This window comes from Dama dama, chromosome 33 (genome assembly GCF_033118175.1).
Source record: "Dama dama isolate Ldn47 chromosome 33, ASM3311817v1, whole genome shotgun sequence".
Taxonomy (NCBI): Eukaryota; Metazoa; Chordata; class Mammalia; order Artiodactyla; family Cervidae; genus Dama; species Dama dama.
Genome location: NC_083713.1, coordinates 17304783 through 17448961, shown reverse-complemented (window position 1 = coordinate 17448961; position 144179 = coordinate 17304783). Strand labels below are relative to the sequence as shown.

General features: G+C 38.1%; 1 protein-coding gene, 1 non-coding gene and 1 pseudogene across 3 annotated transcripts; 1 reads left to right on the top strand and 2 right to left on the bottom strand.

Annotated features, from left to right (window-relative positions):
* Nucleotides 1–28126: 28126 nt before the first annotated feature.
* LOC133050758 (endogenous retrovirus group PABLB member 1 Env polyprotein-like) lies at nucleotides 28127–31889 on the bottom strand (annotated as a pseudogene).
* A 34850-nt stretch (nucleotides 31890–66739) lies between these two features.
* On the top strand, nucleotides 66740–124312 carry DNAJC10 (DnaJ heat shock protein family (Hsp40) member C10). Of its 2 annotated transcripts, none has more exons than XM_061135651.1 (24): nucleotides 66740–67086; nucleotides 67745–67800; nucleotides 68733–69082; nucleotides 70752–70914; nucleotides 72422–72472; nucleotides 78409–78491; nucleotides 78721–78852; nucleotides 83403–83496; nucleotides 84700–84777; nucleotides 94634–94677; nucleotides 95328–95465; nucleotides 99622–99711; nucleotides 100391–100504; nucleotides 101971–102085; nucleotides 107413–107540; nucleotides 107844–107960; nucleotides 111742–111843; nucleotides 113041–113196; nucleotides 114172–114305; nucleotides 117023–117076; nucleotides 117360–117507; nucleotides 121211–121330; nucleotides 123010–123114; nucleotides 124192–124312. In XM_061135651.1, exons 3-24 carry the CDS (start codon nucleotides 68879–68881, stop codon nucleotides 124201–124203), a joined length of 2382 nt encoding a protein of 793 aa, XP_060991634.1. In that variant the 5' UTR covers nucleotides 66740–67086; nucleotides 67745–67800; nucleotides 68733–68878; the 3' UTR covers nucleotides 124204–124312. The 2 variants fall into 2 exon arrangements, with proteins under 2 accessions (XP_060991634.1, XP_060991633.1); XM_061135650.1 differs by having other exon boundaries at nucleotides 66740–67194.
* An 18158-nt stretch (nucleotides 124313–142470) lies between these two features.
* Nucleotides 142471–142543, bottom strand: TRNAC-ACA (transfer RNA cysteine (anticodon ACA)). Its single transcript has one exon. It is a non-coding gene; the product is annotated as a tRNA-Cys (tRNA).
* Nucleotides 142544–144179: the final 1636 nt, after the last annotated feature.

Below are 144179 nucleotides of genomic sequence, written 5' to 3'. Positions count from 1 at the left end.
ATTTTTTAAAACATTCTATGTATTCAACCTGGAAGAGAGAAAAATTATGCCAGGGACCTATTACTGACTAACAGCAAGACAATATCAAAACTCTGGGACAAATCACCTGAAATATTATGAATATGGCTATGTATGTGATGTGAATGTGTGTGTGTGTCCATATGGCTTTGAATATAGCTGGAAAAGAAGCTTAAAAGCAGTGAAACCCAGATGTTCTTGGGTTAAAATTCATCAGTTATCCAAATACTATGAGGCACATGGAAAAGATAGCCCCAAGCTTACCCAAGAAATAAGGCTAAAATCAAACTATCAAGTTAAGGCACATGGAAGTTTTAAGGTATGTGCAAATATTTGGAAAAGAGAAAGATTTGTTGACACTCATAAAATGATGTTATAAAGCAAGAAAAAAAGTTTCTCTGAGACAATGGAAGAAGGAAAGTGACGCTTTACATATGATTATATAGTAGCTGTGATACAATGCTAAAATGATCCCCAATGACCCCTTACTCTTGGTTACTCCTCTCCCTTGAGTGTGTGTAGAACCTGTGACTATGATGAGATATCATTCCAGTGATTACAGTACATTGTTTGGCAAAAAGAGTTTTTCAGATGTAATCAAGGTTCCAAATCAGAACATGAAGATTACTTTGGGTGATTCTAACCTAATTAGGTGATCCTTTAAAAGCAAAAATTTTCTCTGGTTGGTTTAGGATAGAAGAAGCCATGTTGTGAATTGCCTACAGAAAAGAATGACTTTCAGTTCTTTAGAGTTGTCCTCTGTCAACAGCTAGCAAGAATATGAGGACCTCAATTCTGAAGCTGCAAGGAACTGAATTCTGTCAATAACCTGAATGAGAACTGTGGCACAGCATCTTGATTGCAGCCCTTTGAGTTCTGAGTGGAAAATCCAGCTAACCTGTGCCCAGACTCCTGACCTACAGAAATTCTAAGATAATAAATTACTGTTGTTTTAAGCTGCTAAATTTATGAAAACTTTTTGCAGAGCAATTGAAAACTAATACAGAAGCGAAACTACAGAATTTGCCTTCCCTCTCCTAATGCCTAGTTTGAAGAACCATGGTTTATAAAGAAGGCAAGCACAAAAACATAGTGTCTGAATGAAATGTTTAACATCTGAATGCTTATGCCTGGTGGGTTGGTATTAACAGATGTTTAAAAATAGCAGTTTTGTTATAAATCAATTCACCTCAGTCATGGGGTAATTCCCTCATGTTTATCAAAGAGATTAGAAAGATTCTTTATTGTTTTAGAAAGATTCTTAAATATCAAGTTGACACCCACTCTGGATAATTTAAGATGTTACCATGCAAGCTGTAATCACTTTACACTTAAGCATATAATTTTCTAAGATTTTTTTATGCTTAACAGAAATGCTCTTACCTAATACATGTCCATATACCAGACAGAATAATGAAAATTAAATCAACAATTATTTAATAAATATCTGCTATATACCAGATACAAGGTTAAGTTCTAGAATCAGACATTCCCAATCATTGTTTATATTTAGGAACTTCACAGTTAATGGTGAATCATTAGAAGCATTACCATTAAAATCGGAGACAAAATAACTGCCTATCACTACACTGTTTGACATAGTACTAGACATTGTCCTTACTCATAAAGAAAGGTAAGAAGAAATGAAAGATGGAAGTATTGGAAAGAAGAGGGGGGGAAGTGGCATTATTATCAAACAATATTACTGTCTACATGAAAGTCCTCTAAGAGATTGATTAATCATTACAATTAATTAGCTGAAACATAGAATTTTAAGTGATATTATTTGCAATGTCACAAAAAATATCTAAGGTACCCAGAAATAAATCTGGCAGAGGATATGTAAGACACTATAAAGATTGTGAAAAGAAAGCTAAATAACACAAGGACAGAGACTCTTCCCAAATTAGTCCATAAAACTGTTACAATACCAACCAAAACTTCAGAGAATTTTTTATGAATTTGACAAGCTGGTTCTAAACAGAACTTATATGAAAAGTCAAAGATCATTTTGAAAACAAAATTGAACATGGGGAGGGCTTACTCTATCTAGTATCAAGGCTTATTATATAGTTTTAGATGGTGTGATATGCCCTAAAATGTACAAATGGAACAGAATAGAGAACCAAGGAACAGATATGTCTTGGGAAACCATATTGCACAGTGAAGAAAAGTTAAAGTAGAAAAAAAAAAAAAATGCATAATGCTGAAATAGTAGAAAAATAAATCCAAGATAATTAAAAGCCTGCATATTAAAAGCAAAGATTTAAACTTTTGAGGAAAAACACAGAAGAATTCAAGAAATTTTAAAACTTTTTACAAATTATCCATGAAATTTTTCACAGAACTAGAATAAATTATCCTAAAATTTATATGGAACCACCAAGACCCAGAATTGCCCAATCAGTTATGAGGGAAAAGAACAAAGCACAAAGCATCATGCTCTTAGGCTTTAGACAATACTACAAAGCTACAATAATCAAAACAGTGTGGTACTGGCACAAAAACAGACATATAGATCAATGGAACATAGTAGATAGCCCAGAAGCAAGCCCACACACCTATGGCCAATTAATATTCCACAAGGGAGGCAAAAATGCACAATGGGGAAAAGACATTCTCTTCAACAAGTGGTGTCGGGAAAGTTGGACAGTCGTGCAAATCAGTGAAGTTAGAGCAGACCCTCACACTATACACAGAAGTAAATCCAAAATAATTTAAAGACTTAGATATAATATGACATGACACCACAAAACTCCTATAAGAGAGCAAAGGCAAAGCATTCTCTGACATAAACCATAGCAATGTTTCCTTAAGCCAGTCTCCCTAGCCAACAGAAATAAAAGCAAAAATAAGCAAATAGGGCAAAATCAAGTGCATAAATTTTTGCACAGTAAAAAATAAATAAATAAAATTTTTATAAAATAAAGAAAGAAAATGAAAAAGACAACCTACAGACTGGAAGAAAATATTTACAAATGCTATGACCAACAAGGGTTTAATTTCCAAACAGTTCGTACAATCCAATAATGAAAAACAACCCAGTTGGAAAATGCGGAGAAGACCTAAACAGACATTTTTCCAAAGACATACAAGTGGTCAATAATCACATGGAAAGATGCTCATCAGTGCTATTTATTAGAGAAATGCAAATCAAAACCACAGCGAGATACCACCTTATACCAGTCAGAATGGCCTTCATCAAAAAGTCTGTAAGTAATAAATGTTGGAGAGGGTTTGGAGGAAACAGGACCCTCTTACACTGTTGGGAGGAATATAAATTGGTGCAGCCATTATGGAAAACAGTTTGGAGGTTCCTCAAAAAACTAAAGTTGCCATATGATCCTGGTGTGCTGTAGTCCATGGGGCCACAAAGAGTTGGACATAACTGAGCAACTGAACAACAACATGATCCAGAAATCTGTCTCCTAGGCACATACCCAGACAAAACTATCATTTGGAAAGATACATACGTGCCTTTGTTCATAGCAGCACTATTTATGATAGCCAAGACATGGAAACACCCTCAATGTCCATCAGTAATGAATGGATAAAGAAGATGTGGTATGTATGCAATGGAATATTACTCAGCCATAAAAAATAATGAAATCATGTCATTTGCAGCAACATGGATAGACCTAGCAGTTTTCATACTTAGCTAGGTAAATCAGAAAGAGAAAGACAAATACCACATATCATTTATATGTGGAATCTAAAATACAATACAAACAGACATATCTACAGTACAGAAATGGACTCAAAGACATAGAAAACAGATTTAGAGACATAGAGAACAGATTTGTGGTTGCCAAGGGGGGAAGAATGGAGAGGGAAGGATTTAGAAGTTTGGGATTAGCAGATGCAAACTATTCTATGTAGGATGGATAAACAACAAGGTAACTACTGTATATAGCATGGGGAACTATATTCACTATCCTGTGATGAACCATGATGAAAAAATACATATATGTATAACTGAATCACTTCAGTGTACAACAGAAATTAACACAACATTGTAAATCAACTATACTTCAATAAAATTAAGAAAAAAATTCTAAATTAATTGACAATTTCCCCCAAAGAAGCTATTCTAGACCAAAGAGACTAAATGATCTTTAATATGCAAAATCCCCCCCACCCCAGCCCCACCATTTACAAAATCACAAAGAAAGATCAGTTCTCAAAATGAGAAGTTATTCGTTCTCAGTTGTGTTTTTAAGGCATAGCTTTTGTTATCATACAATGGACCAGTGGGCTCAGGTGCTCCTGTGCGATGGATTAAAGTGATGAGAGTTGTTTTGACAACATCTGAATCATTTTTCAAACCCACAGCACCTTTTGACAAATATTCCCATCAGGCAACCGATATGTGTTGAATTTTTTCCATAGTTTTAATGTTCAAAAAGAAAATTGAAAGATTGTTTTGGTTTGCTTTCTATTTTCAGTCTTTTCTCTAACTTCACTTTACATGTTAATTTCACCCTTTAAAACAACAAGGACCTTCACTAGACTATTTTCCCTTTTTAGAAGCATGCTATTTCACTCTTTTTTTTTTCTTGGTTAAGGATTTTAAATGCAGTCACCCCATAACCATATTTTCTTTATCATTAATTCTCTCTACAGTCTCTTACATTTTAAGTTTTGTTCCCACCCCCTCATTGAAATAATACTCTAAAAAATCTTCATGATTTCCTCACCATCCAATCCAATAGTAATTTCTCAACACTCAGTTTTCTTGACCTCTCTACAGACTCTCTTGTTGTTACACCTACTTCTTACTAAGACTTTGTTTCAAAGACCTGATAATTCTTCCTTCTAAATATTTCTTCTCTCAAAATCTTTCTTTCCATTTTTACTGTTAGTGTCTCAGTAGAACAGTTCTCCATTGCACTATTATGAGTGGTTTTCACACTGCTTATCTCTCTCTTTTTAATCTATTTTTTAATACCACCATGAAAATAATCTCCCACATAGGTCCATCTCATAGGTAACTCTTCTGTTTTGAGAGAAATGTTCCTTTCATTTGTTTCCACTTAACACTATTTAACTAAATTATAAGAAAGAGTATGTCTTAATCCAGAGGATGAGATGGTTGGATGGCATCACTAACTCAATAAACATGAGTTTGAGCAAACTTTGGGAGATGATGAAGGACAGGGAAGTCTGGCATGTTGCATTCCATGAGGTCGCAAAGAGTTGAACACGACTGAGCAACAGAACAACAACAAATTTCTCAATCCTAAGTGCACGAGAAAGTCCCTGCGGAGCTTTAAAAATATATGGATTCCTCAGTTCCACAGCAGCACAGGTAAATCAGACTTTCAGAGTGGAGCTCAGTGATCAGTATTTTAAAAGAGGTTGCCAACAGACTGCAATGTGCTGCCAAGGTTGAGAATCAGTGGACTGGAACTAGATCAAAAAGTTGGAAGATACTGTCCTAGGCCTAGGGCAGTGGTGCACCGCAATCGCCTAGGGAAACATGTTAACATTCCTGAATTTCAGGTTAGTGAATTATAATTTTTCGGTGGAGGTTTCTGAGGACTTCTATTTTTACCAAGCTTTCTAGGCATTATTATCTAGCCAAAACAGTCCTGGTTTAGTGACAAGCATTGGAAACCAATCACCTAGCAATATTTCTTGGTCTTTAATGTGTGTATAAATCACATGAGAAATCTTGTAAAACTGTCAGTTTAATTCATTAAATGTAGGATACAATCTGAAATTCTGTATTTCTAATAAGGTCTAAGTTAATGCCTATACTGCTGGTCTATGATTCACACTTTTGAGTACTGTTAAAGAAAAAATATATATTCAACGACATTTGTTAAAACACAATAAGGAAGACTTTATTCAAGGGCAGCAGGAGGAGATTATCAAGATGTGTACAGGGACTGCCAATATAGAATAATGAAGTGGGGGAGAGAGACTGGCTCAACTCTGTGTACAACTTGGGCAAGAGGGTGTTTATGGCCAAAGAGTTGGGTGGGAATCAGTGGATGGAAAATTACTGAAAGGAAACATCAGGGATTATGGAATCTCTGATTAAACCAACTTAATAGGATTCTTGTTTAAGACAAGGCTAAGTTGAGAGTCCCTTGGACTGCAAGAAGATCCAACCAGTCCATCCTAAAGATCAGTCCTGGGTGTTCTTTGGAAGGACTGATGCTGAAGCTGAAACTCCAATACTTTGGCTACCTCATGCGAAGAGTTGACTCATTGGACAAGACCTGATGCTGGGAGGGATTGGGGGTAGGAGGAGAAGGGGACGACAGAGGATGAGATGGCTGGATGGCGTCACCGACTCGATGGACATGAGTTTGAGTAAACGCCAGGAGTTGGTGATGGACAGGGAGGCCTGGTGTGCTGCGATTCATGGGGTTGCAAAGAGTCAGACACGACTGAGCGACTGAACTGAACTGAACTGAAGGTGATCAGATATCATTTGAGGGGTGTTGGAGGATGAGAAACCCAGGCAGATATCTAGGGAGAGGAATACTGATTACAATTTGACTCAGCGGGAGGGACTTCCCTGGTGGTCCAGTGGCTAAGGCTGCACATCCAATGCAAGGGGCCTGGGTTCAATCCTTGGTCAGGGAGCTAGATCCCACATGCCACAACCAAGACCTAGCACAGCCAAATAAATAAATGTGTTGTTTTTTTTTAATTGACTTAGCAGGATACTTACTAAAATTGGACAACGAAGAGAACATGGAAGTCCAAAAGTCAGGCCTAGATGGAAAGGAGTTCAGAGGAGAGTGAGTAGAGTTTGGCCAATGAGAGAATCTTTGTCAATAGCCAGCATTCAGGCTATACAAACTCCATGTTTCCTGTACATGTATTTCTTCCATCTTCCTTACTAGCATCATTTGCCTCTTTGCTTTGGTTACTGTGACTTTACAAAATGTTCTTTACTTTCTTCATGACCACACACTCCACAATCCCTCCATCACTCCACCTCTGCCTGCTAAACCTCTCCTCTAAACTGGTAGAATGTTTGTCTAAACTGATCGTTTTCATACTTAATAGAATCATTAGCAATTATTTAAACATTTTGTGTTACTGATATCCCTGTCTTCAGAGACCATGCTAAGTAAATAAAAGGCATTCTTAAAATACTGGCTCATTGATTAATGGTTATCATAAGAACCATGGTCTTCATTATTATCAGTTAATTGAGAAAATATACAATTAAAATATCAATATACAATTAAAATTTACAATTAAATATATACAATTTTATATATAATACAATACAAATTAAAATATACAATTAAAATTTATTAATGTTTTATATAAACTGTTATTTAACAAACATATACACTTTAAAATAGTTTACACACAGGAAATATTATGAATTCAGACTGTGAACAAATAACTCAGAAACATTTAGTTAATAGTCACACAAAAGATTTCTTTTATGAGTAAGTCATTAAACACTTTTGAACAATAGCAGAAACAGAATCTATAAAACAAAGAGCAGATGAAGTATTTAAAAACACAGATTGTCTGAGACCAATGTGTCTGTTTTACTTTTCTTTGGGTAAGCTGATAGGCTGGAAACCATTAAAAAAATAACAAGTCTGGGCAGTCTGCCCTGAAACAGGTTGGCTAGTCATTAGTAAAAACTATTTTAGTTACTTCTGGATTCTCTGAGAAACCTTAAGAGTTTAGCTGAGCAGAGTTCATGATAGGCTGCCTCTGTGTAAGGTCTGCCAGAATCCTTCTGTTAACATATCCACTTTAGTTAAACTAAATTTACACCACTTGCTCCCTGATAATTTCTCAATTCTCTAGACATTTCCTGATCTTCACTCTAACTTGTAATAATGATTTTATGGCCTCCAGATTGGGAATCCCCATTCTAAAGCATTGTCCATTTCTTCTTCATCCTCCTGGGTGCATACTCAGTCATGTCTGACTATGAGCCCATGGACTATAGCCCACTAAGCTCCTCTGTCCATGGAATTTTCCAGTTAAGAAACTGGAGGGGGTTGCCATTTCCTTCTCCAGGGAATATTCCCAACCCAGGGACCGAACCCATGTCCCCTGCATTGACAGGCAAGTTCTTTACCAGCTGAGCCACCAGGGAAGCCCTTATGTGTATGTACTATATTCAGTGGTTATTAGCCAATCCAATAGAGTTGTCATTTGGCTATTGACATAGCCCCAGTACTGAATTTTAGAAAACATCAGAGTAACTTTTCCAGAGTGAAAAGAGTGATAATAGGTCAGAAAAAGAAACATAACAACTTCCATAATATTATCAGAATACAGTTGCTACCAAATATTAATGAAGATATACTATTTAATATTCAGCCACATACCATTTCAGTCATTATGGAAACTTCTATAATTCTGATTATTCCAGATTAGGGATCAAAGTATGACAACATCTTCTGTTGGTAAGGTTTTGAAGAAATTTGTGATGAGAATGCAAAATACTATAACAGTATCTTTTAAAAATTATGTATAGTTCTTTGGCCCATTTTTTGATTGGGTCATTTATTTTTCTGGAATTGAGCTGCAGGAGTTGCTTGTATATTTTTGAGATTAATCCTTTGTCTGTTGCTTCATTTGCTATTATTTTCTCTCAATCTGAGGGCTGTCTTTTCACCGTGCTTATAGTTTCCTTTGTTGTGCAAAAGCTTTTAAGTTTCATTAGGTCCCATTTGTTTATTTTTGCTTTTATTTCCAAAATTCTGGGTGGTGGGTCATAGAGGATCCTGCTGTGATTTATGTCAAGTGCTCGGGCCTGGTGCACTGGGAAGACCCAGAGGAATCGGGTGGAGAGGGAGGTGGGAGGGGGGATCGGGATGGGGAATACATGTAAATCCATGGCTGATTCATGTCAATGTATGACAAAAACCACTACAATATTGTAAAGTAATTAGCCTCCAACTAATAAAAATAAATGGGAAAATAAATAAATAAAAAAAATTATGTATAAACGAAACACCCAAACTATTTCTAAAACTTCATTACAAAGATAAAGTGGCAAAATATTAAAATAATTTGCTTGAATATACTCATATACAAAAATACATAATATAATATAATTTTATATACTATATGTATTTTATATTTTAATTTTCTAACTAATGTAGACTGCTAATTAAATATATGAGAAAAATAAGCTCCACATGCATTTAAGCTAAACAATTCTAACCGAGAAAAACTGACTAATTTATTTCCTAACCTGCTTTAAAGACAAAAACTCAACCTGCAAACCCTTATGTAGGTAATCGTTTCACGAACAGACATTCTTGAAAAAGCAACGTTCAAAATTATTTTTGAAACTCACAACATGTAGTTTTTAATTGCCCAGATAAATGTTAAAATCCTGATACATTAAATGATATATTAGAGAGGCTATATTGGTATCATTTTTATATGTATGAATTATATTATATATAGATACATATATACACACATATACATATATTTGCACACACATATACATATATATCTGGAGGAGAGCATGGCAACCCACTCCAGTATTCTCGCCTGGAGAATCCCCACGGACAGAGGAGCCTGGCGGGCTATAGTCCATTGGATCGCAAAGAGTCAGACACGAGTGAGCATGCACGATACATATGTAACATACATACATATATGCATGTATCTATCTTTCAGAGAGAGGCAGAGGAAGAAAAAGATATACCTATCCCGAAAATAATTTTGTAAACCCTTGTAAAACCTCTATCAAAAAGAGGCAGTTGGCTTGACTGGTTTTAATGCCTAATTAAATTAAATTTAATGCCTAAAGAAACAAAATAATTCTTACTGGCTGTTCTCTTATTGTTTAACCAAAAAAAATGACATTTTCTGCTTCTAAATCTCACTAAAATTTTTAATGAATCAGTTAATGAAATATTTGCATACTTTGCATAATATGTATATGTACTTCTCATCTCCTATTCTCATTATTGAAGAAAATTGTATTGTTGAATATACTTTATGTCAGTAGAGAAGGAATAATGACTTTGATGTCACACAAACTTGAATTAAAATTTGGCTTAGCATTTTAAGATATTAACCTTCCTAAAATTGTCGCCTCATTTAAAAATTGTGATCATAGTACCTGCATTATTAAATACCTGTCAAAACCTGTGACCATGGGAAGTGTTAACACCTTGTGAATGCTAACCTCCTCTCCTGTCTGCCCTCCCTCTGAATCTGCCCTTCTCTTTCTGAATGAGGCCTCTGTGATTAGAGCATAGACATTTAGGGTTCACGCTAAGCCGAAGTGTTAGGGCAGTAAAATTGCTCTCCTGAAATACTTTTGCCTTCTTGATGCTGCACCTTCCTCCCCATCTTAAGTATCCAATATATTTGTCCTCCTTTCCACTCTCCTAATGAAGTCTCCTTTGCTGTAACTGGCAAGTGGAGCTGAATACATTATCCCTGCTGAGATAATTTGCATTGTAATTAGACACAAAATCCATTCCATTAGTCATTAGAGAAATCTTAATCATCATATATCATATAATGATTCTATACTACATACCACAGTTTGATTTAAACCCATTTGCACTTATTTGGATGGCCTTAGCAACCTGCTCTTCCAGGGGAACTGAAAAAGATTTTCTATACACTTCCTTTTCTGACTCCACTATACAAGTTTATCAACTGGAAAATGTTCTGGTTGCTCCAGAAGCTATCTACAAACTGGGGTGAGAACTGAACTAAAATATACCTTCCAAATATGCCAGCAATACTGAAAAAAAACATATCAGTTAACACAATTACATGGTTTTTCTTATCTAATCTGCTAAGGTAATGTCTTATGTTAATAGATTTCCTGATATTAAATTATCTTTCAACCATGAAAACTAAAAAAATCACTTAATTATTGTTTATTACTCTCTAATACATTGCTGAATCTAACTCACTAATTTTTATGATATTTGTGTTTATATTCACAAATATATTTGAACTGCTCTTACTAGTATTCAGTAATAAGGTTATCTTTGAAAAATTAATTATAGTCCTTTCCTGTGGTCTGAAATAGTAAATAATAGAGGAGTTATTTGTTCTTTGAAAGTTAGATTGAGGGAGGGGGGATCGGGATGAGGAACACAGGCAAATCCATGGCTGATTCATGTCAATGTAAGGCAAAAACCACTACAATATTGTAAAGTAATTAGCCTCCAACTAATAAAAATAAATGAAAAAAAAAATAAAAATAAAAATAAAAGAAAGTTAGATTGAATTCAGGTGTAAAACAATCTGGACCTGGTAAATTTTTATTATTACCATAAAATCATTTTCCATTTCATACATAGTAATCAATGTAGATTACTGATTATTTTAGGATAATACTTCCTTCTTTGATCATTTTAGGAAATTTATATTTTTGAATATCTGTGATTATATCCAATTTAATCATTGATTACCTAATGTGTTGTTTTATTTTTAGAAATCCATCTTCCATTTTGATTGCCCTAAATATCTGGCAAATTTTCAGTCTTTATAATAATTTCCTGGAGTCCTGTTAAACTTTGCTTCAGAGTTCAAATATAAAAATTAATGAAATGTCTGGTGAACTCCATTTATCATCACCAACTTCAAAAGCTAACAATTTTGGTCAATGTAGTCATTTACCCTACCCTGTATTATTTTGAAGCAAGTAAGAAATACAGTATCATGTCATTGTTAATACTTGTATTATTTATCTACATGTAAGGAAATGTTTGCTGTTGTTGTTCAGTTACTAAGATGTATCCTACTCTTTGCAACCCCATGGACTATAGCACACCAGGCTCCCCTATCCCCTACTATCACCCAGAGTTTGCTCAGATTCATGTCCATTGAGTAAGTGACATTATATAACCAACCCATCTGCTTACATCCCCTTATCCTTTGTCCTTCAGTCTTTCACAGCATCAGGGTCTTTTTCAATGAGTCAGCTCTTTGCATCAGGTAGACAAAGTATTGGAGCTTCAGCTTCAGCATCAGTCCTTCCAATGAATATTCAGGGTTGATTTCCTTTAGGATTGGCTGGTTTAATATCTTTGCAGTCCAAGGAACACTGAAGAGTCTTCTCCATCACCACAGTTCAAAAGCATCAGTTCTTCGGTGCTTAGCCTTCTTTGCAGTCCAACTTTCACATACATACTTGACTACTGGAAAACCATAGCTTTGATTCTACGGACCTTTGTCAGTGAAGTGATGTCTCCACTCTTTAATATATTGTCTAGATTTGTCACAGCTTTTCTTCCAAGGAAAAAAATCTTTTAATTACGTGACTACAGTCACCGCCCACAGTGATTTTGAAGCCCAAGAAAATAAAGTCTATCACTGCTTCACTTTTCCCCTTCTATATGCCATTACATGATGGGACCAGATGCCATGATCTTAGTTTTTTGAATGATGAGTTTCAAGTCAAATTTTTCACTCTCCTCTTTTCATCAAGAGGCACTTTAGTTCCTCTTCTGCCATTAAAGTGGTATCACCTGCATATCTGAGGTTATTGATATTTCTCCCAGAAATCTTGATTCCAGCTTGTGATTCATCCAGCCCAACGTTTTGCATGATGTACTCTGCATGTAAGTTAAATAAGCAGGGTGATAATACACAGCCTTGACATACTCCTTTCCCAATTTTGAACCAGTCCATTGTTCAATGTCAGGTTCTAATCACTGTTTCTTGACCCACATACAGGTTTCCCAGGAGACAGGTATGGTAGTATGTTATTCTCATCTCTGTAGGAATTTTCCACAGTTTGTTGTGATCCACATCACTAGATAGTCAACACTGAAATCAGATTGATTATATTCTTTGCAGCCAACAATGGAGAAGCTCTATACAGTCAGCAAAAAATAGACCGGGAGCTGACTGCGGCTCAGATCATGAACTCCTTATTGCAAAATTCAGACTTAAATTGAAGAAAGTAGGGAAAACCATTAGACCACTCAGGTATGACCTAATCAAATCCCTTATGACTATACAGTGAAAGTGAGAAATAGATTTAAGGGACTAGATCTGGTAGACAGAGAGCCTGATGAACTATGGATGGAGGTTCGTGACATTGTACAGGAGACAGGGATCAAGACCATCCTCATGGAAAAGAAATGCAAAAAGGCAAAATGGTTGTCTGAGGAGGCCTTATGAATAGCTTTGAAAAGAAGAGAAGCAAAAAGCAAAGGAGAAAAGGAAAGATATACCCATTTGAATGCAGAGTTCCAAAGAATAGCAATGAGAGATAAGAAAGCCTTCCTCAGTGATCAATGCAAAGAAATAGAGGAAAACAAGAGAATGGGAAAGACTAGAGCTCTCTTCAAGAAACTTAGAGACACCAAGAGAATATTTCATGCAAAGATGGGCTCAGTAAAGGACAGAAATGGTATGGACCTAACAGAAGCAGAAGATATTAAGAAGAGGTGGCAAGAAGACACAGAAGAACTGTACATAAAAGATCTTCACAACCCAGATAATCATGATGGTTTGATCACTCACCTAGAGCCAAACATCCTGGAATGTGAAATCAGGTGGACCTTAGAGAGCATCACTATGAACAAAGCTAGTGGAGGTAATGGAATTCCAGTTGAGCTATTTCAAATCCTGAAAGATGATGCTGTGAAAGTGCTGTACTCAATATGCCAGCCAATTTGGAAAACTCAGCAGTGGCCACAGGAATGGAAAAGGTCAGTTTTCATTCCAATCCCTAAGAAAGGCAATGCCAAAGAATTCTCAAACTACTGCACAATTGCATTCATCTCACATGCTAGTAAAGTAATGCTCAAAATTCTCCAAGCAAGGCTTCAACAGTATGTGAACCATGAACTTCCAGATATTCAAGCTGGATTTAGAAAAGGCAGAGGAACCGGAGATAAAATTGACAACTATGCTGGATCATCAAAAAAGCAAGAGAGTTTCCAGAAAAACATCTACTGCTTTATTGACTATGCCAAAGCCTTTGACTGCGTGGATCACAATAAACTGTGGAAAATTATTCAAGAGATGGGAATACCGGACCACCTGACCTGCCTCTTGAGAAATCTGTATGCAGGTCAGGAAGCAACAGTTAGAACTGGACATGGAACAACAGACTGGTTCCAAATAGGAAAAGGTGTAAGTCAAGGCTGTATATTGTATATACCCTACTTATTTATCTTATATGCAGAGTACATCATGAGAAACACTGGGCTAGATAAAGCACAAGCTGGAATCAAGATTGCCGGGAGAAATATCAATAACCTCAGATATGCAGATGACACCACCCTTATAGCAGAAAGTGAGGAAGAGCTAAAGAGCCTCTTGATGAAAGTGAAAGAGGAGAGTGAAAAAGTTGGCTTAAAGCTCAACATTCAGAAAACTAAGATCATGGCATCTGGTCCCATAACTTCATGGGAAATAGATGGTAAAACAGTGGAAACAGTGGCAGACTTTATTTTGGGGGGCTCCTAAATCACTACAGATGGTGACTGCAGCCATGAAATTATAAGATGCTTGTTCCTTGGGAAAAAGGCTATGACCAACCTAGACAGCATATTAAAAAGCAGAGTCATTACTTTGCCAACAAAGGTCCATCTAGTCAAGGCTATGGTTTTTCCAGTAGTCACGTGTGGATATGAGAGTTGGACTATAACAAAAGCCGAGCACTGAAGAATTGATGCTTTAGAACTGTAGTGTTGTAGTAGACTCTTGAGAGTCCTTTGAACAGCAAGGAGATCCAACCAGTCTATCCTAAAGGAAATCAGTCCTGAATATTCATTGGAAGGACTGATGTTGAAGCTGAAACTCAGATACTTTGGCCACCTGATGTGAAGAGGTGACTCATTTGAAAAGACCCTGATGCTGGGAAAGATTGAAGGCTGGAGAAGAAGGGGACGACAGAGGATGAGATGGTTGAATGGCATCACCGACTCAAGGGACACGGGTTTGGGTAGACTCCAGGAGTTGAGGATGGACAAGGAGGCCTGGCGTGCTGCAGTCCATCGGATCCCGAAGAGTCAGACATGACTGAGTGACTGAACTGAACTGACACAATCAAAGGCTTTAGCATAGTCAATAAAGCAGACATGCTGATATCCACGAATAGGGTCGTCTCTTGTGCTATTGTAAAAGTGTATTTGCTATGACCAGTGTGTGCTGTTGGAAAAGTGTGTTTGCTATGACTAGTGTATTCTCTTGGCAAAACTCTGTAGGCCTTTGTCCTGCTTCATTTTGTACTCCAAGACCAAACTTGCCTGTTACTCCAAGTATCTCTTGACTTCCTACTTTTGCAGTCCAATGCCCTATGATGAAAAGGCTTCCCAGGTGGCACTAATGATTAAGAACACACCTGCCAATGCTGGAGATATAAGAGACATGTGTTCGATCCCTGAGTCTGGACGATCTCTTGGAGGAGGGCATGGCAATTCACTCCAGTACTCTTGCCTAGAGAATTCCAGGAACAGAGGAGCCTGGCGGGCTACAGTCCAAAGGGTCGCAAAGGGTCAGACATGGCTGAAGTGACTTAACACACACACACACACGTGACGAAAAGGACATCTTCTTTTTTGGTGTTAGTTCTAAAAGATCTTGTAGGTCTTCATAGAACCATTCTACTTCAGCTTCTTCAGCATTTGTGGTTGGAGTATAGGCGTGGATTACTGTGATGCTGAATGCTTTGCCTTAGAAACGAATGGTAATCATTCTGTCATTTTTGAGACTGCAGTCAAGAACTGCATTTCGGACTCTTGATGAGAGCTACTCCATTTCTTCTATAGGATTCTTGCCCATGGTAGATATAATGGTCATCTGAATTAAAGTCACCCATTCCCATCCATTTTAGTTCACTGATTCCTACATGTCATTTTTCAGTCTTGCCATCCCCTGTTTGACCTCATTCAATTTACCTTGTTTCATGGACCTGACATTCCAAGTTCCTATGCAATATTGTTCTTTACAGCATTGGACTTTAGTTTCATCAACAGACACTTCCACAACTGAACGTCATTTCCGCTTTGACCCAGATGCTTAATTCTTTCTGGAGCTATCAGTAATTGTCCTCTGCTCCTCCCCAGTAGCATATTGGACACCTTCCAATCTGGGGAGCTCATCTTCCAGTGTCATATCTTTTTGCCTTTTCATACAGTTCGTGGGGTTCTCACAGCAAGAATACTGAAGTGGTTTGCCATTTCGTCCTCCACTGGACCACATTTTGTCAGAACTCATCACTCTGACCTGTCCGTCTTGGGTGGCCCTGCATGTCATGGCTCATATCTTCATTGAGTATGTGTATATATATATATACATATATATATATATATACATGTATATATAATTTTTCAGATTATTTTCATTTATAGGCTGTTATTAATACAAGATATTGAATATGGTTCTCTGTGCTATGTAGTAGGAACTTAATTATCTATTTTATATAGAGTAGTGTGTATCTGTCAACTCCAAACTCCTAATTTATCCCTCCCCTCATTCCCCTTGGGTAACCACAAGTTTGTTTTCTGTGTGTATGAGTCCACTTCTGTTTTGTATATAGATTCATTTGTATCACTTTTTTAGATTCAACATATAAATGACACCATATGATATTTGTCTTTCTTTGTCTGACTTACTTCACTTAGTATGATAGTCTCTGGGTCTATTCCTGTTGCTGCAGATAGCATTATTCCATTCTTTTTTACATTCAAGTTATATATGTATACACATACCACATCTTCTTTATCCACCCATTGATTTACATTGGGTTGCTTCCATGTCTTGGATATTGTAAATAGTGCTGCTATGAACATTGAGATACATGGATCTTTTCAAATTATCATTTTCATCTTTTCTGGATATATTCCCAGGAGCAGGATTGCTGGGTCATATAGAAACTTTATTTTTAGTTTTTTAAGGAACTTCCATAGTGTTCTCCATAGTGGATATACCAATTTACATTCCCACCAACAGCATCGGAGGGTTCCCTTTTCTCCACACCATCTCCAGCATTTAATATTTGCAAACATTTTGATGACGGCCATTCTGATTGGTGTAAGGTGATGCTTCATTGTAGTTTTGATTTGCATTTCTCTAATATGTAGCCGTATTCTTGCCTGGACAATCCCATGGACAGAGGAGCCTGGTGGGCTATAGTCCAAAGGGTCGCAAAGAGTCGGACATGACTGAAGTGACTTAGCACACACACACAATATGTAGCACGGTTTTAGGTATGGAAGTATGATACTGCCAGCTTTGTTCTTTTTCAAGAGTATATTGGCAATTTGGGACTTTTGTGATTGTATACAAATATTATGATTACTTGTTCTAGTTCTCTGAAAAAAAAAAGCCATTGTTTTGATAGTTCACTGGCTCGGTTGTGTCCGACTCTTGTTTGATAGGGTTGCATTAAATCCATAGATTGCTTTAGGCAGCATGGACATTTTAACAATATTAATTCTTCCAATCCATGAGCATGGTACTGGTTTTCTATTTCTTCCTGGTTCAGTCATGGAAGATTGAATATTCTAAGACACAAAAGTGCCCATGACCCTGAATTCCCACACACTCCCCTTCCTCCAGTGGTGACAGAGCCTTCAACCAAGGAGACCCTGGACACAATGGAGGCACCCACCATCTTGGTGCCCCAGACAATGACACCAATGACAGTATCAACACCACCAGCAGGAAGGCACCAGCAACCATAGAGAGACAAGCAGTGAAAACAAAGGAAAGACAAGCAGTGGTAGCCATGTACTGAGTGATACCGCTGGTAAATGTGGTAGGAGGTGAAAAGTACTGATTCTCAGATATAGCCAGACACAGCTCAGGTAAAAGAAACTACAAACCTGTGCTGTAGAGCTTCCTTGTTGTTGTTCAGTCGCTAAGTCGTGTCCACCTCTGCAACCTGCTGGACTGAAGCACATGTGTTTCAGACATGTTACTGGAAAAGTTGGACTGAAGGATGTAAAAAGTCTCCTAATTTCTTCCAAGCCTAGAATTTTGGAATCCATCTGTCTGTTATTGTCTATCCACTTGCAAATGAAAAGTTGGAGTTGAGAAAGCAAGCCCTCTTGGTCTGCTTATCACATAAAGATTAAAAACACAGGTGCTATATGTACCACAGCTTCCTTATCCATTCGTCTGCTGATGGGCATCTAGGTTGCTTCCATGTCCTGGCTATTATAAACAGTGCTGCGATGAACATTGGGGTGCACGCGTCTCTTTCAGATCTGGTTTCCTCAGTGTGTATGCCCAGAAGTGGGATTGCTGGGTCATATGGCAGTTCTATTTCCAGTTTTTTAAGAAATCTCCACACTGTTTTCCATAGTGGCTGTACTAGTTTGCATTCCCACCAACAGTGTAAGAGGGTTCCCTTTTCTCCACACCCTCTCCAGCATTTATTGCTTGTAGACTTTTGGATAGCAGCCATCCTGACTGGCGTGTAATGGTACCTCATTGTGGTTTTGAAATCAAAACCACATTTCTCTAATAATGAGTGATGTTGAGCATCTTTTCATGTGTTTGTTAGCCATCTGTATGTCTTCTTTGGAGAAATGTCTGTTTAGTTCTTTGCCCCATTTTTTGATTGGGTCATTTATTTTTCCACCATGGAATATTACTCAGCCATTAAAAAGAATTCATTTGAATCAGTTCTAATGAGATGGATGAAACTGGAGCCCATTATACAGAGTGAAGTAAGCCAGGAAGATAAAGAACATTACAGCATACTAACACATATATATGGAATTTAGAAAGATGGTAACGATAACCCTATATGCAAAACAGAAAAAGAGACACAGAAGTACAGAACAGACTTTTGAACTCCGTGGGAGAAGGTGAGGGTGGGATGTTTTGAAAGAACAGCATGTATATTATCTATGGTGAAACAGATCACCAGCCCAGGTGGGATGCATGAGACAAGTGCTCGGGCCTGGTGCACTGGGAAGACCCAGAGGAATCAGGTGGAGAGGGAGGTGGGAGGGGGGATCGGGATGGGGAATACGTGTAAATCTATGGCTGATTCATATCAATGTATGACAAAACCCACTGAAATGTTGTGAAGTAATTAGCCTCCAACTAATAAAAAATAAAAAAAACACAGGTGCTAGCGACTTCCCTGGTGGTCTAGTAGTTAAGAGTCTGCACTTCCCCTTCAGAGGGCCCAGGTTTGATCCCTGGTTGAGGAACAAAAATCCCACCACGCAGCATGGCCAAAAACAAAACACCCGAAAACACAGTTGTTCACTGTGTAAGAGAGCAAACAGGCCCCAGAGGACAAGAAGCAGTTTCCTGTCCACTTGGCAGTATAGTGTCTTGCCTTCTGGTCAACATAGACCAAAGGAGAACAGCTTCTCTGTAATAGATAAGTAACCTGAGGTTCCGATGTTAAGCAACTTACTGAGATCACATAACTAAGTGGCAAGGGGCCAAGCCAACACTCAAACCTAGACCCTTCCGATGAATATTCAGGACTGATTTCCTTTAGGATGGACTGGTTGGATCTCCTTGCAGTCCAAGGGACTCTCAATAGTCTTTGCCAATACCACAGTTCAAAATCAGCTCAGCTTTCTTTATAATCCACCTCTCACATCCATACATGACTACTGGATAAACCATATCTTTGTCTAGACGGACCTTTGTTGGCAAAGTAATGTCTCTGCTTTTTAAGATGCTGTCTAGGTTAGTTATAACTTTTCTTCCAAGGAGCAAGTGTCTTTTAATTTCATGGCTGCAGTCACCATCTGCAGTGATTTTGGGGAGTCCAAAAAAATAAAATCTGTCACTGTTTCCATTGTTTCCCCATCTATTTCCCATGAAGTGATGGGACCAGATGCCATGATCTTAGTTTTCAGAATGTTGAGTTTTAAGCCAACATTTTCACTCTCCTCTTTCACTTTCATCAAGAGGCTCTTTAGTTCTTTGCTTTCTGCCATAAGGGTGGTGTCATCTGCATATCTGAAGTTATTGATATTTCTCCTGGCAATCTTGATTCCAGCTTGTGCTTCTTCCAGCCTGGCATTTCTCATGATGTACTCTGCATATAAGTTAAATAACAGGGTGACAATATACAGCCTTGACATACTCCTTTCCCAAGTTTGAACCAGTCTGTTATTCCACATCCAGTTCTAACTGTTGCTTCTTGACCTGCATACAGGTTTCTCAGGAGGCAGGTCAGGTGGTCTGGTATTCCCAGCTCGAAGATTTTTCCACAGTTTGTTGTGATCCACATACTCAAAGGCTTTAGCATAGTCAATGAAGCAGATGTTTTTCTGGAATTCTCTTGGTTTTTCAATGATCCAATGGATGTTGGCAATTTGATCTCTGCTTCCTTTGCCTTTTCTAAGTCCAGCTTGAACATTTGGAAGTTCTCGGTTCACATACTGTTAAACCTAGCTTGGAGAATTTTGAGCATTACTTTGCTAGCGTGTGAAATGGGTGCCATTGTGTGGTAGTTTGAACATTCTTTGGCATTGCCTTTGTTTGGGATTGGAATGAAAACTGACCTTTTCCAGTCCTGTGGCCTCTCCTGGGTTTTCCAAATTTGCTGGCATGTTGAGTGCAGCACTTTCAGAGCATCATCTTTTAGGATTTGAAATAGCTCAACTGGAATTCCATCACCTCCACTAGTTTTGTTTGTAGTGATGCTTTCTAAGGCCCACCTGGCTTCATATTCCAGGATGTCTGGCTCTAGGTGAATGATCACACCATCATGATTATCTGGGTTGTGTGTATTTCTAAAAATACATTTAGAAATGTTTAAAAAACTATACATAAATATTTTTGAGTTCTATGGGAAAGTGAAAGTCACTCAGTTGTGTCCTACTCTTTGCCATCCCACAGACTGTAGCCCACCAGGCTCCTCTGTCCATGGAATTCATCAAGCAAGAATACTGGAGTGGGTTGCCATTCCTTTCTCCAGGGGATCTTCCTGACCCAGGGATCGAACCCAATCTGCCTGCACTGCAGGCAGATTCTTTACTGTCTGACTTATATGACTTAAATCATGACTATAGCAATGACCTATAAGAAATAGTATTGTTTCATGCTGCATATATTTCAGAAGATGTGCTTGGTCTTTAAATCACATGAGGACTGAAATTCTAAAAGATACCTTTCAAAGAAAGAAATCCTCCATTAGTTACAGCTATTAAGTTCTTAAATCTTATAGTATGAATGTTCTCTTCAGATTTTAAAATTTGTCCATAACAGTGATTGCTTTCTACATTAGAAAAATAATCTGCTTTCAAAACTGGAAAGGTAAATAAAGAAAGCAAGTCAATAATACCATAATTGTACACAATCACTTTTTAAATTTCTTTTGTATTTCTTGTCTTAAAAATTTTTGCTCATTTTTTTTTTCTCTACATAAAATCAATAGTCTTTCATTTTCTCCTACTAGAGCTCCAAGTTCCATAATTTATCTTCTCAAGAGTTTCTCCATTAGTTACTCCTCCTATTCCTGAATCTTTATGCTTTCTTCTCTCTGGGTTATTTTTAAGCATATGAACAGGCTGTATTAGTTAAAGGTATGTGTCCTTTATGTGAGCATTTGTCCTAACACAGACCCATCGGCCATTTCCAACTCTAAGTAGCCCTCCCCTTTTCAGGAAAGACAATCCTTCATGGATCTCTGGTCTGCTGAGTGTGCCAAAACTGCAATGTCTTAACTGTTCTTTCACCTGGGTCATTTCTCAGGGTTGTTTGTGTATCTATTAAGAATATTTTAAGACATGAGTTACATCATCCTCTAGACAAAGAATAGACTTAATTGCTGCTTGCTGTAAAAGCAGTGAATTCTACAATCCCAATGTTCCTCGACACAAACACTCTAAATGCATGGTGTTCATCTAAGCTCATTGTATCATCTACATTGCATGGTATTGGCATAAAAATCAACATATATATCATTGGAATGGAATTGAGAGTCCAGAAGTAAATCTATACATTTGTGACCAATTGAATTTCTACAAAGGTGCCAAAACATTTAATCAGGAAGGGGGTAGTCTAACCAACAAATGAGGCTAGGACAGCTGGATATCCACATGCAGAAGTGTGAGTGGATTCCTACCTCACACCATCTACAACAATTAATTCCAAATAGATCAAGGACCCAAATGTAAAAGCTAGGATTATATAATATATAATCACATATATTATACATATGCATATAAAACATATATATAATATGTCTTCCCTGGTGGCTCAGCAGTAAAGAATCCACCTGCGATGCAGGAGCCACAGGAGACGTGGGTTTGATCCCTGGGTCAGGAAGAGCTCCTGGAGAAATGAATGGCAGCCCACTCCAGTATTCTTGCCTGGAGAATCCCATGGACAGAGGAGCCTGGCTGGTTACAGTCCATAGAGTTGCAGAGATGGACACAAACGAAGTGACTTAGCACATGTAAAATGTACATGTAAATCATCATTACCTTGTATTAACAATAGTATTTTAGACATTTATATATAACATCCAAAGCAGAAGCAAGCCCCCCCAAAATAGACTTCACCAAAATTAAAGTTTTATGCTTAAGAGAACACTATTTTTAAAGTGAACACACAATGAACAGAATGGGATAAATATTTGAAAAAGTATATCTGATAAGGGTCTAGTATTCAGAATATATAAAGAACTCACCAACTCAACAATGAGATGACAAATAACCCAGTTAACAAATGAGCAAACATACTTCTCCAAAGAAGAGGTACAAATGGACTATGAGTACATTGAAACTGAAGTTATGTTCAACATTATTAAATAAAATCAAAGAGGTATCACTTCTCACCCACTAGAATGGTTAGAATAAAAAAGACATAATAAGTGTTAGCAAGGGTGTAGAGAAATCAGAAACCTCATACATTGCTGGTGGGAATATAAAACAATGCAGCTATTTTGCAATGGTTTCTTAAAAGGTTAAACAGAGTTACCATGTACTCCCGTAATTCCACTCTTAGATATGTACCCCAAAGTGATGAAAATATATGGACATACAAAAACTCATACACAAATGTTCATAGCAGTATTAATCATAGTAGCCAAAAAGTATTAACAACCCCAAAGTATATTAACTGATGAATGGGTAAACAAAATGAGGTGTGTCCATATAATTGAATATTATTTGGCCATATAAAGTTCTGATATATGATACAACATTGATGTACTTTGAAAACATTATGTTAAGTGAAAGAAACAGACACAAAAGAGCATATACTGTACAATTTCATTTTTTGAAATGTCCAGTACAGGCAAATCTATAGATTCAGAAATAAGTTAGGAATTGCTATGGGGTAGTGGTGGGGGGGGGCAGGTGGAGAGTGACTTCTAATGAGATTTTGAGCTGATGAAAATGTCCTGAAATTATATAGTGACGACGGCTACATATATCTTTGTGAATTTATTGTCCCATCACTTCATGGCAAATAGATGGGGGAAACAATGGAAATAATGACAGACTTTATTTTCTTGGGTTCCAAAATCACTGCAGACGGTGACTGCAGCCATGAAACTGAAAGACACTTGGTCCTTGGAAGAAAAGTTGTGGCAAACCTAGACAGTGTATTAAAAAGCAGAGACATCACTTTGCCAACAAAGGTCTGTATAGTCAAAGCTATGATTTTTCCAGTAGTCATGTATGGATGTGAGAATTGGACCATAAAGAAGGCTGAGTGCTAAGGAATTGATGCTTTTGAACTGTGACGTTAGCAAAGACTCGTGAGAGTCCCTTGGACTGCAAGGAGATCAAACCAGTGAATCCTAACGGAAATCAGTCCTGAATATTCATTGAAAGGACTGATGCTGAAGCTGAAATTCCAACACTCTGGCCACCTGATGCAAAGACCCGACTCATTGGAAAAGACCCTGATGGTGGGAAAGATTGATGGCAGGAGGAGAAGGGGGTGACAGAGGATGAGACAATTAGATGGCATCACTGACTCAATAGACATGAGTTTGAGCGAACTCTGGGAGATAGTGAAGGATAGGGAAGCCTGAAATGCTGCAATCCATGGGGTCGTGCAGAGTCAAACATAACTGAGTGAATGAACAACATGCATCAGAAGAGCAGCAAAGACAGTCAGCATCTTCCTCTGGTAACAGTGCTGCTAAATGGTTATTATCAGTAACAGAATGCAACTCCCATACACAAGTCTCATACACTCTGTTACTGTTCTTAAAGTACAACTCCTCAGGACAACTTTCAAGCACTGCATTTTAGAAAGCTGATTAGGTTTTTATTAGGAAAAAATCATTCCTTGCCCTCTACTCTAATGTCTTATGGGAATATACCTTAGACCCTAAATATACCTTTGAATTCTAAAATTCAACTCTTGAGATTCTAAGGGTAAGAAATAGAAAATGGCAAAGGTTTTATCCAGAGTGATACTTACATCAGCATTGTTTATCTCAGCAAAGGGAAATTTGGAAGCAGCTTTAAAAACTGGAAATAACCATAGGGTGAGTGTTTAAATAAATTATGCTAAATCCATTCAGTGAAATATTATAAACTACAGTATTATTAAATATATTTATAAAGATCATGTTGTAATATTGAAAATATTTGTTAGGAATTTGAATAGAAAGAACAGAATAAATACTTTTACAGATCTGTAGAAACAGAACGAGACATAAAAAGCGCTCACAGTACAATAGTACTTTTATTTGAGTGGTGGAAGATGAGCATCATCTTCCTTTTCTACTTCCTTTCATGCCTATTCTTATTATAAAATATATATGTGTATTTTTAAAGCCCAGAGACATTAGATACAGTGAGTGCCTAACATAGCCTATCACCAAGGCAAAGGGGTAAAACAACATGGCTATGAATTCATTTCCTCTTTAAGGCTCTTCCTAATGTTCATTTCAAGCTGATTTCATCTCTAAATATACTCATGTGGGAGAACCTGAGAACACAGTGTATTTGGCCCCGAGACATCTGGTTCCCAAGAAATGTCTACAGACAGTTGGCAGCGCTTGTCAACTAACAGGTGGATCAGGCGATAATGTATTTCAGTTATTCTTGAGTTTTAAAGACTGCGTGACTTCCCCTGACATAGCCCTTATCAGTAATAATGCTGTTGTTTTGATTTCTCTTTGACTCAAATCTTGGTGATTATTCTCTTTTGATCATAACTCAGGGAGAAGGGAAAAGTGGTCATACTAAGGCCTCAGCCCACACCCCTAATCTTCATAAAGGAAATCAGGCTAGAAATTACATTCATCAAGATAACTCATGCTTCTAGACAAAGCCCTGTATGAAATAGCTGACTATCCACTCTCAGGAGGCAATTTACTCACTTTATTCCCAGTAAAGAAATGAGCATGACCTGCTGATTATTTCAGATTCACAGGTGTTGCATTTTGGTTAATATACCAAACTTTAGGATCAAATTTTTCTTACTTTTCAGTTTCTAAAAGCTGATAGTATCACTTCGCTGAGGAGATAATAAAGCACCATAATTTTGATATACATAATATATTTTACAAGAAACATTTAAAGTCAAGAATGCAGATATGTGATTTTACACTGTAAGATAATTATCACACTTGATTCATTTTCAAAAATAATGGAATATAGGAAGTTACTTAGAGTATGTAGAATTTTAGATGATGTTACAAACTTTTAAGAAATATTTCCAGTAAGCTTAAACAGCCTGATGAAATACTATTTTCTGCTATAAGGCTATTCCTGTAGAAAGAACAAGTTTGTTTGCTTTTTCCTTGTACATTACCATTTGTGAATGCTTATCACATACCAGGCTTTTTAAAGACATGGTCTTTTATAATTCTCAAAACAATCTTGTGAGGTCATCATTATGATTACTTTACAGAAAAGGATAAAAGAGGTTAACTGGTTTGTCCAAGGCTGAAACAGCATAGCTGGGATTCAAACCCAGCTCTTTCTCATCATCCTGTGATCTTTGCTCTTGATCATAGTACTGAGGCTGCTGTCAGTGCTACTAGTCATCAAGCCCTGTTTCTCTCCCAAAAAAACTGACCCCTCCAGTGAAAGGTACACTAGGTTGTATGGGATGCTCATCATAAAATATGTGCACTGAATTTTCAGATGGAGTCAGAGAAAATAGAGACTCCTCTTATTTTTTGTAACTATAAAAGCTATAAAAATCTTCTCTGAATAAGGAAATTTATGTTATTAATATTAAATGACGGCAATGATTTTAAAACTATTTTCTTAATTATTTAGGTTACTGTATTTATCAAAGGCCACATTAAAAATTTTTGCTTTCAGTTAATCTAAATTTACCAGCAAAGTAACTGGTGTTGCACCCTCACCACACTATGAATGTGACTAGTGTAAATTCGAGTTTTTTCCTGTTAGAAATAAAGTGAGTAAATAGGTGGCAATCAAAATATGTCAGTTTGGATTTTTGTGAATTTTTCATTCTCTTCCTTGTGATCTTTCAGACAGGTGACTCACACAAAGTACTTTCTGAATGTAACCATTGCTTTTTAAGATTTTAAGTCATAACGACAGTGATGAAAGTTACTGATATGAAAGTGTATTTGCAGTTGATTGTTAAAGTGAAACAGAACCAACCAAATGGTTCAAATGACTAACAAAAGCAAGATGAAATTTCTTTTCAGGAGGCAGTATGGGAAAGCATTTCAATATATATATATTTCATGTTCTATAAAAAATCCTACCTGGGATTTGATTTTACTTCTAATAAACCCTTCAGTCCCCAGTGGCAAGTTATTTTTCAATTTCTCTTCAGTTCAGTTCAGTTCAGTCACTCAGTCGTGTCCGACTCTTTGTGACCCCATGAACTGCAGCATGCCAGGCCTCCCTGTCCATCACCAACTCCCAGAGTTTACTCAAACTCATGCCCATCGAGTCGGTGATGCCATCCAGCCATCTCATCCTCTGTCGTCCCCTTCTCCTCCTGCCCCCAATCCTTCCCAGCATCAGGGTCTTTTCCAATGAGTCAACTCTTCCCATCAGGTGGCCAAAGTACTGGAGTTTCAGCCTCAGCATCAGTCCTTCCAATGAACACCCAGGACTGATCTCCTTTAGGATAGACTGGTTGGATCTCCTTGCAGTCCAAGGGACTCCCAAGAGTCTTCTCCAACACCACAGTTCAAAAGCATCTATTTTTCAGTGCTCAGCTTTCTTCCCAGTCCAACTCTCACATCCATACATGACCACTGGAAAAACCATAGCCTTGACTAGATGGACCTTTGGCAAAGTAATTGGCAAAGTAATGTCTCTGCTTTTTAATATGTCAGTTTCTCTTAGACTCTCTAATTTACATTCTGGAAGAAACAGGCCTATCTTCCACTCATTAATTTTCACAGCCCTTGAAAAGTTGGTGACTTCCCTGCTAAAAGGTCTCTGGTTAAAATGCTTTTCTGAGCAGAGGAAACAGTTGGAAATTCTGATTCTGACCAGGGGGCTGGAATGATCTGAAAGAAAACAGAAAGAATTTTAACAAGGTTAAGCAGGACTCACCTCTTCAGTTGGGTCAAATGTATGCCTCCATTCTACAAAAATTATTTATTAAATATCTATTATGGTGCAGACCTCCCACAATATAATACCTAAAGAAGAAAGACTATACAATAAATTGAAAGGCATTTCTTGCACACGTGGCCTGGGAGGCTAATCAGGCCAGGCTGGGAACTCCAGCTCTACCAATTAACTGTGTTGTCTTGTGCCGGGCCTGCCGGCTAGATGAACAGGTCGAGGACGCAATCACCACAGCACCTGAGAAATAAAAGACTAAGAAAGATGGGGTTGAGAGGGACGGAGTCAGCTTGTGACTGATTCCGACGACTTTATTGAGGGGTAACATACATATATATACTAACAGGATTCACCAAATTTTAGATCAAAGACTTGCATACGTGCAGAACTGCAGACACTAGTTTTAGCTCAGGAGTTTTATCTTAACTCCAGCAGAGCATGGCACCAGGTTCTTACAATCAGGTAAAGACTACCTAGACATAAGCCATTCACAGGAGCCCGATAATCTTATCAGAGTCAGGAAAATGGGCAAATGGTGGCTGCAGCGATTTCCTTGAGGGAGGTGAGAAAGGCCAATTTGCACTTTAACAAATCAGGGGTGGCGGGACAGAGAGGGACCTTTTGATCTCTCTCAGGGCCGAGAAGGGGCCTGAGCAGTCAGGCCGGCTCCCCGCATCTCCCCCTTTTCTTTTGACTAATGGCCATTACATCTCCCTCGAAGGAAATGGCCGCGTTTGCAAACGGGAAAACATCAGCAATCTTTTATTTATCATCTCAGATATGCATTGACAAATGCAAGGGCCAAAACACAGCAATAACAATATGCATATAATGATAAAAATTATAGATTTCCACCAACCACTATGAAACCAGGCAGATATCTGACTCCAAATGCTGGAGTCAGAAAAATCCATAGCGGCTACTTGTTGTTTCATATCTTCTAAAGCATCAGAAACATTTGAGGAATAATCAGGAATATATACACAACACTCCATTTTTATTAAGGCACATGTTCCCCCTTGAGAGGCTGTTAGAATATCCAGAGCCATGCGATTTTGTAGAACGGCTTTTCTCATCTGTTTTTGTTCTTCATTAAGAGCCTCTAAAGCTCTTCTAGTATCTGTCAAAGCTTGTTTTGTAAAATTGTTCAAAGCCTCTACCCTGAGCATAATATCAGTGGCTCCTAAAGAGGGCACGAAAATTGAGGCTAAATAATCATACCAATGAAAAACAGAGCGTGACCACCGGGCTTTAACATAAGGTAAATTAACAGGTTGACTAATTTTTTGCTTATGAATTCTCCCAGGGGCAAACACAAACCCTAGGGTACATCTCCCCACCCATCCTACAGGGAGCCAGGGCCAAAGGTTGTATCCACAAATCCATCGAGTGTTATTTGGGGGCTACCCATCTTATACCAGGGCTATTTTCCCAATCTGTCCCTGGCCAAATAACAGACTTGTTGACAATAAACGTTACATCCATTACAGTCTTACATTTGTGGGTAGGCAATAGTCCCATATGTTTCATGTGATATCCTGGAAATTCTCGGCCTCCAAATGTTGGTACATGAGTCTTTTGCTCCCAGCAAATGTCAGCAGGGGTCAGTAGCTGTCCTTTTTCAGGGGTCATCCAGAAATATTCATCCCAAATTTGATAGTAGTCACCCTCAAATCGATTAAAATCATTAGGAGAAGAAACAGATCTATTTTCGTAATATAAGTACGCATTAACAATTTCCTGATAACTTTGTGTTACATTAAAATAAAAAGAAGAAGCGTGTAAAGGATCAGAGCATTGAGAATCTATATCAAAATTAACTGTAATTAAGCTTCGATGTTTCTTCTGATATTCTTTTAAAAAATCACATAAAGCCGAAGTTTCATTTTTTGGAAAGGGAAGCACCCACCAGGGTAATCCTTCTGTAACCGATAAAGGCATGCTTGTGCAGACCCAGCAGGCTGTCTCATTGTAAAAATCAGCATAAGAATGAGCCCAGGAAACGAAAGCATTGGCTTCAGCCTGAGGGAAGGCTTGATTCATTATCGCGCATGCCAAAGCGAGGGCGATGTAAGCCAGAGCGTATCGAGGTTGGGCCGTCTCTGCAGCCATCCTCCTTGCTTGAAGGATAAACTCATGCATCTGCTGATTTGTTGGGAGAAGATTCCTCTGCTGTAAAGTCAGCCGACCTAATTGCTGATTCAGTAATCTCCTCCGTCTGGCGTACCAGCCTTTCCGGGAGCCAGCGCGGTGCTTCGGCATCCTGTGGAAAAACACACACCTGACCCCTCCCCCAAATTAACACGGGATCTGGGCCAAGCCAGTTATTATCCAGCGGGTCTTTCCACAAGACCATCGGCTTTCTGCTGGAAATCTGAGGGTCCCAAAATCTCTGCGCGGCTGAATGTCCTTCTTTATCTAAAATTAAAAAATTTAAAATGTATAAAGCGTGATTAAGGTAATTTCTGGGTAGAAGGGGGTAGAGCTCCCCCCTCTGTATTTTTTGAAGCTGTAGTTTCAAAGTTTGATTAGCACGTTCCACGATGCCTTGACCCTGTGGATTATAAGGAATGCCTGTTTTTAGGGTGATAGAAAAAGAGGAACAAAAATTTTTGAAAGCAGAGGAAACATAGCCGGGGCCATTATCAGTTTTTATAATCTTTGGCGTGCCTAAAATGGAAAAAGCATAAAGACAATGCGAGATAGAATGTTTTGCGGCTTCACCAGTCTGTAAGGATGCCACAATATATCCTGAAAAGGTGTCAATAGATACATGAACGTACTTTAAACGACCAAAGGAAGGGACATGAGTGACATCCATTTGCCAAAGATGATTTGGTAGAAGCCCGCGAGGATTAACGCCAAGATGTGGAACTGGGAGAAACTTAGGGCAAACAGAACAAGATTTAACAATTTGTCGTGCAGTCTCTCGAGGGATTTGAAACTGCAAACGAAGAGTATTACTATTTTGGTGATGTAGCGCATGTGACTGCTGTGCTGCTTCCACCTGTGAAAGAAAAACTCTAGTGTGAGAATCAGCCATCTGATTTCCCATAGACAGAGGTCCAGGAAGCCCAGTGTGGGCACGTAAATGTCCAAAGAAGCAGGGTAAGGTGCGCTGTTGCAGCAGAGACTGAATTGAACGTAATAAATTTTGAATGTTAGAATTCACAGTAGAAATAAAGGGAACAGTTTCTATATATTGCAAAGCATGAGCAATGTATTTGCTATCAGTAAACAAATTAAAAGACTGTGAGGAATATTGTGAACATACTTTATGGACGGCTGAAAGTTCTACTTCTTGAGCCGATGTATAGTTCGTCTGCCAGGAGAAAGGGGTATCATTAACCACAAAGGCAGCAGTTCCGTTGGAGGATCCATCAGTAAAGATCGTAAGAGCATCTTGAATAGGAACATTAGAAACATTTTTTGGAAAAATAAATGAATGCTGGCTGGCAAAATGCAGAAGTTTATCAGAAGGTAAATGATTAATAATTTGACCTGTAAAGGAGGAAAAGGCCAAAGCCCATGAGTCATTAAACTGAAAAAGCCATTCCTGCTGTTCTTTGGTATAGGGCACATAAATGTAAGCAGGATCGGCTCCCAACATTTCTCTGGAAAGACGCCTTCCTTTGGCAACGAGGAGGCTAATGAAATAAAAAAAAGGAGTAAGAACTTTTGAAGGCGATACAGGTAAATTGATCCACTGTAAGGGAGCATTTTGATATAACACTGCCATCGGGGTATGTTTAGAGGGAAACACATATAGTCCCCACGGTTGAGAAAAATCACAGTAGGTAGCAAAATGCTGAGAGAGGGCCTTTTCAATTAGGGCCAGAGCAGCTCGCCCCTCATCGTTTAGTATTTTAGGGGAGGAAGGGTCAGTTGTTGATTGAGGTCTCTAAATTGTTTTTCCTGCATTAGCATGTCAAAAGTAACCTGCAGCCCATTGCGGCGGTTACGGTCTTCAATGATGTTACAGACCTCGCCGTATTCTGAGCGCCACAAGAGATAATCACCTCCTGAGAGACAGGCTCGCGCAACTGCCTTCCAACCATTAGGAGGCAAGTCCTGAGATGAAAGACTTTTAGTTATGGCTGGAGAAAACGGCGCAGTAGGCCCGTATTGGGCGCAATCTTGTTTCAGTTGTTTAAGAGGCAGAGGCTCATGATACCTCCGATGATTAGCATCTAGAAAAACAGGGAAAATCATAGAATATCCCTCAAGATTTTCACCCTGTTCTCGGGCTGTTTTCACAGCCATTTGTAGTGGTGAAAGTACTGGCCTTTTTAGGCTAGATGGAACGTATACTGGCGCTGTTGGAATCAAAGGCGCTTCTGCGAGAGGAGGGGGAGGGAGCGGGACGGGCGGCGGCAGCGGGTCAGGGTCTAAACCGGCTATAACAGATGGCGTTTTAGAATGCAACGGCTTAGCTGTATTTATGGGCGATAAGTCTAGTTGTTCCATTCTCTGAGATATGGATGTTAGCATCTCTCTAAGTTCAGAAAAAGGGGAGCCTTGGTCTTTATTCTTTTGTTGAGTTACTATAAAGGCATCCGATCCTTCTTTGTCATGCTCAAAAGCCTGCTCTTTTAAATCATCTTCCTCATCAGGAGAAAGTTCCGAATCTGAGTCTTGTTCCAGAGCAGTAGTCTCATTATCATTTTTTCTGGAACCTGAAACAATTGGGGAGTCATATATGTGCTCCGCTACCCGTTGGGGGGCACCTGAACACTTGGGTGTTATAAGTTTCAAGGCTGTTTCAAATTTCCTACTTTCGTGTTCTGGGTTTAAGCAATCTCTTATTAGAGTCCATAGAGAATAAGCATCAAGAGGAACTTTGTCTGGTCCACAGAGGGTATAAACTGTTTGAATTTCTTCTCCCACCTTTACCCAAGTTTCAAGGCTAATAGTTCCTTCCTCTGGGAACCAAGGACAAGTTTCCTCCACAAAGACAAGAAATCTTTCTAATTTCTGCTTAGACACAGAAATTCCTCTAGCTTTTAGCATAGTTTTTAACATAGAAACAAAGAACTGCCTACTATTACTTTGCCCCATAATTTTTACTCTCAACTATATACCCTCTCCACCCACAGTTTTCCAACGATACCTGAATAGGTGAGGCTTTCTCCTGGGATCCCTTTCAATATTTTTGGGTGGCTGTGCTCTGGGATCCGCCCACGTCCCTGTTCGGGCGCCACTTGCCGGGCCTGCCGGCTAGATGAACAGGTCGAGGACGCAATCACCACAGCACCTGAGAAATAAAAGACTAAGAAAGATGGGGTTGAGAGGGACGGAGTCAGCTTGTGACTGATTCCGACGACTTTATTGAGGGGTAACATACATATATATACTAACAGGATTCACCAAATTTTAGATCAAAGACTTGCATACGTGCAGAACTGCAGACACTAGTTTTAGCTCAGGAGTTTTATCTTAACTCCAGCAGAGCATGGCACCAGGTTCTTACAATCAGGTAAAGACTACCTAGACATAAGCCATTCACAGGAGCCCGATAATCTTATCAGAGTCAGGAAAATGGGCAAATGGTGGCTGCAGCGATTTCCTTGAGGGAGGTGAGAAAGGCCAATTTGCACTTTAACAAATCAGGGGTGGCGGGACAGAGAGGGACCTTTTGATCTCTCTCAGGGCCGAGAAGGGGCCTGAGCAGTCAGGCCGGCTCCCCGCAGTCTTGAACAAATCATTTCACTTTCCTGAATTACGTCTCCTCATCCATGAAATGAGTCAGCTATGAATACCTCCAAAGAAACCTGAGCAGGGACCAAAAATAATGAAAGACATTAAGTAGCTAGTAGAATGCCATATTACAAACAGTTTGTAAGTATCTAGCTCTGGTCAAGTCTCATTACCTTGATTATGTGAATGTGGGGATTATAGGAGAAATATTAATACTACCAGTCATAAAACTTCAGTTCTTTGATGCTCACCATTCCTACTCTTACATCTTCATACCTCTCCAATCAATTTTGCCGTTCAGTCATCAAGTTGCTTCAGGTATTCAGACTTCTGTAAAATTTAAGAATTTTACACCAGGGACTGAAGAGTTATTAGAAGTAAAATCAAATCCCAGGTAGGATTTTTATATAACATAAAATATATATATATATTGAATGCTTTCCCATACTGCCTCCTGAAAAGAAATTTCATCTTGCTTTTATTAGTCTTTTGAACAATTTGGTCGGTTCTGTGCCACTTTAACAACTGAAAATACACTTTCATATCATTAACTTTCATCACTGTTGTTATGACTTGAAATCTTAATAAGTAAAGGCTACTTTTAGAAAGTACTTGTGTGATTTACCTATCTGAAAGATCACAAGGTAATTGATCTGGCAGTAAATCTAGAGCTGGAGCAAGAGATGGGAGAACATAGGATACATGAACTAAAAACGGAGTTGAGGTCATTCAAATGAGTAAGGTTATTAGGTAAATATTCAAGTATACAATTCTCGGGATAAAGTGGGAAAATTAGGAAGTCTTCTTGGCATTCAGATTGTCAGTGATTTGCAAACTCTTGCCTCAGGATCCTTTCACACGTTAAGAATTGAGAACTTCAAAGAGCTTTTGTTTGTCTGTTGAGTCTATTGATATTTACCATATTAGAAGTTAAACTGAGGAATTTAAAATCTTTTGTTAATTCATTTTAAAAATAACAAATCTTTACATATTAAAATACATGTTTATGAAAAATCCCCCCCCCAAATTAATGATGATGACAGTATTTTAAGTCTCTATAAATCTCTTTAATGTCTCTAGCTTTACCCAAGAGGACTAGATTTTCATATCTGTCTCGTTATTCAATCTACTGCAATATGACATATCATATAGACTCTGGAAAATTTCAATGTATACTTGTGACAGAGTGAGAATGAGCAAAACACAGTTAATATCTCATTATTATGAAAATGACTTTGACCTCATGAATAACTGGAAAGATGCTGGAGTCTGGAATCCCCAAGAGTCCCTAGCTCATACTTCCTGTCCTAATGATTAATTGAAGCATTCAAGATTTGTTTTTTTTTCCCCCAGATATGTCCAGGAGAATGTGGCCAACCATAGCCTGTGGCTTTTTTTTTTTTTTTTTTTTTTTGGCAACTGACAAATTGATCAAGTAGAAACAAAATCAAATAAAACTTTTAGACTTTACCTTTAAGAATATAGAAAAACTCCAGGTATCCTGAAGGACCACATATCATGTACAATAATTCCTCTAGCAAAAATTCTATACAAAGGGAAGTTTTGTGCAATAGAAAGACAATTTCTTCCCCAGTATACTTTGGCAGTTCCTCTCACCTAATTAATAGTGAGTGGCACTTGGCTGCCTCAGTGGTGTCTTTATGAATTGAACAAAAACAATAATAATGGAGATAGGAGGAGATAGCATAGTGACAATATGTTTGCTGCCATCAACTTGGTGGCTATCTGCCCCTTAGTTTTGTAAAGTAAAAAATTATTCAGCTAATTAACATTGCTAATGAATAAAGGAAAAGCCACCGAAAAGCACATTTTTATAAGAAGTAGATTAGATCTTTGGGATATAAATTGACCTTGATAAAGACTAACTCTTCAAATGAAAAATTTATGACAACAGAATTAAACAATACTATTTAACTGCAGAATATTGCTGATTTCACTATAAAATGTTCTTATAAATGGAATAACTGCATTAAAGTATCCACTGCAATTGAGAGGAAACTTAACAGATTTTCATGGTCAGCTTTGCTAAACAAACTGTTCAGTCTAACACTAAACTTCTGTTGAAAAGTCTGACTATTGTAGAAACTAAAACCTTTCGATGGAGAACAGGATAGAAGCCTGTTTCAATATGTGAGAAGCTGCTGTTACGTGATATTGCTGTTATGCAATATGTGAGAGGTAGAGTCCAAAAGGTGTCATCAACCAGGTCAGGCACTTGTATCTAGACAGATACGAACAGTGATTCAATGTTTAAAAATCTCAGAGCCTTTCATCGTCTACTCCCTTCTCTGAAACCCTATTCCCTCATTTAGAGATAGAGAATGCTTGTCCTTTTTATTTAGCAACCCCATTCAACATCAAGGAGGAGTCTTTCTGTATTAGTATGCAACTGAAATTTTAACAGTTCTATTTAATCTCAGTTCTGACTATATTAATTCAGGGAAAAGGCACACTCAGTTTTATTTGATGTTTTAAAATGTTAAGGAGGGAAACATGAATAACGCCTGGAAACAACATTCAGTAAAGAAATTCCTTTAGAAATAAATTCACCAAGAAGCAAAGAGTAATATAACTTGAAGCTGGTTACAATGAGTAATATATTCCAACACTGCCAAAGTAAACTTTTCTGATGGAAAAAGGCTATCAAAGAAGTAACAAGATTTCTTTTTAAAACACCACACCCATATTCTTTTGTTTGTTTTCTTGTTCTGACCACAAAATTTTAAAGGGCACATGGCTGCTAAAGCAAGCAGAAGTTGCACAAAACAAATAATGGTTTTCTCTTACCCACAAAACATCTGGTTAATTAGAGATCAATTATATGTTAGCAATGTAAGAAAGCCTGGGCCCTCAAAGCATTTTGATTTTACACTGGTAGCAACAAATGAGAATGAAATAGAGGGCAGTGGTTTAAATGGGTTTATAGTATCAGAGGTAAGAGAAAATGCAGGTTTTTCCTTAAAGCAGAATATGGAAAGGTAAATTTGGCAATGAAAATAATAGCTTTTTTAACACTTCTACAATGATTCATTTACTTCTTCACAACAATTATTTGAGGTAAGCACTAGTTCATTCCCCTCGTTACATCTAAATGTCAGGTTGGTTTAATTCTCTTCCTCGGTTCTTGTCTCTGCAACAAAAGTTTGGAACGGTGGACAACAGACAAGTTACAGCTCAGTTCAGCTCAAGCAGATAGATCTTTTATAGCAGACACTTCCAAGACATGGGAGCAGGCTGACCCTAAAGGAGTCATCCTTCTCATCCCTCTAGGCTTCTCCCTTTTTAAACTTCCTGTCTCCTCCTTTCGGTTGTGCCCTGTGCAAAATAAGGCTTGTACCCTCCACCAATCAATGAAAAGGAATGCAAATGTTCTCAAAGCCAATTGCAATTGCAAGTTATATCACAGCAGGCTCTGTTGTGTAGGTCTTCCCATAATTCAATCTGTTACTATCAGATATACACGTGTATAGAATATTTATGAATCCTTAATGGGCTTCTGGCTGCCTAAAGTTACTTGGAGAAAACCCTGTGGTTAGTCTGTATCCATTGTGTGCCTAGGGTGCATGTGCAAGGGTTGGAAAAGTCTCTGTGGTTATTTTTATAGCATATCTGTGAGCTCTCCTGGGTACCTCAGGGATAGGGTTTAGAGATCAGCTTGCATCCTTTTCAGCTAGGCCACCCCTCATTGCTCATGGCTAACTTCCTACCTAACATAAATAACCCAAGGGCCAAATAAGAATTATAAGGGAAATTAAAAATATTTTTAACTGGATAAGAATAAAACACACATGCCACTAAATTGGTACTTAGAAAGAACTTGATAGCAGAGGAGGGACCACAGTGGGGACATAGGAGTCTCCTGAACTTCCCTCCTTCCACAGATACACCGAATGTAAAGTAATTCAAGTAACCATAGCTGGAATTCACAGACTCTTTCCTCGCTCCCAGAATGAATCAGCTCCCAAATACAGAGTCCTTCAACTGAGATAGATGCCTGCAACAGGACAACAGAAATACACTGTGCTTTTTTCCCCTTGAGCCTTTCCCAGGAGATCCAGAGCCCTTTTGCCAGACTGACACTGCCTTTGTGAAAGGGAAGTAGCCATATATCCTGAGAGTTTTCAGACACTAGTTCTGAGTTTTCGCTGTTTCCTGGAAACTCAACATATCACCATGATCTACTAAGCGAGGTACGACGCATGGAGTTTTGGGCTGAATCTAATAGTAAGCCCAAGAGAATGTGAACCCATTCTGTGGTTATTTTCTCAGTCCTAAAACGTATAGTATAAACTGATATGCTAAGTAACTGGCAGAATCCCAAGAACCGGTTCCTTGAGGGGACGTGGGGATTTTATGATAGAAAGGGCCAAATGGAAGCATCTGAACTGTTGCACACAGACACAGAGTAAGCAAGCCAAAAGCAGGATCACATCTCTGGGTGAATTTCAAACATTAACATCACCATTAAAGGCCTGAGAAAGGCAGGGTTAGTAGTTTCTAACACATCCTCATTTAACTTGCCTTTTTAACTGGGTCAAAAGTCATTGACTCTCGGAGAATAAAATGGTGATGCCAAAGGAAGTTACATTTGCAAATATGTTTTCTTAGCTGAAAAAACCTAGCAGACTTTGGCACATGGTGTGTAGCTGTTTAAATTTTTTTTTCCACTTGGATAAGAGAAAGCAGAAGCAATTTGCATGTACCTGGCACCAGCAACAATATCGGTTCAGTTCAGTTCATTTCAGTCGCTCAGTTATGTCCGACTCTTTCCAACCCCATGGACTGCAGCACACCAGGCCTCCCTGTCCATCACCAACTCCCAGAGCTTGCTCAAACTCATGTCCATCAAATCGGTGATGCCCTCCAACCATCTCATCCTCTGCCATCCCCTTCTCCTCCTGCCTTCAATCTTTCCCAGCATCAAGATCTTTTCCAATGAGTCAGTTCCTTGCATCAGATGGCCAAAGTACTGGAGTTCCAGCTTCAGCATCAGTATAGTTTCAGTTTCAGCAACAGTATAGTTTTACCTTATTTCAGAACTATGGCAAACCTCTTATTGTCATATTGTGGTTTGCTGCTGCTGCTGAGTCGCTTCAGTCATGTCCAACTCTGTGCAACCCCATAGATGGTAGCCCACCAGGCTCCACCATCCCCGGGATTCTCAAGGCAAGAACACTGGAGTGGGTTGCCATTTCCTTCTCCAATGCACGAAAGTGAAAAGTGAAAGTGAAGTCACTCAGTTGTGTCCGACTCTTCACGACCACATGGACTGTAGCCTACCAGGCTCCTCTGTCCATGGGATTTTCCAGGCAAGAGTACTGGAGTGGGTTGCCATTGCCTTCTCCATTGTGGTTTGCTGCTGCTGCTGCTAAGTCGCTTCAGTCGTGTCCGACTCTGTGCGACCCCATAGACGGCAGTCCACCAGGCTCCCCCATCCCTGGGATTTTCCAGGCAAGAGTACTGGACTGGGGTGCCATTGCCTTCTCCATTGTGGTTTGGAGGGTCCTTAATCATTCTGATATTCTAAAGTCTTATCATATTGACCCACTTTATTAATGTGGAACAGATAAGTAGAATGTACCAAGCCTTACTAAGTCATAAATATGCCAGAGAATAGGAGACAGATTTCAGGATCTGCTACACTTGTAAAATTTCTAGAGGTCCAGTGACCTAGGACATGGTGAAATATTTCTTTTAAAGTAGTATAAAAGTATGAGTTCATATAAATTATAATGGCGTAAGTGGTATAATGATGTGAGTTGCTGCACCTATTGTGAAGGAAGAAGTTAAACGTTTGGTGGCTTCTTGAATTTTGAAGGAAATGTTAATAACATTTGGATGTGTTACTCCAACTCATTTACCAATTAATTTATGAGACTGGACAATTTCGGACAGACCTGGATTAAGAAAGGGTCTCAAATAAATATTGGGTTGGCCAAAAGCTTTCTTCAGATTTTTCTATAGGATGTAATGAATCTTTTGGCCAACCCAACAGATCTAAACTGTGATGCAAATGGTCCTGTCACTTGGGACTTATGACCAGCAGACTAACAATATTGAAAGTGCCTTTGGCAGACAGAGATACTATAAGGTGCTTCTGATATGTCTCAATAAAAGACTCACAGCCTAGGCCTTTAGAGTTTTGTTATATGTCAATGGTATCCTCTCGTAACGAATATTATCCATGTGAATTAGTTTTCTCCTAGACTCGAGTACCAAATGCCTGACCCTGGCCTATCAAGTAAACTGAATCATAAACTGAGTGTTATCTGATCCGTCAAACCATAAATCAATTTCTCCGAGATCTAGAACTTCCCCTGTTGCCACCACACTCTCCCACTTTTATACAGCTAAGAATGAGTGCATGTGTAACGATAAGTGTAGCATCCTCACAGCAGACTGTCTGTGCGCAGAAGTGCAGTATTATAAGGGTCATTGTAAAGGATGATCATGGCCCTGGGGGTGTGGCTACAACAGTGGGCCAGGAGAAGGCAGTGCCTCCAGGCTGGTGTTCATCCACCCACGGGCACAGGATGCAGTCTAGGATTCCTAACTGATTGATCAGGGAGTCAGGGAGGAGGGAAGAGATTATGGGAAATCTTATCTAGGCTGGGGTCTTGCCCTGTATTTGTTCTACTCCAGAAGCTTCCATGCCTCCTTCTGGATCACTAGATGATAACTGAAAAGTGCAAGTGTTTGTCACTCAGTCATGTCCAACTCTTTACAACCCCATGGACTATAACACCCTCCAGGCTCCTCTGTTCACGGAATTCTCCAGGCAGGAATACTGGAGTGGATTGCCATTCCCTTCTCCAGATGATCTTCCCAACCCAGGGATTGAACCTGGGTCTCCTGCATTGCAGGCAGATTCTTTACCATCTGAGCCACCAGGGAAGCCCAGAAGATAGCTAAAAATAGATAAACTCTTGGAGAGACAACCTAAGGGAGATACAGCATTAGGCATTCAGTCTAATGGGCATTCAGTGACCCATTCAATCTCTCAATGGGATTATGAACAGCAGACTGATGAAATTTGTCCTTTTCAGTGACCTGTTCCAGCATTTTACTTCCACACAGTCTGCAGGTGATATATGCATGGAAGAGCCTATGCTAGGATGCCCAACTTAATATTTTCTGGGCCATGAAGTATAATCTAGCATCTGATTGGAGGGTCTCTGGACAGCTCAAGAGTCGACAGCATCAGTGTTCCAACCATGTGTATGAGCATCTGCAACTGGACAGTCAGTGCCTCTGCTTCACTCCGGGGTCATGATGGGTTAGCAACTACCCAGAGGACACATACCTTATCAGAAAAACTATTGTATTATTTAAACGTCATGTGAAGTGAAAGTTGCTTAGTCACGTCTGACTCTTTGCAACCCCATGGAACATACAGTCCATGGAATTCTCCAGGACAGAATACTGGAGTGGGTAGCCATTCCCTTCTCCAGAGGATCTTCCCAACCCACGGATCGAACCCAGGTCTCCCACATTGCACGCAGATTCTTTACCAGCTGAGCCACGAGGGAAGCCCAAATGTCATATGAGGGGATATAAGTTTTGGTTCCTCCTTGTTCTCGTCTTCTAGATGGTATGGGCCTTCCCCTAATATTCGCTTTATCTCACACACTAAGCACTCAGTCTGGTTTTTACAAGAAGGGATCCCTAAACCCTAATTTCTCTCATATAACATAGTTGGGGACACTTTCTGAGTTTTTCTATTTGGACCCTTTATTTAGATGCCATAACTACACAGTCCTCCAAGAGGCAGCCTCAGAGTGGAGGTCTACCCAGCAGCTCTGTCAGTTCATGTGGTCAGATTTAAACTTATCTCTCCCATGGAAGCAGGCGGTGTGGATGACCAGAAGGGTCACACACTTTATGCATTCCCCGCCCTCTTCTAGCTCCACAAACTGCCCTAACAACATTCTGTCTCATATGACCTAATCTTGACAGGACACATGACACCTAATCTTGACATGGTTTCATGACAACCTACATTGCTTTAATTATAGGAAGTGGATTAGGGAAATAATTCATTTATTTCTTCTTACATTATCTGAAATTCTTTGCCATTCCACCCATCAGAATATTCAACTAGTAGTTTCACCTCCAGTTCCAGTCCACCCTTCCTCTTCTGTTTCACCTCCTGTATAACTCCTGCTCAGGCCTTAATAACAGCCATGGAATATTGAAAATATCTGTTCCTATATCCCCCCAGGTATTGACCTTCTTAGCAAATTTATTGTTTAAGAAACTTGGGACTTCAAAGGACTATTTCTTGCAATGAGTTGGTAGTTATCCATCACAGTCCTTGAAGCAAGTCATGCTACCCTGTTTGGGATTTTCCCACTTCCAGAGAAAGGTCTTTAATCTGTGGTGCCTCAGTATGTTGGGCAGATGCCCTACTTTTGGGGCCAATTGTTAGTTAGCAAACAGCCCCAAACCCTCCAGGCCTGCATAAAATTCCTACGAAAGAAGAAGTAGGTATGCAACTCCTCCATCGCCTAGCTCATCCTGGGCTAGGCCACCAGGCATCTGGAAGGGCAGACTCTAGACTCAGAAAATGCATCCTGGCCTGGGTGCTGTGGGGATTTGACTGGGAAAACACTAATCCTCCCTGTCACAATCAGGGTTCTGGATTTAAACCTTGTAGTTACAGATGTTGGACCAGTTGCTTGACCTATCACCAGGGAATTCTACCAGAACTGAGATCCTTAAACACTCAGCTATGACTTATTCCCATGGAAATCATGGAAAAACAAAAGGTTACGTCTTTTCTGAGAAGAGAATCTTCAGGAAATAAGTCTCAAACAAATTTATTCTAACCTTGCACCCTGCTTTACTCTTTTGTGTATTTTCAACCTACATACTTAAAGTCTTTTTTGTAATGCTTAGATTTCCCATTTCCTCTTGTGTAAGATCTTCCACCTTTTTAAAATCTAAATCCATGGCTGATTCATGTTAATGTATGACAAAAACCACTAGAATATTGTAAAGTAACTAGCCTCCAAATAATAAAAATAAATGGAAAAAAAAAGAAATAGAAAAAAAATAAATAAAAATAAAATCTAACTGGCTCTTTCATAGAAAAAAGTATCTGACTGCAACAAAATGTAAAAGGTTATTTCTGTCACAACAGGGTAAGTATATCATATTATGATGTAGAACAGTGTTAGTTCCTTTCATTTACCATATCTTCACCTTTTATTTTAAATTAGGTTTTTTAGAAGAAGAAACAAACCCATTTCATATGTCTCTTAAGGCTGATGTCTTTACTATACAAGTGCCAGGTTTACAATTCTTGATCAGAGCTCATCTTTCTTGGAAGTTTTCTCCCTCATTTGCCCCTTCTTCTAGTACTATTTCATATCTGTATGTGCCCCAGGACCTGCTCTCCATTCGTAGATTACTGCCTCCCAGGGCTCCTGTCCTATATGCATGGTACAATTCTGAGTCCTACTCCAGACATGTGGCATCTTTCCCTTCTCAGTCTTATGCAGTTAGCTCTGCTGACATTGCCACCAGAAATTAGGAAGCTTGTTAATCACTGTGTATTCGAGGAAGGAATGCAAATCCATTTGCTCCTGAGCAGGTAATGCCGTCCCATCTCTTGGTTTTGTGATAAGAGTTTCAGCAACAGAAAATCTCAGTAATTGCTGGTGGAAATGCTTATTGGTACAGCCACTTTGGAAAACTGTTTGCTAGTTTCCTTAAAAAATAAACATACATTTACCATACAATCCAGCAATCACACTCCTGGGAATTTATTCTAGAGAAATTAAGATTTATATTCATGCATACACACATAAACTACACACAAATATTCATGGCAGCTAGAAATAACTAAAATGTTCTACAATCGATGAATGATTAAGCATATCATAGAATACTGTTCAGAAATAAAATCAATGGAACAAACTATTAACACAACAACTTGAATAAATGTCAAGGGTTTAAGGTTAAGAGTAACTCAAATCTCAAAATGTCACACACTGATTTCTGTAGCATTCTCACAATGGCAAAATTATAAAGATGGAAATATGTTATTAGGGGTTAGAGGTGATAGGATGTTGGGGGAGATGCTGGTAATCTTGTAACTAAATGGGTAACATAAAGGAGATCTCTGTGAGATGGAATAGTTCTATGTCTTGAGTGACAACAATGGTACAGAACTATGCAAATGTTATATCAATGTCAATTTACTTATTTTGATATTGTACTAAAATTACATAAAATATAACCATCGAAGAAAATCGAAAGAAGCCTTCACAGGACATCTTTGTATTTTCTCTTTTAATTTCTTGTTAATCTATCATGATTTTAAAATAAAAAGTTAAACAAAAAATAAATAAATAAACTTAAGAGCTCTATATCTATTTTTTTTAATTGAGTTAAAAGTTAAATACCTTTCCACAGATAACATGGACTTCCCCAGTGGTTCAGATAATAAAGAATCTGCCTGTAATGTGGGAGACCCAGGTTCAATCCCTGGGTTGGGAAGATCCCCTGGAGAAGGGAATGGCAATCTACTCCAGTATTCTTGCCTGGAGAATTCCATGGACAGAGGAGGCTGGCAGTCTACAGTTCATGGGATCACAAAGAGTTGGTCACAACTGAGCTATGTTCACTCACTCACAAATAAAGTCCTAGACTCAGATGGCTTCTTTGGTAAACTATACCAAATATTTAAGGAAGAAATACCAATTCTACACAAACTCTTCCAGAAAATTGAAAAGGAGTGAATTACATATGCCCTAATGCGTTCTATCAGCCCAACATTATACTGATGCCAAAACCAAACTAAGATGTTACAAGAACAGAAAACTGCAAACTAATATTTCTCATAGAAAGAGAAGCAAAAATCCTAAACAAATTTCAGAAAATTAAGCCCAATATTTTATTAAGAGGAACTGTATTATGACCAAGTGTATTTATCCAAGGAATGCAAGGACAGTTTAGCATTCAAAAATCAGTCAGCTTAATTGACCAAGTTAACAAACTGGAGAGAAAGAAAAAGTGATCCTCTTAATAAATACAAACAATTCATTTGAGAAAATACAACTTACATTCCTAATAAAGTGTAAGTGAAAGTCATTCAACCTTGTCCAACTCTTTGCAACCAGTGGACTAGAGAGTCCATGGAATTCTCCAGGCCAGAATACTGAAATGGGTAGCCTTTCCCTTCTCCAGGGTATCTTCCCAACCCAGGGATCAAACCCAGGTCTCCCACATCTCAGGCGGATTCTTTACCAGCTGAACCACCAGAGAAGCTCATTTCTAATAAAGCCTCTCATCAAATTAGGAAGAGAAAGGAACTTTCTCAACTTGGTAAAAGTCATCTACCAAAAAAACTACAGCTAACGTCATGCCTAACTGTGAAACCCTGAATGCTTTCCCCATAGTTAAAAAAATCTGTTCAACACTTCTACTCAGCTTGTACTGAAGCTCTAGTCAGTACAATAAAGCAAGAAAAAGGCATAAAAAGCATTCGTTGGAAAGAAGAAATAAAATTGTCTTAGTGCATAAACAACATATTTTTTAAAGAAAATTCAATGTAACCTACAAAAAAAAGCTACCAAATTTCATTAATTTAGTGATGGTGCAGAATTCAAGTAAAAATAATTGTGTTACTGTATACTCACAATGAACAAAATATACTAAAAATGTAAATTATAAAATTTATAATAGCATCAAAAAATAAAGTTCAGCATCATTTTCCCTCAGAATTTTGAGAAAATATCTTCTTGTATTTAGTTTGCCTTTAATCGGAAAATCATGTGTGCTTTTTTCCTTTGGAAGCATTTAACACTTTATTCCTTCCATTGAGGCTTTGGTTTTATCACAAAACATGTTTTTCATTCATCCTGTTCAGTACAGTGTGTCCTATTAATCTGCAAAGTTGAGACTCCCACTGTAGGAAACATGTCTTTAAAACTTCTTACACTGCATTTGTGCTCTCACCTCTTCCTGAAAGTGAAAGTTGCTCAATCATGTCCGACTCTGAATTCTCCAGGCCAGAATGTTGGAATGGGTAGCCTTGCCCTTCTCCAGGGGATCTTCCCAACCCAGGGATTGAACCCAGGTCTCCCACACTGCAGGTGGATTCTTTACCAGCTGAGCCACAAGGGAAGCCCAAGAATACTGGAGTGGGTACCCTATCCCTTCTCCAGTGGATCTTCCCAACCCAGGAATCGAACTGGAGTCTCCTGCATTGCAGGTGGATTCTTTACCCACGGAGCTCTCAAGGAAGCCCTTCTTGGAATCTCTGTTAAGTTCCCAGCTTCTCAAATCAATGGGTCCATCTTTGTGTCCACAGTCCTAGAGAGTTCCCCATTTGATCTTCTAGCTTGCTGGTTTTGTGTGACCATCGCTCTACCTAGTCCATCTTTGAGATTTTTATTTTAATAATTATACTTGTCATTTGTATTTGCAATGAATTCACTTCTTTTTTATAACAACCTGTCCTGGTCTCCAGTTTTGGTTGTTTTGGGTTTTTTTTTTCCATTTATTTTTATTAGTTGGAGGCTAATTACTTTACAATACTGTAGTGGTTTTTGTCATACATTGACATGAATCAGCCATGGATTTACATGTATTCCCCATCCCGATCCCCTCTCCCACCTCTCTCTCTACCCAATCCCTCTGGGTCTTCCCAGTGCCCCAGGCCCGAGCACTTGTCTCATGCATCCAACCTGGGCTGGTGATCTGTTTCACCCTAGATAATATACATGTTTCGATGCTATTCTCTTGAAACATCCCACCCTCACCTTCTCCCACAGAGTCCAAAAGTCTGTTCTGTACATCTGTGTCTCTTTTTCTGTTTTGCATATAGGGTTATCATTACCATCTTTCCAAATTCCATATATATGTGTTAGTATACTGTAATGTCTTTATCTTTCTGGCTTACTTCACTTTTTTTTTTAAGGGGCAGGGCAGACAAGGATGAGGGTTGTACTTTTATCAGTATATTTCTTTATAAATGCTGTAACATTGCTGCTCTTAGCTCACATATTAAATGTATCCATTTATCCCTTCAACAAATACTAAAATCTACTCTTTAACAGACACCTCTTGAATATATAGGGAATGCAGACAATATTCCTTGACTCTGATTAGCTGACATTTTAGTAAAATAAGTAAAGTTGGATTTTTTATAATTATTTTTTAAAAATAAAGAGTTAAAAAGTTTCCTCCCTACTCCCAAAAGATTACCTGTGTGTCTCCTGGGGGTACATGTAGCTCTCTGTATGCACTATTAACTCTTGTTAGTTCTATTTTTATTTGTTTTGTTTTTTGTTTCCTAGTTTTGTGCCTTTTTTGTTGAGTTGATCCTCAACTTTTGGTGATTCCTAGGTAAGCTATCTTTGTTTTTGCACCTCTTTTGGATAGCCTATATATATATATGCTGTTCTGTGGACTGCAAGGATATCCAACCAGTCCATCCTAAAGGAGATCAGTCCTGGATGTCCATTGGAAGGACTGATGCTGAAGCTGAAACTCCAATACTTTGGCTGCCTCATGCGGAGAGTTGACTCATTGGAAAAGACCCTGATGCTGGGAGAGATTGGGGGCAGGGGGAGAAGGAGACAACAGAGGATGAGATGGCTGGATGGCATCACCGACTCGACGGACATGAGTTTGAGTAAACTCCGGGAGTTGGTGATGGACAGGGAGGCCTGGCCTGCTGCGATTCATGGGATCGCAAAGAGTCGGACACAACTGAGCAACTGAACTGAACTGAACTGAACTGAGCTGAACTGAACTGTATAATAGGATCTCCTCTGTGTTCATAAAGAAAGAGAAAATGTGCTGCTAAGATGAATGTGCCGTTCATTCATTTTCTGAGTAGATCATCTTTTCCCCCTCCTAGCAAAGCCAGGACCTTTCCTTGACACCTTGAAAAATATCACGTCCTCAGTGTACCTGTCTGGCAGCAGATGCCTCTACAGTGTGCTGCTGGACTGGTTGGAGGAGAATAATTAGAGGACACTGTGCAAAAATGAGTTAACATAGCAAACCTGAAACTGCTATCCTTGGAGATACTTGCTGGGAAGCTAGTCTTTGTCTGAGGTCTGGAAACTTGCAGGGAGGCAATTTCCTGATACAAAACTTTCCTTAAATGGCAAAATTACTTACTGTACCTAAACTCTAAAACAATATGGGTTGTGCCGAACATTTATTTTCCTTCTGAGTGACAAGTCGCTTCAGTCGTGTCTGACTCTTTGTGACCCCATGGACTGTAGTCTGCCAGGCTCTTCTGTCCATGTGATTCTCCAGGCAAGAATTTTGGAGTGGGTTGCCATGCCTTTCTCCAAGGGATCTTCCCAACCCAGGAATTGAACCATGTCTGTTATGTCTCCTGCATTGGCAGGCAAGATCTTTACCACTGGCAGCACCTGGGAAGCCCAGTGCCACCTGGATGTGCACCAGCCCACTGCCATTCCCTTCTCCAGGGGATCTTCTGACCCAGGGATTGAACCCAGGTCTCCTGTATTATAGGCAGATTCTTTACCATCTGAGCCACCAGGGAAGCCCCATTTTCCTTCTAGGGGTGTACAATTGTGGCACCTACTAAGCAGAGGATGGCTACATGCCTGGTTGCCAATAAAAAGCTTAGCCAGTCTCTCATGAACTTCCATGCACACAGCCCTTTGCACATGTTATCACAACTCATTGCTGAAGCTGTGCAGACTGTGTGACTACTGGAAGAGAATTCTTGGAAGCTTCCACTGGTTTCCTCCAAACTCTACTCATGCATTTTTCCCCTTCACTATTTCTGCTTTGTAATTTTTCCCTGTAGTAAATCTTTGCCATGAGTGGCATTATATTCTTAGTCAGATGGGTCATTCTAATGAATCATCAAACTTGGGGGTTGTCTTGAAGATGCCCAATACAGGGGCCTGCCTACACAGCCACCCTCAATTCAGTGCCTCAACCAACTAATATCTCCAAGTTCCTTCATTCTCATATGATTTTCTTCTTAATAATATCCAGAGCCATTCTCAGATTTTGTAACATTCTTCTCCTTTGTGCTTTGTTCGGTGATTTCTTCTGTCAATTCAGCACCTTCTGTGTTCCACATTTCAAGGATCCCTCAAAATTTCTGGTCCAGAGAACAAGATGGCAGAGGAGTAGGTGGGTGTGGAGTGCATCTGTCTCCATGGATACATCAGGAATACACCTTCAGATACAGGGGTGCAGTCAGAACACCAGCTTAGAGCGGACAGGAGTACCTGACCAGCAGAAAAGAACATACAGAACCACTCAAAACTCAGTAGGATGAAGGAATGAGAGGAAAACAGGAGTGTCAGTAGGGCTGGACCTGCCCTTGGCAGGTGGGAGAAGCAGGGGTCCAATCCCCACAGTGGGGCAACTGTCTGGGTTAGAGGAGAAACATTTAAGGCTGAGAGTGAAACAGCTGATCTGTGGCAGCCTAAATGCAATGAGCATCAGACAGTCCTTGCTGCAGCCATACGTACCCCGGACAGGGACGCAGGTTCCCTGGAAGGGGCAGCGGGTGGGAGCTGGAGCTTAGGAATCATGGAGCAATCCCAGGGCAAGGGCTGCCGTTGACTGTGAGGAGACAGACGGAGAGGACGTGAGGGAGGAGATTGTGGTGGGATATTCCTGTGGAGGAAAGCCAGGCAGCTACGGAAGCAAGGTGATACTGCTGAGTCACGCGTGGCGGGTGGAGCCATCACCATACCTCTCTGTCCCCGCACAACAGCATCAGCAGCTGATCAATACAGAGGCTGGTCCATCAAGCGACTGACTCACCGCCCTACAGAGCAGGCCCCCACCCAGGGTGCTCCTTTAAGTGACAGATTCACCGAACTACAGAGAGGACCCCAGCCAGGAGGGCCCCTCTAGGTGCCTGACACACGGAACAACAGAGGACCCCAGGCAAGGGAGCCCTTTAAGTGCCTTAACGGCAGAGCTATGGAGAAAGACTGGCCAAAGAGACTTCCGATCGCCAGCTACCAGAGGCTCAAAGAAAGACCCTGATAGGGCTGTACCTGCTGCAGCTGAGGCAGTCCGTGTCCCTGCACACTTGGTGCTGCCAGGGTCCCCTCAACCCAAGCAACTGCGCCACCTTCAAGCTCAGCCCTCACTGGGGCAGAGCTGCCACAGGCAAAAAAACAGTCTTGGGTCTATGCACGTGGAGTAACCTCAGTTGTGTCCAACTCTTTGCAACCCTGTGGACTGTGGCCTGCCAGGCCTCTCTGTCAGAGCAGTTCTCCAGGCAAGAATAATGGAGTGTATTGGCCAATACTGGTTGCCATACCCTCTAGAGCACCATTTCCTGCTGCCCCAGCCGCCAACTCCCCTGAGTACCTGGTGCTGCCAGAACCCCTGTGACCCAAGCAGCTGCACCACCTCCACACCTGGCCCTCACAGGGGCAGATCCAAGTCCTCCAGGGCAGCCCCAGGAGCAAACCCCAGTGGATGGCCACATGGAGAGGTGGAAATAAAACCACAATTGAAACCCAGGGCTAAGGAAAAAGACCCAAACCTTCCCACCAGTTGTGCAAGCTTTAGATTAAATCCACATGATCAACAAGGCAGACTCTGTGTCTACAAAATATATCAAAAGATATTGAGAGCTCCCACAAATGAAAACGCACTAGTTCTGATAGCTATGAACATTGGAGGCAAGGACACACAGGAGCAGGACCAGATCAGAATCTGAGCTGCCCCCACAGCAGGTCCAGAGACAAGCGCAGTGTTAGAGGGCATCCTTGGGAGGTGAGACGGACTGTGACTCCCAGCGAGGGAACGGACCCAGACCACAGTGACTCAAGAAAAACATTTATTATTCTTATGTTTTGACTTGCTCTGTAGTTTCTTTTGGATTTTTTTCTTTCTTTCTTTCTTTTTTCATTTCCCCCTCTCTGTTGTAGTTGTCCATTTTATTAGCACTATGAAATCTAATTAAGCTTTGGAGTTTTTTTTTCAATCACACTTTTTATTGTTGCTATAAACCTCTGCTTCTGTAGAGTTCTCCTTTTTTTTTTCTTTTTTTTTTTTCTCTTTTCTCTTCCCTTTATTTTTTTTTCTTTTCTCTTCTTTTTAATTTTTTAAAACCTATTGTTATTTTTTCTACATTTATTCCTTTGTTTGCTTTTCCTACTGTTCTTTTCCCCTTGCAGTTAATCTTTAATGTATATAAAACTTCTTTATCTACCCCTATTTAACTTTGCATATCTATTCTTTCTTTCTTTTCCTCTCAACATATTTGTTAGCTTAGTTTTCATTGCTTTATTCCCCACTTGGCAGCTTGCTTGAGCTTTGTTTTCCAGTTTGTGCTTTAGTTAGTTTTGTTCTTAACTGGTAGATATAATTTTTGGTTTCCTTTGTTCACTGGGTCAATATACTATACATTATTTTGGTTGGACTGTTTTGATTTTGATTATGGATGTATATATGCCATTATTTCAATATTTGCCTGATTTTGTGACTGCCATTTGTCTGGGGCTCACCTTTGGTTTCTCGTTTTTGGGTATCTGTTTTAATCTCACTTAACGCCAAAACAAACCACTTGTGGAGTCTTTGTTCCTGACGGGAGATCAAGCCCTGAGCCTTTGGAGTGGGAGCACTGATTCCAAGACGCTAGACTACCAGAGAATTAACTCTAAGGAGTATCAAACAGTGAGAACTCCCATGAAGGAAATCACTTGAATACAAGACCAGGCATCACCCAACCACCAGTAGCACCCTTTGCAGGACACCTCATCCAAACAACAAACAACAAAAATACAAACCCAATCATCAACAGACAGGACAACCACCTCACTCAGCTTTGCCCATCAGAGGAAAAACAAACAAACAAACAAAAACTCAGCATAAATCTCACCCTATACGAAGCTTACACAAACCACTGCACCAGCCTTGGGGGACAGAAATGAAAAGAAAGAAAGAATTCAGCCTTGAAGCATGGAAAAAGGAGACCTCAAACACAATAAGTTTAAAAACAAATAATGAAAAGGCAGAGAAACACTGCACAAATGAAGGAACAAACTAGAAACACTGAAGTCCAAATAAATGTAGAGGAAATGGGGAAACTACCTGATAAAGAATTCAGAATAATGATAGTGACGATGATCAAAGACCTTGAAAACAAAATGGAGAAAATGCAAGAATCAATTAACAAAGACCTAGAAGAATTAAAAAATAAGCATACAAAGACAAACAACACAATTACTGAAATTAGAAATACTCTAGAAGGATTCAATAGTAGAATATCTGAGAAGAAGAATGAGTCAGTGAACTGGAAGACAAAATGGTGGAAACAACTTCAGAAGAGCAGAATAAAGTAAAAAGAAAGAAAATAACTGAGGATAGTCAGTTATTATAGGGGTCCCTATAATTCACAGAAGAGGAGAAAAAGAAAGGGTATGAGAAAATTTTTGAATAGATTATAGTTGAAAATTTCCCCAACATGGAAAAGGAAATAGTCAATCAAGTCCAAGAGGCAGAAAGAGTCCCACACCGGATAAACCCAAGGAGAAACACACCAAGACACATACTAATCAAACTAACAAAGATTAAATACAAAGAAAGAATATTCAAAGCAGCAAAGGAAAAGCAACAAGTGACAGATCAGGGAAACTCCATACATTTAACAACTAATCTTTCAGCAGAAACTCTGCAGGCCATAAGGGAATGGCAGGATATAAAGATCTGAAAGGGAAAAATCTACAACCAAGATCACTCTACCCAGCAAGGGTTTCTTTCAGAATTCATGGAGAAATCAAAAGCTTTTCAGACAAGCAAAAGTTAAGGGAATTCAGTACCACCAAACCAGTTTTACAACAAATGTTAAATGGAATTATATAGGCAAGAAATACAAGAGAAGTAAAAGATCTACAAAATCAACCTCAAACAATTAAGAAAATGGCAATAGAAGCATAAATATCAGTAATTACTCTAAATGTAAGCGCATTAAATGCTCCAACCAAAACACACAGATTGGTTTACTGGATACAAAAAACAAGACCCATATGTATGCTGTCCACAAGAAACCCACTTCAGACCTAAAGACACGTATAGACTGAAAGCAAGAGAATGGAAAAATGTATTCCATGCAAATGGAAAGCAAAAGAAAGCTGGAGTAGCAATCTTCATATCAGACAAAACAGACCTTAAAGAATATTACAAGAGATAAGGAAGGACACTACATAATGATCAAGGGATCAATCCAAGAGGAAGACATAACAATAACAATCTATGCAGCCAACATAGGAGCACCTCAATACACAAGACAAACACTGCTGCTACTGCTGCTGCTGCTGCTGCTAAGTCGCTTCAGTCGTGTCCGACTCTGTGCGACCCCATAGACGGCAGCCCACCAGGCTCCTCCATCCCTGGGATTCTCCAGGGAAGAACACTGGAGTGGGTTGCTATTTCCTTCTCCAATGTGTGAAGTGAAAAATGAAAGTGAAGTCGCTCAGTCGTATCCGACTCCTAGCAACCCCATGGACTGCAGCCCACCAGGCTCCTCTGTCCATGGGATTTTCCAGGCAAGAGTACTGGAGTGGGGTGCCATTGTCTTCTCCGAAGACAAACACTAACAGATATAAAAGGAGAAATTGACAGTAATACAATAATATTAGGAGACTTTAACACCCCACTCACACCAGTGGACAGATCATCACAACAAAAAATTAATAAGGAAACACAAGTCTTAAATGATACATTAGATGAAATGAATCTCATTGATATCTTCAGGACACTCCACCCAAATGCAGAAGAATACACTTTCTCAAGTGCACATGGAACATTCTCCAGGATAGACCCAGTCTTGGGTCACAAATCAAACCTCAGTAAAGTTAAGAAAATTGAAATCATATCAAGTCTCTTTTCTGACCAAATGCTATGAGACTAGATATCAATTACAAGAAAAAACCTGTAAAAAAAAAACACAAACACATGGAGATTAAACAGTACATTTCTAAATAACCAACAGGTTACTGAAGAAATCAAAAAGGAAATCAAAAAATTTCTAGAAACAAATGACAATGAAAAAAATGACAACTCAAAACCTATGGGATGCAGCAAAAGCAGTTCCAAGAAGAAAGTTTATAGCAATACAATCCTAACTCTAGAAATAAGAAAAATATAGAATGACAACCTAACTTTACCCCTATAAACAACTGGAAAAAGAAGAACAAAAAAAAATTAGCAGAAGAAAAGAAATCATACAGATCTGAGCAGAAATAAATGAAAAAGAAACAATAGTAAAGATTAGTAAAACTTAAATCTGGTTCTTTGAGAAGATAAACAAAATTGACAAGCCTTTAGCCAGACTCATCAAGGAAAAAAGAGAAAAGTATCAAATCAACAAAATTAGAAATTAAAAAGGAGAGGTTACAACAGACAATGCAGAAATACAAAGGATTATAAGAAGCTATTATGAATAACTATATGGCAATAAAATGGATAGCCTGGAAGAAATGGACAGATTCTTAGAAAAGAACAATCTTCCAAGACTGAACCAGGAAGAATTAGAAATTATGAACAACCCAATCACAAGCATTGAAATCGAAGCTGTGATCAAAAATCTCCCAAAAAACAAAGGTCCAGGACCAGATGCTTCACAGAAGAATTCTGTCAAACATTTAGAGAAGAGCTAATGCCTGTCCTTCTAAAACTCTTTCCAAAAATTGCAGAGGAAGGAACACTTCCAAACTCATTCTACGAGGCCACCATCACCCTGATACCAAAACCGGACAAAGATGACACAAAAAAAGAAAACTACAGGTCAATATCACTGATGAACATAGATGCAAAAATCCGCAACAAAATTTTAGCAAACAGAATTGAACAACACATTAAAAAGCTCATACACCATCATCAAGTTGGGTTTATTCCAGGGATGCAAGGATTCTTTAATATATACAAATCAATCAATGTGATGCACCACATTAACAAATTGAAAGATAAAAACCATATGTTAATCTCAATAAATGCAGAAAAAGTCTTTGACAAAATTCAGCACCCATTTACAATTAAAACTCTTCAAAAATTGGCACAGATGGAACCTACCTTAACATAGTAAAGGCCATATATGATAAGCCTACAGCAAACATTATCCTTGATGGTGAAAAACTGAAAGCATTCCCCCTAAGGTCAGGGACAAGACAAGGGTGCCCACTTTCACCACTATTATTCAACATAGTTCTGGAAGTCCTAGCTACAGCAATCACAGAAGGAAAAGAAATAAAAGGAATTCAGATTAGAAAAGAAGTCAAGCTCTCACTGTTTGCAGATGACATAATCCTGTACATATAAATCCCTAAAGATACTATCAGAAAATTACTACAGTTAATCTGTGAATTTAGCAAAGTCGCAGGATAAAAAAATCAATACACAGAAATCATTTGCATTTCTATATACTAACAATGAAAAATCAGAAAGAGATATTAAAGAATTAATCCCTTTCAACATTGCAACAAAAAGAATAAAGTATCTAGGAATAAACTTTCCAAGGGAGACAAAAGAACTGTACACAGCAAATTATAAGACACTGATGAAAGAAATCAAAGATGACTTAAACAGATGGAGAGATATTCCATGTTCCTGGGTAGGAAGAGTCAATATTGTGAAAATGACTATATTACCACATGCAATCTACAGATTCAATGCAAACCCTATCAAATTACCAATGGCATTTTTCACAAAACTAGAACAAAAAATTTCACAATTCATATGGAGACACAAAAAACCTCGAATAGCCAAAACAATCTTGAGAAAGAAGATGGACCTGGAGGAATCAACGTCCCTGACCTCAGATTATACTAAAAAGCTACAGTCATCAAGACAGTATGGTACAGGCAAAAAAACAGAAATATACACCAATGGAACAAGACAGAAAACCCAGAAATAAACCCATGCACTTAAGGGTACCTTATTTTTGACAAAGGAGGCAAGAATATACAATGGGGCAAAGACAGCCTCTTCAGTAAGTGGTGCTGAGAAAACTGACAGCTATATGTAAAAGAATGAAATTAGAACACTTCTTAACACCATCTGCTGCTGGTGCTGCTAAGTCGCTTCAGTCGTGTCCAACTCTGTGCAACCCCACAGACGGCATCCCACCAGGCTCTGCCATCCCTGGGATTCTCCAGGCAAGAACACTGGAGTGGGTTGCCATTTCCTTCTCCAATGCATGAAAGTAAAGAGTGAAAGTGAAGTCACTCAGTTGTGTCCAGCTCTTTGCGACCCCAGGGACTGCAGCCTACCAGGCTCCTCCATCCATGGGATTTTCCAGGCAAGAATACTGGAGTGGGTTGCCATTTCCTTCTCCTCCTAACACCATACACAAAGATAAACTCAAAATTGACTAAAGACCTAACTGTAAGACCAGAAACTATGAAACTCTTAGAGGAAAACATAGGCAGAACACTCAATGACATAAATCAAAGCAAGATGACGCATCTCCTAGAGTAACAGAAATAAAAACAAAAGTAAACAAGTGGGACCTGATTAAACTTAAAAGCTTTTGCACAGCAAAGGAAACTAGAAGCAAGTTGAAAAGACAACTCTCAGAATGGGAGAAAATAATAGCAAATGAAACAACTGACAAAAGTTTAATTCCAAAATATACAAGCAGCTCATACAGCTCAATACCAGAAAATCAAACAACCCAATCAAAAAGTGGGGAAAAGACCTAAACAGACATTTCTCCAAAGAAGACATACAGATGGCTAACAAACACATGAAAAGATGCTCAACATCGCTCATTATTAGAGAAATGCAAATCAAAACTACAATGAGATATCACCTCACTCCAGTCAGAATGGCCATCATCAAAAGGTCTACAAACAATAAATGCTGGAAAGGGTGTGGAGAAAAGGGAATGCTCTTGCACTGTTGGTGGAAATGTAAATTGATACAGCTACTATAGAAGACAGTATGGAGATTCCTTAAAAACCTAAGAATATAATCACCATATGACCCAGCAATCCCACTCCTAGTCGTGTACCCCAAGGAACCAAAATTGAAAAAGACACATGTATCCCATTGTTCATAACAGCACTATTTACAACAGCTAGAACATGGAAGCAACCTAGATGTCCATCGACAGATGAATGGATAAAGAAGTTGTGGTATATATACACCATGGAATATTACTCAGCCATAAAAAAGAATGCATTCAAGTCAGTTCTGATGACGTGGGTGAACATAGAGCCTATTACACAGAGTGAAGTAAGTGAGAAAGAGAAAGATAAGTATCAAATTCTAATGCATATATACAGAATCTAGAAAATTGGTACTGAAGAATTTATTTACAGGGCATGGGTGGAGAAACAGACATAGAGAACAGACTTATGGACATGGGGAGAGGGGAGAAGAGGGTGAGGTGTACAGAGAGAGTAACATGGAAACTTACATTGCTGTATGTAAAATTAATAGCCAACTGGAATTTGCTGCCTGGCTCAGGAAACTCAAACACCAGCTCCATATTGATCTAGAGGGGTGGGATGGGGCAGGAGGTGGGAGGGAGTTTCAAAAGGGGAGGGATATATGTATACCTATGGCTGATTCATGTTGAGGTTTGACAGAAAACAACAAAATTCTCTAAAGCAAGTATCCTTCAATTAAAAAATAAATAAATTTTAAAATAAAGAAACAGGAAAAAAGTCAATTACCAAAAACAAAGTTAAGAAAAATAAAAAATTTCTAAGTTTTAAACAAAAAAAAAGAAAACCTTTCTGGTCCAGTGAGAGCACTTGTTGTTTTGCAACAATGATTTGGATTGAAAAAAAAAAAAACCTTCTCTATCATCTCTAAGTACTTGGGATGTGCTTTCAAGTCAACTTAGCAATTATGTATATAGGAATTAGTGCCAAGAAATATTAATACAAAATATATATATATACAGTAATGTGTATATACACATATGTATATTTATGTATTATACATTTTGTGTATGCTTTCTTGTGACTTTTTTATTTCATTACCACATAACTTTTTTTAGCACTAGTGTTAGTCACTCAGTCATGTTTGACTCTTTGTGACCCCATGGCCCATGGACTGTAGCCCACCAGGCTTCCCTGTCCATAGAATTCTCTAGGCAAGAATACTGGAGTGAAGAAACTACTCCCTTCTCCAGGGGATCTTCCTAAACCAGGGATCAAACCTGCATCTCCTGCATTACAGGTAGAATCTTTACCACTAAAACCTGTAAAAAAAAAAAAAAATGGGATATAGGAAAACAAGTATAAAAGAAAGATCAGCTATAGCTAAAAGTACACCTGTTTATTGGAGATTAAAATGTGAAATTACAATTACCATAGAAATATAAGCAGCTGCAAATTCAACTGAATTCAACACATATAATGAACTGCCTCTTGAGAAACCTATATGAAGGTCAAGAAGCAACAGTTAGAACTGGACATGGAACAACAGACTGGTTCCAATTAGGAAAAGGAGTATGTCAAGGCTGTATATTGTCACCCTGCTTATTTAACTTATATGCAGAGTACATTATGAGAAACGCTGGCCTGGAGGAAGCACAAGCTAGAATCAAGATTGCCAGGAGAAATATCAGTAACCTCAGATATGCAGATGACACCACCCTTATGGCAGAAAGTGACGAGGAACTAAAAAAACCTCTTGATGAAAGTGAAAGAGAAGAGTGAAAAAGTTGGCTTAAAGCTCAACATTCAGAAAACTAAGATCATGGCATCCGGTCCCATCACTTCATGGCAAATAGATGGGGAAACAGTGGCTGACTTTATTTTTCTGGGCTCCAAAATCACTGCAGATGGTGATTGCAGCCATGAAATTAAAAGACGCTTACTCCTTGGAAGGAAAGTTATGAGCAACCTATACAGCATATTAAAAAGTCCATCTAGTCAAGGCTATGGTTTTTCCAGTGGTCATGTATGGATGTGTGAGTTGGACTATAAAGAAAGCTGAATGCAGAAGAATTGATGCTTTTGGACTGTGGTGTTGGAGAAGACTCTTGAGAGTCCCTTGGACTGCAAGGAGATCCAACCAGTCCATCCTAAAGGAGATCAGTCCTGGGTGTTCATTGGAAGGACTGATATTGAAGCTGAAACTCCAGTACTTTGGCCACCTGATGGGAAGAACTGACTCATTTGAAAAGACCCCGATGCTGGGAAAGACTGAGGGCAGGAGGAGAAGGGGATGACAGAGGATGAGATGATTGGATGGCATCACCAACTCGATGGACAAGGGTTTGGGTAGACTCAGGGAGTTGGTGATGGACAGGAAGGCATGGCGTGCTGCAATTCATGGGGTTGCAAAGAGTCAGACACGACTGAGCGACTGAACTGAACTGAACTGAACTGAATGAATGTCAATTCTATCAGTAGGTTCTATAAGTGACTTTAAGATGTCAACCAATTGGTCTTTACAAATTAAGTCTGATCTAATAGAGTATTACAATACCCCAAAATCAACCACTAATGATAGGTTATTATGGAAAGAAATGAAAGAAAATAACACCTTATTAAATGAATGCTGTCAAAAATGTTTCAATTAATGAACTGATTATGGACTCCAAATCAAGTCTGCCGAAGTTTGAATCCAACTTCTGTCACTCACCAGACAACACTGGGCAGGGCTGCATCACTCTGCGCAACACTGGGCAAGTAGCTTCACCTCTCTTACCCTCAGTATGCTTATCCATAAAACTGACATAATGATTGCATTTACCTCAGAGAGTTAGTAGGACAATTAACTGTGTTGCTCTAAGTAAAGTGCTTGATATAGTGCCTGGGACATAAGATGCATGTTAAGTTTCAGTTATTATGATTATGTCTATCATTTCATACTAACTAGGAAATCAGGACACACAGGTTGTAGTCCTATTTCATTCATTCATGCTTGAATAATGGGCCTTTTGACTCATTTGAGTCTTTATACAAGTCACTCATCAACTTTCCTAGGCCTCTGTTTCCTCCCCTATGAATCTGAGGAATAGACTTCACAACTTCAAAGATTCTACCTAGTTCTAAAATTCCAAATTTATTAGAGAATTTTTCTTTTTAATTTGGAAACACCCATACTGTCCTCTCATTCTACTCTGTACATGTATGTGTGTTTAAGTCACTTCAGTCATGTTGGATTCTTTGTGACCCTGTGGACTGTATCCCTCCAGGCTCCTCTGTCCATGTGATCCTCCAGGCAAGAATACCGGAGCGGGTTGCCATGTCCTCCTCCAGGTAATCTTCCCGACCAAGGGATCGAACTTGAGTCTCTTATGTCTCCTGCACTGGCAGGCAGGTTCTTTACCACTGGCACCACCTGGGAAGCCTGGGAATGTCCTGTCATTCTACTCTGTTCACTTGAGCCCCAAACTGAATCCCTATGGAATACATTGTTTATATCATTCATTCAATCTTTACTACATCTCTACAAGTGACTGTGTGTTCTTCATACTGTCCTCCCAGGACAGACAATAATGACTTTAGAGACAAAGGGCCATTCTTTCCTCTTTGCACATGATAAATATTGATTCTTCATTCCATCATAATGCATGTATTGAGTAAGTGCCAAGAACTGTTTCAGCTAGACATTGAGGGAAAAAGTAAATATCTGCTTCCTGATCTCAAAGAATTCATTACGGTAGACCAACCAATGAAATGTAATTACAATATGGTATGATAAACGGAATAAAGGATGGAGTGATCAAATACGCTTGAATGGCTCACAGAAAATTAATGTCTAAAAGATAGTGAACTGGATCTTAAAAGATGAATAGCAGTGCCTTAGATGGAACTTAAAATTGAATAAAACAGTCCCCTCATTATAATATATCTCATGCATATATGATACAGTGATTGTATCAAATTTTGATGTAGTATTATACTGAAGCTGGCAAAGCTTTGGTTTCCCTGAAGCAAGTGGGCATCAATTATCTGAAGTAGAGATCTGTCTTCAGATATCTTTTTCTTTCCCACCATGACCAAGTCATCAAAAGCATGTATCATGATTAGCACCAAGATCTTGCTATCTAATTACCACTCTCCTAAAGAATCAGGACTTTATAGAAATGACTGGTATCAGGGCTGAGGCAGGAAAGTACTGGATAAGTCTAGAATGTCTTCCTGTGCTTTAAAATAAGCAAACTTAAAAAATAATGAGGATTGTCAAAAAAACATGAAAGTCAGCTTGAAACAATTCCAAATAGTCAAATCCATAACAACTTAGGCATCTAAATAATTTGTCAGGCATTAAAAATCCATAGTAATATATTTTAACCCTTTAAACAAAATAGGAATACATGAATCCATAACATAAATTAATGAATAAACTGAAAGTTTGATGAGGAATAGGGTTATTGGACCACAAAGAAGGCTGAATGCCAAAGAATTGATGCTTTCAAATTTTGGTGCTGGAGAAGACTCTTGAGAGTCCCTTGGACTGCAGAGAGATCAAACCAGTCAATCCTAAAGGAAATCAACCCTGAATATTCACTGGAAGGACTGATGCTGAAGCTGAAGCTCCGGTACTCTGGCCACCTGATGCAAAGAGCTGACTCATGGGAGAAGACCCTGATGCTGGGAAAGATTGAGAGCAGGAGGAGAAGCATGAATGGTTGGATGGCATCACCAACTCAATGGACATGAGTTTGAGCAAACTCTGGCAGACAGTGAAGGACAGGGAAGCCTGGCATGCTGCAGTCCATGGGGGTCACAAAGAGTCAGACATGACTTAGTGACTGAAAAAAAAAGGGTATTCAGAGAGTGGCACAACTTAATTACAAAAAGGAAAAATGTAACTCTACAGTGGAAAGGAAAGGCTTCACAGATACCTCTTTTATCAAATGATCCAGTTTAACATACCAGCAATGGAACAAATTAAGATTTGGGACCACATGATAGCATGCAATGAAAACAGCATACTATTACTTCTATTATATTCCCGACAAAGATGTATAACCTAAATCTAGTCATGAGGAAACATCAGACAAGCCAAAAAAGGGAGACATCTATAAAATAACTGGCTTGTATTCTTCACAAGTATCAAAGTATTGAAAGTCAAGGAAAAACTGAAGAACTATTCCCAACTGAAGGAGTCTAAGGAGTTATGACAACTGAATTAAACAAGCAGTTCTGTGCTGGATCCTGCAAAGTCACTATTAGAACAATTGGCAAAGCCTACAAGGATATGAGGATTAGGCAGTAGATTAGATGGGGATAACCCATGCCAGTGTTAGTTCTCTGACTTTGATGAGTGTATTGTGGGTATATAGGAGATTGCCCTTGTGTGTAAAAAATACATACCACAGTTCTGGGAAATAATGGGAAAACATCAGCAACTTACTCTCAAATTGTTGAAGAAAACAAAGCTATTTGCATTATATTCTTACTTCCCTGGTAGCTCAGATGGTAAAGTGTCTGCTTATAATGCAGGAGACCGGGATTCAATCCCTGGGTTGGGAAGATCTCCTGGAGAAGGAAATGGCAACCCACTCCAGTATCCTTGCCTGGAAAATCCCATAGACAGAGGAGCCTGGTGGGCTGCAGTCCATGGGGTCGCAAAGAGTCGGACACGACTTCATTTTCACTTTCACTTTGAATTGTTTTGGAAGTCTAAGCTTGTTCAAAAATTTTTTTAAATAAAATAATAACAATAACAATGATGATTATGATGGTGTTCTACAGTCTAAAACTTATCTAACTTTTTCTTGCTCTTAGGAAAAACAATAAGAATCCTTAAAGTGAACCATAAGACTTTGCATGATCATCCTGTCACCTGTTGACTCTTCATTAGGGTCACTGCATTCTCTTCTTTTTGTTCCTTAAACAACCCATGGACTTTTGAGGTACAAGTTCATGCTCTTGTCTTCCCTCTGCCTAAAACATTCTCTAATTCATTGCCCATATACATTAAATTTCTTTTTTATCTTATTTATTTTGGTAATACCATTACAAAACTTTTGCCTCTCCAAGGTGAGTTTTCCCTTATTTATTCTCACAGCGCTGTGTATTTTCCCTTCATAATTACAGATTTCCTTGAATATAAGATTAATGTGTCCTCCATTATCCTACCTTTCTGGGGTAGAGTTGTGCCTTTGCTCATCATATTATCCCAAGGACCTAGCCCAGAGGACAATAAACAATACTAGTGAATAAATGAACTGTTTAAGATCAATCCATTCATTTGGGCCCTTGACTCTCCTATGTCTCAGCCTTTCTCTCTTTTTTGGCTCCTAACCAGATTTAAACATGTTCAAGTCTTTTCAACCTACAGCATTTCCTCTCTTGAATCCACATCCTCCTTGAATTGCAGTAAGTTTACCTGTTTCTCTCTTCACTCAAACTTTCAGTAGATTCCTGTAGACTTACAATTTCCATTTCTTCAGCTCCCATCCAATCTCCCGCCCACTGCAACCTGATTTCCACCCTATCACCCACTAAAATTGTGCTTTCTGTGGTGGCTATAACCTCCAAACTACTAGACTCAATTAACAAGTTTTAGCTACTATCTTACCTTAATTTTTCTAACTTCCTTGATGTTTAGTTCACTTTGAATATCTCTAATTATCTCATTTTTGACTCTTTGATGAGGTCTTCTTTTTCAGGTTACTCCGCAAATTAATTTGTTTATTCAAAAATATATTTATTTAGTACTTACCATAGGCCAGGAACAACTGCGGATACAATACTAGCTAAACAAAAATCCCTTTCTTTGAGGAACTACAGTCTTCTGTTTTTTTAATTAAGGTAGAATTCACTTGCAGTATTATATTAGTTTCAGGTGTATAACATAGGGACTTCCCAGATGGCACAGTGTTAAAAAAAACAAAAAACAAAAAACACCTGCTCATGCAGGAGACATAGGAGATGTGGGTTCGTTCCCTGGGTCAAGGATATCCCCTGGAGGAGGAAATAGCAACCTACTCCAGTATTCTTGCCAGAAAAATCCCATGGACAGAGGAGCCTGGCGGGCTATAGTCCATGGGGTTGCAAAGCATCAGGAGCAACTGAGCACACACGTCTGTGCAACCTAACATTTGATAATTGTATATATTGTGAAATTACCACCGTAATAAGAAATTTTATAGAATTTGATCCTTGTGATAAGAACTTTTAAGATCTATTCTTTTAGCAACTTTCAAATATGCAAAACAGTGTTATTCACTATAGTCACCCTGCTGTACTTAACATCCCTAGAAGTTATTTCATAACTGGAGGTTTGTAACCTTTTGCCCCTTTCCCCCATTTCCCCCTCCTCCCTTCAGCCTCAGGCAACCACAAATTTATTCTCTATATCTATGAGCTTGGTCTTTTGTTTTGGGTTTTTTTTAGAATGCACATATAAGTGAAATAACACTCTACAAGCTCATTACTCTTAGCATAATACCCTCAAAGATCATTCGTCTCAAATGGCAACATCTCATTCTTTTTATGGCTGAATAATATTCCACTACATATATATATATTTTTTTCTTATCTACTCACCCTTCAGTGAACATTTAGGCTGTCTCCATATCTTTGCTATGGTAAATAATGTTGCAGTGAACATATTGCTGCATATTTTATTTATAATTAGTGTTTCCATCTTCTTCTGATAAATACCCAGAGGTAGACTTGCTAGATATTGTGATAGCTCTATTTTTAACTTGTTGAGGCACCTCCATACTGATTTCCACAGCGGCTACACCTATCCACACTGATTCTCACAGTGCACAAAGGCTCCCTTTTCTCCACGTCCACTCCAGCATTTGTCTCTATAATAGCCATTCTAACAGGTATGAAGTGGTATCTCATTGTGGTTTTGATTTGCATCTCCCTGATGAGTCAAGGCTATGGTTTTTCCAGTGGTCATGTATGGATGTGAGAGTTGGACTGTGAGGAAAGCTGAGCGCCGAAAAATTGGTGCTTTTGAACTGTGGTGTTGGAGAAGACTCTTGAGAGTCCTTTGGACTGCAAGGAGATGCAACCAGTCCATCCTAAAGGAGATCAGTCCTGGGTGTTCATTGGAAGGACTGATGCAGAAGCTGAAACTCCAATACTTTGGCCACCTCACGCAAAGAGCTGACTCACTGGAAAAGACCCTGATGCTGGGAGGGATTGGGGGCAGGAGGAGAAGGGGATGACAGAGGATGAGATGGCTGGATGGCATCACCGACTCGAAGGGCATGAGTTTAAGCGGACTCCGGGAGTTGGTAATGGATAGGGAGGCCTGGTGTGCTGCGATTCATGGGGTCGCAAAGAGTGGGACATGACTGAGCAACTGAACTTAAGTGAACTGAACTGATGATTATGTAATAGGGAAGAAACTTTGTATTCTATTACAAGTTAATCACTAAAGGGATGGTGCCTATAAGCTTAAATTATTCATAATATCCATCTCTGGGAACTCAGCCTCCCAAATAATGAGCATTAAGCTACAATTCCTTTGTATAGCTCACAGGAAACATCCTGACCAGGCCCACCTGTGAATGTCTACAGGCAGGACAAAATTAACACAACCCTCTGGAGGTTGACCTGAACCAGGAAAATTTGACTTTACTCCTTCCACTTTTAGTATAAAAGAAGCCTAAATTCTAACTCAGGCAAGATGGTTTTTTAGGACACCAATCTGCCATCTTCTCAGTCTGATGGTTTTCTGAATAAATTTGCTAAAAAGCTGGTCTCTCTATTTATTGGAATGCTGTGCAGGAAGCAGTGAGTATGACCCTGGACTCAATAACAATTAGTGAGTCTGAGCATCTTTTCATGTACCTATTGGATATCTGTACTTAGGAAAAAATGTCTATTTAGATCCTCTGCCCATATTTTAATTGGATACTTTTAAAATTTGTTTTGTGAGTTTTTTTGCTATTCAGTTGTATGAGTTTTTCATATATTTTGAATATAGATGTTTTATCAGATACATGATTTACAAACATTTTCTCTCATTCCATAGATTGTCTTATCATTTTGTTGATGTTTCATTGACTATAAGACATTCTTAATGTTAGAGTTTCCCAAGATTTTATCCTTGGTCCACAACTTTTCTTATTCTGCCTACTTTTGCTGAGTATTCTTATTCATGCTCATGGGTCCAACTACCACAGGATAATCTCCTGTTTTCTTCTCTAGTCTAGACACTTTACATGAATATTATACTCTGTGTCTTTATTTGGACATGATCTAGGAAATGTGAAATAGATATATCCAAATCAGAAACCTTTATCTTTTCCCTAAATAGATCTTCATTCAGTGAGTGGTACTCAACCACCTAAACCAGAAGTTAACCTTAGATCCTTTCTTTATCTCCCACATCCAACTATTACCATTTCTTGCCAAATTTACTTTTCTGTTTTCCATTTCTCCAGTCATGGCCCCTTTGTATTCACTCTCCAGTAGCTACCAGAGTGATCTAAAATACAATCTCAGTCCCTTACTTAAAAGCTTTAAGTAGCTTTCTTATTACTTGAAAGGTAGTCTTCACCATGGCATAAAACCCACTGTAATGTGGTCCCTTCTTGATTCTCCAGTTTTCCTTTTTGCTTTTCAATTTACTCTAAAGATTTTGGTGGCTCACAGTGTGGCATAATGATAAACATTACAGTCTCTGGGGCCAAGTTGCTCAGGTATGAACCCCAGCTCTATCATATATTTATCTCGTTTTCCTCAACTGTGAAATGGATATAATAATAGTCCCTATCATATAAGAGAACTTGGAGGACTGAATTACATGTGTACTTAGACCAGTTCATGGCACTCCCTAGCTACATGAGGCTACTTCTAATATTTCTGCCTTTGCTCTGGCTACGTTCTCTTCTTTCCGGTCAGGTATTAGTTTAGCTATGGGTCCTACATGCTCATCATTTTTTAACAAGCTGACATTTGATTTACTACACGTGAAATTTTTACCAATTACCACTTATATTAAGGTTGCTGTCATACGTAGGCATTCTTTTCATTAGGATGTTTTTTCTTTTCATGGTTGCAAATGCATCTACCTCAACTGTTCTAGTGATATTGTGTGTGCGCTCAGTGTTCCCAGGCATGTCCAATTCTTTGTGACCCCATGAACTGTAGCTTGCCAGGCTCTTCTGTCCATGGGATTTACCACTCAAGAATACTGGAGTGGGTCGCCATTTTTTACTCCATGGGATCTTCCCCACCCAGGGATTGAACCTGTGTCTGTTACCTCTCCTGCACTGGCAGGCTGATTTACCATTCCGGGAAGCCTAGTTATAATGTTGCAGATCAAAATGCAGTTTCTATACCATATTATTTAGATACAAATGTGGGAGAGAGGAGTATGCACAACTCCCCAGTTTCCAGCTTGAATGACCAGCAAGTCGGACAAAACACTCACTCACAAAAGTTGGTCGCCTACACACACACTCATAAATATTTTTATTTCTTCCAAATTTCCTACTGCCTCTTCACTCTAGACTGACACTGCTATCAATGTCACTTCAGGTAAGTTTCCCTTTTCCTTCAAAATTTCCCCTTGCTGCCCCACTCACCCACCAAACAGAAAAGTACTGTAATGGGTCTGCCTTTCCCTTTAAGAACAGGGTCAGCGAGAAATTGCACGCCTAAACCAGCCCGCGGAATAGTCGCCGTAACCACAGCAACGGGAGCAGGAAGGGGCGGGTTACGCCGTCCTGCGTCCGGCCCGCGGCGCGCGCCAGCCGCAATGGTGCGGGTGCGGGGGCTTCGTGATTACAGCGTGTTCTTCAGCTCCGGGTTGAAGCCGGAGCCGGAGCCGGATTCCGCGCCGAGGGCCACGTCAACCTAAACCTACACCGCCCTCCCCACCCTGTTCGGCCCGCAGGTCCTTAGGCGAATCCTCCCAGGCAGCGGCCTCCACGCCTTTCCCACAATGCCCCGCGCCAGGCCCCGCCCCGCCTCGCCTAGGAGACCGCCGCGCGAGGCGCAGACCGGAGCCGGCCGCGCTGCTAGCTGCCGGTGTGGCTGGTCCAGCCCCATCCCGGGCGCGGCGGCGCAGCGGTCAGAGAGTACGTGCTTCTCTCCGGAACGCATAGGTTGTGTTTGGCCGTGTGGGGTCCGCCCCCGGGGATTGAGGATGGGGAAGTAGCTGCAGGAGACGACCCCGCAACACTGAGGTGGGCTTGGACCCGGGGCCGGGGCTTTGCTGGAGCTGGTGGCGGCCTGGGCTCTCCGGGAAGGGAGGGCGGAAATGGCCTGTGCGCTGGAATCTTCCCCCGCGCTCTTCTCTCCTGTGGCTGGATTTTAGTGTTCTCGCTCCCAGTCGTCTTTCCCCCTGCTAGCCACACCATCCTTTCTTCAGTGATTCCGCGCTTTTAGTTTCTCCCTTTAGCCTCAGTTATCCAGATTCCTGGCACACTAACCCGGTCTGAGGTCTCACACACCAGCACCCCTTGGCTCCCAATGTCTACATCTTTCCCCAATCGCCGCAACCCATTCTGAAGTGGTGGCAGCAAGGAGTTCGTGTTGCGTTTACCTGCAGCTTCTACCTGTCCCCGCACCTCGGCGCGCAGCTAGTCCGGCACGCCCACGCTGACTTTGAGAACCACCGCTGCGCAGGGAACAAATAGCACTTGTCAAACGGTGTTTGCTAATGTGATCTCTGTTTTATTCTAAATGTTTTCTAGTCTGGATGTTTATTAATCTACATCGCTCTATTTTACAAAGGTTTTTTTGGTGACGTGAAAAGGAAGGATTAGAAATGAATCGAAAACCGTTCACAGGTGAGAAAAAAGTTAAAATAGGCATTTAAGATTAAAGGACGAAAGGAGGAACTGAGAATGCTCGGAAAGTTGGGTTTTTCGAAACATTATGAGGTCTTTGGGACTAAAGTATATACAAATTTGCATGTGATTTTGTTTTATTTTTATCCTGCTCAGGTTAGCGTGTCTGAATAACTGATTGCTGCTTTTCTGTTTTTCTATATTTATGCCAAATGTAAACTTTGTAATGAAATTACAGTTAACTTGCAGTTATTATTCTGCAAGTTATATATAAAATAGTAACTGCTTAGATAGAACAAAAGCACCTTCTGAGAAAATTCAGAAGAAAAAACGGGCGACTTTGTACGTTGTTACAGTGATAGAAATTCACTACCGTTCTTCTTGCATCGGTTTTATGAAAAATACAGACTCTTTGGAAGGATCTGGTGCTTCTTTCTTGTACCCCCAAGGATATTTCCTACAAGTGAAATTTGATTGAAATGAAAACTGGATAGGCGTAAATGGGTGGAGAAATAACCAAAAAGGAAGCAGATTAAAAGGGCCAGTCTTAAGCTGGGTAGAAGAAGGAAGGAAGTGGCTCCTCACCTCCTGTTCACCACCCCCCTCCCCTGTTGTGATGCTGAGAGAGCGAATTGCTGCATTTGTTTGTTTCTAAAATGTTCTAAATAGCTGCAGCCACACTAGCTCCCTTTTCTTTTTTTTACCTTTATCTGCTGTCTTGACACGAATGATCGCATGAATCTGGCTACCTAGATAATGGAAGGAATGAAGCAGGCCCCCAAAGAACAGGGCCTGAGGCACTCACCCTGATTTGCCATTTACTGGAGATTATATTACTGGTCATGTTATTTTGTAAATAGTGCTGTTGATGGGTTGGGGAGTTTTTTTTGTTGTTGGTTTTTAATGTATTTTACCTGATTTTTTCTCTTTAGATTAACATTTGGGGAGACAATTTATGATGCCTGTTTCACTTTTGGAGTAATGTGGACAGAAGTTCTCAAATTTGCATATTACATCAACTGGAACCAGTGGCCTTATCTTAATGTTTATTTAAATCAGAACTTGTACAAGAAAAACAATGGGAATCTGGTTAAATAAAGATGACTATGTCAGAGACTTGAAAAGGGTCATGCTCTTTTTTCTAATAATGTATATGGCCATTTTAGTGGGTACAGATCAGGATTTTTACAGTTTACTTGGAGTATCCAAAACTGCAAGCAATAGAGAAATAAGACAAGCTTTCAAGAAATTGGCATTGAAGCTACATCCTGATAAAAACCCGGTAGGTAAAAATTTCTTTTTAACCATTTCTGATTAATGTGTTTTAAATTAGTGCTCAGAATTCTTAAGAACAACCACTACTAGTCAAAAATCACAGTTCAACATCTGTGCTCAAAACAGAGGAAGCTAAATAGTCTTAAGTTTAGAGGAGTTAAAGGAATGTCAGTATCAAAATGCAGTTCTCTCAGTTTGAAAACTAATTTTCAGCAGTTCTATTACAGACGTTAATCACAGAGCAGAAGTAGTTTTCTTTGTAAAGCAGGTTAAAATCAAGTATTTTAGAACAGTAAGAAAAATTATTTGCTTAGAACATACAGAGGGTATGTCTTGCTAAAAACAGCAGCAAGAGCTATTAATAGCATGCTTCAGCTTTTTTCTCCTATGTACCAATCTAAAACCAGAGTCAGAAAGTATTACAAATTAAAACTTGGCAGCCAAATCCAGTTAATGCCGATCATAAATATTTGGTTATGTATTCCATAATATGATCTTTCAAAGCTGTTTTAATTCTTAAGATATTTTTATTATTTATCTCATTTCATTTTTTTTCTTAATGAGATTTGATATTCATCAATAAGAAAGATTTAACTATAATTTTCTAGGTAAAGTTTTTATTGTTAACTTCAATAACTATTTTTTAAATTATTTTTACTTATTTTTATTTTTGGCCACAACAGTCTGCTTGCAGGATCTTCCCTGACCAGGGGTTGAACCCAGGCCACCGCAAAGAAAGGAATCCTAACTGCTAGGCCACCAGGGAAGTCCCTAGATAGAATTTTAAGTAGGATTATTTTATTTCCATCACATAAAGCCGAGCAATAGAATTGGTATTTCTCTAAAACTCTTGTTAATTGGTAATCTTTTCCTGAGATCAACATTTTGTTGTGTTTAGGATTTTCATTTTTACAAATTTTTCTTTAAATTTTCAAATGTCATTTCTTTTAAGTTTCTGTATAAAAGATGGTAGACCCACGTAAGTACTTAATTCAGCAGTCCCCAACCCCTAGATGCTAATGCCTGAAAATTTAAAGTGCAGCTGATGTAATAATAATAGAAATAAATATACAATAAATGTAGTGTGCATAAGTCATTCCAAAACCACACCCCATCTGTGGAAAAATTGTCTTCTTTGAGAGGGTCCCTGGTGCCAGAATGGTTGGGGCTTGCTGATTTAAATGAAAGCATTCTTCAAAAAGCAGTTCTATGAAACACTGACAAATGAAACATATCAGTCCAGTTTTGAGTTATTACTCTGGTATTAGTTCTTATGTCATTATAATCGATTGGGTTACGTACTTTTTTTTTATTTTGCCTCAAATAGGTAACCTAAAATTTTCTTTGTGATTGTTTTAGAGGCCACACATGATATTTACCATATTGTTTCCAAGGATTCATTAGTCTGGTTTTTCTGTTGCATCTATTAGAGGTCATATTTTATGACCACCTCTGTCAACCTCTTGAGGCATTAATTCTCATTTCTCTGTTACTTTTCTTCTTTTTTAAGATTGTAGTTTTTTAAAAATACTTTTTTTACTTTTTTATTTCAATGTGTGATGCCCATTTCATATTGTACTACTTCTCCTTATCTTGGTATCTACTCTCAAAGAATTCTCAGAATTAAATCAGTTAATTGTGTATCTGAAACATATTATATCTAATATTTTTAATAGAATAACCCAAATGCACATAGTGATTTTTTGAAAATAAATAGAGCATATGAAGTACTCAAAGATGAAGATCTGCGGAAAAAATACGACAAATATGGAGAAAAGGGACTTGCAGATAATCAAGGAGGCCAGTATGAAAGCTGGAATTACTACCGTTATGATTTTGGTAAGATGATAGATATTCCTTATGTAGTTATTGTTTATTTAAGTAAATTTAGAAAATTAATTTTGTTTCACCAGTTAGCCTACTTACGTAATTAATGTGCATCCCCTAGACCCTCTTTTTAATGCAACATGGGAGTGGAATTCAAGAGGAAAGTCAAGTAGTATGTAGATACCTGAGTAAATATGGAGGTGTTTTGGTCATAATCTTGTTAAATACTTATAACAATTGTATTTAATTTTTTAAAATATTTGTATTAGACATTAAATATTGAAGCCTTCTAGTATTTTTAGAGTATCATATTTTCCAGGAAAGATTGATGTTTCCTTTAATAGTGTACACTTCAGTAGAAATACCATCCTTCTTAATTAGTAATGAATAATGGCTTAAGGTGTGACAGGAATGAGAAGGCAGGCGCAGAGAGAGTCAACAAGTGAAAGAGATCGAGGGAGGGGAGAATAAACACAGGTGTCAAGCGAAGAGGGAACGTTCTGATAGCAGTGGTCATTTATTAGCCTCAAATGCAGGCTGGGAAGCAAAGTACGCTTTTATCTTAGAATCAATAAAATATTTTCAGTTTACATCTGGAGTATTTATTTCTCGAGACTGACTTTTCAATATAGTATTTTCAGGTATATTCACTATCGTTTGATAGTCTATAACAAGTGTCGGTAGTCAATATTTCACAGGCTAAATCTGGCCTGCCACCTGGTTTTGCAAAGTTTTATTGGAATACAGTTTTGCTCATCTATGTACATATTATTTTTCACACTTCAGGGCAGAGTTGCATAGTTGTGACAGAAATCATATGTCTCACAAAATCAAACACTAACGTCTGTATATATCTATCACTTAATATTTATTCGTTGATATTTTATATAGTAATGAGAAGCTTTCCTACATTGGTGTTATAATAAGAAATAAATTTTATATTTAAGTTTGCCTCTGCCAATACTCTAATTATATAAGACATTTAGTGATACAGAACATTTTTAAATGATAGCACATTAAAAAGAAAAACATGCAATCTGAAAGTGAATGAGGTCTGAAAGTAATGTACTATTGCCAATTTCCTGGTTTGGATATTGTACTAAAATTACATAGTATGTCACCATTAGGGGAAGCTGGGTAAATGGAAGTCTAAGCTATTTTTACAACTTAATAAAAGTCTATAATTATTTTCAAATAAAAGCTATTTCAAAAAAACAATAAAAATTTTCTGTGGAGATGAAATTGTGTGGCTGTTAGGAGCCACACCCCCAACACACACACCTGTGACAGTACATATCAGGAAATGTCTTTTGATCACTCTTTAAATGTATCACCACTGTTACTATGTATTCTTTGCTTTACCCCTAGAAAAATAGAATAGATTCTTAGTGTTGCATATTCTTCAACTTGAGATTTAGAATAATCTGATTTTTGATGATTGAAAGAAAATGACATTTTTAATGTGTTTATTTTTATGATGAAGTTTTAATTTTATAATTTTATTTAATTCTAAAATTAGGTATTTATGATGATGATCCTGAAATCATAACATTGGATAGAAGAGAATTTGGTAAGTTTGTGCATTTATGATTTTCCAAAACTAGTTTAAGAGCAGTCTCTTTAACTAAAATTCCCTCAAAGACAAATGTATTTAGAATTTAGAAATTTTTCTAATTTTAGCAAGGTAAATGGTATATATTGTATTTTAAATAATGTTTTATAATCACCATCGAGATTTTAACAGTTTCTTTTATTGTAGATTTTAGCATATCATCAACTTTCCTTCTATTATGTTAATGAACTTTTCTAACATTCCTGTGTATTAATACTATTATTCCTCTTATTTGGCAGTTGAGGAAACCATAGAAGCCCTAGCAACATCCTCAGCATTCTATACTTGTGTGTTTGTGTATAATTGACACATTTGAGATAATGAACCAATATCTTTTTTCACATTATTAAAAAATGTGTATATTTAAGAGTATGTTATAAGAAAAAAAGCCTAATATAAAAATGTATATGCAGTATAATACAGATCATACAAAAGGTGTACATATATATGCATAGAGAATAAAACCTGGGTGGAAACAAAATAAAAATATCAGCACTGATTAAAAACAAAGTTCTTAAAAATAAATAAATAAATAAATAAAAACAAAGTTCTTAACAGAATATGGGGCAGTATGCTATTTTTTTTTTAGTATACTCTTTTTAAAAAATATTTATGCAGTGAAATGCCTCAGCCTGTATACTAAATGAAGTGAACATTATACACAGCGCCCCATATCAGTTCAGGATAAGTTTGTATGCCATGTGAGCTTCCTGCTAACTTGCAGAAATACTTCTAGTTTTGTGTTTCAGAGTTTTAAATAAGTATTGCAAGTAGATTTACTTTGATCTCTGATTTGTGTGAAAATGGATATAAAAATATACTTCTGTACTTTGCAGTGTACTTTAGAAAACATTCATTTATTCTTATACTTTCAAACTGGTACACTTTTAATAAAATACTCTACTTTAAAACTATATTTTACCTTAAATCATATTTCAATTTTATTTTGCCTTGTTACAGTTTCATTTAATTAACTAAAATAACTTACTAGGTGCAAAATGTATATAGTTTCTCATTTTAATAAACAATGTGTTACAGCCAGTGAGTTTTTGACAGTTCCTTGTAAGCAAAAGTTGCATCCTATTCGTATTTTCTACAACATAATGAGTTCAGGTCTATAAGGCGGCTGTTCAGTACATTATTTTGTTTAAAGTCTTGTAGTGAATACCTGAATAAGTTCTAAGGAACATTAATTAATATCTTTATATAAGAAATGGAAGAAAATTTTGTTTGTTTTTATTATTGGTAGACAGAATTGATACTCATGTCACAGGCTGTCAGAATCATGACTTACTGGCAGGTAGTTATATGAACCTATTGCTTTTTATGTCGTTATTGTCCCATCTGCTAGTCTTATCAGTAAGTATTTTGTGGTCCTATGGGACAGAAAACTTTGGAATTAGAGAAACTGAACAAAACCTGCAAGCTGATTAATCCATGAACCTACCCAGAATGAAAGACTTTCCTGATGGCTGTATTGCACATGGGTTCAGACTTTTTCAGATCAGTCATTACAGAGAAAAGGTTAAATTAAGAACTGTTAATAGTTCGTGTGGAACTGCAAATAGTAGTTAAAAATAGATTACAGTCACAAAATCTTAGAGACGGTTATTCAGAAATAATTAAATGACGTCGACAGGTCCAGTGCAAAGTGGCCAGTATTGCGTTTGAACTCTGATAACGACCCTGTGTGTGACTGGACTAAGGCAGGGTGATCCAGAGTTTCAGTTGAAGAAGCCGAGGGAGGAGGCTGAGGATGGATAGTCCTTACCAGTTTGTGCTTATGTAAATATCACATCCGCCTACTTGGTGTGGGTCTCTTCCTGTTAACCAGTAGTTTCTATTTTTTGGGTTACTTAACTTGTCTTTTGTGTAACTAATAAGTAATTATGAAGTTATTTTTAGGGTATTTTATGTTCTTTTGCTCTAGAGAGAAATTATGTTTTCTTTTGACTAGAGTCACTAACAACCTTAGATCAGTTTTTTCCAGGGATTGAAATGATTCAAAAGCTGAGCTTTGGACTTGGACAATACCAGCCTCTTTTCAGTTCACCTTTATATATAGAACCCTCTCTACGTGTGCCCTGAACTTCATTTTGTGTCTCTTGTCTCATGAATCTATTGAAAGCTCTGCTTAGTTTCTTGCCTATCAAGAGGTGGCAAACATTGGCCCCCTGATTTCTACCTCCTGCCGTTCCTAGGGGTCCCGTAATTCTTCACCCGCATTGGTAACTCTGATGCTTTCAACGCAGGTCTTTTGTATTTTGTCCAATTCTTCAGTTGTGGTAGGAGAGTTAATCCAAATTACATCAGTTCAGTTCAGTTCAGTCGCTCAGTTGTATCCAACTCTTTGCAACCCCATGGACTGCAGCACACCAGGCCTCCCTCTCTATCACCAACTCCCAGAGTTTATTCAAACTCATGTCCATTGAGTCAGTGATGCCATCCAACCATCTCATCCTCTGTCGTCCCCTTCTCCTCCCACCCCCAATCTTTCCCAACATCAGGGTCTTTTCAGAAGAGTCAGCTGTTCGCATCAGGTGGCCAAAGTATTGGAGTTTCAGCTTCAGCATCAGTCCTTCCAATGAACACCCAGGACTGATCTCCTTTAGGATGGACTGGTTGGCTGGTTGGATCTCTTTGCAGTCCAAGGGACTCTCAAGAGTCTTCTCCAACACCACAGTTCAAAAGCATCAATTCTTCAGATTACATAGTTCACTTTTATCAGGAGTAGAATTCAACTGTGATACAGAAGAGAAAATGTGATTAATACACTTCACTTTGAAGTTCTTATCCTTCCCATTAAACATGATTTGTATTATCTTTTTAAAAGTCACAGAAAAGTATTACATCGTTACTAAAAACAAGTTCTAGATAGTATCTGCAAAACCAGAACATCCTGCACTTAACACTAGTCATTTTGAGTAGTACCCACACAATACATGCATTCTTTTGAAGACAAACTCAAGAAATGAAAGAGGAACTCAAAGCACTTCAGCTTTTTTTTTAAACATTTTTCTGGGGCTAACAGAAGCTGCTAGCTATAATTGTATAAATATTAACAAACATTAGCTGTATAGTTTAGAAATTGAAAGTCACATTTTGAAATATACTTGTTCTTTTCTGGGTCACTGAGTTGTACAAAAACATCTCATTGAGCTTTGATAATAAGAGTTTTACAAATATTGTCAACAGTAGTGGGAACTGGGCAAATTAGAAGTACTCTATGAAAACAAAGTACCAAGGTGGAAAACAATTTTCTTTTCATTCTCATATAGAGGCAAATTTAAATAGAAAAAAATTTTCTTGTAATGAGAATGCTCAGGATGTTCTTTTAACAACTTTTATATATAATATACAGCATTATTGATTATAATGTTGTATATTACATCCCTAGTAGTTTTTTGTCTTGTAACAAAAAGATTGTTCCTTTTGACCACCTTCATCCAATTACCCCTTTCCCCCACCTCTGCCTCTGCCAACCGCAAATCTGATCTCTTTTTCTTGGAGGTTGATTTTGAAGTGTAATGACCTGTGACACTGTATTAGCTCCTGTTACACAGCATAGAGATTTGTCATTTCTGTGCATTTCAAAATGATCGCTACAGTAAGTCTAATTACTATATGTCACCATACACAGATATGGTATAGTTACTGAGGATACTCCTCACACTGCATAGCAGTCTGTATATGTGTGTATGATTATTTTAAGTTGCTGATCTCATAGGTTCAAACTCATTATAACAACCCTGCATTTTAGTCCCCCCACCACCACATTCACAGATTTTTACATCGTATTTTATATATTTTTGTATGTTTCTTAATTACTTATTGTGGGTATAAATGATTTTTCTATTTTGTCTTTTAACCTTCCTACTAGCTTTATACACGACAGATTTACTACCTTTATTGTATATTTGGCTTTAACTGTGAGATTTTTTTTCCTTCCATAATTTTCATCTTTGTAGTTGTGGCCTTTTCTTTTTTCACTTAGGTAAGTCCCTTGTGGCTGACTCGTGTTAGTATATGGCAAAGGCCAACACCATATTGTAAAGCAATTATCCTCCAATAAAAGAAAAGTTAAAAAAATAATAAAATTTTAAGAAAAGAAGTCCCTATAACTTTTCTTGTAAATATGGTTTCATGGTGATGAACTCTTAGCTTTTGCTTCTCTGTAAAACTTTGAATCTGTCCTTCAAATCTTAATGACAGCCTTGCTGGGTAGAGTAGTCTTAGCTGTGGGTTTTCCCTTTCATCACTTTAAAGATGTTCAGAGAACTTAGGAGAAGATTGAATGAACAGAGTGAGAAGTCAGAAGTTTTTGAATAAAGAGTTAGAAAACAAAGAGCAACTAAACAGAGGTGAGGAATGCAATAACTTAAGTAAAAAATACGCTAGAAGAAGTCAACAAGTAGATTATATGATGTAGAGGAAGACAGTGGAAATCACTGAAACGGAACAGAAAAACAAAAACAGAATAGAAATGAGGACAGTTTAAGAAACCTCTGGGACGTCATCATCCATACTAACACTTGCATGATAGAGGTCCCAGAAGAGTGGGGCAGAGAACGTGTAAGATTTTACCTCAGTTCCTACCAGTTGGTGGTCCAAGGCAGCATGGCAGTTATTTTGACAACCTGGATAGAGTGGTCTGTTCATCAGACTTTCTAAACTTTGCCAAAGCACAGCCAATAAAATCCTAATGTACACACTTTGCCTGTAATTTTTCCCACAGATCCATGTGTCTTGGCTTTGAAATGTAGATGAACATTACTGCACACATTACTCATTAACCTGAATCAGTTATATGTATTTCAAATAGTGTGCATGTTTTGATGTCTTAGTATAATTTATTATGACTTTTCTTTCAAAACGGCTGATTTTAGTGTGGAATTATATGGAAACTCTTTAGCCAAAAGCAAATTGTCTTAAGCTTTTTGTCTTGAATGTTAGAGCACATCCTTACAATCATAAAATTTTTAAATGAATGGATTTTGTTTGTATCAGGTCATTTATAGGTTAGATTATAATGTGTAATGTAATTGTTGAGTAGATATTATGTAGTGTTTGGGTCTATTATTTTAGCAACTACATATTCATGTTTTGAATTGTTAAAAACCTTGATCCTAGTACTTCAGATAACTCAGTTTTCCAAAGAAAATGTCTTATTAAGAGCAAAAAGGAAAGTGAAGGTCGCTGAGTCATGTCTGACCCTTTGCAACCACATGGACTATACAGCCCATGGAATTCTGCAGGCCAGAATACTGGAGTGGGTGGCCTTTCACTTCTCCAGGGGATCTTCCCAACCCAGGGATGGAACCCAGGTCTCCTGCATTGCAGGCTGATTCTTTGTCAGCTGAGTCACAAGAGAAGCCCCTATTAAGAGCAAAGGTTAGGTTTAATCTCCACAGCCCTTACTGTCATGTAGGTCGCTGACCGCATTCTTCTGTAATCTGGAGTAGCTGTCAGAGTTTGACTGTGTGCTAAACCGGTGCTGCAGGTGGTAGAAGAGCCTGAAACCCCAGTCTCTCTCTCGGGTCATTTCTCCATTTCTGTCATCCACACAGCCTCTCGTGAGGTTTGACTGTCGCTTCCTTATGTTGCTTCCTTTATTTTTACAGCTTCTTAGTGACATAGATCATGCTGTTCAAGACTGCATCTTATTGAAATAGAGCTTGGAAGAGGTTTTTTGTTGTTTTTTTGTTTAAAGGTATTGTTTCACAGTTGAAATAGTATGTTTTCTTCTTACAGAAAAAAATGTATAGAAAATGATAAAGGCAGTATGAAAGATGTATGACTATTTTTTTCATTTTGATCTCAAGGAAAATTTTGAACTAAAACATGTACAAACCTTTAGTAAATAATTACAAGTTGTTTGGTTTATGTATTTTTAGATGCTGCTGTTAATTCTGGAGAACTGTGGTTTGTGAACTTTTACTCCCCAGGGTGTTCACACTGCCATGATTTAGCTCCCACAGTAAGTATTTTTACATGCTGATTATTAAAGTTTTACTATTAACAGTTTATCTATTATTTGAATGTTTTTAAAAATATGTTAGGATTTAACTATCAGAAATAGCTATCATATTTTTTCACGTTTATGGTTTTATTTCATGAATATATTCTCTTTTAAGGAAGTGTAGTTTGAAGAATGTTCAAGGAAATGTAAATTATTTCATCAGAGAACTACTTTTTTTTCTTCATAGTGGAGAGACTTTGCAAAGGAAGTAGATGGATTGCTTCGAATTGGAGCAGTTAACTGTGGCGATGATAGAATGCTTTGCCGAATGAAAGGAGTCAACAGTTATCCCAGCCTCTTCATTTTTAGGTCTGGAATGGTAAGATATAAAATTGGCATTTTTTTTTTTTTATTTGATGGAACATTATAACAAGAGGAATACTAGAGAAAACACAATATGTGAATTTGTAGAATCTTTTGGTTTTTCTTTTTTTTTTTTTTTTTCATTTATTTTTATTAGTTGGAGGCTAATTACTTTACATTATTGTAGTGGGTTTTGTCATACATTGACATGAATCAGCCATGGATTTACATGTATTCCCCATCCCGATCCCTCCTCCCACCTCCCTCTCTACCCGATCCCTCTGAGTCTTCCCAGTGCACCAGGCCCAAGCACTTGTCTCATGCATCCAACCTGGGCTGGTGATCTGTTTCACTATAGATAATATACATGTTTCGATGCTGTTCTCTTGAAACATCCCACCCTCGCCTTCTCCCACAGAGTCCAAAAGTCTGTTCTGTACATCTGTGTCTCTTTTTCTGTTTTGCATATAGGGTTATCTTTACCATCTTTCTAAATTCCATATATATGTGTTAGTATGCTACAATGTTCTTTATCTTTCTGGCTTACTTCACTCTGTATAATGGGCTCCAGTTTCATCCATCTCATTAGAACTGATTCAAATGAATTCTTTTTTATGACTGAGTAATATTCCATGGTGTATATGTACCACAGCTTCCTTATCCATTCGTCTGCTGATGGGCATCTAGGTTGCTTCCATGTCCTGGCTATTATAAACAGTGCTGCGATGAACACTGGGGTGCACGTGTCTCTTTCAGATCTGGTTTCCTTGGTGTGTATGCCCAGAAGTGGGATTGCTGGGTCATATGGCAGTTCTATTTCCAGTTTTTTAAGAAATCTCCACACAGTTCTCCATAGCGGCTTTACTAGTTTGCATTCCCATCAACAGTGTAAGAGGGTTCCCTTTTCTCCACACCCTCTCCAGCATTTATTGCTTGTAGACTTTTGGATAGCAGCCATCCTGACTGGCGTGTAATGGTACCTCATTGTGGTTTTGATTTGCATTGCTCTGATAATGAGTGATGTTGAGCATCTTTTCATATGTTTGTTAGCCATCTGTATGTCTTCTTTGGAGAAATGTCTGTTTAGTTCTTTGGCCCGTTTTTTGATTGGGTCATTTACTTTTCTGGAATTGAGCTGCAGGAGTTGCTTGTATATTTTAGAGATTAATCCTTTATCTGTTGCTTCGTTTGCTATTATTTTCTCCCAATCTGAGGGCTGTCTTTTCACCTTACTTATAGTTTCCTTTGTTGTGCAAAAGCTTTTAAGTTTTATTAGGTCCCATATGTTTATTTTTGCTTTTATTTCCAATATTCTGGGAGGTGGGTCATAGAGGATCTTGCTGTGATTTATGTCGGAGAGTGTTTTGCCTATGTTCTCCTCTAGGAGTTTTATAGTTTCTGGTCTTACATTTAGATCTTTAATCCATTTTGAGTTTATTTTTGTGTATGGTGTTAGAAAGTGTTCTAGTTTCATTCTTTTACAAGTGGTTGACCAGTTTTCCCAGCACCACTTGTTAAAGAGGTTGTCTTTTTTCCATTGTATATCCTTGCCTCCTTTGTCGAAGATAAGGTGTCCATAGGCTCGTGGATTTATCTCTGGACTTTCTATTCTGTTCCATTGATCTATATTTCTGTCTTTGTGCCAGTACCATACTGTCTTGATGACTGTGGCTTTGTAGTAGAGTCTGAAGTCAGGCAGGTTGAATCCTCCAGTTCCATTCTTCTTTCTCAAGATAACTTTGGCTATTCGAGGTTTTTTGTATTTCCATACAAATTGTGAAATTATTTGTTCTAGTACTGTGAAAAATACCGTTGGTAGCTTAATAGGGATTGTTGCATTGAATCTATAGATTGCTTTGGGTAGTATAGCCATTTTCACAGTATTGATTCTTCGAACCCATGAACACGGTATGTTTCTCCATCTGTTTGTGTCCTCTTTGATTTCTTTCATCAGTGTTTTATAGTTTTCTATGTATAGGTCTTTTGTTTCTTTAGGTAGATATGCTCCTAAGTATTTTATTCTTTTTGTTGCAATGGTGAATGGTATTGTTTCCTTAATTTCTCTTTCTGTTTTCTCATTGTTAGTGTATAGGAATGCAAGGGATTTCTGTGTGTTAATTTTATATCCTACAACTTTACTATATTCGTTGATTAGCTCTAGTAATTTTCTGGTAGAGTCCTTAGGGTTTTCTATGTAGAGGGTCATGTCATCTGCAAACAGCGAGAGTTTCACTTCTTCTTTTCCTATCTGGATTCCTTTCACTTCTTTTTCTGCTCTGATTGCTGTGGCCAAAGCTTCCAAAACTATGTTGAATAGTAGTGGTGAGAGTAGGCACCCTTGTCTTGTTCCTAATTTTAGGGGAAATGCTTGGCAATTTTTCACCATTGAGGGTAATGCTTGCTGTGGGTTTGTCATATATAGCTTTTATTATGTTGAGGTATGTTCCTTCTATTCCTGCTTTCTGGAGAGTTTTAATCATAAATAGGTGTTGAATTTTGTCAAAGGCTTTCTCTGCATCTATTGAGATAATCATATGGTTTTTATCTTTCAATTTGTTAATGTGGTGTATTACATTGATTGATTTGCAGATATTGAAGAATCCTTGCATTCCAGGGATAAAGCCCACTTGGTCATGGTGTATGATTTTTTTAATATGTTATTGGATTCTATTTGTCAGAATTTTGTTAAGGATTTTTGCATCTATGTTCATCAGTGATATTGGCCTGTAGTTTTCTTTTTTTGTGGCATCTTTGTCTGGTTTTGGAATTAGGGTGATGGTGGCCTCATAGAATGAGTTTGGAAGCTTACCTTCTTCTGCAATTTTCTGGAAGAGTTTGAGTAAGATAGGTGTTAGCTCTTCTCTAAATTTTTGGTAGAATTCAGCTGTGAAGCCATCTGGTCCTGGGCTTTTGTTTGCTGGAAGATTTCTGATTACAGTTTCTATTTCCGTGCTTGTGATGGCTCTGTTAAGATCTTCTATTTCTTCCTGGTTCAGTTTTGGAAAGTTACACTTTTCTAAGAATTTGTCCATTTCATCCAAGTTGTCCATTTTATTGGCATAGAGCTGCTGGGAGTAGTCTCTTATGATCCTTTGTATTTCAGTGTTGTCTGTTGTGATCTCTCCATTTTCATATCTAATTTTGTTAATTTGGTTCTTCTCCCTTTGTTTCTTAATGAGTCTTGCTAATAGTTTGTCAATTTTGTTTATTTTTTCAAAAAACGAACTTTTAGCTTTGTTGATTTTTGCTATGGTCTCTTTAGTTTCTTTTGCATTTATTTCTGCCCTAATTTTTAAGATTTCTTTCCTTCTACTAACCCCGGGGTTCTTCATTTCTTCCTTCTCTAGTTGCTTTAGGTGTAGAGTTAGGTTATTTATTTGACTTTTTTCTTGTTTCTTGAGGTAAGCCTGTAATGCTATGAACCTTCCCCTTAGCACTGCTTTTACAGTGTCCCATAGGTTTTGGGTTGTTGTGTTTTCATTTTCATTCATTTCTATGCATATTTTGATTTCTTTTTTGATTTCTTCTATGATTTGTTGGTTATTCAGAAGCATGTTATTTAGCCTCCATATGTTTGAATTTTTAACAATTTTTTTCCTGTAATTGAGATCTAATCTTACTGCACTGTGGTCAGAAAAGATGACTGGAGTGATTTCAATTTTTTTGAATTTACCAAGACTAGATTTATGGCCCAGGATGTGATCTATTCTGGAGATGGTTCCGTGTGCACTTGAGAAAAAGGTGAAGTTGATTGTTTTGGGGTGAAATGTCCTATAGATGTCAATTAGGTCTAGCTGGTCCACTGTGTCATTTAAGGTTTGTGTTTCCTTGTTAATTTCTGTTTAGTTGATCTATCCATAGTTGTGAGTGGGGTATTAAAGTCTCCCACTATTATTGTGTTACTATTAATTTCCTCTTTCATACTCGTTAGCGTTTGCCTTACATATTGTGGTGCTCCTATGTTGGGTGCATATATATTTATAATTGTTATATCTTCTTCTTGGATTGATCCTTTGATCATTATGTAGTGTCCTTCTTTGTCTCTTTTCACAGCCTTTATTTGAAAGTCTATTTTATCTGATGTGAGTATTGCGACTCCAGCTTTATTTTGTTTTGGTTTTTCTTATTTTAGGTGCTATCTGACTATGCTATAGTCATAATAAACACTTTTGATTATACTGTAAATACTTTTAGATGACATTACTGTAACGAAATGTTTGCCAATTTCAGTTTCCATCTTAAGAAATATAATGATAACCAATATGCATGTTGTACTTTATAATTTACAATGTATTTTACAGGTATTTTCTCTCATTGAATATAAGTTCTAATTTCCCTTTCTTTCCCCAGTGTTAAGCGATAAAACTGAAACTAAAATAATTATAAATAATATTATTCAAATGTCTGATAGGGAATCCGTGCAATCAAGATTCTTAGCATGTCATTTAGAAAAACACTTTACCATTGAAAGACATATTTTACTTATTCAGAATAATGGAGAATCAAGGTATTTGTTTGAGTCTTAAAAAGTAAAAGATGTTTCTCTTTTTATAAATGAAAATATAGGCTGCAGTGAAATACCATGGTGACAGATCAAAGGAAAGTTTAATGAATTTTGCCATGCAGCATGTTACAAGCACAGTGACAGAATTGTGGACAGGTAATTTTGTCTTCATAATTTGCTTGATTTTCAAGGATACTTTTTTGAATTGGTATTTCAGACTTTTCAGTAGAATATTAATGTTCTGGTCATATTATCTTTTCCATGCTTCTTAGAAAGGAATTATGTCATTTGTTCTGAGCTCTGCTAAATAGTAGGCCTTTAATAAATTTAATTTATACAGAAATGAAAAGTTTGATGTAGGATATGGATATGAGATGGGGCTAAGTGAAAAGGCAACTTTGAAAGTGCAACCGAATATTTAGTAAAACAAGTGTTTTATTTCTTTCATAAGTATACTATATCAGGTGTAAATTTATGCCTATTCAATTTAATTTTGAAGTTTAAGAACCCTTCTAATCTCAGGCATTTAATTCATCAGGTGTCTTTAGGGGGGTTATGTAATTACTCTGTGCTGCTGCTGCTGCTAAGTCACTTCAGTCGTGTCTGACCCTGTGCGACCCCATAGACGGTAGCCCACCAGGGTCCCCCATCCCTGGGATTCTCCAGGCAAGAACACTGGAGTGGGGTGCCATTGCCTTCTCCAATTACTCTGTACTACCCATGAAACGATAGTATTTACTTCTAAAGGGATGCTCATACCATTTCATGAATCCAGTTATGTCTCCAAAGCTGTTACGTACTATGGCTGCAGCCATAAACTGTATAGTCTTTGCCTTCTGGTACCCCATTATTAAACCATTAAACTACAGAGTGACTATTATGATAGAGGTAAGCTTAGGGAAGCATGAGGATATGAAAGAATTCAGGTAGGGAAAGGAGGAAGGGTTAGGAAATTCTTCCTGAATGAAATCAGATCCAATCTGCCGTGAAAGTGAAAAGGAATCCTTAAAAGGTCACTGTATTGGGAAGCTGCAATATTTCATGAATCTAACAAAAGATGGGTAATGAGTAGAGTAGTTCGGGGCAGGAATGACCAACTGAACGGGTAGACAAAGCTCAGATCACAAGGGGCCTAACTTGCCAATTTGAGTTTTTTTCTTAATAATAAATTTAGATTTTATATGATTGAAAAAAAAAGTCAGGGTAGGAATTTGACATGCTCGAGAGGATTCTAGGAATCCTGAAAACTGCTCAAGAGTAGATTGGAAATGGATGAGATTAGATGGGAAAACCCATGTAGAAAATGGTTTCCATTGTGGAGTAGTAAATGATCAGAAATTTTCTTTATTTTCTCTTAAGGAAATTTTGTTAACTCGATACAAACTGCATTTGCTGCTGGTATTGGCTGGCTGATCACTTTTTGTTCCGAAGGAAGCGGTAATATTATTTGTTGTTTTGTTATGATGAAGAGACCATAACATTTGATTTTTAGATGACAGTAGCTTTGTTGAGATATAATTGACATAGAACATAGAACATTCTGTAACTTTAAAGTGTACAATTTGTTGATCAGAAACACTTATATGTTAGAAAATGATGACCACCATGATAGTAGCTAACACCTCTATCCTGTCACATAATTACCATTTCTTTCTTGTCATGAGAATATTTAAGATCTACTCTTTGAACAAGTTTCAAGGATTTAATACAGTATTATTAGATATAATCACTATATCCTATATATTAGGTCCTCAGAAGTTACTAGTCTTAAGTATGTACTCTTAGACTAGGTAAAAATCTTAAGTATGCTACTATAATTGATTATTTTCTATTTTCAAAGTACAATTTATGCTTTTTAATTTAATGTTATAATTTTTATTTAATATTTATCTTTTTATTATTTTACACATAAGGCTATAAAATTATTAATTGCTTGTTTTAAGTTGAAGTATATATTTGCAATACTGTGTTGGTTTCAGGTATATAGCATTCAGTTTGACTTTTTGTGGGATACCTTCCATTATAGGTTGTTACAAGATATTGGGTAAAATGCCCTGTACTATACAGTAAATCCTTCGTATCAATTTTATGTGTAGTAGTTTGTATCCATTAATCCCACATCACACACTTCTAATCTGTCCCTTCCCTCGTCTCTCTCCCTTCTGGTGACCGTTAGTTTATTTTCTGTGTCTAAGTTTGGTTCTGTTTTGTATGTAGATTGATTTGTATTATTTTTTTAGATTTCACATATAAATATCATATATTTGTCTGACTTCACAAAGTATAATATTCTCTAGGTCCATTCATGTTTCTGCAGATGGCAACATCTCATTCTTTTTATGGCCAAGTACTACTCCTTGTATCCACACCACATCTTCTTAGGCTAGTTGTCTGTTGATGGACGCTTGGGTTATTTCCCATTTTTGGCTATTATAAATAGTTCTGCTTAAACATACAGGTGCATATATCTTTTCAGATTAAGAGTTTTTGTCTTTCTGGATATATACCCAAGAGTGGAATTGCTGGATCACACAGTAGATCTATTTTTAGTTTTTTTTGAGCAACTGCCATACTGTTTTCCATTATGGCTGTACCAGTTTATATTCCCACCAACAGTTTGGTGGGGTTCCTTTTCTCCACTCTTTCCAGCAATTATTTGTAGACTTTTTGATAATAGCCATACTTATGGGTGTCAAATGATACCTCATTGTGGTTTTGATTTGCATTTCTGTAATAAGTAGCCACATTGAGCATCTTTTCATGTGCTTGTTGGCTGTCTGTATATATGTCCTCTTTGGAGAAATGTCTGCTTAGGTCTTATGCCTTTTTCCTTTTTTTTGGCTGCACTACACAGCATGTGGGATCTTAGTTCCCCAACCAGGGATCAAACTGGTGACCCCTGCATTGTAAGTGTGGATTCTTAACCACTAGACAGTCAGGAAGTCCCTGCCCATTCTTTGATTGGGTTGTTTGTTTTTTTGTTATTTCTGTCATGTGAGCTATTTACTATTTTAGTTATTAACCCCTTTTGGTCACATCATTTGCAGATATTTTCTCCTGCTTCTTAAGTTGTCTTTTCATTTTATTGATGACTTCTTTGCTGTGCATACTTAGAAAACCAAGCTTGTAAGTTTGCTTAGGTCCCAGTTTTTCACTTCTGCTTTTTTATTGTGTTTGCCCTGGGAGACTGATCTAAGAAAATATTGCTACAATTTATGTCTGAGAATGTTTTGCCTGTGTTTTCTTCTGGGAGTTTTATGAGGTCATGTCTTATATTTAGGTCTTTAAAGCTTTATTTTTTTTTTTTAATTGAGGTATAGTTGTTTTACAGAGTTGTGTTAACTACTGCTGTAATTGAGTGGTTGAGTTATACATGTGTATGCATCCTTTTTTTTCTGTTCCTTTCCATTGTGGTTTATTGTAGGATATTGGATATAGTTCTCTGTGCTGTACGCTAGCACCTTGTTTATTCATTCTTTGCAACCCCAACCTCCTCCTCTGTCCCTCCTCCCAAGCCCTCTCCTCCTGGCAACCACCCGTATGTTCCCTGTATCTGTGACCCTGTTTCATAGATAGATTCATTTGTGTCATGTCTTAGATTTCACAGATAAGCCATATCATATGCTGTCTTCCTCTTTCTTCTGACTTACTTCACTTAGCATGATAACCTCTAATTGCATCCATGTTACTGCACATGGCATTATGTTGTTCTTTTTTATGGCTGAATGGTATTCCATTGTGGATATGTACCACGTCTTTATACATTAACTTGCTAATGGACATTTAGGTTGATTTCGTATCTTGTCTGTTGTGAATCATGCTGCTCTGAACATAGGGCTGCATGTATCTTTTTGGATTGGAGTTTTGTCTAGATATATAAAGCGTCTGCCTATAATGCGGGAGACTGGAGTTCAATCCCTGGGTCAGGAAGATCCCCTGGAGAAGGAAACGGCAACCCACTCCAGTACTCTTGCCTGGAAAATCCCATGGATGGAGAAGCCTGGTAGGCTACAGTCCATGGGGTCGGGAAGAGTCGGACACGACTGACTTCACTTTCACTTTCATGCCTAGGGATGGGATTACTGGATCGTATGGTAATACTAGTTTTAGTTTTTTGAGGAAGCTCCATAATGTTCTCTATAATGGCAGTACCAACTGACACTCCACCAGTAATGTCAGAGGGTTCCCTTTAATCCACACCCTTTCCAACATTTGTTATTTGTAGACTTTTTAATCATGGTCATTCTGACTGGAAGTGGTACCTCACTGCAGGTACCATTTGCATTTCTCTAATAGTTAACAACATTGAGCATCTTTTCATGTGTCTATTGACCATCAGTATTTCTTCTTTGAAGAAATGTCTATTTTATGTCTTCTGGTCGTTTCATGATTGGGTTGACTTTTTGCTGTTGGATTTTATGAACTATTTGTACATTTTGGAAATTAAGCCCTGGTTGGCTGCGCTGTTTGCGGATGTTTTCTCCCATTCTATAGGTTGTCTTTTTGTTTTGTTTGTGGTTTCTTTTGCTATGCAAAAGCTTTTAAATTTGATTAGGTCCCATTTGTTTAGTTTTGTTTTTATTCTTATTCTCTTGGGAGACTGACCTAAGAAAACATTGATATGATTTATGTCAGAGAATGTTTTGCCTGTGATTTCTTCTGGGAGTTTTATGGTGTTACATCTTCTATTTGAGTCTTGAAGCTATTTTGAGTTGATTTCCCTATGGTGACAGGTGTGTTCCAGCTTCCTTGATTTACCTGTGGCTCTCCAACATTTCCAGCACCACTTGCTGAAGAGATCATCTTTGCCCCATTGTATATTCTTGCCTCCTTTGTTGAAAGTTAATTGACCATAGGTGTGTGAGTTTATTTCTGGGCTCTCTATTCTGTCCCATTGATCCATATATCTGTTTTTGTGCCAATACCTCACTCTTGATTAATGTAGCTTTGTAGCATTGTCTGAAGTTTGGTAGGATGATGCCTCCTGCTTTATTTTTCTTTAGGATTGCTCTGAACAATGCCTTGTCTGATTGCTGTGGCTAGGACCTCCAATACTTGAATAGAAGTGATGAGAGTGGGCATCCTCATCTTGTTCCCAAATTTAGAGGGAAGGCTTTCAGTTTTTCACTGTTGAGTATTATGTTTTTGCCTGTGGCTTTGTTGTAAGTGACCTTTTATTATGTTGTAATATGTTCCCTGTACACCCACTTTTATGAAAGTTTTTTTATCATGAATGGCTGTTGAATTTTGTGAAATGATTTTTCTGCATCTGTTGAGATGATCATGTGATTTTTGTCTTTTTTGTTAATATCACATTGATTGGTTTGCATATGTGGAAATCGTCTTGTAACCCTGAAATGAATCCAACTTGATCATGGTATATGATCCTTTTTCAGTGTTGCTGGATTCAGTTTGCTAATCTTTTGTTGGGGATTTTTGCACCCATATTCAGCAAAGATGAGTTCAGTTCAGTTCAGTTGCTCAGTCACGTCCGACTCTTTGCGACCCCATGAAGCGCAGCACGCCAGGCCTCGTTATCCATCACCAACTCCCGGAGTTTACCCAAACTCATGTCCATTGAGTCAGTGATGCCATCCAACCATCTCATCCTCTGTCGTCCCCTTCTCCCACCCCCAATCTTTCCCAACATCAGGGTCTTTTCAGAAGAGTCAGCTCTTCACATCAGGTGGCCAAAGTATTGGAGTTTCAGCTTCAACATCAGTCCTTCCAATGAACATCCAGGACTGATTTCCTTTAGGATGGACTGGTTGGATCTCTTTGCAGTCCAAGGGACTCTCAAGAGTCTTCTCCAACACCACAGTTCAAAAGCATCAATTCTTTGGCGCTCAGCTTTCTTTATAGTCCAACTCTCACATCCATACATGACCACTGGAAAAACCATAGCCTTGACCAGATGGACCTTTGTTGGCAAAGTGATGTGTCTGCTTTTTAATATGCTGTCTAGGTTGGTCATAGCTTTCCTTCCAAGGAGCAAGCGTCTTTTAATTTCATGGCTGCAGTCACCATCTGCAGTGATTTTGGAGCCCCAAAAAAAGTTAGCCACTGTTTCCACTGTTTCCCCATCTATTTGCCATGAAGTGATGGGACTGGATGCCATGATCTTAGTTTTCTGAATGTTGAGCTTTAAGTCAACTTTTTCACTTTCCTCTTTCACTTTCATCAAGAGGCTCTTTAGTTCTTCACTTTCTGCCCTAAGGGTGGTATCATCTGCACATCGGAGGTTATTGATATTTCTCCTGGTAATCTTAATTCCAGCTTGTGCTTCCTCCAGGCCAGCGTTTCTCATGATGTCCTCTGCATATAAGTTAAATAACAGGGTGACACTATACAGCCTTGACGTACTCCTTTTCCTATTTGGATCCAGTCTGTTGTTCCATGTCCAGTTCTAACTGTTGCTTCCTGACCTGCATACAGATTTCTCAAGAAGCAGGTCAGGTGGTCTGGTATTCCCATCTCTTTCAGAATTTTCCTCAGCAAAGATACTGACCTGTAATTTTCTTCTTTCTAGTGTCTTTGTCTCATGAATTTGGGACTGTTCCCTTTTCTTGACTTTTTTTAAATTTGTTTTGTGTTTTGATTTGTGGTTACCATGGAATTCATGTATGTTGACCCATATCTCTTACCAGCTAATACTTGATTTAAACTGATAGTCATTCAAGTTTAAACATATTTTAAAAGATGTACATTTTTACTCCCCGCCTTGCTGTTTTGCAGTTTTGATACCATGTCTTACATCCTATGCTTGTAGTTATAGTCGCTTTAGTCTGCATCCTAGCTTATATAAGTTGATCTTCAATCATTACTGTGTATTTGCATTGCCTATTTTGAGTTCCTTCTTGCTCCTTTTCCATTTAGAGAAGACCCTTCAGTATATCTTTTAGGGTAGGTTTAATATTACTGAATCCTTTCAGTTTCTTGTCAGAGAAATTTTTTTACCTCCCCTTCTGAATGGTAGTTTTGCTGTATGGAGTATCCTTGGTTGCAGGTTTTTCCCTTTCAGGACTTTAGTAGATTATGCCACTGCCTTCTGGCCTGCAGATCAGTTGATAGCCTTATGCGGGTTCCCTTGTAATTAATTCTTCATTTTTCTCTTGCTACCTTTAGAATTCTCTTTTTATGTTTAAGTTTTGCCATCTTAATTATGGTATGTTTTGTTGTGGGTCTGTTTGGGTCATCTTCGTTGGGAACCTCTGCTTCTTGTACCTGGTTGGTTATCTCTTTTTCTTTAGGTTTGGGAAGTTTTCAGCCATAGTTTCTTCAAATAAATTTTCGATGTCTTTCTCTCTTCTTCTGGAACCCCTGGTTATGCATGCTGCTGCTGCTAAGTCACTTCAGTCGTGTCCGACTCTGTGCAACCCCATAGACGTTAGACCACCAGGCTCCGCTGTCCCTGGGATTCTCCGGGCAAGAACACTGGAGTGGGTTGCCATTTCCTTCTCCAGTGCATGAACGTGAAAAGTGAAAGTGAAGTCACTCAGTTGTGTCCGACTCCTAGCGACCCCATGGACTGTAGCCTACCAGGCTCCTCCGTCCATGGGATTTTCCAGGCAAGAGTACTGGAGTGGAGTGCCATTGCCTTCTCCTCCTTTTAAGCATAGGTTGGCATATTTTACATTATCCCATATATCTTCTATGTTTCTTTCAGTTTTTTTCCCATTTGTCTTTCTGTTCTTCTAATTGGGTGATTTCTATTATGTCTTCTAGATTAATTATTCATTCTTCTGTGTCATTTAGTTAGCTGTTCATTGCTTCTAGATTGCTTTTTATCTTAGAAATTGAATTATCTGTTTCTGATTGGTTCATCTTTATAGTTTCTAGTTCTTTTTACAGTGATCTGCATTTATATTGGTGATCTTTCTTAATTCATTTAGCATTTTTATTACCACTTTTTTGAGCTTGGAGTCAGGTAGACTAGTGAGCTCTATTTCATTATTTGTTTCAGTGGATTTTTCTTGGTCTTTCAATTGGAAATATTTCCTCTGCCTTTTCATTTTACTTTCTCTGTCTCTGAATTTAGGAGAAATGATTATCTATTATGGTCTTAGAGGGGTGTTTTTATATGGGAGCATCCCTATGTAGACCATATGTACAGTGTCTGGTGCGAGAGTTAGTTTTGATGTGGACACCAGTCCCATCTTTCTTTAGGTCCTTACATTTTGTCACTGGTTGTTACCACCTTACTGGGGGGTGTTGGTTGGTTTGGGGAGTCTAAAGCCTGGGCAGAATGTGAGGTGGGACTTTTCTCTTTGCTCCATGGCTGCTGCCACCCTGTCAGGGATAAGGTCTGCTCCGCAGTTGTCGGAGTAGATGCCCTGAGGGTCAGGGTAAACCAGGCTGCATTCTCCTTGAATGGTGCCCTGCCCCTTGAGGAGGCAACTACCGAAGCGAGTGAGGCCTGTGTCCTCACAGGACCAGTGCACCACCCGTGTAGGTGTCTGAGGCTCAACTCAGATGCAGCCCAAGGTCTCATCCTTTCTTCTGTTGTGTCCACACCAGATCTAGTGCAAGGCTGTGGTGTGGAGTGGTGGGGCTAGAGCATTTGCCAGACTGGGGGTCGGGGCATTGTGGCTCTTGGACTTGAGGTGGCTTTGCCACCACCCAGAGAGCAAGGCTGCCTCAGTGACAGTCCTCTCCCAGGACCTGTCTCCCGCAACCCCAAGGCCAGGGCGCTGGCCCCACTGGGAGGTAAACTGCAGGGGGCCCCTGTAGCACTGCCCAGGCGAGTGCTGACATGACCACCTCCACTGCATCCAGATCACATCCCGGGACCCCAGTCTGTCTCTGCCTAGCTAGACTGAGTCTTCCCAGGACCTGCTTAGCCCAGATCTAATATCAGGCTGTGGTGTGGAGTGAGAAGGGCCAGATACTCAAGCTACTCATGTTGTAGAGTGTGGTGAGGTGGCAACTGCCCCTCCAAAGCTCTCCCCCTGATCGTTAGTAAGCCAGCACGTGTGTTTGCCTCATGAATCGTCTCGGCTTCTCTAGGCCTTCTGTCTGTCCCAGCAGTTCTCCCAGGAGCCAAGGGTCTTGTCTCCTCCTCGCAGGACCCCCATGACAGTATTGCCCAGTCTGTGACTCAGCCCACTTGCTCCCCACGGTGAGGGTCTTGTGGCAACCTTCTTTTCCTTTCAGATCCCTTTCAGGCAGGTGTCCCAACCCTCTGCCTTTTCCATCCTACCTGGTTGTGGGAACATCTTTTTTGCAGCCTTGGTTGCACAAGGAGTCGTTCTGCCGTTTTCCAGTTAGTTTTCCATGAGAATTGTTCCACATACTTTTTTCTTTTTTTTAATGTTTGTCAGGGTAGTGAACTCCATGTCCTCCTACTCTACCATCTCTATCTCTCTTCTACAGTTATTAATTTCTTAAAGTATCATTGTGGTTTATGTTCAGTGGGCAGATTTTTCAGCTTAATTGTACTCATAGGAAATTATACTGTAAGCTACTAACGTTTTGGGCACTTTGCAAAAATAACTGTTGATAGATATAACTCTCCCAAAATGATTTCTTCCCTCATACTTACTCATTTCAAAAATGTTTGCCTCATTAAAGTATACATTTCAAGATGATAAATTTCCAATTCTAGGACCTTTTACCTTAGTAAATTAAGTTGAAAGTTCAATACCCTACACAAATTGTAAACTATAAGCAATAAGATTGGTTAAAACTTGGTCCTAGTGTTAGAAAATATCCCAATTAATACACTCCTCTTTGTTTAACTCCAACAAGGGTCTTTTCCCTATACTTCATCTCTCAGCCTTTAAGCCACTGTGTTGAAAAGCTGTTGCTTTGCAGCTAAAATCAACCACTTATCCCATCCTAGGAAGGTATTGCCTTGCAGCAAAAATCACCTAATCACCCTTAGTCTGTCATTGAGGGATTTTATCTCATTTTGGCCTAATGCACATGTTTCTGTCCTTTCCACACATAAAGAAAACTTTAAAAACTTTCTCACATTATCTTACTTCTATAACAGGTAGGTTGATTTTGCCTGTCTCTGTAAGTTCCGTGATACTGTATCTCCCTTATAAACTATCTCATTGTATCCTAACATTCATATTTATAGAACTTTCATAAAAGAGTTCAGTTCAGTTGTTCAGTTGTGTCTGACTCTTTGTGACCCCATGGACTGCAGCACACCAGCTTTCCTGTCCATCACCAACTCCCAAAGCTTGCTCAAACTCATGTTCAATTGAGTCGGTGATGCCATCCAACCATCTCATCCTCTGTCGCCCCCTTCTCCTCCTGCCTTCAATCTTTCCCAGCATCAGGTTCTTTTCTAATGAGTCAGTTCTTCACATCAGGTTGCCAAAGTACTAGAGCTTCAGCATCAGTCCTTCCAGTGAACATCCAGGACTGATTTCCTTTAGGATGGACTGGTTGGATCTCCTTGCAATCCAAGCGACTCTCTTGTCCAACACCACAGTTCAAAAGCATCAATTCTTTGGCACTCAGCTTTCTTTATAGCCCAACTCTCACATCCATACATGACTACTGGAAAAACCATAGCTTTGACTAGACGGACCTTTGTTGGCAAAGGAATGTCTCTGCTTTTTAATATACTGTCTAGGTTGGTCATAGCTTTTCTTCCAAGGAGCAAGTGTCTTTTAATTTCATGGCTGCAGTCACCATCTACAGTGATTTTGGAGCATAAGAAAATAAAGTCTCTCTCTGTTGCAATTGTTTCCCCATCTATTTGCCATGAAGTGATGGGACTGGATGCCATGATCTTAGTTTTCTCAGTGTTGAGTTTTAAGCCAGCTTTTTCACTCTCCTCTTTGACTTTCATCAAGAGACTCTTCAGTTTCTCTTCGCTTTCTGCCAAAAGGGTGAAGAAAGAGTAAAGAAGCTATTTAAGATTGTACTATATTTTAAGAATTTGTTGTATATGTTAATCAGATAGGTCCATTACATTTTATTACCCCAAATTTTGAGATCCTTGGTTCAAGGGGACTGTTGATAGGAGGAGCTATTTTAGAATAAGATCTTAAAGAGGTGCTTGAGAGGGAATGCCTTCTTTTTTCTTTGGCTAGAAATCCTGAGAAACTAAGGGGAGAGAACAAGAGAGGGAGGGAAGGGAGGGAAAAGAGGTCAGAAGGAAGGAGAAGAATGAGACATTGACCTCTGTGTCTACCTAGTAAATAACAGTCTCAGTATTTACCAGCACAGCCCAGTTAATTGCCTTAGAATCAACATCATGGTTTGCAGCAAATGAAAGTATAGATTTAATACTTAATAGCTGAAATTTCCTCATAAGTTTCTTTTTTCCCCCCAGATTGTTTGACCTCACAGACACGTCTCAGGTTAAGTGGTATGTTGGTAAGCATCAATTATTTTGCAAAACTGTATCACCATGTTAAGAAACACATTTAAAAACTGATTCCAGATAGTTTCTTTGCTGGTTTCTTGAACATTTAACTCGTTTATAATCTTCCTTGTTTTCTGATCAATGTATTCATAGTTATAAGCGTCTTTTTAACTGATTGGCTGTATTCAATATATTTTAACATGTAGTGCTTTCATTCACTCCTAAATATTCCATAATTTAATTATGAGTTCCTCTTTAACCAGAGAGTTAGAGTTTTTGTCATTTCCAAACCATAATTTTTTGTTGTTTTGTTATTTTACTTACTTAGCTTTCATCATATTATGGTCAAGGAGTACAGTCTATGTGTTGATACTTTAACACTATTAAAACTGTCCTTGTGGGTTGAGAGTTTGCCAAGATTTTGTTTGTTTTACAAAGATTGTTAGTGTTCTGTGTATGCTTTAAAATGTTTCCTATGTGAGGTGTAATTTTTATATCTTTTTGATCAAATTTATTAATCATGTTATTCAAATCTGCATCATTTTTTATGTTCTTTTTAAAAGTTTAATTTTTATGGTAGTAAAGTTGTATTTTTGCTAAATATAAATCCTTTTAACTTATTTTTTTCAACTTATAATATTATTTTTTCCTTTCATTTTAGGATGGTCTTGTTAATGTAGGATGGGTGGACTGTGCCACCCAGGACAACCTTTGTAAGAGTTTGGATATTACAACAAGTACTACTGCCTATTTTCCTCCTGGAGCCACTTTAAATAACAAAGAGAAAAGCGGTGTTTTGGTATGAATCCCTTTAATTTCTTTACATATAGATATATAACACATGTATTCAGATATATCATTTTGTAAACAATGAGCAAAAAAAAAAATGAACCAGTTTATATCATCTGATTATGGAACACTTAGTTTATTTAGAACAAATACTTAATATTTGGGATTCTGTTTAATACTTCAGTTTATAAAGTTACACTGTAAGGATTATTTTTAAACTGCACTTTTAACAATCCCAAAGGTAAGGAATACATTCTTAGGTTAAATGAATATTTATTGGTTTCCATTTATTTCTATATTTTCTAATGTTAAAATATAGATTCTTGGTAGGTTTAGCTGGAATCTGGTGTCTGTTTTTTTTAAAGCCTCCTGTTTGACTCTGATATAAACTTAGTTTGGTGATCTACTGGTCTGGTTCACCTTCCTAATTTTATGAATGAAGAAGCTGAGGTTCAAGATAGCTGTCAAGGAGCTGAAACAAATACTGGGATATCAGATAGGTCTCTAGAGAACCCACAAAAAAAGATTCTAATATAAGACAAACTACCTGTAGTTTTCTGTTTTTATTTTTCTTTTTTTGATATTGATATAGGTTACATGTATTCATTATAGAAATTCATATTTGATTTACAAATGTGTAAAGAAAGATTTGAAATTTGTTAAAACTAAATCACCCATAGGCAAGCACCATCAAATCTTGGTATGTACCCTTCCAGATCTCTGCTTATATGTGTATGAAATTATGACTTCATGCAGACCACTCCCCAGTTTTGCCTTTGGCCCAGACGTCTGCCCCCCACTACAGACATGGTTATTCTCCAGCCTGTTCAGTATCTCCCCTGGGATATTAATTGATGTTTCAAACTTAGGTGTCTGTAACTATACTCCTGATATTTCCCCATACATCTGTTCTACCTAGTTTTTTCCCCAGCTCAGTTAATGAAAGCTTCATCTTTTATGATTAAGGCCAAATACCTTGGACTCATTCTTGACCCCTCTTTTTCTCATACCTTATAACCTATACCCTATTCATCAGGAAAATAGTTGGATCTCTTTACAATCTTTCATAATCCACCTCATTGTACTTATCACCTTATATACTATATTTATTCTTTCACCTTATATATTTATTCTCTTGCAGTAAATTTTAAGTTTGAATTTTTCACTGACATATCCTAAGGGCGTAGAAGAGTATCTGCCACATAAGTACTATATGTAGTTCCAGAATCCTGGAGTGGGTAGCCTTTCCCTTCTCCCGGGGATCCTCCCAACCCAGGGATTGAACCCAGGTCTCCCACATTGCAGGCGGACCCTTTACCAGCTGAGCCACAGGGGAAGCCCATTTACTGCCTGCTTAAGTGCTTTATACTGTGTGTGTGTGTGTCCCTGAGTAGTAGTATATATGATCATTCCTGTATATGTGTGCATCAACAATTCCTAGAAACTAATTAATTGACTAAATGTAACATAATGAGTTTAACCAGTCCTCTCTGGATAGATACTTAAATTTTACTTTTTCATGATTACAAGTAGTGTTATAATGAACTGTCTTGTTCACCTTTGTGCAGTTCTTCCATTATCTATTTAGAATGAGATGGCTGTAGCAATTGCAAATTCAATTAATGTTGCCAGATTTCCCAGAAAACCTGGGTTTATTTTACACTGTGCCATTAGCTCATGAGGATTTCCTGTACTCTAGTCAACACTAAACATAGGCTCTTGCCTTCAGTACAGCAGTCTCATTTTTCAGTGAGATCTTGGGACTTTTTGGTTAAAACAGCAAGCTCCTGAGATACAATCTCAGGAAACATAAATAAGTGATATTAGAAGTGTGATAACACAGGGTGATGAATTAAAGTCCTTGTCCCTCCTAAAAGCATTCAAATTTTTTAAAAATGTAAAATACTATGCTAGCTAAATACGTTTGGCAGGTGAAATTTAGAGGATGCACAATACCCTTGTAAGTAAAACTACCAAATTTTACTCTAAAATAGTTTTAAAATGAAGTTCTAGTGAATTTATAAATTACATAAAATTTTTGATGAATGTGAGTAAAGTGAATGAGCTTTATAGTACTGAAACAGGAAAGCTCTCTGTTTTGACCTTTTAAGCCCTTTGGTAAGAAATTATTTCATAGGTTTTTGAGAGTAGGCTATAGATTTTTTTTAAGCAGAAAAACCGAATTTTCTCTTATAGACATTGTTTCTATCCATTTGATTGTGTTCTCATGTTGAACATAATTAAACTGAATACAGTAAATGGTTTCTACAGGTTTTTAATAGAGTTTTATATCTTTGAGGTGATATTTGAATTGTCAAGAAAATAGTTTAAAGATAGACAGTAAACTGATCAACCCCTGTATACATTTTCTTGATGTAACTATTGCTGCACTTTTGGTAATAGCAGCTGCTTCCATGAGAATTAGACTGGCAAAGAGAGTTCCGTGAAAAAAAATACTCTGAGGATAAAATATGGACAGAAATAGAAGGTTGTTAGAATTGAGATGTGTCTATTTCAGTTGTTTGCATTTTAAATAACAGACCTAGATCTAAAGTGTATTTAATTTAAAATACATATTTTACGTATATACATTTTACCCTGCAAAACTCCTCAGTGGTTTGGTTCAGGGACTTTATTTCTATAAACCTCTATAATAAACAAGGTCCATTCCAGTTTTCCCATAAGTTTTTCTTAATTCCTTCAATTCAGTTCAGTTGTCACCAGTCATGTCCGACACTTTGCGACCCCATGGACCACAGCACGCCAGGCCTCCCTATCCATCACCAACTCCCGGAGTTCGCCCAAATTCATGTCCATTGAGTTGATGATGCCATCCAATCATCTCTTCCTCTGCTGTCCCCTTCTCCTCCTGCCCTCAATCTTTCACAGCATCAGGGTCTGTTCCAATGAGTCAGCTCTTCTCATCAGGTGTCCAAAGTATTGGAGTTTCAGCTTCAACACCAATGAACACCCAGGACTGATCTCCTTTAGGATGGACTGGTTGGCTCTCCTTGCAGTCCAAGGGACTCTCAAGAGTCTTCTCCAACACCACAGTTCAAAAGCATCAATTCTTTTGTGCTCAGCTTTCTTTATAATCCAACTCTCACATCCATACATGACCACTGGAAAAACCATAGCCTTGACTAGACAGACCTTTGTTGGCAAAGTAATGTCTTTGCTTTTTAATATGCTGTCTAGGCTGGTCATAACTTTCCTTCCAAGGAGTAAGCGTCTTTTAATTTCATGGCTACACTCACCATCTGCAGTCATTTCAGAGCCCCCAAAAAGTCAGCCACTGTTTCCCCATCTGTTTGCCATGAAGTGATGGGACTGGATGCCATGATCTTAGTTTTTTGAATGTTGAGCTTTAAAACATTCAAAAGTTAAAACATTTAACTTTTTCACTCTCCTCTTTCACTTTCATCAAGAGGCTCTTCAGTTCCTCTGCGCACTCTGCCAGTATTAATTGGGATATGAAGCCATCTTGCTGCTGCTGCTTACTTGCGTCAGTCATGTCCAGCTCTGTGCAACCCCATGGACTGTAGCCTGCCAGGCTCCTCTGTCCATGGAACTCTCCAGGCAGAAGTACTGCAGTGGGTTGCTTTGCCCTCCTCCAGGGGATCTTCCCAACCCAGGGATCAAACCCTGGTCTCCTGCATTGCAGGCAGATTCTTTACCACTGAGCCACCAGGGAAGCCCATAAAGCATCGTATTAGATCATCAAATATTCTATTGTTTTAACAATTTTTAGAAAATTTGTAAAGCACTGGCATTCTGTAAAACATGGTTAGCATTAAAATTAGATTGAATATGATACAGCTTTTCCCGCCAGTGAGCCAGAGGTCACTCAAGGTTATTTTGAGGATTATCATAGAATACCCAGCACAGTTAGCAGAAAATTCCAGGTAATAAAACGCCTAATAATGAAATTTATTTTGCATCACTATTTTTAAAGAAACAACCCAGTAATATAACTCTTTAATAATTGCCAAAATATGATATACTGTCTTTTTTTGAAAAGGAAAACATTTAGGATAAATAGCTTGAAAACTGTGTTACTTCTGTGGTTTTTTCTTAAAAGTTCTTTCTCTGAAAACTGAAAAACTAAGATACTGAGGTACTCAAATTTTGATTTAAAAAATAACAATATGATTCTCTTATTTTAGTTTCTTAATTCATTGGATGCTAAAGAAATTTATTTGGAAATAATGCATAATCTTCCAGATTTTGAACTCCTTTCAGCAAATACACTACAGGTAATTTTTTTTTTTTTAATAATAAATAGTAACAAATATTGATAACATTTCAGATCTTAACATTATCAGTTGATTCCAGGTTAAACTCTTAATGCCAGGTTTGCTGGGATTGCAACTTGAGGGTGGACCTATAGCTTTGTGTAACTAGTCCTGAAGGTAAGTTCAGGAAGAGCACCAGAAAAGACAAGATACTGATCACAGAGCAACTTTGAATCTGATCTGGAGCTCTGTGTTCCTCCCTACAGAACAATTTGTGTTGTTCACTGAGAATTACAGAGCAGCTTTAGAAACATTCAGCTTGTAGTAGAATCAATTAATTTCTTCTACTTATTGATCCCAGAGTTTTCTAAGTCTATATCCCTATGAAACATTATGTTAAACCTGAAAAAAATCTGACTTCCCCACCTTTCAGCTTTTTAGCTGTGTCATTAAAACTGTGTTTTTTCTTAGCACAGTCATCTACCTTAAGATTTCATGATTTAGTGGCTGTTTTCTTTCTATAGTACTGTATAATTGGTTTATATATAAACTACAAAATAAGAATATGAGTGGGTCTGAATTTTAGGCAGTATTTTGAAGTAATGGGTAGGATAGTTAAAGAAATAAAGATTAGAACTCTTAGGATTTCTCATCTCTTGTTTCTTTCCCTTTACCACTTTCTTTTTAAATCACTTTTAAGGATCGTTTAGCTCATCATCGGTGGCTCTTGTTTTTTCACTTTGGACAAAATGAAAATTCAGATGATCCTGAGTTGAAGAAACTAAAAACTCTACTTAAAAATGAACATATTCAAGTAAGAAAAATGTATTCTGCCTACCCTTCTGCTTTTGTGCTGTCTAAATTTAGTACATAAAGTTATGTTTTAAATAACATTAAGATATTTAGTTGAGTTCTAAATTTAGAAACCCCTAAATGCTTTTGTTCTTCTATTTTTTTTTTCTACTGAAAATTAAAATGATATCTGAAAAAGTTTAACCTTCATTACTCTTGAGCAGTTGGTATGTGATAAAGCTATATGATATAGTTTTTCTGGAATGCAGAAAACTATAGCCTTTTTTAAGTACTTGTTTCTTTATATAAGTAATTCATGTTCATTATTTTAAATTAAGATATTTAAATAAGTACAAGAATGAGTTAGATCTAAAAATTATCCATATTTTCACCACTGTTAAGAATTTTCTGTTAATAACTCTTGAGGCTTTTTAAACGTGGGTTTGTGTTAGCATGTGCACATATCTATATGTGCACCTATATTCATATTGTAATGGCCATGGTAACAGACATACACATGTAAATTTATATGTATGCTTTTATTGTCTTCTGTAAAATTTTCCATTTAGTGATTAAAAACCTTTCTACATACCAGTGTAATATATATTGATGTGTATATTTTTGTGTACGTCTGTGTATGTCATCATCCAGAGACGGAATAGTATCTCACTGTATGGCTGCGCTCTAATTGTTTAACCTGTTCTGTCTTACTGGTAACTTTCAGTTGTTTCCATTTCTTTGTCAGAAAGATACACTGGAAAAATGCACTATGAGGAATTTTTTGAGCCAAGGTTATATTTTCTTAAAAGTTTTCTGTCCTCATTATCGAGCCTGCCTTCTTATTGACAGCATGGGAGTGACTGCTTCCCTACACCAGTGCCAGGCCTGGTGTTACACTCTTTATAAGCAGCAGTGCTTGGATAGGCCAGAAGGGAGATGTTAATAATACTCATTTTTATTTATTTGCTTTCTACTTTATTTTCTATGAATGTCTCTACCCCACTTTCTTTCTCCTGATGGGATGTTTATCTTTTATTTCTTAATAGAAATCCTCTGTCTTAAATGCTACAAATATTTTTACTTGGTTTATCATTTGCCTACTAGCTTTTTTCCCACACTGTATGAAAATGTCGACATTTTTTATTATTTCTGCTTCTGCGGTCTTAAGACGTTCTTTCTCTCCCCCTTGTCAAGATAATATAAATATCCTCTAAGTTTTTAGAAGGATGGGCTTCATAAACAACTTAATATTTTCTTGGCAATTTCCTCTCAGGTTTTTGAGATCTCTAAGAGGCATTATTTAAACTAAATGTAGTTTCAGTGTTAAATGTAAATTAATGATTCCTGTTTCTTATTTTCATGGTCCACTAACTTGTTTAGAAGCTGTGTTGTTTTTATAGTAATGTCATTTTCAGATTATCCTTATGAATATTTAATTGAATGGATAAGATTTTATTTTCAACATATTGAACTTTCTCTTTCCTTTAGGTTGGCAAGTTTGACTGTTCCTCCGCGCCAGACGTCTGTAGTAACTTCTATGTTTCTCAGCCATGTCTGGCAGTATTTAAAGGACAAGGAACCAAAGAATTTGAAATTCATCATGGTAAGAAGGAAAAAATGATTAAAAAATTTCTTCATTTTTAATTTTACTTTTTACCTTGTTTTATATGGACATGATTATTTTAAAATAACTTTGCTTTCATTTATTAGTAAATGTTTCTTAAAGGGAAAGATATGTTTAATTATATATAGTTATTTTATCTTCTTTATTCTTTTTAAAATAAATCCCTTTCTTCTACCTAATATTTTGATCAGTGTTTCAGTAAGAACTCTAGTGACTTGTCAGGATAGTAAAGAATTTAAGGGTCTTACTGGTTAACAAAAGTAAGCAACACCTATCGTTTCCATTTCAGTGTACCTAATGTAGCATCTCAACCATTATGGGCAGTTTCTAGATAGTCTCTTAGATGTTTTTCCGACACTTGATGACCAAACATCTCTGTTAACTGCTTTGTTAGCGTTCTTGAATTTTGATTTTGTATTTCTGCATTTCAGCTTGTTCAGGACATTAGCCCTGCATCATGTAGGTGCAGTTCCAATTCCTGAGGTTTGGTATAGATCATTGTCTCTGTCCTGAAAAAGGCCAAGTGTAGGAGAAGATAGACACAAACTACTAACATTGACAGTAAATAACAGATATTGATATCATGCCTGTAATGTGAGAAGCATTCTTACAGGTGTTAGGAATGCAAAATTTTAAGATATGGACTCTGCTCTCAGGAAGTTTAAAATATCATCTAGTGGCAGAGGGGTGAGAAAAGGGAGATTTTTAAGAAAATATGAAGGACATTGTAATAGTCATTATAAATTATAAGATCAAATAAAGAGACTTTTGCATCAGGAGGTGATATTTGAATTAAGGTGACATTTGAACACTCAGTTTCCCCAGGCAAATACAAGAAAACAAGTGAGGTCCCCTAGACTGAAGGAACTATGTGAGCAAAGACAACAAGATAAACTTAACAGTAACTACTGTTTATTCAGTATTTTTTATAAATGAGATGTTTTCCTAAAGCTATTTGCATATTGTGCATGTCCATTTAATATCTTCACAGCAAGGCAGAAAACTTAGCCTCAGAAAGATAAAATAACTGGTGAAGATAGATTTTGTATCCAAATATGTCTGACTCTGAAGCCTAGACTTACAGCTGCACTAAACTATGCCACCTCGTAAAAGTGCTGGAAATGACCTAAGGTTTCATAGTGTTCCGTTCTTTTCCGCCTCTGAAATATTTCTCAGATTCCTTCTCTAGTCTATGCTTGCTGCCTTATTTCAGGTCCATCATCTCCATCTTGTCTAATATCCTCCAGGATAATTATCTGCCTCACAACATTTTTTCTTTACAATTAATTGTTTTCTTTGCAGATTTATTACCATAGAATACCTGGAACCTTCATGTGTCTCTTTTCTGCCTTGAGTCTTCTGATCTCATTAGGAATAAACTTCAGATTCCCTACCATAGGAGCAATGACTTTGTCTTGGTCACCACTGTATTTCCAGCACCTAGAATGGTGGTGCCTAACAGGAATTCAGTAAATAGTTGTTAAGTTAAAAGTTAACCTGCCTCTGCCTGGTTTTCCAACCTCATCTCCCACCTCTGCCCCTGCAAATAATTTTAGCTTTAGCTACTTGTGAGTACTTTGGCCACCTGATGTGAAGAGTTGAATCATTGGAAAAGACCCTGACGCTGGGAGGGATTGGGGGCAGGAGGAGAAGGGGACGACAGAGGATGAAATGGCTGGATGGCATCACCGACACGATGGATATCAGTTTGAGTAAACTCTGGGAGTTGGTGATGGACAGGGAGGCCTGGCGTGCTGTGATTCATGGGGTCGCAAAGAGTCGGACACGACTGAGCGACTGAACTGAACAGATACAGGGTCATCATTTCCATCTTTGTAAATTCCATATATATGTGTTAGTATACTGTATTGGTGTTTTTCTTTCTGACTTCCTTCACTCTGTATAATAGGCTCCAGTTTCATCCACCTCATGAGAACTGATTCAAATGCATTCTTTTTAATGGCTGAGTAATATTCCATTGTGTATATGTACCATAGCTTCCTTATCCATTTGTCTGCTGATGGGCATCTAGGTTGCTTCCATGTCCTGGCTATTATAAACAGTGCTGTGATGAACATTGGGGTGCACGTGTCTCTTTCAGTTCTGGTTTCCTCGGTGTGTATGCCCAGCAGTGGGATCACTGGGTCATATGGCAGTTCTATTTCCAGTTTTTTAAGGAATCTCCACACTCTTCTCCATAGTGGCTGTACTAGTTTGCATTCCCACCAACAGTGTAAGAGGGTTCCCTTTTCTCCACACCCTCTCCGGCATTTATTGCTTGTAGACTTTTGGATAGCAGCCATCCTGACTGGCGTGTAATGGTACCTCATTGTGGTTTTGATTTGCATTTCTCTGATAATGAGTAATGTTGAGCATCTTTTCATGTGTTTGTTAGCCATCTGTATGGCTTCTTTGGAGAAATGTCTGTGTAGTTCTTTGGCCCATTATTTGATTGGGTCGTTTATTTTTCTGGAACTGAGCTGCAGGAGCTGCTGTATATTTTTGAGATAAATTCTTTGTCAGTTGCTTCATATGCTATTATCTTCTCCCATTCTGAAGACTGTCTTTTCACCTGATAGTTTGCTTCATTTTGCAAAAGCTTTTAAGTTTAATTAGGTCCTATTTGTTTATATTTGCTTTTATTTCCATTACTCTGGGAGGCGGGTCATAGAGGATTCTGCTGTGATTTATGTCAGAAAGTGTTTTGCCTGTTTTCCTCTAGGAGTTTTATAGTTTCTGGTCTTATGCTTAGATCTTTAATCAATTTTGAGTTTATTTGTGTGTATGGTGTTAGCAAGTGTTCCAGTTTCATTCTTTTACAAGTGGTTGACCAGTTTTCCCAACACCACTTGTTAAACAGATTGTCTCTTCTCCATTATATAAACTTAGCAGTTTAAAACAATGACCATTTATTAACTCAGCCCAGTTTCTAGTGTTCAGGAAGCTGAGAACAGCTTAGCTAAGTGGTTCTGGCTTGGGTTTTCTCATGAGGTTGCAGTCACGGTGGGTATATTAGTCGTCTGAGGATTAGACTGTGGCCGGCAGATCTGGCTCCAGACTGACTCATGGCATCACCAGGAGGCCTGTGTTTCTCACGGGATGGACCTCTCTGGGGGGCTGCTTCCTTATCCCAGAAGGGATGATGGAGAGACACACATGCACAGAAGCAGTCATATCTTTTATAATCTGATCTCAGACAGTATAAACCAGCACACTCACCATATTCTATTGATTATATACACCAACCCCGGTACAACCGCGGTATGAGTCCTTGAGACAGGGGTCACTGAAGGCTATCTTGGAGATATCTACCCTAAGATGAGTATGGGTTACCCTTAGGAAGAATACATAGATGGAGTAATTTTCTGAGGTTAGAGAAAGCAGTCTGTTCATTGAGATCTAAGTAGAAGTAATAAATACAATAAATAAATATAAATATATATAATATATAAAATATAAATATTTAAAATATAAATATATATATATATATAAATATAAAATAACACCTCTTTAAAAATAAAGAGGTGTTAAATAATGTTCCAAGCACAGGAACCAGTAAGTGTATTCTTGGACTCTGAAATAAGAACGAGCCTTATTCATTCTTAGAAGGCAAGAATTTTAGGATAACTGGAATGCGGAGTGTGGAAAGGTCTGAGACTTAAGGCTGGAAATGGCACTGGGGTCCCAATTGTGTGTTTCATCTGTCAGGTAATAAATTAGTTTGGACTCTACCCTGGAGACAGAGCAAAGACTCCTATGGATTTAAGCAGAGATGTGACTTAACTAGTTCTACATTTTAGAAAGTTAACTGGCTGCCTAGAATTGGAGGGAGGGAAAGCAAGTAGAAGTCTGATGTAGTCATTTATGTAAGACAAGATTGGTAATGTAGATGAAGTGAACTAGACAATTTTTAAATGAATGCAAAATCAGTATAACTTGATGATTGTGTTTAAATGTAGGGAGATAAGAAAAGGACGCTCAAGTTTCTGACTTGGCAACTGAGTGATTGCACCATTCTGTAAGAAAGAGGACACTGGGGGAGGAGGTGACATGAAGTACACACCCCTGGTTCACAGTTGAATATAGGCCTGGTCTCAGGAGAAGAGTTTGAGCTAAAACTCTTTCTTTGGTAATTGAAACCTTAGGTGAGGATGACCTTGTCCAAAGGTGAGTACAGAGACAAGATTGGGACCCTGTGAATCATTTTTAAAAGATTGTCAAAGATAGAAGAATTTATGAAGCAATTCAAGCAGCAGTAGCTAAAGAGTGGGGGAAAAGCAGGAGAATGTGGTATCATTTATCACTGTTTAAATATTTATGAAATGTTTCTTTTCTGTTGGCCTATGAACTCCTTAAGGAGAAAGTGTGTGTCTTTTATTTTGCATGCGCTATGGCATTTAAAACAGGACCTGACACATAATAGGTGCTTTACTTAACATTAACCATTGAGTGAATAAGTCAGAGGGCACATGGGAAAATGGATTATGTCCTGGTCCTAAGAAAGCTAGTATTTGCGAAAGCAAGGAGTATATTCTTTAAGCAGTGGCCTTTAAGCAAGCGGACCACACAATCAGATTAATGTTTTTGTAACTTGCCTCTGGTAGCAGTGTAGAAAATTAATTAGTTAAGGAACGCAGAATAGAAAGACCAGCTTGGTTATTTCAGTAGGCTAGACTAAATTTAGGCAGTAGCCTAAATCGGGGTTGGAGATGGTAAGAGATAGAATGGTTGGAGCTGTGATACACAGGCAAAGAGAGAAGGCAAGAATCACTCTAGGAAATCTGATTTACCACCTAGTGGATGATTACGCTATTGTCAAGGTAGGAAAGGTGAGAAAAGGAGCAAGTTTAGGGAAGAATAACTCAACTTGATTTAATGTATATTTTGTTTGAAATGTTCATATGACATCCAGGTAAATATTTCCACTGGGTAACTCAGGTCTTGAATTCATAAGAGAAGTCTCGGTTGAAGAAACAGACTTAAGAGTTAGGCCATAACAGTAGTTCAGGCAAGCAAAAAGAACTCCAAGAACATTGGGAGGCAATAATTCTCCCTCTGAGGATGAAGGAACTTTTCAAAGAGGTCTTGACGTTTTATCTGATCTGCAAGAAGCAGAGTGTAAAGCAAAGGTTTTTCTGGCAGAGCAAACTTACATAGTATACAGAACACTAAAACCTCCACCAAATCAATTTGTTCATAAGTTTATCTTCTTTTCAATATTTCAAGTATAAAAGCTTTGAAATGTTTCTATGGATAAAAAGACAAAATGTAGATTTTAATTTTTCTCTTTTTTCTCTATTTCAAAGGAAAGAAGATTCTATATGACATACTTGCCTTTGCCAAGGAAAGTGTCAATTCTCATGTTACCACACTTGGACCTCAGAATTTTCCTGCCAATGAAAAAGAACCATGGCTAGTTGATTTTTTTGCCCCTGTAAGTTATGTTTATTTGTCATATTTCAACATTTTCAGGTTTTCTCTTGTAATGACAGGAAAAAAAAAAAACGTTTTCTGGGTAACCTTCAATAATGAACAATGTTACTCAATTTGGCTACTGTCACATACTGTTTTTAAGAAAGGCTGACATACTTGCCCTTCCAAGGACTAAGTATATAAATGCTTAAGATTTGTAACTGTAATAAATATTCTTTATCTTAGCATATTGCTTGCTGCAAAAAAATATGTGGTTTTTTGGTTTCATTTGGCTTGGTGCTTATGAATATTTTTCCTTCAATAGTGGTGTCCACCATGTCGAGCTTTATTGCCAGAGCTGCGAAAAGCATCAAAGCATCTTTATGGTCAGCTTAAGTTCGGTACATTAGATTGTACAGTTCACGAAGGACTCTGTAACATGGTAAGGCAAAGTATAAATATTTATTCTAATGTTTTTTGCAAAATGTTTCAGCAGCCTCACATTAAAGCAGTAAAATAACTTTCAAAAGTACATATAACATTTAGAGTAGTAACATATTACTTAAATAATTTCATCAAAATGATATAAAATTATGAAAATTATGATTGGATTAAACATAAATATTTAAGGGTTTTTTTTTTTTAATTTAATATTACCTTTTTGCAACCTATGGGCATGTCTGCTCGCTCAAATGGTAAAGAATCTGCCTGCAATGCAGGAGACCCGGGTTTGAACCCTGGGTCGGGAAGATGCCCTAGAGAAGGGAGTGGCTGCCCACTCCAGTCTTCTTACCTGTGGACAGAGGAGCCTGGCGGACTACAGTCCATGGGGTTGCAAAGAGTGGACAGGACTGAGCGACTGACACTTTCACTACGCTTTCTTTCTGGCAACCTATAGTTTTTATTCTTTGTCTTCTAAGTGTAGTTAATAGAAATTAAGCAGGCTTTTTTAAACCTTTATTTACATAACATACTTTCTTAGGTTAATATTTACTCTTCAGTTTAGGAAGAAACAGAAATTATAAAATATTCTTGGGGGGAAATCCTAAATCAGATCAAGCCTACAGATATTAGTGTATAGGAAATCCAGTGACAGAGGACATATTAAGTGATATGGGGGTATGCATACAATCTTCAAATCCCAGCATGTAGAGAACTTTTTAGGACAAATAGCAGTTTATTGAACATACACATGAAAAGAAGGAAAAAAGATATTAAAAAGACTGATAAGATGTATCATTCAAATACAGTGTTCAGGCCTTGTACTCAAACAAACCAACTCAAAAAAAGATAATTGAAGAAACTTGAACACTGAATTTCTGATGATTTTCAGTAATTATTATTATGAAGGTATACAGATAGCCAACAGGCCTATGGAAGGTTGTTCAACTCTGGTTATTAGAGAAGTATAAATTACGACAGTGTCACCTCGCATTGGTTAGAATGGCTGTCACCCAAAGTCTACAAACAGTAAACCCTGAAGACGGTGCAGAGGAAAACGAGTCCTCCCACACTGCTGATGGGAGCATAAATCGGTGCAGCGACTGTGGAGAATGTGAGGTTCCTTAAAGTACTAAAAATAGGACTACCGTATGACCCAGCAGTCCTAACCCTGCGTACATACCCAAAAAAAAACAAACTCTAATTTGAAGAGATACAGTTCATAGAAGCAGTATTTACAATAGCCATGATATGGCAACAACCCAAATGGCTATCAGCGACAATTGGCTTAAGATGTGGGGGGGTTGTGGCCAGAGAATATTATACTTAGTGAAGTAAGTCAGACAGAGAAAGCCAAATATTATATGATATCACTTATATATGGAATCTTAAAAATTATACAAATCAGCCTGTATACAGAACAGAGACATGCTCACAAACAGAGAAAACGAACCTTGTTACCGAAGCCTGAGGTGACAGGTTACAATCAGGAGATTAACAGATACACATTCCTACACATAAAATAAGCTACAAAGGCAGTGTACTGCACAGGAGTTATATTCAGTATGTGGTGATAACCTATTGTGAAAAATAATCTGAAATATATATATATATATAAAACACTAAATCATTTTGCTGTAGAACTGAAGTCTACCCAATGTTGTAAATCAACTATACTTCAATTTTTTTAGAAAGCAATGTGATTTAAAAGCAAAGTAGAAGTAAATGTAGGGTGAAATCTTTATGCATCTCTCTGAGGAATAATTTCACTGCACAGAGATGCTCATGCCTGCCATTACACACATAGACTGAGAATAAAAGTTACGAGTGATTTTAGCTTCATTGAATGTTAAAACTGTTGCCAAAGAGACATTATAAAGTCGAAACAAACAACAGACTGAGGAAATACTTGCAGCACATACAACTGACAAAGCCTTACTGTCCAGAATGTTTAAAGTACAGATCAGTTTTTTAAAATAGCAAAAGAATGAGGAGGTTTAGACATTTTATAAAGGCAGAAATTCAATAAATGTGAAAAATGTTCAACTTTACTGGTCCACAATAAAGTACAAGTTATTGCAGTGGTCATATACCCTTCCTCCATCAAATTAAAAAAAACTTAGCTGACCAGTAGTAACAAGTACATGAATAAATTATCCAGTCACACATAGAATAATCATAGAGGATTTAAAATTAGATCTGTCTTTACCAGCATGTTTGGTAAATCTCAAGACTATAATGAAAAAAGCAGGTTGTAGAATAGTATACAGAGTGTGATAAAATTATAGAAAGTTTATAAGTGCTCAGACATTACAGTATACTGTTTAGGAATACACATGCATGTAGCAAAAGTGTAAAACATCAGTGGATTGGATACATGCTTATTTCAGGATATTGGTTACTCCTAATATCAGGAAGGGAAGGAAATGGGATCAAAAAGGAGAACCTCCAAAGATGTGCCAGAACGGCAGAAAAGTTAATCATCCCTAAATGTAGTGGTAGAGATATGTATTTGTTAAATGAGTCTCTCTCTATATCATGTTTGAAATTTCATTAAAATAAGTTTAAAAAATGAAATAAATAAGGCCTTTGGTTTTAAATGTCTTGTATGGGACTTTGAAAAGTTGCTAAGCAAAAATGAAGAATTGTGTTCAACAGTAATTTGAATTCCTATAGTTTTTCTACTTTTCATCTCAGTTTTTAATTTTCTATAGATAATTAAGCAGAATGTAGATATTTAAAGCTGTTGTAACAATTCACCTGGAATAGAGGCCAGGATTCCTTCCTCACTAGTTGGTTAATCTCCACCAAGTCACTGAGCCTCTCACTACCTCAGTTTCCTCATCTATAGAGTTGATTCAGTGATTTTAGCTTCCAAATAGAATTGTTTTGAGGAAGAGATGAGAAACTACATTTCAATGCTAAAAAACGCGCTCAACACATAGTAAGGACTTGTCAAATGTTAGATAAATGGTTTTTTCCTTCTAATGGGTTATTTGTGCTCATTTACAAAAGTTTGATAAATATTTCCATCGCTTTTTCTGAAGTTATTTTTGAAGTTCAGTTTGCTAATGAGTGCTTGTCAGCTTTGAGGATGCATAGTTCAGCTACAGCAAATTTAGAGATGGGGATCTGTTTATAACCTTTAAAAAAAGGAAAAAAAACTTGCGAAGTGCTTCCTGAATTAGTGCTCATGTTAATTCTGAGGAAGGAAATTATAGTGGGTTTACACACACACACACACACACACCCCCCACAAATGAGCAAACAGTAAAAAGTGACCTCATTTTTAGCACATAATTCATAATTCTCTAACCTAAAAATGGCTGTGTGCATGTGGATTATTAATTTATTTCCTTATTCTTGCTATTTTTATGTCCTTGATTTTCTTCTACTTCTGAACAAATTGGAGTGTTTATTATAGTTTAACAAAAATAATCACACACTCAAACCAGAGCTCAGTCTGCTCTTACCCCATCCACCCTGGCTCAGGAGAGCAGGAGAGGACTGCACTCAGAAATGCCCATCTCCCTCCTCAGTGTTCGGTGCCTACAGATTTTGTGGCTAATGGAGTAACTACACGTAAGAATCAGCTGCTCAGGATAGAGCAGTAGATCTAGTTCCTTTGTTAAATTTGGCTAGGCTAAAATTTTTCAGTCATCAGTTAAGCATTGAGTCTTTTAAAATCTTGTTGTTACTTGAGGCACGCTGGTTATAAACTTGAAGCAAACAGGTAAAATATATAGAATCTTATGTTTAATTTGTATTTTCATTCCTAACAGTATAACATTCAGGCTTATCCAACAACAGTGGTATTCAACCAGTCCAACATTCATGAATATGAAGGACATCACTCTGCTGAACAGATCTTGGAGTTCGTAGAGGTATTTTAACTTACAGCCTATATAGCTATAAATCCTTCCATGTATGTATATACTTCATATGAGTATTTAATAATGTTTAATAATAGGATTTGTTAAATTTTCTACTCTTCTATTAATAGACTTATTCTCAGTTCATAGCTAGTGTGTTTTGTTTGTTACCTAGTATGGTGCCTTGTACTTGGTGGACACAATTATTTATTGAATACATGAAATTAAAACTTTTGCATAAAGCCTTGTCAGCACTCTCCCCGCCCCTGTTTTCTGTAGTTTTCTCTAATCTACCACAGATTATTTCTTTTTGGTCCCATATAGATTAGATAGCAGTGAATCCCATTCTTGGATAGTTCCAAGAAATATGTGGCTAAGGACAGGCTTACCTCAGCCACCAATGGAAGGCTTCTTCACCTCAGCAGCTTATGCCAAGCCTGCTGTGTTATTAGCCCAGGAGTGCTCTACTAGAGCATCCCCCCCCCTTTTTTTTTTCAATCAGTACTAATCTTAATTGACTAGAATAGTTAACAGGGGACTCCTAACAGAAAAAGGAACAATTATAGCTTATTATCTGTGCAGTTGCCCTCCCAGCCTCTGTCCTACTCTTCTCTTCCTCCTTCTGAAAAATAATAGCTTTTTGTTTTGTGTTGTCTGTCTCCCCAGGGAAGCTAACATGATTAGTATTACCCAATCATGATAGACTGAAGCTCATTATTAACAAAACAGCATTTGGAGCAAGTGATCTGAGGTTGTGCAGTATCTCAAGTGGGAATGTCAGAAAAATAGGATAGTAGGCTTTCCATTAATAATTAAAGGGTCCTTTCCAAACCAATTATTGGTTCCAAAAAGAACTACGTGGCCCACGTAGACATCTGGGCAGCTCTTGAAACTCTTGCCTCATCTACCCACAACCTTAATTCAAGTTGCCACTTTTCTCTGCCTAAGATGGTTTTAGTGATACATAGAAATAAGAAAATATTCCTTGATTTAATAAGACTGATGAGCAGAATCCAAACTTAAAAAGTAAATTAAGGATCATTCCTTCAAATAATCCACTGTAGATTCTCTTTAAATATCCTAATGTATCCTTTGATTATTCAAAAGCAGAAACTTTTCTAAGGGACATATACCAACAGTTTGCCCAAGAATATGTGAACTATTCTTTTTTTATATCTGTTGCAATAAATGCTATTATATTCTCTTCAGGATCTTATGAATCCTTCTGTGATCTCTTTGACACCTACCACTTTCAACGAACTGGTTAAACAAAGAAAGCATGATGAAGTCTGGATGGTTGATTTCTATTCTCCATGGTGTCATCCATGTCAGGTCTTAATGCCAGAATGGAAAAGAATGGCCCGGGTATAGTAAAATAATTTATTGTCCGAGTATAGTAAAATAATATATTTTAAGTCTTAACATTTACTAAGAATGTTCATTTAACAATCATTTTGAAACTGAGATGAATGAACCTACTTCTAGATTGTCACTTAATAAAAGTTTTGATCATTTTTTATTTAACAATTAGATTTCAACTCTACTTCTGTCTGGTATTTAGTAGTATACAATAATGACCCTTTTTTCTGTGTCACTTGGTTTGACCAAATTTCTGCCAACATCAACACAAAGATCCTCTTTATTTCCTATTAATATTTTTTCTGCTTCTTCATTTTTAGATCTTAGAAATACAGTTTCTTCACAGTATAATAAGATGATAAAGAAAAAATGGTCTTGATCAATGAAATAGTTAGACTTTTAAATTTCCTATAGAGCATTATAAATCATGAAAGATTGGAAACAAATTATTTAAATACAAGAATGGAAAATGCAATTACTATTGTATTTATTTATAAGGTGAAAAAATGAATAAACCTAAGAGTTAAAATTCTTTCTAGTATTTAAATTCATAATAATATAATTTTCCACTCTTTTCAGTGAAATTTTTAAATTCGGGCATGACTCAGTATGCTATTTGCAATCCACATTTCCATTTTAAAAAGTAATTTTGAAGTACTGTTGGAAAGAAATTCATTCTTGGTTTCTGACACGTCAAATTTTAGATATACATAATTTTTCCCATGTAATAGATGAATGAAGTCAATTATTTCATCTACAATAATTTTAGTAAGGCTTTGACTACAAAATTAGATTTCCAATTCATTATTGTAAATGTTCTATTATGTTTTAAGCCCTTACCCATTTGTATTTGTCAAAAATCACTGATAAATAATACAATAACTATCTCACGGTAACTACTTCTCTATTGTAAACATAAAAAATTGTTATGGAGGTAATTTAATTCTAATTACTTTGATCTATTCATCTTTTTTTTTATAGACATTAATTGGACTGATCAATGTGGGCAGTATAGACTGCCAACAATATCATTCTTTTTGTGCCCAAGAAAATGTTCGGAGATACCCTGAGATAAGATTTTTTCCCCAAAAATCAAATAAAGCTTATGAATATCAGTAAGTATTCTCTAAAATTTGAAGGCATTTATATAATCATTTATTTTTATACAGTTAAAATTTTAAAGTTATCCTAACTAAATAAAAGTTAAACCACCCAGTATTTTGGGAGAGCCCACACCTTACTTAAAATAGTGTGGGAATGAGGATTTACAAAGCGAAAAGTGAACTGAATGGACCCACTGATTGTGAAGCTGACGATCTAGTAAAGAAGAAAATGAGAGGAAGAACATTTATTAAACCCCTCTTTGGTTTCAGGTACTGTACTAGAGACTTTTTGCTCATATTACTTCCACTTGTCTTCACACATACTCTTGAGAAGTAAGAATTATTACCCTTCCTACTATTAGAGATAACTTTCCCGAGTCACACAGCTGCTACGGTTTAAGGCTGGGGTTTGAACTCAGATCGGTGTCACCCATGCTGTTTCGACAACACCATATGACATTTCAAGTAGGAAACTCAAAACAAGACAGAATATAATAAAGATTGTTAAAAAGTAAAAATGAACCACAGATTTCAGAGAAAAGGATCACAACCATGCGAGGAAATCATGAGGCTGCATTTATGCTGTGCCTTTCCCCCCCCCCGCCCCGCCGCCCCACTTGCCTGGGACTCAGAGTCCAGTGCTTTTATTTTTTTATCTTTATTTTTTTTTAACATAAATTTATTTATTTTAATTGGAGGCTAATTACTTTACTGTATTGGTTTTTCCATACATTGACGTGAATCCACCACGGGTGTACATGTGTTCCCCATCCTGAACCCGCCCCCCCCCGCCTCCCTCCCCATCCCATCCCTCTGGGTCATCCCAGTGCACCAGCCCCGAGCACACTGTCTCATGCATTGAACCTGGACTTGCAATTAGTTTCACATATGATAATATACAGGTTTCAATGCCATTCTCCCAAACCATCCCGCCCTCGCCCTCTCCCAAAGTCCAAAAGACTGTTCTGTATATCTGTCTCTTTTGCTGTCTCGCACACAGGTTTATCATTAATCATCTTTCTAAATTCCATATATATGTGTTAGTATGCTGTAATGTTCTTTATCTTTCTGGCTTACTTCACTCTGTATAATGGGCTCCAGTTTCATCCATCTCATTAGAACTGATTCAAATGTATTCTTTTTAATGGCTGAGTAATATTCCATGGTGTATATGTACCACAGCTTCCTTATCCATTCGTCTGCTGATGGGCATCTAGGTTGCTTCCATGTCCTGGCTATTATAAACACTGCTGCGATGAACATTGGGGTGCACGCGTCTCTTTCAGATCTGGTTTCCTCAGTGTGTATGCCCAGCAGTGGGATTGCTGGGTCATATGGCAGTTCTATTTCCAGTTTTTTGAGGAATCTCCACACTGTTCTCCATAGTGGCTGTACTAGTTTGCATTCCCACCAACAGTGTAAGGGGGTCCCCTTTTCTCCGCACCCTCTCCAGCATTTATTGCTTGTAGACTTTTGGATAGCAGCCATTCTGACTGGTGTGAAATGGTACTTCATTGTGTTTTGATTTGCATTTCTCTGATAATGAGTGATGTTGAACATTTTTTCATGTGTTTATTAGCCATCTGTATGTCTCCTTTGGAGAAATGAATGGTATTTTTCACAGAACTAGAACAAATAATTTCACAATTTGTATGAAAATGCAAAAATCCTCGAATAGCCAAGACAATCTTGAGAAAGAAGAATGGAACTGGAGGAATCAACCTGCCTGACTTCAGGCTCTACTACAAAGCCACAGTCATCAAGACAGTATGGTACTGGCACAAAGACAGAAATATAGATCAATGGAACAGAATAGAAAGCCCAGAGATAAATCCACGCACCTGTGGACACCTTATCTTCGACAAAGGAGGCAAGAATATACAATGGAGAAAAGATAAATCTCTTTAACAAGTGGTGCTGGGAAAACTGGTCAACCACTTGTAAAAGAATGAAACTAGAACACTTGCTAACACCATACACAAAAATAAACTCAAAATGGATTAAAGATCTAAATGTAAGACCAGAAACCATAAAACTCCTAGAGGAAAAAATAGGCAAAACACTCTCTGACATAAATCACAGCAAGATCCTCTATGACCCACCTCCCAGAATATTGGAAATACAAGCATAAATAAACAAATGGAACCTAATTAAAATTAAAAGCTTTTGCACAACAAGGGAAACTATAAGCAAGGTGAAAAGACAGCCTTCAGAATGGGAGAAAATAATAGCAAACGAAGCAACTGACAAAGAATTAATTTCAAAAATATACAAGCAACTCCTGCAGCTCAATTCCATAAAAATAAATGACCCAAACAAAAAAATGGGCCAAAGAACTATGCTGTGCCTTTTGACATATGTCTTAAAAAGTGGATAGGAATTTGACGGAGTGTAATAACCGGGGTAAAGGTTTCAGAACTAAAGCCTTGGAGATTTTGAGTTTTGCCATTACCATAGGTCTGTGGGAGATGTCCAGCAGACATCTAAACATTTAGGTCTGTTTTGAGCACACACACACACACACCCACCAAAAAAAACGTCGAGACTAGAGAAAAATACGCTTGGAAAGCCATGTAAGCTTAGTATTTGCAGCTAAGGTATATCTGAGAAAAGAGATGCCGGATGAAGTCACTCAACTAAACTTTTAAACTGCTACAAAGGGATTGTTTTCTGAACATACCCAATGATAGAAATAACTGTTTACAACTTATGTATTTTTCTTCTTTCAGCAGTTACAATGGTTGGAATAGAGATGCTTATTCCCTAAGAATCTGGGGTCTAGGGTAAGTAATTATGTATAATTGTATAAATTATATTCAGTGCTCTTTACCTTCCTCTTATGTCTGTGGCTAAATTTACTCAGTTAAGGTTCTAGCACTTTAAAGTAACACTTACTTAGGAAAGTTCTAGCACTTAGGAAAGAATATAATTTACCAAAATACGGTTATGCTTTATTATACTGTCATTCTTTGAAGTCTTTTTTTTAACTTATAAAGATTTGCAATAGTCTGTTGTAGATGTTTGCTTTGACTTGGTATAATAAATAATTTTGATCCCTTGTCACAGATTTTTACCTCAAGCATCTATAGATCTAACACCTCAGACTTTCAATGAAAAGGTTTTACAAGGGAAAAACCATTGGGTGGTTGATTTCTATGCTCCTTGGTGTGGACCTTGCCAGAACTTTGCTCCAGAGTTTGAGCTCTTGGCTAGGGTAAGTCTTATCTATCTACTTAAATAAGTTGTAGTCACACTCATGTTTTAATAATTAGATAAGATTTTGTAAATGCTAATTTTTTCCTTAAAAGTTCCCTCTGAATTTAAAAACTCTGTTCCATTTCTGTGATTTTAATCTTTGCAGTAGATTCTTTCTTCTTCACTAAAGCTTGTAACTACCTACCTATCTTGATTGAAAACATCTACTTAAGCAAAATAGCCAGAAACCTCACTTCTTCCCTTGTTCTTTATTTTCTTCATGGTTCCCTCTAGGCAGTCACTAGATCCTGTCAGTTCAGTCTCCTAAACTTCTTTGAAATCTGTCATCCCTCTGCTAGCTTTTTGGTCACGCCTTCATCATCTAGACTTAGTTATATGCACCTCTTAACTAGTCTCATACTGCCAGCCTTCCTTCTTCAGTTCCTCCCTAATAATCTTTCTGAAATATTGCCTTCTCTAGCTTTCTGTTAACCACATTTCTTGATGACAGCTCTCTAATCTGACCCTTCTGACGTCTTTAGCTTTTTCCCTCTCCCTGACCTTATACTCCAGGCACAGCAAAGTGCTCCAGGTTCTCTGAATAGGTGCTTTTATGTCCATGCTGTTCCCTCTCTAAAATGCGTTTTCCTTACTTTGGTCATCTGGATTGGTTTTTGTCCCTAATCTACAAAACCCAGCTCCACTGGGATTTCTGTATTCTCTCCCCTTCCCAGTACTCCTTCAGTATGCTTATACATTGTATGTTAACTATATCTGCCTCCTCTATAAACTATGAGCTTCTGGAAAGCAGTATATGTCTTACCTATCTGTATATCCCATGTCTTAACTTGATAAACACTTACAAAATTAAAGTAAACGCAGTTTATTTTGGTATTTCTGTTATAAATCCTATTAATGGCCTCATCCAAATTGTTAGCTTCCCCACTTCTGTACTCAAGGAATTTTGCCTTTGGCTACAAAACGTTCATTAGAATGCTAAAGCCAGCACTAGTTCCACCAGTCTGAAACAAAAGCTGAGCATCCCAGGCAGGAGCAATTTTTTTTTTTTAAGCAGAGAGATTTCAAAACTCCTATGGAGCTATAAGAAATTGTTTCAGTTATTGACTGGTTTTTGAAATAAAAGTTTATTCATTTTTTTTCCTACTTATCATATCTTTTTTGCTCTTGTGCTTTTTCTCCAATAATCCTAACAAAAATGTTTTATTCCCTTATCTCTTAAGTACTGAAAAACTTAATTTAGCATATTTTGTAATGCAACTGTATCTTGAATATAGCAGAAAAGTATTTAAAAGATCATTCAGCAAATCCTGAGCACCAAGTAAAAAGCACTATGCCAAACATTAGGGCTGGAAAAATGGAAAGATGAATATTGCATGTTTTTTAAATGAGATTTTAACCTAGTGGGAAGGTAAAATGCAAATACATATAAATCAGTAGGATCTTTACTACAGTGAAATCAGAGCAAAGCAAGAGCATGGGGAGCAAGGTCAGAGTCATACCAGGAGGCCGGAGGCTCCACGGGAAGTGGTGTTTGAGGTGGGAATCGCAGCATGGCTAGGACTGCGGCACTTGGAAGGGTTGACTCAGGAGTCCTCTAAACACAGGAGACAGAGTTTGCAGAGATGCGGGACACAGACCGCGGAGCAAGTTCAGGCTCTTCCTCTGTTGGTCCAGTCGCCAGAGGATAAAGACAAAGGGGCGTGGCCAAAACAGGCTCTTAGCCAGGCGAGGAGGAGGTGGTGTGGTCAGCTTGCCCGCGCTCTTCACACTGGACGCTTCGCCTCACTGCTCTCACACTGTTCAGAATGTATTCTGTAGAAGCATGGGAGGAGAACTGTTGGATCGGTCAGGATCCTTTTCTATTGTAGAAGGATCACATTGAGTGGACTGAACCTGGGCCGTCAAGACGAGAGAAAGATCAGAGCACCAAAAGCAGTGTGGTGTCCTTCTGTAACTGAGAGTACAAGCCGGCTAGCTTTCTCTGACCTTCACTATGAGAGAGAGAGTGTGTGCGCGTGCGTATGCATGCAGCCTTGCTGCTGCCCTGGTGCAAGTTAGTCTGCCTTTAGTACCCCAACCTTGGGGACAAAATTAGAGGTAGCAGGGATATTTTAATTGTCCTGAAGTGAGGTGATAACCTGAACCAGGATTATGGCAGTGGTACAGAGAATGGAACAAATATGAGAGATAAGAATGACTAGGATTTGAAGTACTAGTGAAGTCGCTCAGTCGTGTCCGACTCTCTGTGACCCCGTGGACTGTAGCCTACCATGCTCCTCCGTCCATGGGATTTTCCAGGCAAGATACTAGAGTGGGTTGCCATCTCCTTCTCCAGGGGATCTTCCCGACCCTGGGATCGAACCCAAGTCTCCGCATTGCGGGCAGACGCTTTACCGTCTAAGCCATCAGGGAAGCCCAATAGTGCCTTTGGACATACCAAAGAGGACCCCCTCCAGAGTCCCTCAGTAGCACCCACTGCCGCCCACCTGTTCACGGGGGGTTCAAGGAAACAAGAAACGAGAGATTGTAAGGGAATTAGACTAGGATTTAGTTCATGTTTATTTGTGATAAGTGTAGGAGAAAAAGGAGTCTAGCATGGCCCTCGTCTCTGGCCTGAATTAAGTGAATAGTAGGACAGAAGGGATAGTAGGTTAAGGGGAAAGGGGTCATTTTAGAAATGGTATCTTTAAGGTGCTTTAGGTGAGACAGGCCAGTACATAGTTGACTGAAATCAAGGGAACGTTGGGGTTCAGCACCATATAGGTGTATAAAATCTCCCTGGGAGATTGTTCACAGTGAAAAAAATTACTGATGAAATACAGAACTGTGGTTGAACATTTCGAGGGGCAGGTGTAGGAGGAATTCCCCTTGCTAGAGATGAAGAACAACAACCAGAGGAATAGGGGTAGCCAAGAGAATAGTGATAAGTGCCAAGAAAGAAAAGAGGAAAGAAAGGAGTGGTCAGTCATGTCAGACACTCATTAACAAGACTGAAAAGTGTTCATTGAGTTTGGTCAAATAGAAGTCACTGATGAACTTACAGCAGTTTCAACGGAGGGAACCGTGAGAACAGAAGCTAGCTAAAATGTGTTGATCATAAGTAGATGATGGGGACGTGGTCAAGGAATAAACTCAAAAAAAAAAGAAGCAGGGTGGCAGAGGAATCAGTGCCATTAAGGAGGGGATTCTTTTTTGATCATATGTATATATGCTAAACAACACCAACAGTACATGCTAACCAGTGAGTAAGAGTTCTGGCAGGAAGGGACCAGAGAATGTTGGCATAGTCAGCCTTCCATGGGAGGAAGTTGCCTGCCTCAGCAGACGAGACCAGAGCTTGGAGGAACAGAAAGACAGAGTCTCAGACGTTTGTGGTGTGGCAGATGCATTGTGGGTGACAGGAAGAAGGTGAGGTCCTTCAGGGTAAAGCTTCTCAATTTTCTTGATAAGGCAGAGGAGAGTTTATTTGCTATTGGAGGGGCCATGCTAGGTAAATAAGAGTTCAGAGCTAGTAAGAATTTGGAAGCAATCTTGCTTAAATGGAAAAGATTAAAACTATGTTGTTTTGGTTTTGGGTTTTTTAAAATAACAAATCCTTGCATTTATAAATATCTAGAATTTTTAGTATCATATTGCTCTGTGGTTGCCAGAGTAGTAGATACCAAAGAGAATAATAGCAAAGCATATTTTTCTTTTTTCAGACGATTAAAGGAAAAGTGAAAGCTGGAAAAGTAGACTGTCAGGCTTATGCTCAGACCTGCCAGAAAGCTGGTATCAGAGCCTATCCGACTGTGAGATTGTATCCTTATGAAAGGACAAAGGTATGTACACACCTTCCTCTGTGTCACTCTTCTTTAGCAGGTAACATTTTTTTCTGGTTTCTTTCCTTTTGTCATTTCTCACTGTGTTGCCTGCCACTGAAACAGCTGCTTTTCACATATACACGAAGTGATTTTAAAATTTTTTTCTGCCTCGCAGTTGATATGATGGTCTCCAGTGCCTTAAAATTTCTGTACTCATGAATAGGGAACTGCTAAATAGACATATCAAAACACTAATAGTGGTTTTGTGTGGGTGGTAGAATTTAAGGTAATTGTTTTCTGTGAAGTTTTGTGTTTCCTATTTTTATAGAATTAACATATATTACCTTTATGATGAGTTCTTCCAGGAAAGAAAAAGAGAATACTGTCATAATACTTCTGAAATAGCCTTAGTACCTGAAAATTTATCTTGAGGAATATGTATTAATGGTTTAGACTATTAAAGTTAGGATTTTGTGATTCATTCGTAATTTCTTTTTTGGGCCACTGATACTGTGCTTTTTCTAACTTTCTTTTTAAAGAGAGTTTAACCCATTAGACCTGGGTCTTTATGGTCATCAATACAAAAGTGTATACCTTTCAGCCAGTATAACTGCTAACTGAAAGGATTCATGACCTTTGCTATCTTCCCAAGTAAAAGACTAAGATGTTTTTGACAATAAAGCTGTGATGGACAGGTATTTGTTATGGGTACATATTTTCTGGTAAAACATTGAGATACATAATTTCAAATGTTTTAATACATACCTTTTGAGAAAGTGTATCAGATTAAGATCTTGTGTAATTTATTTATGATTATAATATGTTTTGAAATAGAGCTAAAGAAACTAGATGAATTTCAGAAGTCTAGACTTGTCAGACAACCTACATTTTTCAGTGAAGGATTCTGATACGTGAGGAAGGTACCTCTGTCTTAACAACATTCTGGGGGTAAGCAGAACTCAGAGTAGAGGAACTTTATACCAGAGCCTGAATCTTCATTCCTCTGGCTTCCGAGTTCTCAGACACCTTGAGAGTTAGATACATAAATAGGTGTCTTATTCAGGTAGAATGATGTTAGGGAAATAGCAGTATAATGAGCAGTCACAGAATTAACCGGGCCATACAGGGAACTGTTTGAAAACATGATGTCACCATATGTCCGAATGGAAAGGCAGGGGTAGAATCCAGAAGTCCAGCAGACAAGACCACAGCAGAATAAAGATCCAAGTGTGAAGTTCCACCAGGAAAGGAAACTGGCAGCTCCAGATCCTAAACAGACAGACCTGGATGCGTTGACCTGACCCTTCCCCCTGCTTTTCAGCCACCTTCCTGCCATAGGCGGATGAGAACCAGGAGATACATGGCTTTGCATTGTTGTAATTGGTCCAAGTTTGGTCTGTGCCAACCAGTGACTAGATTGTTGTTTTGAGTCCTCTGGGGACATCTTTTCTTATACAGTTTAGATGTTTTGAGGCATTTGGAGTTAGCAATGCATTTTAACCAATTAATTAATTTACATGTTTCCATAACAGTATTGTTAGTATTTATTTCTGGTAAGTTATTGTTTGATTGCTTTTGCCAGCAGCATTTCCTTGAAGAAGTTTAAGTTTTAAGCATTTAATCAAGTTTCTTAGGTGGAAATGTCATGTTTTGATTAGATACTTAAAAGTTTATAAGAAGAGTATTTTCAATTTTAGAGAAATACTTGGGGAGAGCAAATAGATTCCAGAGATGCAAAAGAGATTGCTACCTTAATATATGAAAAATTGGAAAAGCTCCAAAATCATGAAAAGAGAGATAAGGTAAGGACTCAATCTAGAACTGACTTTGACAAACATTATTTAAATGTATTCTTACTGTACAGTATATGTATCAAACAGTAAAACAAAGCTTCAAGAAACAGTCAAGTGGTTAGAAACTTTTCCTTTGGAAACTGACAATCAGAATGTAGCTTCTGAAATGCTTAGAAATTTGGACAAGTAAAGCCGTTTAACAGAAAAATAGCAACTATGGTCATAAATTTTGTTCAGATGTAAAAACATTTATTTGAGCCTCAAAACACCTTTGGGAGAGCAAGTTTTCTTTTGTTCTTGATATAGTCAAGATATATTAGAATCCGTGTTCATCTTGACCTGTCCCACCCCCTTGAATTACTAATCTATCAAGAAGCAGTATAACCTCTTTCTTGCTCTTCTAAAGAGGGCTATTCATGTTTTCCTTTTTTAAAATCAGGATCATTGTAAGACATGCTTAGAAACAGACCAGCCAGTTTACAAATGCTAGAGTGCTTTCTGAATGGAATTTAACACGTTCACATATAAGGTTTCTTGGATTCTTTACACAGCTGTTAGATGGCTAGAGAATCTGGCTTTATAGAGCCCTATTAGAACTATAGACCCTCACATACGAAGCTCTACAGCCTACTTCAAGAATTCTATTTTATCCAAATCTAAAAGATGGAGATAAAAGTATTTTTTTCCATTTTCGTGAACAAAAATTTTTTCTGACATTTTGGCTTTTTTAGTTTTCTCACAGTGTTTTTTTATCTTTAGAATTCTGACTTTTAGCTCAAGTTAGACATTTGAAATCAGACATTATTAGTCAAAAGTAGAATAACTGAAATGAAGTTAAAGAGCATGCCAAAGGATGACTTTGAAAGTGTGGTAAGTTATAATAATTGTATTACATGCCATGGGCAAGAGAGAATTGTGAGATACCCTTTCCCACAGTTAGACAAGGTATACTTCCATGTGATCTATAAAATAAGAAATATTAATTATTTTTGAAAAAGTAAAACTTAGGTCAGTTAATTATTTTTACCTTTTAACATTAGATGTTTAAGAGAAAGGAATTAAATCACTTCTACATTATTATTGTAGGACGAACTTTAGTGATGAAAATGAAGAAAAACTTGAAAAGAAATCGGCAGATGACATCAGAAGATACCTTTTCGGAAAGTTACTTATATTCATGATGGGAATAAATGAAACTTATCTTAGACTTGGAATTGCACTGCCTGAATTCTGTACAACATTGACATAAATGAAAGGTCTGCAGACTTTTCTATAAAGGGCCGGATCATAAATATTTTAGGCTCTGTAGACCATATATGGTTCTTTGTTACATATTCTCTGGTTTGGTTTTGTTTACAACCCTTTAAAAAATGCAAAAACCATTCTCGACTCAGGGCTGTGTACCAATAGGGCACAAGCCACACTCAGCCTATGGGCCACAGATTGCTGACTCCCAGAACGGTGTTTAGGCTAGCTGGCCTAAGTGATTAAAGTGTATTTTATCACTTAACGTTTTGTAGCTGGCCTGTAAAGAGAACTTGGTTTTCAGTCACCTGTTCTAAAAAAAATCTCTGAGATTGATGCTCTGACCATGTATTATTTAAAAAAAACATTCAAAATGTGGGAAAACCATCTTTCTAAAGGTTGAAGAATTGGTTGTAATTTTTCACATAATAAGAAAAAAACTTTGTAACAGTAAGTAAACAAATTCTATTGACTTATACAGTATTCATAAATACCTGAGGGGAAAAATACATATATATATATAGTAATTAACTGGGCATTGTAAACTATCTCAAGTATTTCTATGTTTTAAAGATAAGTGTTCATTTATTTTTTGAGCTGCTTTCATAATAGTTTTTCCCTGTGATGGTAATTGATTTTTTGAAGCATCTTTCTAATAATTCATTTTTAGCTCCTGGGCTTTCATGTGTGTCCTTTATTTACATTTGCCTTTTTTCCTTCATAGTTGTGGTTTTTCACTCTTCCAAACTTTATTAGTCAAGAAAGAAAAATTTTGTTTGTTTCACTGTAGCTCATAATGATATTGTGGCTATTTCAATTATTTACTGTTGGGGGCTGTCATTTTCAGGTAAATATTGGCATAATAACTGAAGTTATTTCTGTAAGAAAATTAAGTATAAAAATGTAAGAATGGGATCTTTTCGTTTCTTAGTTGTTCAGACTCAAAGAATCCGATTATTTTTTCCTTACACATTAACAAAACATTGTAACATGTAGTTATTTATATTGCAGAGTATATGAAATGGTAAAAATCCCAGTTAATCAAGAGGTCAACAAATTATTTAAAAAACTTAAATTTCCCTAAATTTCCCCAAAACCTATTTGAATTATGCTTTATTATATTGGGAGAGTTTTTGGTGTTTTTCTTAATATCATTTTACCCCATTCCCCAAAATGTCCTCATAAAGGTTTAATTTACAACTGCAACTTATCCAAAAAGTGATCAGTTTTTTTTTTTTTTCATTGTCAGGTCTAACCCTATTCTTCATATTCTCTCCCATATTGTTTCAACTCCACTTTATACATGTGAGCACATATAGAACAGTCACCACTTCTAACTTAATCTTACATCATCTTTTTTAACTTATGATTAGTAATAGCAAGTGCATTTCATTTATTAAATTTACAAACACCAGAAGATTTTCCAAATTGACTTGTTTTTACAAGAATTCCAAAATGGAATGCCTAGAGAAGTTCTGGTAATATTTACTGAACTCGTACAAGTGCCATGCTGGACACTGAGGAGTGTGCAGAAGTAAACTAAACACAAGCCTTAGCCCTGTCTCCTCGGTGTCTGTACACTCACAGTTCTGACACAGAATCCGTAAGCAAGCTTACAGGTACCTGTACTGTTATCTATATAAAGAATTCCAGACTCACTTGTTGAGAAACATCTTTTAGGCAGTAAGTGAAATAGTAAATATTATCTACCCCATAACTAGGCCTAAGTAAGTGCCTATGGAATTAGCTCAAAAGCCAGGGCTACCTGGGAGACATAGTAAGTAATATGTATCATAAAAGTGACATACATCAGAATTTTATGCAGTCATATCAGTATCATTGGGTATTTAAAGACAGCCAGCAGAATTAAAGGTTTTAATGGCAACTGCACAACAGTGACAAGCAAATTCATATTTTTGGGCTTCCCAAGTGGCACTAGTGGTAAAGAACCCACCTGCCAGTGCAGGAGATGTAAGAGACACAGGTTCGATCCCTGGGTTGGGAAGGTCCCCTGGAGGAGGAAATGACAGCCCACTCCAGTATTCTTGCTTGGAGAATCCCATGGAAGAGGAACCTGGCAGGCTACAGTCCGTAGGGTCACAGAGTCGAGCACCACTGAAGCGACTTAGCATCAAGTCATGTAGGTCAGCCACCATGCTAAGTATAAATTATTGATCATATATAAAAATGTTAGTGATTTACTGACTTCAGTCTTTTTTTATATATATATTTAATAGTCGATTTGCATTTAGGTCACGAAGAGTCAGACACAACGGTGTGACTCAACAACAATTGACCTTTCAATAACACAGGTTCAGTCACATGCAGATCTTATTCAATAAAGAGGTTCTACAGTACATAATCCATGGTTGGCTGAATCCACAAATGCAGAATTTCAGATATATAGTGCCAACTCTGTGAAATTATACATGGGTGTTTAACTCCGCTCGAGGTTGGCACCCCTCACCCCCACATTATTCAAGAGACAGCCTGTACTGTCTTCCAGTCTGCTTGATGGGTATATTTTGTGAGCAGTAACTCACCAGAATAATGGATGGAGGCTGATGTCAAAACAGGGCCATATCAATAATGAATCCCAAAATGTGGTGTCTGGATCATTTGGTTGCATTATCTTGTCACTGGAGTGAATGATTTAGCAACCTGCTCTGAAAATTAGTAACCATATTTGAAAAGGCCTGTTCTGCTCTAAATTAGTTTGTTTGCCTAAGATTCAAAAGTGGATAAGTAAAATAGCTCAGTAGAAAAAATAAGTCCAACAGAAGGGTCCTGGTGTGTCGAGAAACTTGTTCCATCAAGGGCTCCTGAGACAACTGCACATTTAACAGTCTGAACTGAACTGAAGGACTGGTCATCATGACCAGACACCATAGGAAAGAGGAAAACCCAGAAATGTGCTCTCCATCAATCCACCCTCTGGGCCAAAAGTCTGTTAAGAGTCTGTGCTAACGTTCTCCAAAATTATTGTTATATGTTAATTAACTACTGATGAACAATTCATTAAATAACTGCTGTTCCAAACATTTTGAGGAGGTAAAGGATTTTTTTTTTTAAATCAGTAGGTTCCAGGACAAGATGACTCCCAAATTCACCTCCTCCCACAGACAAATAACAGCTGCATACAGAACATTCTCTCGGAAAGAAATCCAGAACCTAACTGAGTAACTTTTTACATATCAGGTGGATGAGAAAAGGCCCACATTGGAGTGGGCAGGAGAGGCTGAAGACGCTTTCACCATAAACCCCACCTTGACACAGTGACCCAACCAGGGGGGATCTCAGGACTACAAGTTTTTCCTAAGGATTGAAAGGTTTGGACCCCACAGCTGGTGCTGCAGCTTCTAAGACTTGGAGAGATGGGCTCCTAAAACATGGAGCTTTGAAAGCCAGCAAGGGCTTGCATCTCTCAGACTCACAAGCTAGTGCAGTCTGAGAAGCAGTTCCTCACAGGCTTGTGTGGACTCACAGTGGCTAATCCCCCAAGGCTTAGCCGAAAGGGAATATCCTGAAGCTGCCCAGTCTTCATGTAAAACAGGCCTATTTTGCTTATGTTAAATGCTTTAGCCTGAGGAACAGGCTTCTTGGGGCTCACTTCCTCACTCTCCAGAGACCACGGAGGCGTGCAGGCGTGTGCTGTCCCTCTGCCTCACACCAGATCACCAGAACTTCCTGGGAAGGAGCTTGTGCAAACATCTGGTGCTCCAGCTGTTGTGGCTGTCACTCATGGGACTGCTCACCCTGCTCTGGTGGAAGCGGTGCTTGTGGAGCCTGTAGGACTGTAGCAAACAGTCCGTAATGCGCTATCCCTTCAAGCCTCAGTGCAAAGAGAGCCAAGACCATCGCCCAGTCTTCCCCTAAAGTGGTCTGTTGGTATACTGTACAATCCGCTGCCTGAGAATACAGTTTCCAATCAGCCTGCATCCAAGTGCTGAATGAGAGCCTCCCCTTTGGGACACTGACAGGTCTTGGTACACCTTCGCTAAGGAGAGCCACTGAGGAATAAAGTCGGCTGGAATGATCACAAAGGTATTAGAGCCAAGGGCTAGGCCATCGTTGATTAACCTTATCTACACAAAAGTACTACTTTAAAACTAGGAGAGGTTGTTTTACCTAATGCAGAGAAACCAACACAGAGTCAGGACAATGAAGAAACAAAGGACTGTGTCCCAAACAAAAGGACACAAGAAAACTTTAGGAAAAGATCTTAATGAAATAAATGCTAACTATTACCATAAAGGTACTCCCTAACACATGAACAAAGTGAGCATGTCAGCACAGAAATAGAAAGTGTAGCAAATAAAAATTACACAATTGAGGAATACAGTAACTGAAAAATTCAATAGAGGGATCAACAGTAGACTAAGAAAAATCATTACGTGAAGTCAAAGACCAGATGGTAGAATTCAGAGTGGCAAAAAGTAAAAGAGTTAAGAGTGAAGATAGCTTATAGGACACCAGCAAGCAACCCAGAGGTTGCACTACAGGGGTCCCAGAAAGGAAAGGGAGAAGGACAGAAAATTTTGAAGAAATAATGGTTGTAAGCTTTACTAACCTGGAAAAAGAAAGACACCCGGATCCAGGAAGCTCAAAGTGCTAAATACGGTCTAAAGAGACCCATACTAAGACAAGTTATAATTCAGTTGCAAAAGAGAATCTTAAAACCAGCAAGAGAAAAAAAAAATACTGTTCCATACAAGGGAACTGCACTAAAACTATAAATGAATTTATCAGCAGAAACTTTGCAAGCCAGGTGGGAGTGACACGGTGTATCAATGTGCTAAAAGGAAAAAATCTGACAAAAGTTGTCCTGAATTGAAGAGTTTTCTTAAAAAGCAAAAGCTAAGATCGTCATCACCTCTAGGCAGGCCTCATAACAAATGTTAAAGGGAGCTCTTTAAGCTGAACTAAAGGCACTAGGGCTTCCTAGGTGGCACAGTGGAAAGAATCTGCCTGCTAATGCAAGAGACGTAAGATCGATACCTGGGTCAGGAATATCCCCTGGAAAAGGAAATGGCAACCCACTATAGTATTCTCACCTGGAAAATCCTATGGACAGAGGAGCCCGATGGGCTATAATCCATGGGGTCACAAAGAGTCAGACATGACTGAGCATGCACAAAATGGCATTAATTAGTAAAAGGAAAACATGAAAATATAAATCTCACTGGTAAAAGTAAATGTATACTTAATGTGGAATACTCTAATGGTGAGTTTATCATTTACAAATCTAGTTGTGAAGGTTAAAAGACAAAAGAGACCGTAATGAACTACAATAATTTCCTAATGGATATACAAGATAAAAAGATGTAAATTGTAACAAGACCCAACTATATGCTACTGATGAGACTCGCTTCAGCCTTAAGGACACAGGTAGTCTCACACTTAAGGGATAGGAAAACATGTCATGTAATCATTGGGCTTTTAAACAACACGTTAGGGCAGATGGACTTAATGTTTCATACAAAAGCAGAAAAATACCCATTCTTTTCAAATGCACATAGAACATTATCCAGGGTAGATCATATGTTAGGCCATGAAAAAAAGGCTTCATAAGTTTAAGAAGTTTGAAATCGTATCAAGCATTTTCTCTGACAAAGATGGTAGGAAACTAGAGCCCAAGTATAAACGGAAGACTGGAAAATTCTCAAATGTGTGGAGATTAAACAACATTCTCTTGAACAGCAAATGGGTCAAAGAAGAAATCAAAAGGAAAATTTTTAAAAAACTTGAGACAAAGGGAAATGGAAATGCAAAATACCAAAAGTCATGGGATGCTGCAAAAGCAATTCTAAGAAGCAAACAGTGATAAAAAGCCTACAGAAAAAGAAAACGGGAAACGAAATTCTCAAACAGCCTAATTTGCACCTAAAGGAACTAGAAAAACAAGAACAAATTCCAAGAGTAGTAGGAAGAAAATAACAAATATCAGAGCAGAAATAAATGAAAACTAAAAATACAACAGAAACTGAGATGCTTTGTTAGATAAAATTGATAAAACTTTAAATTGAATAAATGAGAAGAAAGGATAATTTCTAGAACATACAATTTAGCAAGAAAAGGGAAATCTGAACAGACCCATTGCACGTAAGGAGGTTGAATCAGTAATCTGAAATGTTTCAGCAAACAAAAGTCCAAGACCAGATGACAACCTTTCTCAAACTCTTCCAAAAAATAGAAAAGGGAAACTTCCAAACTCAGTTTAGGAGTTTAGTGTTACGCTAATACAAAAACCAATCAAGGAAAGGAAGGTTACAAGCTAATATAAGAAAGGAAACTTACAGGCCAATATCCCTAATGAACAGAAATGCAAAAACCCTCAACAAAAGATTATCAAACCTAATTCAAAAATACAGTAAAATGAGCAAACACCATGATCAAGTGGGATATATTCCAGAGATGCAAGGATGGTTCAACATCTGCAAATCATCTACAAATCATTTTTAAAACATAAAATATAAAAATCATATGATCATCTGAATAGATGTAGAAAAGGCATTTGATCAAATTCAACATCTATTCATAATAAAAAACTCTCAAGGAAGTAGGTATCAAAGGACTTGTACCTCAACATAACAAAGGCTATGTATGACAAGCTAACAGCATACTCAGTGGTGGAAAAGTTGAAAGCTTTTTCTCTAAGATCAAGATCATGATAAGGATGCTCACCCTTGCCATTTTTATTTAGCACAGCACTGGAGGCTCTAGCCAAAGCCATTAGGCAAGAATATTATATATAGAAAACCCTGAAGACTCTACCAAAAAAAAAAAAAAAAAAAACTGTTAGAACTAATAAATTAGTAAAGTTGAAGGATACCAAATGAATAGACAAAAGTCAATTCCATTTCTACACAGTAATAAACTGTCAGAGAAGTTAAGAAAACAAGCTCATTTACAATGACATCAAAAAGGGTATCTAGGAATAAATTTAACCATGAAGGTGAAAGACCTGTACACTAACAACTATATTGAAAAAATTGAAAAGACTCAGACAAATGGGAAGACATTTCTTGCTCATGGATTGGAAGAATATTGTTAAGGTGTCCATGCTATGTATAGCAATCTGTAGACTCTGCAGTATCAAAATTCCAATGACATTTTCGAGAGCAATACAGCCAGTCTTACAATTTGTTCAATTCAGTCACTCAGTTGTGACTCTGACGCTTTGTGACCCCATGGACCACAGCACACCAGGCCTGCCTGTTCATCACCAGCTCCCAGAGTTTACCAAACTCATGTCCATTGAGTCGGTGATGCCATCCAACCATCTCATCCTCTTTCGTCCCCTTCTCCTCCTGCCCTTAATTCCTCCCAGCATCAGGGTCTTTTCAAATGAGTCAGCTCATTGCATCAGGTGGCCAAAGTATTGGAGTTTCAGCTTCAACATCAGTCCTTCCAATGAACACCCAGGACTGGTCTCCCTTAGGATGGACTGGTTGGATCTCCTTGCAGTCCAAGGGACTCTCAAGAGTCTTCTCCAGCACCACAGTTCAAAAGCATCAATTCTTCAGTGCTCAGCTTTCTTTACAGTCGAACTCTCACATCCATACATGACTACTTGAAAAACCATAGCCTTGACTGGACAGACCTTTGTTGGCAAAGTAATGTCTTTTCAATTAGCTGTATAAGTTGGTCATAATTTTCCTTCCAAGGAGCAAGCGTCTTTTAATTTCATGGCTACAGTCACCATTTGCAGTGATTTTGGAGCCCCAAAAATAAAGTCAGCCACTGTTTCTACTGTTTCTCAATCTATTTGCTATGAATGATAGGACTGGATGCCACGATCTTAGTTTTCTGAATGTTGAGCTTTAAGCCAACTTTTTCACTCTCCTCTTTCACTTTCATCAAGAGGCTCTTTAGTTCTTCTTCACTTTCTGCCATAAGGGTGGTGTCATCTGCATATCTGAGGTTATTGATATTTCTCCCAGCAATCTTGATTCCAGCTTGTGCTCCATCCAGCCAAGTGTTTCTCATATAAGTTAAATAACCAGGATAACAATATACAGCCTTGATGTACTCCTTTTCCTATTTGGAACTAGTCCATTGTTCCATGTCCAGTTCTAACTGTTGCTTCCTGACCTGCATACAAGTTTCTCAAGAGGCAGGCCAGGTGGTCTGGTAGTCCCATCTCGAAGAATTTTCCACAGTTTATTGTGATCCACACAGTCAAAGGCTTTGGCATAGTCAATAAAGCAGAAATAGATGTTTTTCTGGAACTCTCTTGCTTTTTCAATGATCCAGCAGATGTTGGCAATTTGATCTCTGGTTCCTCTGCCTTTTCTGAAACCACCTTGAACATCTGGAAGTTCACGGTTCATGTATTGCTGAAGCCTGGCTTGGAGAATTTTGAGCATTACTTTGCTAGTGTGTGACATGAGTGCAATTGTGTGGTAGTTTGAGCATTCTTTGGCATTGCCTTTGTTTGGGATGGATCTCGAATTTTGTTGAAGAGATCTCTACTCTTTCCCATTCTATTATTTTCCTCTATTTATTTGCACTGATCACTGAGGAAGGCTTTTTTATCTCTCCTTGCTATTCTTTTGAACTCTGCATTCAAATAGGTATATCTTTCCTTTTCTCCTATGCTTTTTGCTTTTCTTTCCACAGCTATTTGTAAGGCCTCCTCAGACAACCACTTTGCCTTTTTGCATTTCTTTTCCGTGGGGATAGTCTTGACCCCTGTCTCCTGTACAATGTCCCGAAACTCCACCCATAGTTCATCAGGCATTCTGTCTATCAGATCTAGTCCCTTAGATCTATTTCTCACTTCCACTGTATAATCATAAGGGATTTGATTTAGGTCATACCTGAATGGTCTAGTGGTTTTCCCTACTTTCTTCAATTTCAGTCTGAATTTGGCAGTAAGGAGTTCATGATCTGAGCCACAGTTAGCTCCTGGTCTTGTTTTTGCTGACTGTATAGAGCTTCTCCATCTTTGGCTGCAAAGAATATAATCAGTCTTGATTTCAGTGTTGGGCATCTGGTGATGTCCACGTGTAGAGTCTTCTTATGTTGTTGGAAGAGGGTGTTTGCTATGACCAATGCGTTCTCTTGGTAAAACTCTATTAGCCTTTGCCCTGCTTCATTCCATACTCCAAGGCCAAATTTGCCTGTTACTCCAGGTGTTTCTTGACTTCCTACTTTTGCATTCCAGTCCCCTATAATGGAAAGAACATCTTTTCTGGGTGTTAGTTCTGAAAGGTCATGTTGGTCTTCATAGAACCATTCAACTTCAGCTTCTTCAGCATTACTAGTCGGGTCATAGACTTGGATTACTGTGGTATTGAATGGTTTGCCTTGGAAACGAACAGAGATCATTCTCTCACTTTTGAGATTGCATTCAAGTACTGCATTTTGGACTCTTGTTGACTATGACGGCTACTGTATTTCTTCTAAGGGATTCCTGCCCACAGTAGTAGACATAATGGCCATCTGAGTTAAATTCACCCATTCCAGTCCATTTTAGTTTGCTGATTCTTAGAATGTCGATGTTCACTCTTGTCATGTCCTGTTTGACCACTTCCAATTTGCCTTGATTCATGGACCTAACATTCCAGGTTCCTGTGCAATATTGCTCTTTACAGCATCGGACCCTGCTTCTATCACCAGTCACATCCACAACTGGGTGTTGTTTTTGCTTTGGCTCCATCACTTCATTCTTTTTGGAGTTATTTCTCCACTGATCTCCAGTAGCATACTGTGCACATACTGACCTGGGCAGTTCCTCTTTCAGTATCCTATCATTTTGCCTTTTCCTACTGTTCATGGGGTTCTCAAGGCAAGAATACTGAAGTGGTTTGCCACTCCCTTCTCCAATGGACCACATTCTGTCAGAACTCTCCACCATGACCCGACCATCTTGAGCAGCCCTACACGGCATGGCTTAGTTTCATTGAGTTAGACAAGGCTGTGGTCCATGTGATCAGATTGGCTAGTTTTCTGTGATTGTGGTTTCAGTCTGTCTGCCCTCTAATGCCCTCTCTCAGAGCCTACTGTCTTACTGGGGTTTCTCTTACCTTGAACGTGGGGTACCTCTTCACGGCTGCTCCAGCAAAGTATAGCCACTGCTCCTGACCTTGGACATGGGGTATCTCCTTACTGCTGCTGCTCTTGACCTTGGATGTGGGGTATCTCCTCTCAGCTGCTCGCGGCTCCAGCGCCACGCAGAATTAAAATTTGTACAGAACCACAAAAGACCCCCAAATAGCCAAAGCAATCTTGAGAGACTATATTTCATAATTATAGTAACCAAAATAGTATATTATTGGCATAAAAACAACACATAGATGAATGGAATGGAATCAAGAGCCCAGAAATACACCAATGCATACATGGTCAGTTTATTACAAAGGAGCAAAAAATATACACTGGAGAAAGGACAGTGTGTTCAGTAGAGTTGGGAAAACTGGGCAGCCATATACAAAAGAATGAAATTGAACCACTACCGTATACCGTACATAAAAATCAAACAGATTAAAGACTTGAACATGAGATCTGAAATCATAAAAACTAGAAATCATAGGCAGTAAGCATCTTGACATCTGTCTTGGTTATGACTTTTTGCATTTAACACCAAAAACAAAGACAACGAAAGCAAAAATAAACAGCTGGGACTACATCAAACTAAAAAAAATCTTTCATGCAGGAAAGAAAACTATCAACAAAATGAAAAGGCAGCCTATGGAATGCTATAAAATGTTTGCAAAAGATTTTTTTTTTAATGAGCAAAGAATCTGAATAGACATATTTCCAGAGAAAATATAAAACTGACTTAACAAGTACATAAAAAGGTGCTCAGCATCACTAACATGAGGGAAATGCAAATCAAAACCACAGTGAGATAGTGCCATTCTAATAGGCGTGAGGTGATGTCAAAGACAAAAAAATAACAAGTGCTGATGAGGGCGTAGTAAAAAGGGAAGTCTCATCCCCTGATGGTAGAAATGAACATTGCTACAGGCACTATGGAAAATGGCATGGAGATTCCTAAAAATTAAAATTACTCTATGATTCAGAATTCTACCTCTGTGTATTTATCTGAAGGAAATAAAAACACTTAAAAAGATATCTGCACCCCCATGTATATTGCAGCATGCATTATTTACATTAGATATAAAATGGAAGTATCATTCTATATTGTTAAATTTGCTAAAATTCATTTGCCAGTGATTCAACTGTGATAAGAATTGTTGGCTAGAAGTTGTATTCATGTTATACCTCAAAAGTAGTTCAGTTCAGTTGCTCAGTCATATCCGACTCTTTGTGACTCCATGAAACACAGCACACCAGGCCTCCCTGTCCATCACCAAAAATTACTAGCATGGGATAAATTTAATTAGCAACTTCATAATGCTTAGAGAGTATCATAATAGTATGAAAATTTTTAGAAGGTAGTCATTTTTATTTTACGCTTAAGATGGCTTTACTTATCAAGAAAGATAAGTAAAGGTGCCTTCTCAAAGGTGCCTTTGAAAGGTGTCTTCTCAAAGAATTTGTATGACTTCATAATCAAATCCCTTACGATTGTACAGTGGAGGTGATAAATAGATTCATGGGACTAGATCTGGTAGACAGTGCCTGAAGAACTATGGACAGAGGTTCACAACATTGTACTGGAAGCAGTGACCAAACCCATCCCCAAGAAGAAGAAATGCAAGAAGGCAAAGTGGTTGTCTGAGGAGGCCTTACAAATAGCTGACAAAAGAAGAGAAGAGAAAGGCAGAGAAGGAAGGGAAAGATATACCAAACTGAATGCAGAGTTCCAGAGAATAGCAAGGAGAGGTAAGAAGGCCTTCTTAAGCGAACAATGCAAAGAAATAGACGGAAACAATAGAATGGGAGAGACTAGAGATCTCTTTAAGAAAACTGGAGATATCAATGAAACATTTCGTGCCAAGATGGATATAATAGATAAAGGACAAAAATAGCAAGGACCTAACAGAAGCAGAAGAGATTAAGAAGAGGTGGCAAGAATACTCAGAACTATACAAAAAAGCTCTTAATGACCCAGATAACCATTGATGGTGTGGTCACTCACCTAGAGCCTGACATCCTGGAATGTGAAGTCAAGTGAGCCTTAGGAAGCATTACTATGAACAAAGCTAGTGGAGGTGATGGAATTCTACCCGAGCAATTTCAAATCCTAAAAGATGATGCTGTGAAAGTGCTGCGCTCAATATGCCAGCAAATTTGGAAAACTCAGCAGTGGCCACAGGTCTGGAAAAGGTCAGTTTTCATTTCAATCCCAAAGAAAGGCAATGTTAAAGAATGTTCAAATTATCGTACAACTGTACTCATTTCACATGCTACCAGGCTTCCCTGGTAACTCAACTGGTAAAGAATCCGTCTGCAACGCAGGAGACCCAGGTTTGATTCCTGGGTCAGGAAGATCCCATAGAGAAGGGATAGGCTACCCACTCCAGTATTCTTAGGCTTCCCTGGTGGCTCAGTCAGTAGAGAATCCATCTGCAATTGGGGAGACCTGGGTTGGGAAGATCCCCTGGAAGAGGGTATCACAAGCCACTCCAGTATTCTTGCCTGGAGAATCTCCATAGACAGAGGAGTCGGGTGGGCTATAGTCCATGGTGTCGCAAAGAGTCAGACATGACTGAGCGACTAAGCACAGCATAGCACTTGCTAGCAAGAATATGCTCAAAATCCTTCAATCTAGGCTTCAGCAGTATGTGAACGGAGAACTTTCAGATGTACAAACTGGATTTAGGAAAGTCAGAGGAACCAGAAATCAGATTGCCAACATCCACTGGATCATAGAAAAAGCAAGGGAATCAAAAAAAAAAATATACTTCTGCCTCATTGATTATGCTAAAGACTTTGTGTGGATCACAACAAACTGGAAAATTCTTAGAGATGGGAATACCAGACCACCTTACCTGCCTCCTGAGAATCCTACGTGCAGGACAAGAAGCAACAGAACTGGACTTGGGACAATGGATTGGTTCAAAACTGGGAAAGGAGTACATCAAAGCTGTATATTGTCACTATGTTTATTAACTTATATACGGAGTACATCATGCAAAATGCTGAGTTAGATGACTCACAAGCTGGAGTCTAGATTGCCGAGCGAAATATCAACAACCTCAAATATGCAGATGACACCACTTTAATGGCAGAAAGTGAAGAGGAACTAAAGAGCCTCTCGATGAAGGTGAAAGAGGAGAGTGAAAAGCTGGCTTAAAACTCAGCGTTCAAAAAATGAAGAGCATGGCATCATATCCCACCACTTCATGGCACATAGATGAGGAAAAAGTGGAAAGTGTTAGATTTCACTTTGGGGGGAGCTCCAAAATCACTGCAGATGGTGACTGCAGCCACAAAATTAAAAGACACTTGTTCCTTGGAAAAGAAGCTAATACAAACTTAGTGTATTAAAAAGCAGAGACATCACTTTACCAACAAAGATCCATTTGGTCAAAGCTATAGTTTTTCCAGTAGTCACATATGGATGTGAGAGTTGGACCATAAAGAAAGCTGAGTGCTAAAAAAGTGATGCTTTCAAACTATGGTGCTGAAAAAGACTCTTGAGAGTCCCTTGGACAGCAGGGAGTTCAAACCAGTCAACCCTAAAGGAAGTCAACCCTAAACATTCATTGGAAGTACTGGTGCTGAAGCTGAAGTTCTGATACTTAGGCCACCTGACACGAAAAACTGACTCATTGGAAAAGACCCTGATGATGCTGGGAAAGGTTGAGAGCAAGAGGAGAAGGGGGTGACAGAGAATGAGATGATTAGATGGCATCATTGACTCAATGGACAAGTTTGAGCAAATTCCAGGAGATAGTGAAGGACAGGGAACCCTGGAGTGCTGCAGTTCACCGGGTCGCAAAGAGTCTGACACAACTTAGTGACTGAACAACTTCTTTTTCACCATTAAGTCCCTATGATAGACTTCCCTGAAAGAGCTTAATCAGAAATAACATCAGGCACCAGTAGATGGCAGTAAGAAATAAGCAGAGACATTCTGAGTATTTTGTTACTCAGAAAATTCTGTTCTACTCCAGTATGGAAGGAGAATTCACACAGTCTATTTTATCTTTGTTTTACACCAAAAATCCTGAGTATCAGTCACATACATTTGACTATGAAAAATTGCACAGAAACTAACACTACTTTGCATCTAAAAGTTTATAATCTAGTATAGATACTTAAGATTTAAATACTCAAATGTGTATGATATGAAAGAAGTTTTAAGATAGTCATATAGGCACATATATGATAGACAAGTAAACATATATACATATATTGAGGCTCAGTGATTCCCATTCATGAAATATGGTGCCTGAATAACAGTGTACATGGGTTACTTTTAAGAAATCACAGAATATTAAAATTATACTAATACCTTAATTTTTTTTAATATTAATTAGTTTTCTGGCCACACCTTGCAACATGTAGGATCTCAGTTCCCCAGTCAAGGGTCAAACCTGCTCCCCTTGTCTTGGAAATGCAGAGTCTTACCCTCTGGACCACCAGAGAGGTCCAATACCTTAATTCTTGTTTATTCAAAGTCTCTTCAGGCTTTTTGGTGTTTTAATACTGCTTTAATTCATGAAATAAGAGGCTCAATGTTTGGATAAAAACAGCTGCTCTCTGGTCTGAGAAATGTGTTTCCTGGATTCTACTTTTGGTTCAACTACTTACTACAAGTTTGGACAAACTGCTTTCTCTCTCTGTACCCTGATCACCTCCTTTGCTAAATGGTAAAACTATCTCTTCTATCTACCTCATCAGGTAGTTGTGTAGACAAAATGAGATAACATGTTTTTTTAAAAACTATGCAGGCAACAGAAATTAAGAATGTGAGAAATTTTGTAGAACAAACAACATGGTTTCTTTTAAAAGGATAGCAAGAAAAATACAGAAGGAAGAGTAATCTGTAGATTAAAAGAGATGTTGGAGAGAGGGGCTTTTGAGTCACATTAGCCAAAGGCAATGTGTGGACTTTATTTAGATTTCAATTTGAAAAAAGAGGCTGCAAAATAATTTATGAAACAGTGGGGGATATCTAGAACACTGAGTGGATATTTGATATTAACTAAGTATTCCTCCAAGAGAGAGAATTATTGTTTTCAGGTATCTGTTTTAATGGTATCTACAAACTGATACGTCCAGGGTTTTCTTGAAAATAATTCAGTGACTAGGATGTGGGGGAAAACAAAACCAAAGGCAAGGGGATTAATAATCCAGAGGCCGAAAGTGGTTGTCAAACAAAATGAGATTGGGACATAGTATTCAGTATTGGAGCTGAATAATAGATAAATAGAAATTGAATTAAACAATATTTAATTAAAAATTAAATTTGAAAATTTCTATAATAAAGCTTTTAAATAACTAAGTTTAATTTTTCAAAAGCAAAATACTGTCTTTATAACTAAGAAATCTTTATAACTATTGAAATCTTATGCAGAACCCCAAGTGACAAATTTATAATCATTTGTTTGCCAGATATAAATCAGTTTGCTGTATTAGGGAAAGTAGGAAAATTACTACAGATAAAGATGGAGTTGGCTGGCACTAAGTAGGACTATTTTGAAAGAGAATATGTGCATTTCATTTCCCTTTCGTTATTCCCTCCCAGCTTGGAACCTAAGAGCCATTTCACTATTTAGAGCCTATGTCATTGGCCCAAGCTGTCAGAGTGCCTGAAAATTATGATGCTGTTTCCTTGCTCAGGTCATAACACTGAATTCTCAAACAGAAAGAACTGACTAGAGATTGGCTAGTCAAACCAGACTATTGATACACAGAAGTCTCACCATCTTCTGCAAGGGTGACCTGAAGGGGCAGGTACATCATTTCCCCAAACAGGCCATCTCTGCTGTTCCCATGGGTCATTTCCATGGCTGGCAGCACGTAGCCTTTGCCCTTGATGGATGCCACAGCTTTGAATTGCCAACCATCAGTGGCTCCTCCTCTCAGGGGTGATCTTTCCTGAACTGAATCTCTCTTTCCTGCCCTGGATCAATTGATCTTTTTCTCTCTCTGCAGCCCACTAGTTCCCTGTTATTCTCTCAGTACTGCTTCTGTACAAAATCTTGTGTTTATGAGAAACTAGACTTTTTCCTTGTAAGAGAGTTTTGTGCATTGTGCAGCGTCTGCTCAGATGATTCTCTATACCTTTGAATAATATTCTTCATCTAAGGAACATGGTATATCAAAGGCAATAAACTACTGTATAATTAACATGTGAAATGGACTCACATGGATTCTCTTCTGGAATATACAAGTGGTAACTGGATAATGATCACCTGTCTCCTCTTGCAATACAAAAAAATTAAACTGGAGTGGTAATTAGTATGGGTGGTACGAACATGATCAAGTTCAATTTCAAACAAAATTATCTCAAAAAAACTCATTCATTGGAAAAAAAAACACCGGCTGGGACAAGCTAAGGAGCAGATTGACCTTAACACAGTCTCGGTGTTTCCTACAACTGCAGTCCTACATCCACATCTGTCGCAGCCCCACCAGCTGCATGAACACCGTGGGGCATGAGCCACAGTCCCAGTGTTACCACTCTTGTAGTCAATCCAGCTCCAGCCAGGGACACATCTCCCACGGGTTTGCGGTGGGGGGGTGGGGGGGGGGGCTTGCTTCTTAAGGCTCTAGAAATTGGGGAAGGAAATTTCTACTTTATCTACTGTTCGACCCGGTGTTTTGATTTCCAAATAGTTTTCGAGTTCTGCTGTTCAAGAAATTCAGACAAACCCATGGTCTACTACCAAACAGTCCATGAGTTAGAACAAAAACCTGCCTGTGAATGCAACAGACGCTAGATTTAGGCCTTTTCCCTGGTGGCTCAGTGGTACAGAATCGACCTGCAATGTGGAAGACCCAGGCTCAGTCCCTGTGTTGAGAGGATGCCCTGGAGGAGGGAATGGCAACCCACTCCGGTATTCTTGCCTGGGAAATCCCATGGACAGAGGAGCCTGGTGGGCTACAGTCCATGGGGTTGCAGAGAGTCGGACACGACTGAGTGACTAACATTTTCACTTCTCATTTTCATGCAAGACCATTACTGAAGGCTTACATGCTTGGTCTCGCCAACTGAAAAAGTCAGAGAGATCTAATTTAGTCCAAATGGGTATAGGAATGACGGTAGTCATATAAGATTTAATAGTCAAAGAGCGTCTAGGAGTTAGATGCCTCTATGTTGGAGTTAGATTAATAGAAAAATAAGACACAATATTTCACTACAATCTCAGATGTAAGTATTTTAAATATTTTCAAGGGCCACTATTTGGGGGAAATGAGAGAAAACTAGATAAAAATAAGAAAAGATAAATAAGAAGTGTTAAAACTTGCAATATATCTAGAAAGGATGGAGAGTTGAAATATTATCTCAGAAGGAAAAAATGTTAACAATGGGTAATATAAGTCCTTCTGCTAGTAATAGTTTGGGGCTTCCCAGGCAGTGTTAGTGGTGAAGAACCTGCTTGCCAATGCAGGAGATGTAAGAGATGTGGGTTCAATCCCTGGGTGAGGAAGAGCCCCTGGAAGAGGGCATGGCAACCCACTCCAGTACTCTTGCCTGGAGAATCCCATGGACAGAGGAGCCTGGCGGGCTACAGTCCATGGGGTCACAAGAGTCAGACGCGACAGAGAAACTTAGCACACACGCAGGAAAGTTATGGTTGGGTGTAGAGTTAGTCCTGTGTTCTTTAGTCCTAAAGGAGAAGGAAGGTAAGCCATTAATAGTTCCTGCAGCACAAGGGACTCTGATTTATCTTAGGAGAAAGCTAAATAGCTTTCTTCTTGGGAAAATGCAAGAATAGAATATCTAGAAGTCCTCTAAAATGCCCTTGCCTTCTGGGACTTTGTAATCACTTACATTTAGTGACTATTTTTCACTAGAACACAGAAATGAGAAGTACTGTCGACTATTTTTTATTTAAAGAAGTATCTACTAACTATGGCAGGAATATCAAGTATGTCTAGGTTTTATCTCTGGAGAGAAAGAAAGTGAAGTCGCTCAGTCGTGTCCGACTCTTCGCAACCCCATGGACTGTAGCCCCCCAGGCTCCTCGGTCCATGGGATTTTCCAGGCATGAATACTGGAGTGGGTTGCCATTTCCTTCTCCAGGGGATCTTCCTGACCCAGGGATTGAACCTGGGTCTCCTGCATTGTAGGCAGACGCTTTACCATCTGAGCTACCAGGGAGAGAAAGAAGTTTCAAATTAATAAAGGTCATTTTGTGTCATCCTTACAGCTCTTGATTCCTTAAAATTTTTTAATCATGGTTAAATACATGTAACATAAAATTTACCACTCAATCATTTTACATGTACAGTTCAATAGTATTGAGTACATTCATATGGTTGTGAAAACAACATATGAAATTTGAGAAGTTTGTAAAATGTTCAGTAAATATTTTGGACTTATAGAATTGAACAATACTTAGATGTGTTTAAATATGCTATGCAAAATATCAAATGTATAAACAAGGTCCTATTGTATAACACAGGGAACTATATTCAATATCCTGTAATAAACCATTATAGGAAATAATATGAAAAAAGAATAAACACATATGTATATATATCTGAACCACTCTGCTGTATACCAGAAACACATCATTGTAGATCAACTATAGATCAGTAAAAAAATAAAGTGTCAATTATAAAAGCCATTATCTAATGAAGCATGTTTTCTCTTTTCTTAAATTACAACAGTAACAATTATGCCTTCCAGCACTAAAATCAAATAACTTTACTTGCTCAATACATCAATTACAAAATAGCTTTAGTTGCTTAATATCTCAGTTACATTGCCAGCTAAGCTGACTTGCTTTTTGACATTGTCTTTGCTTTATTCTCTATCTTACTTCTTCCAAGTAACTGTATTCCTCCTCCCCTTCTGTCCAACTATTTTTAATCTTTGTTTCACTATTTAACTTTGATGACTTATTTTCAAGTAAATATTTTTAATGTTCTTCGTTTGGGATAAAACGCACACTGTATAAATGTAGTGGATAAATACCCACACACAGAGCTACCCTACAAGACATGTGTTCCCTCAGAAGTAGGCCAATTCATCTATTACAGAATCAAGCCAGAAAAACTGAATCCAAGCAGTAATTCTCCAATTTAAATTAAAAAAAAAAACAACTCTAGGGCCTAGTTTTTAGTCCTCCTGAATCATAACTAGTTGGCAACAAAAGTTGGCATTTCTTGGTGTGAATAAGCCTTAACACAAGAACTCCTCACCAAGTCTCAAGAGTTAGAATTTGAGAGAGAAATGTATTCAGGTGGCCATGTATACACAGTATTTTTAAAAACCATTTTGGCCAAATTAGTATCAAGTGAATTGCTGTCAAGTGAAATTTTAAAAGCACATAAACTCTTCAACTTTAAAAGTTCAGCCTGGCTAAAAGTCATTATGTGTTGTGACATCATGCAGGGGGAAACAGACTTGAGCATGATGATCAAATAGTTGTTAACAGAATATTGGCCCAAACTACTCCAATTCCATGTCTCATCCTGAAGATCCTCTTCAAACTAGCCTCTTCCCTGAAATTTTCCTTGACGCGTGGGACCTGGCTCCATCTGTGACTACTATAATCTCCTCTCTCTTTTCTGCTTAATAAATCCAGCATTCAGGCATACATATTATACACAAAGTTTTGAGACACTCAAGTATAATGTGTGTAAGACCCTGCAAAAACAGGAATATAATCATTATAAGATGCAGTAAGACTTCTAGTTAGAGTTCATAGAGTCATGTTTTAATTAATTGCAACATGGGTATAAAGTAAATGTTCAAAAGTCAGAAGTGCCTCTCACATTTCCAAATGGAT

Coding starts and splice junctions, on each gene's coding strand:
- DNAJC10 (XM_061135651.1), top strand. CDS start 68,879: ATGGGAATCTGGTTAAATAAAGATGACTATGTCAGAGACTTGAAAAGG. Junction 69,083..70,751: donor TACATCCTGATAAAAACCCG/GTAGGTAAAAAT, acceptor TATTTTTAATAG/AATAACCCAAATGCACATAG. Junction 72,473..78,408: donor ATTGGATAGAAGAGAATTTG/GTAAGTTTGTGC, acceptor ATGTATTTTTAG/ATGCTGCTGTTAATTCTGGA.